Source organism: Nomascus leucogenys, chromosome 4 (genome assembly GCF_006542625.1).
Source record: "Nomascus leucogenys isolate Asia chromosome 4, Asia_NLE_v1, whole genome shotgun sequence".
Classification (NCBI taxonomy): Eukaryota; Metazoa; Chordata; class Mammalia; order Primates; family Hylobatidae; genus Nomascus; species Nomascus leucogenys.
The window spans coordinates 139,814,709-139,923,865 of record NC_044384.1 but is presented as its reverse complement, the minus strand read 5'-3'; the positions used below and the strand labels follow the sequence as shown (position 1 = coordinate 139,923,865).

Below are 109,157 nucleotides of genomic sequence, written 5' to 3'. Positions count from 1 at the left end.
TGGTTTCTGCTTCACAGAGAGAACTAGAGGCAGAAAGGAAGAGAAAAATCAATATAGGCACCCAGAGACGGGCTTACCTAGGGTCCTGGAAGATGCGAGAAGCCATGGTGCAGAAGACAGACTGATGAACACACAGAGAAATCACTTCTGCAAGAACCCACTGATGTTTCATGGTCTGATCAAAATGTTTCACAATCAGCCCTCCTGGAAAAATGGCTGTGTGGGATGATGCCATAGGCTTATGGGGAGGAGACAGGGAGGAGGAAGGAGAAAGGGAGAGGAAAAGGAGGGGGTAAGGAGGAGGATGAGGAGGCAGAGGGGGAGGGGGAGGAAGAAGAATCACAATAACATAAACAGCGAAGGTGACATGAAGGAGAGGGGAGGGGAGAGGGAGAAGGGAGGTGAAAGGAAGGGAAGAGAGAAAGGTTCAGAGTGGGTTGCACTCTGCCCGGCAGCCAGGTGTCGTGGAGTGAGGAGCCCGTGGGAGTCCCCTGGACACTGTCAGAATAAACAAATGAGCAGGAGTCTTCCCCTCTTACTGTCTCATAAAGGCCTTGATCCAGCAGACTGGGCAGTCCAGTGGTTGCAGGAAGGGCCAGGCCAGCCTGGGGCTAACAGTTCTGCAGCCCAGGCCCACCGCGGTGCCCCCACCTTAGGACAGGTTCCCCAGCTTTTCCTCTGGGCCCCGCTCCCTGGGCCCCTCCAGCCTGGCCTCACTTTTCCCACTCAGTTTCGCTATCGGCCTCTCTGCACCGATGCTCACAGAGTTGAAGGACTTGGATTTTCTTTGAAGTTTTCCAAGGGGAAGAACGATCTGTTGCAATTGGAAATACCTCAGAGTGTCTGCACAAAAGCCTCTCAACCCCACCCCACCCCCGGCTGGGCCTTCTCACCCTGATGTTCAGCTGTGCAAGTCACTCAGGCTTGTAGGATCTCAGAGTCTAAAAGAAATCAGAAGAGGCCAAAAAGAAGTCAAGCAGAAGCCAAGATTAAAATACAGTTGAGATCCAACCTTTTACACATCATACTCCTTCTGAACCTCCTGCAAAAGCCTTCTTGCCATCAGAAGAGCCACTACGTTTTAAAAACCCACCCCACACAAGCACACCCATACAAACATATCCAGTACCAATTATATGATCTGACTCAATCAGTCAGGTCAGATGTGCCTATTTGCAGGTCCTAGAACACAGAGATTCTCTAATCTTTCCCTAAATGTATTGATTCTAGCTCCTTTCCCCTGCTCTACGCCCCTTATCCCGACTCAAATTGCTGCCCCTCACCTGTGTTTTCCTATCACCCGGGATACCTGCCACTGCCACACTCACCCCTGTGGCCGCAGACCTCTTGTTTATCCTCCCAGTAGACTACGAGTCCTATGAGCTCAGGAGTGGTTTCTTATTCATCTTTGAGTAAGGAATGCTCCCAGTGCCTAGTGCAGGGCTGGAATGCAGTGGGTACATAATCAGTGATGCTTCTACAAGTGAACAAATGGGTGAATCAATGAGCCTGCATTCTCAATAACCCTTCTGCTTAGTTTTCTCTGTTGAAGAAGGAATGGGTGGGAGATGAGCCAACCCGGGGAAGCCAGGAATGTTCCAGATGGGTAGTTGGTGCCAGGGTGGGCGGTGAGTTAGCCAAGCCATTTGTCCTCTCCAACCCTAGTAATGAAGCAGGCGGAGAGGAAGGAGAGGCCAGAGGAAGCAGTGCCCTTAGTTCACAGCTGATGTGATGTGTCCACCAGTACCCACCCTGGCTTCCCCCCTTCCCCAATCAATGACAGAAGGACAGGCATGGATCTCCCCGCTGTTTTTAATGGGCTTGTGTGATCTCGCCCCTTTTCTAAGGCTTCTTTCGCGGGACATCGGCAGAAGGCAAACTTTGACAAACTTTAACGTGTCCTTTCTGTAGACAGAGAGGCTCAGATCCCTTCACGAGGTGCCCCCAGGCCACAGGGAAAGCTGGGCATGGACTCGCCATTCTCTCCAGCACCCGGTGCTGGTAGCAAATATGAGTTCCTGCCCAGGCTTGATGGCGGCGTTTATCCTCCCACAGCCTTCCGCCCTGAGCCAGGAGCCAGGCCTGTGCAAGTGTTTTCTGCTCAGACACAGGACAACTTGGGAAAATTCTATGACTTGCCCCACCTCCCTCCAAAGCCTCTGGGAGCCCAGGTGTTTGCACCTGGGTTTCTGGAGATTCGTGTGAGCCGGGGTCGGGGTCGGGGAGGATAGAACCAAGGAAGGGAACACAGGGCCCCAGGGCCTTAAAACCATTGCTGGGGGGATCACTGCCTTGGCTTGAGCAAGAGGGTGGGAACTTAGGCAGCCTCAGGCTTAGAGCCCTGTGTAGACCTAGAGTGCTCTCCTGTGTGCCTTGTTTGGGAGATGGTGTTTTGGGCTGGAGTGGGGGTGCCAGGGCGGAGGCAGGGCCTGAGTCTGTGGGAAAGAAATCGGGGTAGTGGGAAGGGAGAGTGTGTCTGAGCAAAGCTGGGGCCACCCACCCCTGGGGAGGCCCCAAGCAGGGGAACTGAGGCCAAGGGTGACAGCGGCCTGGATCCGCAAAGTCAAAGAGGCCTCCACTCCCTGGACTTACCCTAGGCCTGGCCCTGCCCAGCCCAGCCTGTTTGCTCACCGCAGAGCCGGTCCCCAAGGCAGTTAGGTGAGGAAAGACAGCTCCTCTGGGAGCTGAGGGAAGCTGAGAGGAGATAAGGGTCTGGGAGCTGAGGGTCTGCTTTTCCCACCAGGGAGGAGCAAGTGGCTGAAGTCCATGGCTGAGGAGAAGGGCAGGCCTTAGGCAGGAAGGGCCCGGGACAAGGCCCACCCACCCTCTCCTTCCTGTCAGCCCCTTCTCTGAAGGAGGCGTCCATCCTCCCCTATCCCCTTCTTTCTGGGGGAAACACTCAAAGCCCCCTCCCGTTCCCTTCTCAGCTCCCACCCGAATTCCCATAGCCCTGTCCAGTTAGCCCTTGTTGGGGGGTCTCTGGGAGCTTGTGCTCCGCACGCCACGCCCTCACCCCGTAGAGGCTGCACTCCATCCCACAGGGCTGTCTCCAGCTTGGGAATTCTTCATCCTTCTCTCTTCCACCTAATCCTACTACTCCTCGCACTTAGACATCTTACGAGGCTTCCTTATCTCAGGGAGACCCACTCTAGCTACCACAAAGGGAAGAAGCCCAGTTAGGGGAGGCCAAGCACTGGCTTCCTAGATAGATCCTTCTAGAATGTTTGCTTTTTAAAAGACAGTGATCCTTTACCCCAAGCCATCTAACTGGGGAATTTCAGGTCCCAGGACACAGTTAAGCCCTCTGCTTTCTCCAGAGTCCGCCACATGAAGCAGCGGCCGTGGCTGGCACGCACCAGTCACAGCCACCACTCAGCACACGTATTTCTGTATCGTTTTTCAATCATATGTTTAGATTTTTTTTTTAAATAGAGCCTTTAGTTTTTGTTACGGCCCCGTTTCTTTTTGGATGTGGGAAATTTCAAAAAAAGGAAAAATAAAAATTTCTCCCCAAAAGAAAATAGCAGTCATCTATATTCCCATGAACCATAATGAACTGTTACTGACATTTCAGCATAATTTCCTCTATGTTTTTCACAGCCCATATTATTTCTAAAAGTATGCTAGATGTAAGTAAATTGATTCTTCTTCTAGAAAATTCTAACATTTTAGGTAAGGCTAAACCCTTTTTAACCAACCCCCACCCCTCAATGCTGCTTCTGGCTCCTCCTCCCCATAATAATCTCTACTATGAGTTAAGGGTATAGTTCCCTAACCCATTGTTATGACTTCTACATGCAGGTGTATATAAAGCACATACAGTTTTATTTTGTTTATTTGTATTTTTCAATGGTTTTAAGATTATAGTTATATGCATTGCTCTGCAATTTGCTTTTTTTGTTTCTTGCAATTGGCATTTTGATTTTTTTTGTTTGTCTTTTATGAGACAGTGTCTTGCTCTGTCACCCAGGCTAGAGTGTAGTGGGGCGATCTTGGCTCACTGCAACCTCCACCTCCTGGGTTGAAGTGATTCTCCTGCCTCAGCCTCCTGAGTAGCTGGGATTACAGGCACACACCACCATACACAGCTAATTTTTGTATTTTTAGTACAGACGGGGTTTCACTATGTTGGCCACGCTGATCTTTAACTCCTGACATCATGTGATCTGCCCACCTCGGCCTCCCAAAGTGCTGGGATTATAGGCCTGAGCCACTGCACCCAGCCTGGCATTTCCTATCAATACACACAGATTTAAGCCACTTCAACAACCCACTCCCTTCCTGTTGGGCATTTCAGCTGTTCTCAGTCACTGCACTGAGATAGCATCCTGTTCACCCATGCTTCTCGAGCACAAGCTCCCAGAGGTGACATCCCGGGTGACTGGGCCAGCACATGCTCTGTTTTACTAGAATTTACTGACAGAATTCACTCTATATATCGATGTAACCATGTATATGCCAACCACTGGGGACCTGTTTACCTATGAACCAAGCCAACTCCTGATAGTGACTGACATTTTTGTGTGTGATGGGGGAGAACAGTATCTCACTGTTACTTTTCATTTCTCTTGTTACCACTGAGGTGAGCATGTAATTTTTTTTTTTTGTATGGGTACCCAAGTACTCCAACGTCATGTAGTGAGCTGTTTATTGAATCATTTATCCTTTCTCTGATGGTTGAAAATGTCAACATTTTAATACACTTTATTTCAATATATGCATGGGTCATTCTATTCAATTCTATTGATCTAGCTGTATATTCCTGAGTTAATTGATACCACACTATTTTAATTATTATGGCTTTATAATGCATTGGTATTTGTAATTTTGCTCTTCCTTGTAGTCATTCTTTTTTTTTTTTTTTTTTTTTTTTTTTAAGACGGAGTCTTGCTCTGTCACCCAGGCTGGAGTGCAGTGGCACGATCTCGGCTCATTGCAAGCTACACCTCCCGGGTTCACGCCATTCTCCTGCCTCAGCCTCCTGAGTAGCCGGGACCCTTGTAGTCATTCTATAAATGTATCATTTTCTTTTGATTGATGAGTAAATTGAGCCTCCAGAGTTAAAATGATTTGTCCAAGGCCTGTTTCACCAAGGACCCAAGGCCCAAAGGGGCTTCAAACGGGGTCCATGGATTCTCCTGCCCACTCTGTTTTCCCTGGGCCTTCCCGCCCCTTGGCACGTAGTGTGGGACAGGAAACAGCCCATGAGCCTCGTTCTGGGCTTCTGTAAGGAGTGTTGGACTGTTGAAGGCCACAAGTGTGAGGGTTGTGATCAACTCAGTATACCACTGGAGGCTATATGAGTAAACAGCAAACTATTCTCATGAAAGCAGGATGTTGGCAAACCGACAAACTGCATCTGCTGCCCAGAAGGAATCCTGAGGGCAGTCACAACCCAGGCACAAGTGTTTCTTGTGATTAGGCAAATCTGAAGCCTGTTAGCAATAATGTGAACCTGTGATCAATCAAGCAGCTGACCAATCGTCACCTCCTCCTCCCTGCTCTCTCTCCCCAGTAATACGAAGGGCTGTAGAAGCTCAGTGCTACCGCCTTTGCTCACTAGAAGCAGGGAGCTCTTTTCTTCTTCCCCTGGCCCCTTTCTTTAAAACAGTTTCTTTTGTTTTAAGTTTTCATTTCTGTGTTTGTCCTCCTTCGTTCAGTCTCGTAATGACAGTCTCAATTAGTAACAGTAGTAACTGTCATAGTGATGGTCTCAAGTAGTAATTGTGACAGTCTGCCACACTGGGGGGTCATGTCCCACATTACATAGCATCCCCCCTAAGGGGACTCACCAGACATTCTGGAACTTTGGGTGAACTTTGTGTGATCTCACCCTCAGGAGAACTGGGCTTCTTTGAACAGCTGGCTGTTTTTTCCCTCTTGGACATGGATCCATGAACGGTGGGGCTGTGCTCTTCCCCCTGGGTCCTAGAAAAGGAGTGTTGGGGTGTTGAAAGCTGAAGGTGTGAGGGTCGTGATCAACTCAGTATACCACTGGAGGCTATATGAGTAAACAGCAAACTGTTTACTCACTGCCCCATCACGTGGAGAGGCACTCATGGCAGGCTTCATGCCTGCAGTTCCCACTCCCAGCTCCATCTTACTCCTCTGCTCTTACCTTCCCCTTTGACTCATTCCACCCCTCCCCTCACCAGCTTTTTAAAAAATGTTTATTTGGTGTATTATAGTTGTGCAGTGTTTTTTTAGAACAAAGTAGTAAGGCACTCTGTGAATGAAAAGTTAAAGTGAAGCATTTCAGGTAGTGTGGGGGCTATTTGGGGCCTGACCCCAGTGTGTTAGGAGATTCCAAGGTCTTCTGGGGGCCTCCAGGCTTCCCTGTCCTATCCAGATCCTCTTTCACCTCCCCAGAGAGAACCCCCCCACCCATGCCAATGTCCGCAGCCACCACGCCTCCCCAGCCCACCCCAGCTCCAGCCACACCCTCCTGCTCCTGGGGTTTGGTTTGTGTCCATCGAGTGATGCTGGCTTAGCCTCGGCTTCTGCTGCTGCCCTGGGCGAGGCCAGGACTCTCCTAGGCATTCAGGCCTGAAAGAGCTTCCCTTGACTCAGCCATGACTTACCATGGGTGGGCCCTACCAGGGCGGGGTAGCCCCTTGAGGGGTCTTGGGATGGCCTGGAGTTTCTGAGCTATAAATGTTGCCATTTAAATTATTGAAATGACTGAGAAAGTTTGATATGTGGCAGCTCAGCCTTCAGGGGTTGAAGTTCCCAGAACATCTGCTTTCGACTCAAACCAATCATTAGTGGGATTGTGGCATGGAAGTCTGGGAAATGTTTCCTAAAAGGCCAAGTGTTGGAGAGAAAAGAGGACTGGACTGCGGGTTGGGAGACCTAGGATCTGGTCTGGGTGTCACTCCTCACTGGACTGCAACCCTGAGCAAATCTCTTTCCTTCTCTTGACCCTGTAAAATGGGGAGAATAAGACCAGTGTGTGAGGATCCCTTTAATCACTGAGTAATTATGACCAAGCACCTTTAATGAGCTAAGGAGTGTTCGAGGTGGCTGAGGGTACAGTGGCAGAAAAGAACGGCAAGGCAGTAGCAGTCAAATCCACCAATGCACCAGGCACCTTTAGGTATTGATTAATACCATTAAGAAAACAAAATAGGGTGACTCAGGGGAGAGTACTGGGGGCAGGGGAGCTAAAGGTGATCAGAGAAGGCAATTGTCCAGGTAAATGATGCCTCGTCCCAGCTGATAGCAACAGAGATGGGGAAAAGTGGGCAGACTGCAGATAACAGTGAGGTAGAGCCCTTAGGATTTGCAGACTGGGAGAATAGAGTCACGAGGATGACGACCACCAGGGTTTCAGGGTTGAGCAACATAGTCAATGATGCTGCTGAGTCACTGAGCTGGGGAAGAAGTAGGTCTAAGAGGAAAAATCGAGAGCTTGGTCTTGGACATGTTAGGTCTGAAGCCCTAAGTTGACATCAAAGCGGCACCAAGTGACACCAAGTGAAGATGTGATGCAGACAGGCAGGCACATGACTGGGGAGCGTGGTGCAGAGCTACAGCCAACACAGGGACTCACAGGTGGTGAGGGGCTACCGGAGGCATGGCTGCAGGGCTCTAGAACTCTTTACTGTCTCCTCCCTGCTCTGTTCCCTTTCAAATACACTTACACTCCTCTCTGCCCCCAGTGCCTCGAGCCTGAGCCTCTGCTGGCCCTTAACTTCCCCTGCAGGTGGCTCTGGGGCCATTCCCAGCTCTCTGCACAAAATCCACACAGAAGTCCTGGGCCCAGGGGCCAGCTCCAGTTAGCTGACAAATAGGAAAGCAGCCAGTGGACTTTCTCCAAGGGCTCAGCCACAATGGGCATCTTACTTTCTGATAGGGCATTTCTGCCTTTCTTTTTTTTCTTTGAGGGGATGCTGTTGTGTAGGAGCAAGAGAACAATGTCCCAATCCACAGGCACTGTTCACAAAGTTCCTGGGATATTTTTAGAGTGGGGCCCAGCTTTGAGTAGTTGAGAAATCTCTGGAGGCCTCCGAATAGCTCGATGTGGGAGCTCCTCCAGCAGGGAGGGCTCCTTTCCCTGAGGGAGCTTTGGAAGACAATAGAGGGTGCCAGCTCCTGGGATGCGTGCCCCCAGGATTCCACATGGCAGCTCTCACACTTATATCAGGGCCTGAAAATGAGAGGTTTGGGTTCTGGTGATACAGCCATGGTTGGTGAACTCTGGTATAAAGAAACATCTTAGCAATCCCCAGACACGCAGAGACAAACTCCATTGTCCCCAAGTGACAAAGTGACAATGGGGTCCAAACAATCAGGACCCCTACTGAGCACCTGCGCCTTGCTCAATATTAGATCAGCTCATTGTTCACGCACCCGGTCACTGTCTGGTGATGACTGCTATCTCTAACTGCAAATTGACAGGGCAGGAGGTCAGTAGGGAAGCGCTCCAGATTGTTGGCTGAGTTGGGATCTGTATTAGTCCTTTCTTGAGCTACTATAAAGAAATAACTCAGACCAGGTAACTTATAAAGAAAAGAGGTTTCACTGGCACACGATTCCACAGGCTGTACAGGAAGCCTGGCTGGGGAAGCCTCAGAAAACTCACAATCATGGCAGAGGGCAAAAGGGGAAGTAGGCACGTCTTACATGGTGGCGGGAGCAGGAGGAACAGACGGCGGGGAGGGTGCTACATGCTTTTAAAGTAGATCTCAGGATAACCCACTTACTGTCATGAGGGGATATCTGCCCCCAGGATCCAATCACCTCCCACCAGGCCCCACCTCCAACACTGGGGATGACAATTAGACGTGAGATGTGGGTGGCGACACAGAACCGAATCCTATCAGGATCTTTACCTCAGGACAGGGCCTGGGATGTCTGCAGCTGAGTAAGCGAGCTACGACCTGTCCAAGGCCCTGGGAGGACACAGGACTTTGATGGGTCCTCATAGCCTGGCCCCATCTCAGTGCTGCCAAATGAGGCCAGTGGCTTCCACTAGAAAGCAGAGTAAAAGACATCAGCATCAATCTGTGGAGGGCACGATCAAATAGGATGGATCTGCTGCCTCCTTCTCCCAGTGCTGTTACCCTGAACCACCGAGCATCTGTCCATGACTACACACAGGACTTCTCCGTGTCATCGGGAAAACACCCACCAGCAGCCAGAGCTTACTGACCTCCATGGAGGGCTTGGGTCGTGAGGTGGGGCTCTCCAGCTTGCCGCCCTGGCTCAGCCTTTTACTAACCTTGTGATTTTGGACAAGTCACTTAACGTCTCAGAGAACAGTAAAAGAAACTATAGTATCTCACAGAGTTGTCTGAGAACTAGAGGAGATAATACCTGAAAAGAAATTAAAACAGGAGGTGGTCATAGTAAGAGTGCAATCAGTGTTAGCTGTTATGACTGTTCTCTGCATGGCAATTCCCCAAATGGCTGTAGGGGGCCATGCTGGGGCCACAAAACCACTCCATGGAGCAATGCCTGTCGTCAGAGAAGTGGGGCATTATAATCAGCAGGCGCCAGGTTATTACTCTCCCCTGTGACCAGGGAGCATTGTTCTTACCAGAGGAAGGGGGACGGGGAATTTTGAAAGGTAGACAAAAACACCAATCAAACAAAACACTGAGGCAAAACTAAAAACAACAGCATCCACAGTCTTCTACAGATTGCCCCAAACTATTTTGTCTACGGTCTCAGAGAGTAGGCAGTGAGCTTAAAGTACTCAGCCTATGGCTGTCTGTGGAACTCTGTATCAGTCTGCTCAGGATGCCATAACAAAATGCCACAAGACAGGGTGGCTTAAACAAAAGAAGGTTATTGTCTCACAGTTCTAGAGGCTGGAAGTCCAAGATTAAAGTGCCTGTTGGTTTGGTTCCTTCTGAGACCTCTCTCCTTGACTTGCAGACAAGTGTCTTTCCTCCTGTGTTCTCACACTGTCTCTTTTCTGTGCACACACATCCCTGGTTTCTCTGTGTGCTTCCTTGTCTTATAAGGACACCAGTCAGGTTGGACACAGGCCCTCCTGAAATAACTCATTTTAATGTAATCACCCCTTTAGGGCTCTATCCCGAAGTATAGTCATTCTGAGGTGCTAGGGTCAGACCTTCAACACATGAATTTTAGGGAAATACAACGCCCTTCATAACAAACTCTACCCACAGAATTACAAGACGTGCAGAATACAGACTTTAGGAGTACTTTAGATATAACTGAGTTTCCAGCCTGGGCCACATGACGAGACCCTGTCTCTATGAAAAGTTTTTTGAAAGAAGCCAGGCAAAGTGACATGCAGCTGTAGCCCCAGCTACTTGGGAGGCCGAGGTGACAGGGTCACTTGAGCCTGGGAGGTCGAGGCTGTGATGAGCCATGATCATATCACTGCACTCCAGCCTGGGCAACAGAGTGAGAATGAAAGAGAGAAGGAAGGAAGGAAGGAAGGAAGGAAGGAAGGAAGGAAGGAAGGAAGGAAGGAAGGAAGGGAGGAAGGGAGGAAGAGAGAGGGAGAGGGAGGGAGGGAAGGAAGGAAGGGAGAGAGGGAAGGAGGAAGGGAGAGAGGGGAGGAGGGAGGGAGAGAGGGAAGGAGGGAGGGAGGGAAGGAAGCAAGAAAGAAAGAGAGAGAGAGGGAGAGGGAGGGAAGGAAGGGAGAAAGAAAGAGACAGGGAGAGGGAGGAAGGAAGGGAAGGGGAAGGGAGGGAAGGGGAGGGGAGGGAGGGGAGGGGAGGGGAGGGAGGGAAGGGAAGGGAAGGGAAGGGAAGGGAAGGGAAGGGAAGGGAAGGGAAGGGAAGGGAAGGGAAGGGAAATCACTGAGTCCCTCTGTGTCCCTCCTTTACCTCAGTTCAGAATAAAGGAGGCTTGGTTCCCTCCTGACTGTCATTCATTTCATGTGTTCAGTCACCATGGCTACAGTGATGACGGTAAATGTCTTGTATGTTAGAAACTATTCTAAATGCTTTGTATACTTCAGCTTGTTGAATCCTCACAAAGAGATAGGTATTATTACTATCCCCATTTTAAGGCAAGGAAACTAGCCACAGCTAGGTTGGGCAACTTTTCCAATTCTTGGAGCTGTTGAATATCTGTGGCAGGGTTCGAGTCCAGGGAGTCTTGCTCTAGACTCCAAGGTGTTAACCATTAAGCTTTTTCAGAGACACATGAGGACTTACATGTAAAGACCCATACTATTCAGGCATCTTGCCTTTAATTTAAAAGAAAAGGCAATGAACATTTTCTGACCGCTTTTTGAGGGCCAGCCACTTTACAGCCTGCTCTCACAAGAACTCTAAGAACTCTTGTAATCTCACTTTTGGAGATGGGAAAACTGAGGCTCAGTGGTGAATTGACACAGCTGGAATCTCACAGCTGGTAAGTTTATGAAACTAAAATTTCAACTTTGAGATGCATGATGGTAAAGTGCTCATCCTGCTGGACTCAGTTGCCTCCGAGGCTGAAAAAAGTTCCTTCTGAACACTCCACACCAGTGGCTTTTGGGGGTTTATTTTTGTTTTTTGGTCTGTGAGGCTTGATGCCTGAGTGGTAGTGAAAATCGACTTCGTTGGTCAAAATCCACTTTAGAAAATGAAACAGAGATAAGGCGCTATCAGCAAAAAGGCAGACTAGGCAGTCCCACCCCTGTTCACCCATAAAAACGATGATTTAACAACTACCCATGTATGAAAATGGCTCTGAGAGAACTCCAAAGTATAATTAGAAAGCTGCAACACCCCAGTGGATTGCAATAACAGAGGACAGCCACGTAGAAAACCGCTGGAAGCTTTTCATTTGCATCACCCAAATCCCACGATGGCAGAGCTTGGATGCCAGGAGGAACACCCTTGGTCACAACTTCCTCCAGTGGGGAAAAAAAAGGATAGCAGGAGGACCCTGGAAGCCTTTACAACCGAGGACACCAATAGCCCTTACTGCTTGCTGCAACAGGCACCCGCAGCCTTTGCCACTGAGTACCACACAGTCTTCGCCAATGCTCAACCTAGCTGACAGAGCTGCCCAAAGTCCATAGCACTGTGCCCCTCCAGAGACAGAGCCATCACTGCTCCTTTCCTGGGACCTGAGTCACCACTATGCCTCCCCCAGGGCTGGAGTCACCACCATGTGCATTCTTGCACCCTATCCCATTGTATGTGTATCCACCAATCAGACCCATCACTGATGGCGGCCATGTGCCCATTGGCCAGACCTAGTATCACCATGTGCACCCAGAAATGGCACCTCTGCATGCCTTAGAATCAGCATCCCTGGACCTTGTGCCAAACCCAGCACTGCTCACACCCTTTCCAACCAGTGCCCTTGTGCCCGCCCATAGGTAAAGGCCTTTTCCTACCAAAGCCTGTTTGTAAAGTCTGGAAGAGGTGGCTACTCCTTCATGTGAAAGCACCAAAGCAAGGCTAAAAGGTGCACAAAAAAATCAAGGAAACATGACAGCAACAAATTAACACAATAAATGTCTGGTAAATAACCCCCTCAAAATTGAGATCTGTGAATTTCCTGACAAAGAATTCAAAATATCATTTTAAAGAAGCTCAGTGAGTTACAAGAAAACAGAATTCCTGAACTCAGGAAAAGAGTACACGAACAAAAGGAGATGTTCAGGAGATAGAAATAATTAAAAAAAAAAAAAAAAAAAAAAAGAAGAACCAAGCAGAAATTCTGGAGATGCAGGATACAATCAATGAAATGAAAAACGCAGTAGAGAGCTTCAACAGCAGACTTGCGCAGAAAAATCAGTTAACTGGAAGACAAGTAATTTGAAATTACAATCAGAGGTGTGAAAAAGAATTTTAAAAAATAAAGAAACCCTATGAGATTTATGGTATAACATCAAGTGAACCAAATACACATTCTAAGTTCCAGAAGATGAGAGAGAGAAGTAAAAACTTACCCTCACTTCTAATTCCTGAAATTTCTGGAGATTCTGTGATGAAAATAGAATCTTCTCTTTTCTTTGCTGATAGCTAGATTTATCAAGACCATCTTTGGTTTCACTGATTGTCTCTTTTTTTATTTGTCTTCTATTTCATTGATTTCTGTCTAATTTATTAATTTCCTTTTACTTACATTGTGTTTCACTTGCTCTTCTTTTTCAGTGATTGTAGACCAACCTTGTATTTTTTCTAATATTGATATTTATAGCTATAAATTTCCCTCTAATTTTTTAGCAGCTGCCATAAAATTTTATGTGCTACACTTTCACTTTGATTCAGGTCAATATATTTCTTAATTTTTCATTTAATTTCTTCTTTGGGGTTATTTAGAAGTGTGTTGTTTAATTTACACCAAACAAATTTACACCAAATAAATTTAACAAAATTATTTCTGTTATTGATTTCTGATTTAATTCCATTATGGTTGGACAATATACTTTGTATAATTTTATTCCTTTTATAGTCATTGAGACTTTCTTTAAGACCCTATGGCTTATGTAGGGTCTATCCTGGTGATGTTTTATGTAAGCTTGAAAATAATGGATATTCTGGGTGGATTGCTTATATATGTCAGTTTAATCAAGTTGTTTGATAATGTTCTTCAGTTCTTTTTTATCCTTTCTGACTTTCTCTCCACTTGTTCTATCAATTACTGAAACAAAATTATCAAAATCTTCAACTATAATTGGTATATTTTGTATTGAACCTTTTAATTCCGTCAGATTTTGCCTCACATGTTTTAGGGCTTTTTAAAAAGGTACATGAACATAATTTTGACAGCTCTGGCTATTGCTTGCTCTTTTCTTATTATGAAGTCACCCTTTTTTCCCAGTAATATGTGTTATCTTAAAGTCTATTTTGCCTGATATTAATATAGTCACCCCAGTTGTAATCTATTTATTGTTTACATGGTATGTAGTTTCTTTTGATCTTTTTACTTTTAATCTGTTTGTGTCTTTGAATTTAAAGGTTTTTTCTGTAGCCAGCATACAACTGGGTCTTGCTTTCTTTTCAGTCGAACAGTCTTTGCATTTTGATTGGAGTGTTTAACTCTTTTAAATTTAATAAAGTTTTTTATGTTTGGGTTTAGATTTAGAATTTTGTTATTTTTTCTACTTGTCATGTCTTTTTATTCCTCTGTTATTCTTTAATTGACTACTTTTATTATTTTTAATTTATTTTTGAGACAGGGTCTCACTCTGTCACTCAGGCTGGAGTGCAGTGGCTCAATCATGACTCACTGCAACCTGTACCTCCCAGGCTCAAATGATCTTTCCATCTCAGACACCTGAGTAGCTAGGACCACAGCTACTCATGCCACCATGCCTGACTAATTTTTGTATTTTTTGTAGAGACAGGGTTTTGCCATGTTGCCCAGGCTGGTCTTGCACTCTTGGCTCAAGCAATCCTCCCAGATTAGCCTCCCAAAGTGCTGGGATTACATGCGTAAGCCACCGTGCTTGGCCAACTACTTTTATATTAAAATATTTTTAGTATACCCTTTAAATTCTTCTGTTTACTTTTTAACTCTGTTTCTTTAAATCTTTTTTCCTTAGTAGTTGCTGCAGGGGTTACAATATGCATCTTCAATTTATCATAATCTACTTTAAATTCATACCGATGTACTTTTTTCGGTGAAAAATAGAAACTGCACAATTATAGCTTAATTTCTTACCCTCCCTCCTCTGTGCTGCTATTGTCATGTATATTGTATTTATACATATATTGCCATACTGTGTTATAAACCCATAGTATGGCATTATAATTTCTGATTTAAATAATTGTGTGTGTGTTTTAAAGTTAAGAGAAGAAAAAGTAATGTATACATATACATTCTATATTTTTATTATTATATATTTTCACTTTACCTACATGCTTACCATTCCCAGGGCTCTTCTTTTCTTTCTGTGAACTGGGTTACTATCTGATATTATTTTCTTTCATTTTAAAGGACTGCCTTTAATTTTTCTTGAAGTGTAAGTCCAACAGAACTAAATTCCCTATTTTGTTTATCTGGAAAAATATTTATTTCACCTCAATTTTTGAAGAGTAGTTTTATCAGATAGTAAATTTGTAGGTGAAAGTCCTTGTTATTGTTTTTATTGTTCTTTCAGCACTTTAAACATGTCATTCCACCACCTTCCAGTCACCATTATTTCTGATGAGAAATCAACCATCGATCATGATGTCTTTAATGTGATGTATCTCTGTTGCTCTTTCTTTCTCTTAGTGCTTGCAATGTTATCTCCTTTATTTGGCTTACGGCATTTTGACTACAGTGTCTAGGTATGATTCTCTTTAAGTTTTTTTTGTTCTGTTTTTCTTTTTGTTTTTGTTTTTTACCTTGGGTTTATTCAGTTTCTCAAATCTGTAAGTTAATGGTATTTACTCACGTGGAGACTTTTCAACTTCTTTTTAAAATAATTGTTCTGTGCCTCTTTCTCTTTCCCCTCCTTTAGAGACTCCTATTACGTTTGTTTGAACACCTTATATTGTGTGGCAGGTCTCTAAGGCTCTGTTTATTTTTCTTAACTTTTTGTTCTCTGTTCTTTGGATTGCATAACTTCTGCTCTATCTTCAAATGTACAGCTTCATTCTTCTGCCATCTCAGATGTGCTCTTCAACCCAAGTAGTGAATTTTTGTAATTTTCAGCTGTAGAAATCCCATGTGATTCTTTTTCTATAATTTCCATCTATCTATTGAAAGTATCTGTTCACTGTTAACAAAATTTTCTTTAATTCTTTGAACATTTTTCCTTAATTCCTTGAGCATAACTATAACAACTGCTTTGAAGTTGTGTCTTAATCTACAGTCTGTTTTGGTTTTTCTGGTCACACTTTCCTGTTTCATTGCATGTCTAGTAATTTCTGGTTGAAAACTTGACATTGCAGTCATTCTAGATTCCATTCACTTTCCTAAAAGTTGTTGGTTTTCTGTTTTAGTAATTTCTCTGACCTTAAATTTCAGAATTCATCTCCTCCATGGTGTGTGGCCACTAATACTACAGTGCAGTTTTTATTATAATATTTTTCTTCGTTTTTCAGTCTGGCTCCCTAAAGGTGTCCTCTATTCCTGTATTGTATGATGATGAGACAATTATTTGGACAGAAGTTATGCTCAGATACCTTCAACAACTAAGCCTCCCACCCTCTGCTGCCAGAGCTGTGTGTGGGTGGAGAAACACATTCACATGTACAAGTCCTCACACAAGGTGGGAGGGTGAGACGGGGGTGAGGGTTGAAAAAGTACCTATTGGAACAGCATGATAAAACCCTGTCTCTACAAAAAATACAAAACACTAACTGGGTGTAGTGGCACGTGCCTGTGGTCCCAGCTACTTGGAGGCTGAGATGAGAGGATCACTTGAGCCCAGGAAGTCAAGGCTGTAATGAGCTGTGACCACATTATGGCACTCCAGCTTGGGGGACAGAGTGAGACCCTGTCTCAAAGAAGAAAAAAAAACTACCTATTGGGTACAATGTTTACCATTTAGGTGATGGGCACACTGAGAACCCAGACTTCGCCACTATGCAATATATGCACGTAAGAAACATGCACTTGTAACCCCTAAATACATAAAAACAAATAAATTTTAAACTAAACGAAAAAATTTTTGCACATCGTCAGGTCTCCCTTGGCTCTCACTGTTTGCTGCCCTTTTTTTGGGTTTCTTCCCTAGTCAGAGATGTGCAGGGAGTTTATTGTCTCAGCCCTCTCATGGCTTGCTTACTTCCAAGTTCTCTTCATCACAATTGTGGCTGATTTCCTGTCTACCATGAACAGAAGCTATAATCTCAAGCCAGTAAAGCTGCAGATTTTTATTTTCTCCCTAGAACTGATTCCATGAACTTTAACCCATAAAACTGCAGATTCTCATCTCCCCCATCCCAGACCAAATCTACCAACTTCTGCTGGTATAGCTACTAGTTTTCTTTTTATCTATTTATTTATTTAGTTTACGTTTGAGGTGGAGTCTCGCTTTGTCACCCAGGCTGGATTACGGTGGTGTGATCTCAGCTCATTGCAACCTCTGCCTCCTGGGTTCAAGCGATTCCTGTGCCTCAGCCTCCCGAGTAGCTAGGACTGCAGGTGCCCACCACCACACCCAAATAATTTTTGTATTTTTAGTAGAGATGGGGTTTCGCCATGTTGTCCAGGCTGGTCTTGAACTCCTGACCTCAAGTGATCTGCCCCCCTCAGCCTCCCAAAGCGTTGTGATTGCAGGCGTAAGCCACTGCCCCCCACCTAGCTTCTGGTTTTCAATGACAGCCCTCAAACCAAGCCCATCATTCCCATTAGGTAACCTGTGCTTTTCTTCACTCAGGCCAGGGGGCCGGGAGCTTCAGGCAAGATCTCCATAGACTCATGGCCATTCTGATGGAGGAACAGCTTTTTAAGGTTAAACACTTATCAGGTCATTGTCTGCTTTTGGTCATTTTCTAGTACCCCAGAAATTGTTTTTGACAATTTTGTCTAGTTTTAAACTTGTTTTCTTCAAAAAGAAATTGGCCAACTTCTTAGACCCTTCTGAGGTGAATCTTGGACTGAATTGGTTTCATGTTTCTTCCACTTAAATACTTTATTGCCTACAGCTTTTGATTTTGATCAGAGATGTACTGATATTAGGAGGCTAGCGAAGGCACATGGAAGGAGAGCTGAATTTTGCATAAGTCACCTCAAACGTACAAAAATAAATGGGAGAACCAGTGATGCTGAACGCTGAACTGGGCGTTTCAGAGCTGGGGTCTAGTCGCAGTCCAGCCTTGAGAAAACCTCTTTGAGGTTTTCTAACAAAAGACTCCCCAAGCGTCCCCTAAAAAGTGTCACTGTTCCCATCTTCTCCCTGGGGTCCTTTCCCCACCTCTCTTCCGCCTTTCTCATAGGCCCGTGACTGTGAGGGTGAAAATAGCTGAAATTAACTTTCACTTCTGCTCAGACATCTGGAACCCATGAGCAAAGTCATTTCCTTGTTTTCTTTCTGAGTGGCTGCTGGAATTGTGTGTGTGTGTGTGTGTGTGTGTGTGGGTGGGTGTGTCTGGTATTGCTATTTTCCAACCTCTGTCTGTTGGGGTGGACAGAAAGGTGATGTTTTATCACAGATCACATAAGGGCCAGCACACGTCCCTGCAAACTCTCACATCCCCTCCCACTCTAACCTTGGGTAGACAGAACATGTATTTTCTTTGTAGGAAGCTGGGTTTCCTGCTCTCCACTACATTCTCTTTACCCTCAAGTCCAAGTATATAAAAGTTGTCCAAAAGTCATCTATTTAGGCCCTATTGACAAAACGTTAGAGGCGGTTCAGGCAACATCATAACATCCTGGTTCAGTAAAAGACTCAGCCCAGGGATCTGTCTCTGAGAGTCTGTAGGAGTCTTAGTCACGAATCACGTTCAAAGCCTTCTCCTTCGCAGCTTTCCCCAGTGACCCCTGATAGAATTATTGCCCCCGCCTCTGGTCTAGCACTGTGCCCCATTGAGGCCTCTGTGGCTACATCTACTATGCTCCACTGCTGTGATGTGCTTATCAGGCCCCTTCCCCAAGCTCCTTAGGCTGAGACCCTCAGAGGAGGATGGAGCTTAGCTACATTGGTATCCCCAGCCTTCAGCAGGTGCTTACCACAGAGCAGGTGTTCAGAAAAACAGTGCTGCATTCATTGAATTGAAATAGGAAGACTAAGTTATCTCATCTCAAATCAGTCACTTTTTAAATCAGAAGCTCGCAGAGTTTGGAACTCATGTTTCATGTTTGGGTCCACGTAGTAGGTATCAGGAGGTGAATGTAAGAGTAAATTAACAGGAGCTGCCATGGACTGAGCAGGCCCAGGGTTCTGGACATTGTTGTGAGCCCTTTGCTATCACTTGGAGAAGATCAGCTTTGGGACTTAAAGCAATTAGCCACATTCACATCGGCTTCCAGGTATTTGGAGTTCATTATGTGCTAAATACTGTAATAGATACTTTTTATGCATGAATCCATTTATTCTCACAAAACCCCTTGGGGAAGTGAAACAGATTATTTCCATAGTGTCTTAAAACCCCAGAACTGTGCGTTGCTGCCTCTGTTGTCATGAACACCTGTCAAACCTGCAACTCATAGCTCCGTAATGTCTTAGTCCAATCCAAGGAAATGAATTCCTTGAGGAAACTGACATTCTGGACTGTGGAGTAGAAGCTGCCCTGTCTGCCTCCCACACCCACTCGCAAGGATCCAAGACTGTGAAGGGAGAAGAGAGAGCCCACCGAGTGGCTTCCTCTTATTAGCCAATACCAAGACACCAGTGGAAAGGAACCAGCTGACCAGTGGCTCACTGGGTCTGGCTGGACCAGCAAGACTCTGAGGTCATCACAGAAGCCTTCTTGGTCCCATTGATCCCTTGACTGCTGTGTACAGCATGCCACCCACCACTCCAGACACCACTCACCACTCTAGATGTTGGGATCCTTCTCCCGTTACCTCCATTATTCTTGTTCTCTACTCCTCTGAGTTTTCATAGTTAAGTAAATTTCCACATTGAAGAGGCTCTGAGACCCAAGTCAACCACTGGCTAGGGTACCATAAAATACATGGGAAATTAGCTTTTACCAAGCACCAATTCTATGCACACCATTCATTCCCATTCTACCATTTAATGCTGATAGTATCCTGTGAGCTGGCTATTATTAGCATCATTTAAAGACAAAACAAAACCAGCGAGGCAGAAAGAACGGCTGCTCTGGCGCACACAGATGGCACATGGCAGAGCCCAAGCCCTCTCCATGAGATCTGCAGTGTTTGTCCACACGGCAAGGCAAATTACCTTGTAGAGTCAGCATGGAGGTTTGCTAACTCTGCCAGACTTGGTGCAGGAAAAATACCAGCCATGCTGCTAAATCAAAACCCCATGAGAAAACTTTCTGGTGACAGTGGGGCATTGTGACCCACGTTGCCCAGGGCCAGGGAAAGGGCAGCTGCTCATGGTCCTTCCTCACAAGTTTTCCTGGAGCAGATGGACACTCCCAAGCCCAGGGAGCCCACAGGAGCTTCAGAAGGGCTTGGCTGGAGGGCGGGGCCCCTGGTGCACTTGCTCACTGGGGACTGGGGAGGCTCTGATCGCAGACCGGGGATGCTGCCACCTCTGTCTGCTGCCGGCAGAAAGCCACAAGCCATGAAAACTGATTGAGACTAGAAGAATTCATCTGGGACTGGCTTTTGCTTTAGGATGGTGTTGGAAGTTGCTCATTGTCACTAGAAGCCTGGTCCACTATAAGGGTGTCGGGATCTGAAGAGCTATGGTGAAACATCACTGAAGCATTGCCAAGGTGAGGCCCTGCGTCTTCCGGGTTCTTTATCGTCTTCCTTTAAGTTGTGCAAATGGTGCTCTAAGGCCTATAGTGGGGCAAGCGGGCAAGGACATTGCTGTGGGTGCCACAGACGGAGGAAAAGGCATGAATAGGGTCTCTGCCTCAGCTATGAATAGATTGCTCCGTGGTTTGTGCATTTCCAGTTTTGAGAATTTTTAATTTATAAAAGTTGATCCATCCAGGGTAGATTCTGCTTTTTGGAAAAGGCAGTGAATGTGCCACAGAGGAAAGAAGGGATGTGGGATGTAGAGAGGGGGTTCAGCGGGCACACACAGGCCACTGCTGTGCTCCCGGCAAGTCACTCAGCCTCTTGATAGGAGGTGATATTGACTGCGCAGAGTTGATGGAGGTTAGCGGTCACACGTGGGGAGCAGCTGGCTCAAGGCAAATGACCGGTTGTTGCTTTCATTTTATTTTGTTTGTTTCTGAATGAACTTGTTCCATTTTTCAGGCATTCAGGAATGGGGTAACTGAATAGATGTAATGATGATCTTCTTGGTTAAGAGATCTATTTCGCCATGAAACACCAATAGTGAAAAGGAAAGCATAGTCGATTACATATTTTGAAAGGATTTGTTTAAACTGTAAGGTTTTGACAACGTTTCCATTTATCTGGTGATGTGGGTGGATGAAGTTCACCCTCATCTACCCACATGAGGAAGGAACTAAGGAACTGGGCGTTTGCAGTAACAGAGAAGAAGTTGCTGTGCTATGTGCACATTCTCCTCCCCCAGGAGAGTGGGACTTAATTCCCCTCACCTTGAGTGAGGCCTGGACTAAGAGTATGGAAAGGGAGAAATAGTAGCTCTGCAGTGGAGAAACCTGCAGATGCCAGCTTCACCAAGGGACCAAGCTTAGCATCACCGGGAACAAGCTGGGCTGCTGTTGTGAACCGCCACGACAGTGCAGTTCTTCCCGCCAACTCATAACCCCAGTCTAATCACGAGAAAACATCAGAAAAATCCAAACTGGGGAAGATTCCACAACATATTTCACCTTCAAAAATGTGAAGTTCATGAAAAACAAAGAAAGACAGTCAAAGTGTCACAGATCAGAGGAGACGTAATGGTCAGGACACCCAAACCCAGAATTCGCATGCTGTATTGGATCCTAAAGCAACACCGCCAAGGTCATTAATGGAAAAATAGGTGAAATCTAAACAAGGCCTGGGGTCTCGCAAATATTATGGTAACAATTACTCCTCAGTTCTGGCAAATGTACCATGGTTAGGTAAGGTGTTCACATTACAAGAATCTGGTGAAGGAAATATGGAAATTCTCTGTACTATCCTTGTGATTTTTCTCCAAATCTAAAATTATTGCAAAATAAAGAGTTAAAAAAAATTAGACTCATTCTTCCTCAGAGCAGAAGTAGCCAAATCCTGAGCATTCTTGGGAAAACTGGCGTTCGTGGCCTGGCGGTCACACCTCTTTGAACATTCTGGAATATAGCAGGCCTTTTGCATTTCTGACTATCCATCATTCTCTCTCCCTTATTCCAGAATAGCTCTGTATTTTCCTCTCTTCATGGTATTTATCATGGATGATTTTGTTGTTGTTGTTGTTGTTGTTCAATGGGTTTTGTGGGGGTTGTTTTTGTTTATGTTTTTTTGTTTTTCAGAGATGGGGTCTTGCTCTGTCACCCAGGCTGGAGTGCAGGGGCAAGAGATCATAGCTCACCGCAGCACTGACCTCCTGGGCTCAAGTGATCCTCCCACCTCAGCCTTCTGAGTAGCTGGGACCACAGGTACGCCACTGTGCCTGGCTCATTTTTTAATCTTATTTTTTGAAGAGACGGGGTCTCACTTTGTTGCCTAGGCTGGTCTCCAACCCCTGGCTTCAAGCCATCCTCCCACTTTGGCCTCCCATAGTGCTGGGATTGCAGGCATGAGTCACTGCAACTGGCCCAGCATGCATTTTTGAGCCTTTGCTGTGTGGCAGGGGCTGCAGGACTGAATACACCCTCATGTGCCCAGCCAAGCTGACTGCACTGGTGCAGGTTCCTGGCACCCCAAGCACAGGCCCAGCTACCCAGACCCGACTCCTCTCCAGGAAGGAAGCAGAAAGCCAGGAATGAGGACCCAGGCCCCTGGGGGAGCACAGCATTCCAGCCAGGAATCTGCTGTCCTCTGGGCTCAACCAGCCCCACGGAATCTGCTCAGCCAAGCGGCTGTGAGCTGGGCTGGACAGCCCTTCCTCGAGAGTAAACTGTGGCCTCTAGGATGTAAAGAGGGGACTCAAAGGGCCAGCTCCTGTTTGAGTGAGGATTCTGACCTTGCGAGCCCACCTGCAGACTGGGGTCTGCAGCCTTGGGGGGCTTAGGGCCACCGGTGTCCAGCATCCTGGCTTGCAGGTTTCACGTGTGTGGAGAGGTAACAGCAAGACAAAGAAACCTGGCCCTCTTGCAGGCCCAGCAGAGCAGGTGAGCCCTGCTCAAAGGTGATGCTGTGCCTGATTAGAGAAAAGCTTCTGAAGCAGGTGAGGAGGAAGAAAAAATGAAAAAGCTGCAGGAAGACAGCACATAGATGGAAATCTCAACATACTGAGATGGAAATCAATCACAAAACTCCTACAGGAAAATCACAGCTAAAAGGTGATGATTACATGTGGGCCTGAAGTGCCTTTCCTGTCACATCTGCTACCCCACTGCCAGCCTGCTGCTACCCCACAGCAGCACTCACATTTCTGGAATGTTCCCTGGTGTGCTCTTGCTTGCCTGAATCCCTTCCCCACCTTACCACCTAGGGAACTTGCATTTGCTCTGATGTGCAGGGCAGGTGCGAATGTCTCCTCCCAGTCACAGTGCCCAAGCTCATTTGTGTGTCCCCAGCAACCACGAGCACACACCCAGGGCTCTGGTTTGCAGGCCTGCCAGGTTCTCTGGACCAAAGCTCCTCAGGACAAGGACAGGCCCTACATGTGCCTCCAGGTCCCAGCACCCAGCACAGTGCCTGGCCCACCAGGGGTATCTGGTAAAGTGGTTCTTGAGTTAAACACACAAGGGCAAAACCTTGAATGAAAATCCAGGTTAAGACACGAGGATGAAAGCTTGAAAGAGGAAAAGCAAAGGTAATTGAATGATCATCCCTAACCACGGTGCACTCCAGAGCATGCTGGGGTTTTGACAGGACCCTTGGAAGAAAGAGAAGAGGCATCTGAGGCTTCTGGCACATTCCACTTCCTGCAAGACAGTGTGGTATAGAGGAAAGCATTGGGGCTTCCTGCCAGCCAGATGGGTCTGACTCTGCACCTGCCAGCTGGGAATGTGAAGTGGCAGCAGTTGCACCCACCCCCAAGCACAGACATGAGAACTGAACAGAACCACGGGATGGGGGTCCAGAGCCTAAGACATAGACAAGTCTCCTCCTTGTCCACTGTGGGGCTTGTGCAACCCCTTCATCAAAGCGCTGGTGCTTCCCACATTGTATTCAAGGAAGTTTTCTCACGTTCCTTCTCATCACAACTCGCTGCTTGCCTTTTTGCACACTTTGGTACCTAGGATGCTGAACCTGGACCAGTGGGAGGCAAACAAGACACACCTGGGTTGCAAAATGTAAGGCGGCTTCCATGCTCAGGTCGTTCAAGTGCAGGAAAGTTTTGTGTATGTGTGAAACGCACAATGCCGTGTGGTGTCTATAAGTGCATTTGAGGTTCTGTGCTTAATGGATGAAGTGGGTTCTGAGCATTGAGTCCGCGGATTTCTGATGAGTTTCCTGGTGCTCTGAGCTCCCTGAACTTGTAAGCGAGCTTTTGTGTAGGTGGGTACTTACAGTTTTTGTCAGATTCCCAAAGGGGTCTGTGAACCCCAAAATACTTGGAATCACCCAGTCAAATATCTAGGAAGGATATTTTAATTTTCTCTCTCAGTATGTTGTAGATATGAGGAAGTGGAAAGGACTTGGACACAGAAGTCAGACAAAGCAGCCACATCTGAGCGGTCCCATCCTACAGTGTACTGGTTAGATGGCTGGCCTTCTCAACCAGAGGGCTCCAGCGCAAGGTTCAGCCCTGGCAATGTAAGCAAGTCACTGTGTGCCTTCCTGAGATGACAATAGTTGGACCCCACTATTTACTAGCAGCCTTACCTATCTCTGGTAGGTTAATTATACCCTCTGAGTCTTATTTCTTCACTCATTGATAATAGCACATCACAGGATTATCAGAATTAAATTACAAAGCCCTAATTTTTAGGTGAGTTGAAGCTGAGGAGCACACAACTTTTCTTAGAGGGTGCACTCAATTCTCAATGTCAGAACCACCAGGGGCTCCTTGTACTTCAAAAAGACACATCTTACATGACAACCTCTTTGATTTACTTTTATGCCCGATGTTCATTTTGAAATCTCAAAAGGAGGGCATGGTGATGTTGTTTCTCAAAAGAGAAAGTAAATTAAACAAGATTGAGAGCCATGAACCTAGACACGATCGTGGGCCACGTAACAAGATTTCAGTCAATGACGTACTGCATATACGATGGTGGCCTCATAAGATGAAGACGCTGTATTTTCCCTGTACCTGTTCTATGTTTAGAGGCACAAATATTCACCACTGTGTTACTATTGCCTACAGGATTTACTACAGTCACAGGCTGTATAGGTGTGTAGCCTAGAAGCAACAGGCTATGCCACAGAGCCTAGGTGTGGAGTAAGCTCTGCCATCTGAGTTTTGTATACGATGTTCAGGCAACAACAAAATCACCCAATGATGCATTTTTCACATCAGATCCCCGTAGTTAAGCAATGCGTAACTGTATTTTGGGAACTTCCCCTGTATCCAGATAGTCAGTCCAAGAGCTGTGTGTTTGGATCTCACAATGCTTGAGATGCTGAGAGAATCTCCTTGCCTGAGTCAGATGTGGGCATTCTTTCTTGGCATGGGTACATTGCCGTGGCTTGTGTTGAAAGCTGCATAAGAAACAGAGGTTGGAAACTCACAGTGGCATTTATTGCTAAGATTACACTAAGCTGTTCGCATTCCACCTGGGACCTCCATAGAAGGAGCCCAGAGAGAATGACTCTCAGACTCCAGATCCAGGAAATCCATGCCTTCCTGGAGAAATGGACGTCTTACAGACACTGTGACTCTTCAAACTGATTATTTTCTTCTCTGTGCTTTGGACTCCAGGACACTTAGAATCCAATTTGCATCTACCCACTAGTAGTTTGCTAACAGCATGTCACAGTCTGTATTTCCGTGCACTAGCTTTATACACATTTTTTTTTCTGCCCTAACTTACCCTTTGGTCTAATTTCTTTGTCTGTTTTTCTATCCTGTTGTATGTATTTTTATAAGCGGTCTCAAATCTTTTCTGGAAACACCAGGAAATGAATAAGTAGACAAATACAAGCAGGACAGCATTTCTGAAAGAGCCTGATATATAGCGAGGGTGCTCACTCAGGATTAGTTCCCTATCTGTGCACAAAACAGAAAAATTCACTGAGCCAACCTGCAGTCAAATGTCCAGCTTTGAATCTATTACACTTATAGAAATAGCTTATTTTTACACATATTCCACCTTAGATTGATTTGGGGGGCTTTTGTTTTTGTTGTCGTTGTTTGAGACAAGGTCTCACTCTGTTGCCCAGGCTGGAGTACAGTGGTTTGATCTCAGCTCACTGCATCCTCCGCCTCCTGGGTTCAAGCAATTCTCCCAAACCAGCCTCCCGAGTAGCTAGGACTACAGGTTTGCACCACCACGCCCAGCTAATTTTTGTATTTTTTTGATAGAGGCAGGGTTTCATCATGTTGGCCAGGCTGGTCTCAAACTCTGGACCTCAAGTGATCTGCCTGCCTTGGCCTCCCAAAGTGTTGGGATTACAGGCATGAGCCACTGCACCTGGCCTGTTTTTTTGTTTTGTTTTTGTTAGTTTGAGATAGGGTCTCGCTCTGTCTCCCAGGCTGGAGTGCAGTGGTGCAATCATGGCTCTCTGTAGCCTCCACTTCCCCAGCTCAGGCAATCCTCCCACCTCAGCCTCCCAAGTAGTTGGGACCACAGGTGTGTACCACCACGCCTGGCTAATTTTTGCATTTTGTAGAGATGGGTTTTCGCCATGTTGTCTTGGCTGGTCTCAAAGTCCCGAGCTAAAGCAATCCACCTGCCTCAGCCTCCCAAAGTGCTGGGATCACAGGTGTCAGTGACCATGCCTCACTCTAACTTTTATTGTTAAAGGTTATATAAAATTAATTCATTTTAAGATTCTTTATTCCTGCCATTTCTGTGGTACAATTGGATTTTTTTTTTTTTTTTTTTTTTTTTTTTTTTTTTGAGACAGAGTCTCACTCTGTCCCCCAGGCTGGAGTGCAGTGGCGCAATCTCGGCTCACTGCAAGCTCCGCCTCCCGGGTTCACGCCATTCTCCTGCTTCAGCCTCTCCGAGTAGCTGGGACTACAGGCGCCCGCCACCACACCCGGCTAATTTTTTCTATCTTTAGTAGAGACGAGGTTTCACCGTGGTCTCGATCTCCTGACCTCGTGATCCGCCCGCCTCGGCCTCCCAAAGTCCTGGGATTACAAGCGTGAGCCACCGCGCCCGGCCAATTGGATTTTTATATAAAGTTAAATAATACTTTTTATTTTGGCCGGGCGCGGTGGCTCACACCTGTAATCCCAGCACTTTGGGAGGCAGAGGCAGGCGGATTGCTTGAGGTCAGGGGTTCAAGACCAGTCTGGCCAACATGGTGAAACCCTGTCTCTACCAAAAATACAAAAATTAGCTGGGCATGGTGGCAGGCACCTGTAATCCCAGCTACTCAGAAGGCTGAGGCAGGAGAATTGCTTGAACCCAGGAGATCTCAGCAGTGAGCTGAGACTGTGCCGCTGCACTCCAGCTTGGGCGACAGAGTGAAAGAAACAAAAAATTGAATGCTACTTTTAATTTTATTATTTTATTTGAATAAATAAAAGGATACTTTTTAAAGTATTACACACGAAAATAGCGTCAAAAGTCATAGCCCATTTTTCTGATTTTATTTGGTGCTTTATAGGAAAGGCTAAACTCTCCTTTTTTTTTTTTTTTTAACACATTAGCATGGAAAGGAATCATTTCTACTTTGTGGTGTCTGTCTGTCTATCTGATGGGCTCCCTGGCACCTGCCAGCACACTGGGGGAAGTGTGAGGTCAAGATAGGCATCTAGTAGATGAAGAGCATGGCGTGCTGGTAAATGTTTAACAACCAGCTTTCCGGGAAACAAATGTATTGTATACATACGTAAGTTTATAGTAACATGTACTGATATAAAGGATGCATAGCACTTAATTTACAAATAATAACAAAATATGCAATAGTCCCTATCCTAAATACCGCATAGGCGATTGAGTCTCATAGAAAGCTTTCGTGACTTTGCCACTGTCATATCCGTAGCCAAGCAATGGTTGCAGTGGATGAGCAAGTGTGGTGTTGGCACAAACACTGAAATGTTCATTCATGTTAAGGAGCAGATCAAAGTGAAACAACAAAGATGTGGGGCAGGCTGCAGCCTTAGTGCCATGAGCAGCTTCTTTGCTGAATTGGATAACAGTTTTTCAATATTCAAAAAAAGTTTCCTCAATGTTTTGTGCTACTCACAGTGTTCTAGCTACAGACAAGATGCTCTTTTAAGTATAGAAAATCCACGAAACACATCAAAGCTGACCTGTAGCATTTGCCTGTTCCTGTTGTGAAATACTCCCACCAGGGGCAGTTTCAAGTTGTCAACATGACTTGCATGAACATGGGTTTGAGATGCGCAGTAGCACAGCACGATAGACTACTTCCGCCTTACAGACACCGTCAATTAAAGAACCTCAAAGCATAGCTATTATTAAGACATAGTAAAAATAATTAGCAAGCGATGAGGTGTATTTATAACCTTTGTTTTAATAGGATTCATTTAGTTATATCTTGTATAATTTAACATTAATTTTTTATAAGTTTAATTTCATTTTTTTGTCTTTTTCTTTCTTTTTTTCTTTGAGAAGGAGTCTTACTCTGTTGCCCAGGCTGGAGCGCAGTGGCACGATCTCAGCTCACTGCAACCTCCGCCTCCCGGGTTCAAGGGATTCTCCTGCCTCAGCCTCCCAAGTAGCTGGGATTACAGGCACCCGCCACCATGCCTGGCCAATTTTTGTATTTCTAGTAGAGTTGGCCAGGCTGGTCTTAAACTCCTGACCTCAAGTGATCCGCCCGCTTCGGCCTCCCAAACTGCTGGGATTACAGATATGAGCCACCACGCCCAGCCCATGTGGTTTTTATACCTTAATCTTGCATAATGATTTGAATAATTCAGCTCACAAAATTCATGAGAATTTAACAATCGGCTCTTGCCTACCGGCACAAGCTGGCCCCCAGTGTGTCACTGATGGGGAGGCCGAGTGTCTTCAGGCCACACTGCAGATCAGGTCCCTGTCTGCAGCTGAGTGGGGACAAGTGGAGAATAACTTGCCTCCTGGGCTGTCCTGAGTCCCGAGCCTGACAGCAGAGACCCGGGTGGGTGACCCTGCTTTGTGCTGGGTGGCTGAGGCTGTTGGCTGCCCTGGGCTTGCAGTGAAAGAGCCAGCTCCCACCCTCCCCCGCTGGTCAAGGGCATCTTCCTAGGCTCCCGCACCCCACATTGCCACCAAGGCAAGTGTCCTGTGGGAACTAGCAAGTGGGAATCAAAACTACAGAGAGGCTCCTGGCCGGGAGATGAAGGGATCTACCCTGGGGCTAACATCTCCCCAGTCTTTCTTGGAGCTTAGGTCCTGGCTTTAGAAAGATCCCATTCACAGCTAGGCACAGTGGTACACACCTGTAATCTTAGTACTTTGGGAGGCCGAGGCAGGCGGATCACTTGAGGTCAGGAGTTTGAGACCGGCCTGGCCAACATGACGAAACTCCGTCTCCACTAAAAATGCAAAAATTAGCTGGGTGTGGTGGTGCACAACTGTAATCCGAGCTACTCGGGAGGCTGAGGTAGGAGAATTGCTTGAACCCGAGGATGCAGAGGTTGTAGTGAGCTGAGATTGCGCCATTGTACTCCAGCTTGAGCAACAGAGTGAGATTCCACCAGAAAGAAAGAAGGAAGGAAGGAAGGAAGGAAGGAAGGAAGGAAGGAAGGAAGGAAGGAAGGAGAGAGCGAGAGAAAGAAAAAAGAAAGAAAGAGAAAAAGAAAGAAAGAGAAAGAAAGATCCCATTCACCTGCACAACAGCCACACTCCTTTGTGGCCAAGGAAAGTGTTTCAAACCTTCTCTACAAGGCCCCTTGAAGAGGGACAGCATGGATTGCAGTGGGGGCCACATGCCATGCATTCATTGCAGTCACTCGGAATGTCTCCACACCATTCATCTTGGCAGCACAGAACCTTCTGCTTTTGAATCAGGTTCCCCAAATTGCTGCCTGCCCATAAAGCCACCCTCTCACGATGGAGCTCCATCCTTCTCCCTCCCTCCTCCTATTTATTTTTGGACTGTCAAAATGGCCTCTCTGTGGCCATTTTGACTGCCTGCATGTAAGAAAATTGGCATCTTGATGTTTTGTCTGTCTTTTGTTGACTGAAGACCTGCTGACAAATGACTGAGGAAGAAGGCATAAATCTGAAGGGGGAGAAGTAGGCGCCTTCAGGAGCTGGTTATCCGTGTGTAATGCCATCACAGGGACGTGCGTTTAAGATCTTTTATCAATCTTCATAGCTAAGTGCTTTTAGTTAATTGCAGGTGGGAGGGGCTGCTAGCTCAGGCTCCATGGAGCATATGCTCAAAAAACGTCTCCAATATAGTGACTTGCTGTTTGACGACAGTCTAAGCAACTGAGGAGTGTGCTCCCTGTCCCCTGATAAGTGTGCTTGCATATTTAGTGTCTGGCACCCTGGTGCTCTCCAGCATGTGGTATTTGGCCTAAGTGGCCCATGTAGACGTCGTTTCAAGGATTTTACAACAAAAAACACCAAAATGAGGACATCTCTGTGGCCATGTCTCAGGCAAGGGGGTAATTGATACAGAGCATATGCACACACAGAAAAACACACACACACAGAGAGACACATATATGCACACAGACACATAGATACAGACACGCATAACAATACACACAGAAACACACACAGACACCCACACATACACACATACGCACAGATATGTAGAAATACCTAGACACAGAGGAACACACAAAGATACACAGGCATATACAGGTACATCTACATGCTCATCAAAAACAACAGCAAAACCACCTACCATGACAAATACTATTACAACAAAAGTGAACAAATAAATTCTGTGCCATAAAGTTTCCCAAACCTCATCTATTTTGTAGAAATCTAGTCACTGGAGTACCATCCTTCACAAAGTTCTTTCTATTCTTTCTACTGTACAAAGTTTTCTGTTGTCAAATGGCAAGAGATCTCTGTTTTCTACTTGGAATGGGCCTGGAGAAGGGAGACAGCACCCGCTCCCTCCACCCCTTGTACTCAAGCCCAGCATGGTGACCTGCCAAGCCAGAGGGTGACCTGGACACTCACATCTCAATGCAGGGCCAACTGTAGCCTCTGGCTGGTGTCCCTGAGCGAGGGCAAATTTGCAGTAACACCTGTTCTCTCCTTTCTCACATTTGCTCCCAAGCTCCATTGCTTTCGTTCAGGCCCTCCCACTTCTAGACTGGGCAGTTCTGCATCCTTGGAGCTCATTTCTCTGTCTTCAGAATCTGATGCTCCACTTCCTCCCATGTGTGGCTGGCAAGGTCTTTCTAAAATTCAGATGTGGCCCTATCACCCCCCAAGGTAAAGCCACCATAAACTTCTCTGTGTTTGAGAACAAGGGCCAAATATCCCACTGAGGCCTACAGGGTGTGGACAGTCTGGGTCTCCTTTCTTCTCCAAGCATGCTGGGCCCATCTGTCCTGTCCCTGAGGACTCCCTGGCACATGACACTTCAGAGCTTTTGCCAAATCCACTCCCTGCCTGAAATGCCCATCTCCTTCAGAGAGCTTCTATGTATCCTTGGAGTTCCAGTCCTCATGTCCCTGCCTCCGATAAGACCTCTCCCCATCTTCCTCTCGCCCTGTCCCTGGCCCCGCCAGGCATGACAAATCGCTTCCCGCATTGGGCCCAACAGGGAGGCAGATGGTAGAACAGGTTTTGGGCCAGGTGCCAGGTGCAAGCGGCTCTTCAACCTGGTTCCCTGCCGCACACCTGGAGAGCTGAGTGCTTTTCCTGAGGTCACGTAGAAGGTGACCAGCCTGGCTCTGGAGCTGTCTCTTTGCCACATCATGGGGTGTCTTTAAGGTGACCTTGAATGTGCTTGAAGCTGTTTTATGTCCTGTTTGCAGACCTAGGGGAGGACAATGCCAGGGCTTTTTGCCTTCCCAAGGTCACAGCCTGAAGACACTCAGGAAGATGTATTTGGCTCATTTATCATTTTTTAGAAAAAAAGAAAACAGCAGAATGTGCTGAATCCTTGCAATTGTTGGCAATGGCACTAGTTTCACGGAAGGTGTAAGGGCAGGTTAGGCTTCTTATGAGGGCATTCCTGGCCTCTGGAGGGGTGTGGGTGGGCTCAGGTGAATGACTGACAGACTGGATTTATGTATGCTGAGTGTGAATCTCAGTCCACAGCTTGGTGTGCAAAAATAGACAATGTCTCTGTTGGGGAGAGGAAACTGACATCTCAATTCAGGGTCTTCACCCCTTTCTCCAGGGTGGGGTCCAAGTTCTGTGAGCCTCATGAGTCTCAGGAATTCTGAGGTGGCCTATTTGGTCTTTGTCATCAGTCCATGCAGGGGGCTGCAAGGATGTCATGTCAGCCTCTGGCCCTGACCGAGCCCCCTCTCAGAGATTCCGGGCCACATCCCAGGTTGAGGGATGCATCCTCCCACTCTGGGGCCTCCCAGGTGGGACTCTCAGGGAGGCCACTTGAGCCCCCGGTTGCCCAAACTGACTTAACAAGATCTCTCAGTCAGTCACATCTGCATCATGGGCCGAAAGCAAAAAAGTTCTTTTGTCTCTCTTTCTGCTTTCCTGTGACAATGGGTGCAGAACCATCGTGAATGGGTTCAGGTGCGGGTAGAGAAAATAATCAATAGGAGGAAGAACAATCTCAGAAAAGCAGGTAGCCTGTCCCATCTGCTGACAGAGCAGTGTGTAAGCATCACTGAGCTTCTGACATTGATGTTTTTTCCAACATGCAGTATAAATGTACACTGTGATTTTACAAAGCCAGGAACCAAGTAACAACACCCTTGGCAGAGGAAAAGTGAAGTGGGGAAGGAAACTGAAGCAGGCTAGGGAGGATGGACAGCTTGACAACTAGTTAGAATTGGAAGAATGATGAACTGGGATTGTAAAAGAATAAGGCAGAATGTCCTACCTTCCTACCTTGGCAAACCCTGCCCTTGGGAATGGTCCTGGATTTGTAGTGGCCTTGGCCTGGACCACCATGTAGATGTCACTAATGGATCCTGCCAGGGGACGGGCCTGTCATGGCCCCCAAGAAAGGCAGGGATGGCCACCCCAACTGCAGGGGAAGACACCATCCACCCTGCAGGACTTTTGGGAGCTTTTAAAAGAAGGTAAGTCAACCCTTTAAAAGAACTTTGAAGAGACAGAAGCTTAGTGGACCCAGTGGAGATAAAAGGTCCAGGTAAGGAGTGGCCAAGCACTTGGAATTTAGGAGAGGCCAATCAGAAAGTCCCAGTGCACCAGCTTGGGGGTTTGGGGGTTACTGGGTCCATGTCAGCATACAGCTCAGTGGGTGCCAAAGATCAGCCAGGCCTAGGTGCAGATGACAGTGAGACGGGATGGCGACCTGGATTAGGACTGGAGGGGGAACCCAAGGCCAGGACAGCAAGGAAGAGATTGCTAAAGACAGCCCATGGCAAGCTAGTTTTCTCCCCGAGCCAGCATTTCTATACCTGAGCACCCGCCTTGCTGTCTGGTTGGGTGAATTCCTCTCTGTGGGCTTCAGGGCCCAGCACTGCTAATAGGGGCTAGAGTCAATGGCCTTCCAGTGCACCCTTTGGTGGCTTTGTGTGGCACATCAGGCACACTGGTCAAGTAGGGGGTCATCACCAGGCCTTGGGTGCTTCTCAAACCTAAAGTCATGTGGTCCTCACAACAGCCTTGTGATGTCATCAGGAACCTGCCCAGTGGTCCAGGGCTGGGAAGGATGACAGCCAAAGTGCAGGCTCAGGACTGTCTGACCCCAAAGCCAGTGCTCTGAACTCTCCATCTGTCTTCATTAACCACTGCCTCTGACACTACTGTAAGGCAAGAGAAGTGTGTCACGGCGCGAAGGCTAAGCACATGCTGGGAAATCACCCGTGGCTTGCAGACACATGCACAGCTACTTGGGGAGATCAAGAGCCAAGAACGGGTGAGCTCAAGCTGTGCTCACACGGGGTGCGTGCTAGATGACTGCAGGCCTCGGAAAACCTGGGATGCAGAGCAGCTTTTCCAGACTACGAGGCTCTGGCACAAATTTGCCTGAAGACATGGCCCCACGGCAAAGCCATCATGTGTGGGACCTTCCTTGGCCCCCCCTTGGTAAGCCACATTCCTGTCCATGCAATAGCTCCAGCCCCCACCCGTGGCTTTTCACTTCTTCCTTGCTTTCCGCTTCTGTCCACCCTATACCAGAAGGTCCTTCCTGTCAGTCCTCTCCCGCATTCCCTCTGCCTTCGGGTCTCCTGGAATTGGAACTGTCACTAGTCAATCGTTACTTACGAGGATATGCAGAAAGCCAGACACCGTGCTGGGCCTTGCGGGGGCAGAAATAAGACAGTCACTGTAGTGTCAGCTGTGTGCACCCATCTCTCCTTCTGACCCAAATGCAACTGTGATGGGGGCCGGTCCTGCCCTTTGGGGCCATCAGACGAGGGAGCAGCTCACTTTTGCAGAGGCCAGAGGAGCCATGGTGGAGGGGTTTTCTCAGGGCTCGAGGGAAGCGCCGGCCCATCCACTGAGAGCTTTGGGAAGGAAATGCTGGCGGCCTTTTGCGCCTCCTACTCCTGACTTTACCCCAGCTGCAGGCAAGGGAGGTCGTTAGCAGCCCAGCCTGCGGGGAGCAAGCAGGCCACGAGCTGCATGCAGCTGGCGCTGCTATTACTTACGAGGCATCACAACAATGACTCAGGTGCTGACCATAACCCTTAACCAGGTCACAGCAGCTGCCTGACTGTTGAAGCTGCTAGCCCTCCTTCAGGTTACACTGCATGAAAAGTTGGCAATCCTCTCTCGGTGGCTGCTATGGGAGCAGCTAACCTCACAGCACCTGAAGGGATGTCATGGGGACCCCAGATCTGTTTCCAGCATCAGCCGATGCCAGCAGGAAGCCAGCCAGGCCTGGGGCTTGGCAGCCTGGGGACTTTACCACCCATCACTCACAGGGCCGTTGCCCTGGACAGGTCATTGATATCTGACTCACAGCCAATTCATGGATGACATGAATCCAAAAATCAGAGGCTCACGTGGATTTAGACATGGAAATGCGTCACCTGCTTCCATGAGCCAGTCTCTATGCGGCAGGCTTGAACCGCACGGGGGCTGATAGGAAGCAGGGTGGGCGCTGGGATGTGACTATGCCCTTGCCACTGTTTCCAGTCACCCAGCTCGGGTTCTGTGGTTGTCTAAGCCCGGGCATGCTCCGCCGGGTCTGCGGTGGCCCGGCTGCCTTTTCAGCGTAATCACCAGAGAAGCCACAGAAAGAGCTGGACCACTTAGAGGGGCAGGCTGGCCACAGCCACTTGGAAGAACAGGCTGATTTTGTACAGATGTGTCATTTTCTCCTGACTTTGAAACTGTAAACATTATATAATACCCTAGAAAATTTTGAAAACAGATATCAACCATCGATAACACTGCCAACCTAACACTTTTACCTAAGAGCTACTCATCTTGATTCGTCTCATGTGCAGTTTTCACTGCTGGAATCATAAAGACATAGCACCTTAGATTCTTCTCTTTTCTTTTTCTTTCTTTTTATCATAACATCAGCATCTTTCCCACTGCTACTTTTGATCACTTTTGAGGACTCAAAATGGTCATTTTTGGGCCTGCATAATATTTCATTGTGTGAACTCTCTATCACCATTTCAATCCGGTGTTTCGTTTGCTTCCATATTTTTTTTATCACCATAGCAGGTGATGATTGAAAAAATAACATGCAGCTTGCAAAGTCATTCTGAATTACATCGTAGAGCTGGAGAGTGTTCTTTCCTAATCCCTTCAAGGAATTACGATGATATGGGGAGATGAAACTTTCATTTGGGGGCTGGAGTGGGGTAAGCTTTGAATTGCATTTAAAGTCAGTGTGATAGTGACTTGAGTTTTTCATCTCTCTTCTCCAGCTCCTTGACAGCCATATTTGCTGGCCAGGGTTACTGATGTGGTCTTTGGCCGGAGAGCAGACTTTCCTCTCCGTGAAATGAAATGACTCATAAGGAAACAAACCCCAAGGCTTTGGCTGCATTTGTCCCGTCATCTAAACCAGGGTTTCTAATCAGAAGTCCACGAATGATTGTGGGGCTTTGTCGGGGGAGAGGTCCTGAAGCTGGGCACAAAATTTGGCATGTTTGTGATAAGTATATTTTATAGGGATAGTGTCTGTAGTTCCATCAGGTTCTCAACAGGGGCTGTGGCCCCAAAAATGTTTTTTAAAAAACCCAACTTTCTCTCTCTGTCTCTTTCCCCCTTTCTGGGAATCTGAGATTGAAATGAAAGAAATCGAAAAATCTTTGCCTACATACAGAGGTCCAGTAATGGGATGGGGAATATATTATCCCCATTTTAAAAATGAGGAAACTGAAGCTCAGAAGTACTCACCAAAAAGCACATAGCAAGCATGTGGGGAACCTTGGATTTGAACCCAATCTGTCTTGTTGTCAAGTCTGCATGCATGCACCCAGTTTGCTAAAGTGCCTCTCTGTGGGCCGGGCGAGGTGGCTCACGCCTGTAATCCCAGCACTTTGAGAGGCCGAGGCAGGCCGATTACTTGAGGTCAGGAATTCGAGACCAGCCTGGTCAATATGGTGAAACCCCCTCTGTACTGAAAATACAAAAATTAGCCAGGCATGGTGACCTGCGCCTGTAGCCCCAGCTGCTCAGGAGATTGAGGCTGGAGAATTACTTGAACCTGGGAGGTGGAGGTTATGGTGAGCCAGGATCGCTCCACTGCACTCCAGCCAGGATGACAGAGACTCCATCTCAAATAAATAAACAAATAAACAAATAAATAAAGTGCCTCTTTGTTAAGGCAGTTGCTTCTATTTCTACTTTTTTAACCAAAGCTAATTGCTAATGTATTAAGGTATGAGATTCTGCCTTGATTATGGCTGTCCGTGGTTCTTAACTAAAGGAAATGCTTTGGCGTTTTAAAACAGATGGATCCCCACAAGCTTTGCATTTCTCACCAGGGAGTCAGACTGACACAGAAATATTTGTGGTTGGTTAATTGTTCTTTCCTGCTACAAGCACTCGCCATAGGAGGTAAGCTGTATTTACCAAACTGAAATGTTAGTACTTAAGGCTGAAGGAGCCAAAGAAACCTTGAAATTCAAGAGACCAAGCCCAAAAGTTCCATCCAACGGAGTGGGAGACTTCAGCCCATTGACTTCCTGAATATAGTTCGGCCTTTTCTCTTCACACAGCAGTTTCTATTAACAACAAACTCTCTGGCTCCAGTGAGCGACTTTGACTTCCTAAATAAGTTTGCTTTCCTTTCTCTCTTAGAAATTCGGTCTTAAATTTCCTTAAACGCAAGTGTGTACACCTGGAGCAAAGAAGATGCGGTGTAATTCAATTTCTCTTCTCCTTTCTTCCTCTGGGAATCTCTGCTAGGTTTCCCACTCATTATTGTTGAAAACTGGCAGTCATTAAAGGGGATGGACTTCCTGAAATATGGCAAAGAGTCATGCAACAAAAAGGAGAAAATTATATTTTCATTTTGGGCATCTTAGATGTAGCGCAACATTCAACATGAGATCAATGTGCCCTCTTGACCCCAAAGTATTGGCTAATGATCCATAATCAATATTTAGGATAACACTGGTTGGGCATATGAATGACATCTTTCGACCATTGTCTTGGTAAATTAAACTATTTACTCTTTCTGGCAGTGGGGTGCTGTCGGGAGGTGGAAAAGTAAGCATTTTCTTACGTTTGGGTTTTCTGTGATTGTTTGATTATTTAATTTATTCGTTCAAAGAAGAGAAAGATTTACTGCAGGTCTACAATGTATCAAGTGGTAAGATGGGGCCTGAAAATACAAAGATAAACAACCAAGCAAACAAAAAAGGCTTTTCCTTGAAGAGCTCAGGAGGAGTCTAGTTTAGAAGGCAGACATGCAAGTTCTATGCTTCTGGTCTGTAAGAAGCGCTGTGGGATCAGAAGAAGGGATGACTTAACGGGTACAGAGTTGGTGATGAGTGGATGACCTCTTGAACGAAGACTAGCTCTTCAAGCAGACCCATGGAGGACACTAAAGAAAACTGTGTTGTTTGTTTAGCTCTTTTCCAGAACTTGTTATGATCTCTTAACAAGGTCTAGTCAATATCATTATAAGCACGTAAAATTCCTCATCCTAAACCCCGCCCTGAAATCACTCTGATAACATGTCAGCCATCCGACACAGATGTGGATAGTATGAAAGCTCAACATTTCCAATCATTTAGGTTTTGCAATTTGGTCTCAACAGAGATTTTTATATGGGACTTCATGTTTTACAAATTATTTTAGTATTATCAATTTGATCCTTTAAGGCAGGCAGAAAACATATTTCCACCCTCTATAGATAAAGCCATTGAGGCTCAGAGAGATTTTAAAATTTTACTGCAAATTATACAGGCTTCTGGTTTTTTTGTTTGTTTGTTTGAGATAGAGTCTTGCTCTGTCACCCAGGCTCGAGTGCAGTGGCACAATCTCGGCTCACTGCAACGTCCCCCTCCTGGGTTCAAGTGATTCTCCTGCCTCAGCCTCTTGAGTAGCTGGGACTACAGCCGTCACCCACCACCATGCCCAGCTAATTTTTGTATTTTTAGGAGAGACGGGGTTTCACTGTGTTGGCCAGGCTGGTCTCAAACTCCTGACCTCAAGTGATCTGCCTGCTTCGGCCTCCCAGACTGCTGGGATTACAGGCATGAGCCACCGAGGCTGGCCAGATTATTCAATTTTAAGGTCTTATGGGCCACATAACATGATTGCCTTTCTAAAAGAATTATTTGTTCATGGAAGGCTGAAGCAAGATTCTCTTGAAGTCCTTTTTTGTCCTTGATAAAATATTTACTTTTCTTATTCAGTCCTCCTACGAGATCCCTCCTGTCCATGACCACGGCCTAGATTGGTCTCTGGCCTTGAGCCTTAGCAGAGCACACTGGGTCCCAGGGTTCATCCTCAATGCACCACACGCAGTTGGCTTAGGAACTAGGACTTCTGTGTCTTGAAGTGGGTGTGGATGGTAGGGAGGGGGAGATGGAAAAGCAGGGGTACAAGGCTGATGCTGGCAGCAATGAAGACCTTGGTGCTTCGTGGACTGTGTGGACACTGGGAGGGAGTGGAGAGGCCAAGAGAAACCAGAGCATCATTCCTGATGGAGCCCCATGTTACCTCTGGGCTCCTTTAGGGCGCGAGAGTGCCGGGGCTGGACCATCTCCAGGCTCCACGATCTTTCTCCACAGCTGTGAGCAGAGCCCAGGCTGTCTTTTCCTCAGCATCCCCTAAATCTGCGGTGCAATCATTGCCCCTGAATGTTAGGGCTGGAGGCAACTCAGAGATCATCTACCCACAGCCCTTGCTGCACAGAGACAGAAGCAATGAGATGAAGTGACTCGTACAAGATTGCACCTTGGGCCGCAAAATTCATACCAAGTGATCCGGGGAGGCCTTTGAGGCACTGCATTCCCAAAATGCCTCCTAAATAGTCAGCCAGAGTTACAGAGTGGTGCTCAGAACAGGTTGCAGACGTTTATTGAATTCCATGTGACTTAAGTATGGTTGGCGGGCAGTCCACATCACTGCCATGCGCTGCATGAGGATCCTGTGTGAAGGGGGCTTGGGGTAACGGAGCAGCTGGGCCCGGCCCAGGTGGATTCAGAGTCTCCCATCACTCAGAGAAGCCTGCGCCTTGGAAAGAATTCAACTCCTTGGTCTGACTTTTGTGAGGGAAATGTTTGGGGCGTTTTATAGGTCTCTATGGCTATGGTGTTTTATGATGTTGAACCCAATAAAACTCATAATGACACAGGATCTGCCAAAGGGATCAGACCTTCCCTTCTGACACAAGGAACCATTCTGTTTCGGTATCTCAGAAAATGAGCAGAGGAAAATCCTTGTTATTTCAAGTGAACAGGGTCCGGGCAAGGTCTCTATCCCTGGTTACCTTGACCTTGTGCTACCCGTCACTGAGTCTAATGGTTGCTCCAATTCAGCTGAAAGACAGGACTCAGCAAATAGAGCCTTGATTTGTCCACGGGGTACTCCTGTCCACTGTTCCAGCAAATGTGAGAAAACCCGCTTGTCCTTTGCGAGAGGGGCATTCATGTCTTAGTCCCATCCTAAAGGCAGAAGGACACTAAACACAGGGACAAGGGTATCTGGGGGCTACAGGCAAGAGCCCCGCAATGGCCTCCCCAAGGGATCTGAGGCCCAGCAGGCCATCCCAGCTCTCAGAAGCCTTGTAAGACCACAGTGGAGGATGCTTCTTGCATGCTGAGCTCTGAGGGGTGAGGGAAACAGCTGGGAGAGAGGCTGGGGTGCAAGTGACACTGTGCAGAGATGCTGCTCCCGGCCACAGCTGCCACTGTGGGCCTTTTCCGTCCACCCAGCCCCTGTGACTGCACTGCCCCCACCTCTGGGCTCAAGTAGCCTGTGAGCCTTCTCTCTGGACCCATCCTGGCAAGTTGCTGGTGGATATGCCTATGCAGCAGGGCCACTGCAGCCTTAGGAGGGCTCCATTCCAGCCCTGGCTGAGCATCAGAACAGGGGTGAGGGGTAAAAAATACAGATTCCTGGCCCTGTTTCAGGCTTTCTGTATCATGTGCAGGAGCCCAGGAAGCTGTTACAGTCCCAGATCATTTCTGATCCAACCCACCAGCCAGCTCTACCTGCTCAAATCCAGGGGTCGCTGACCTCAGCCCTTTCCCCTTGCTGGGGAGTCCCCACTCCAGGGTCGATGCACGCACATAACTTTCACGTCCTCTGGAGTCCTCCCCCCACATTCCCCAACAAGCTGCTCCTCTGGGATTCCTTCACCTAGTCTCTCCACACGGGCCAGCAGTCTCTGCAAATGTCCAGTTGCAATGCACCAAGAACTTTCAGGGTTTTGCCATGTTTTGCTGGTTGGTGCCATGAGATGGAAATCCTCGAGTGGGGTGTGCTGTCCCCTGGGCTGGGTGGAGGTGGCCACAGCAGAGAAGGAAGATGGGTCCTGGAAGTCCAGGCCGTCTGGGCTTGCATCCTCCCTGCCCCACTCCCGGCTGAGGGACCTTGAGCAAGCTTGACCTCCGTCAGTCTTCATTTCTTTACCTGTAGAGTAGAGGCCTGGAAGCCGGCCTCCTGGGAGGCTTTGAGGATGAACAGGAGCTGAGAGGTAGTGCCAGGGGTCAGGCATGTCAGTGGCTCCACCTGAGTCCTCAGGGCCTGGGGGAGTGTCTGGGACAAAGTAAGCAGCCGGCGCACGGGGGTCCTCCCTGCTCCCCTTTAATTGCTTGCGTCTCTCTGGGGCATTCTTTTACTGTCTTTGGCTTCTTCCTTTGCTGCTGCCCTCATCTGGGCACCCGCCTCTATTTCCCCCTTCCTTCCGTTTTCTTTAACTGCCTTATTTTTCTGTCTTTAGAGGCCAGTCGCTTACCTCCTTAATTTTCAAAGTTTTGTCTTTTCTAATATTGTATCAGCGCTTAAAATGCAATTTTCCCCGCCACTGTAGTGCCTCATGTCATATGCGCTGCGCTGCACACGGGGACAGCCCAGAGCAGCTTCCTGCAGTCTGTGTTCTTCAGAACAGTGGCTTCAAACAGGAAATCAAATAGGGAATTGCTTTAGTTGTTCATGAAATCGAGTGGGCTCCTGCTGGCATTTTAAAAACAAAATCATATAGAATAGAGAATACCCGGGGGCATTGCCTGTAGGAAAGGCTTTGGGGGGCTTTTGTATCCTGCTGTGGGGATGCGTGTGCACTCGCGTGCCTGGGATGCCAGGCACTGTAGATGTAAGCAATGTTCATGGGCAGATGAAGTGATAAGCAGATTGTGGCCTGTATATTCCATGGAATGTCAGTCAGCCTTTGAAAGGAAGGAAATTCCTTCACATACTGCCACGTGGATGAACCCCGAAGACACGACGCTAAGAGGAAAGAGTCAGACACAAAGGAGAAACCCTGCAATTCCATTTAAATGAGTCCCTGGAATAGTCCCATTTGGAGAACAGAAAGCAGAACGGAGGCACCAGGGCCTGATGTCTTTCTCACTGACGGCCACAGTAACAAAGAACAGAAAGCCCGACAGACTGTCGTGGACGCTCACAGACCATACCACACAGTGGAGACTTCACAGACCCCAAGTCCTGCCCTGGGTGGGTGGGTCTCGCGACTGCCCTTCCCCTTGCGCTAGGAAGAAAGTTCAGAAGGGTGGTGGCTGCCCTATCGCTGTCTCTCCCAGAGGATCTTTCTGACCTACTCAAGGAACATTTATTAATAATCTATTGACAGAAAGACAATCTAGTAGGTCCTATGCATCTTCTATCTTCTCCCATTTTTCCATGAACTATATTTGTTCTAGCAGCCCTATTAAACTAACGCCCCGACCCAGCCCCCAGCCCCTGACGCCTGTTACTCTACCATCTGTGTCGGTGAATTGGGCTACATTAGGGACTTCATTTAGCTGGAATCATACAGTGTTTGTCCCTTTGTGTCTGGCTTTTTTCACTTAGCACAATGCCTTCAAGGCTCACCCATGTTGTAGCATGGGCCAGAATTTCCTTCCTTTGTAAGACTGAATTTCATTGTACATATAGATCACATTGGGCTGATCCATTCATCTGTCCATGGACACTGGCTGCTGCCACATTTTAGCCACTGAGCAACACTGTTGTGGACATGAGTGTACAAATACCTGCTCAAGTCCCTGCTTTCTGTCATTTTGGGTACACAGCCAGAAGTGGCGTTGCTGGATCATATGGTAATTCTATGTTTAATCTGTCAAGGAGACTCCATACAGGACTTTGGATTTTACTCTGAATGAGATGGGTGACACTAGGGAGTTCCGAGTAGGGAAGTGATGTGATGGGACCTAACATTTTTATAGGGTCACATTGGGCTGCTTTTGGGAATAGGCGGGTGGGAGGACAGGGAAGAGGAGAACAGGGAGGAGTTGCTGTGTGTATCCTGGAGAGAGTGAAGGTGGCTTAGACCTGGCTCTTGGCCGAGGCAGAGAGATGTCCATTCCTGGCTGCCTGTGGACGGGAGAGCCAACAGAAATCGGAGTTGCATGTGGATTTGTATGTGCAGAATATCAGAGAAAGAGCATGAGGAAGAGAAGATGGAGCTGCCATTCACAGGGATGGAAATTGACCAGGAACTCAGCTCTGGCCATTTTAAGTCTGAGACATTTACTAGAAGTCCAGGTGGTCACATCACTTGGTGACATTGTCACCTGGTTCTCTGACTTCTACCAGCCACTTTCCCTGGCCCCTTTTTGGCATGAGCCTCCCAGCTGCCAAGCACACCTGGATGCTCCAGATATTTTCAGGTTCCCAGAGCCTCCTGCTGTGGCAGCTCAAGCCTTCTTCCCCGGCCTCATCTGCTTTCCCTGTGATGTTTGAGAGAGAGCTTTTCTCAGGTGTGTGGGAGCAAACAGCATGTTGGGGGGCCAGGAGACAGCCGCCCAGCCCTTGACAAGGCAAGGGACGGCTTCAGCTCCCGAAGACCCTCTTGCCTTCCCAGCCAAGCCAGAAGCTTGCAGACTGCTCAACACACACACCCAAGGCAGCACCCATGGTGCAGCCCTCGTGCTGCAGGCAAAGCTCTTGGTCCTGTCGCAGGGAGAAAGTCTATGCCCCAAGGTCCCAACAGCTTGAACCTGAGTCAAGGGTCACCTTTCAGAGCTGAGACTGACTTCTGGAAAGCCAGAGAAATGCATTTTCCCATAGCATTGAGAGCACCCCAGCCCTGTGCCCACCAAGGAAGGGAAGGGGGCTCATAGAGGCATCATCAGATCAAGATGTGGTCTGGCTTTGCTTTGACCTCACTGTCAGGGCCTGCCACAGATGCCGGCACTCAGAGCTCACTCTGCAGAAGAGGGAACCGAGGCTGGGAGGGATGAGAGAGTATGCAAGGTACACGGCAGGTGAATAAGTGAGTCAGGCAGACAGTCCAGTTCTCCTGGGTCCCAGGTGTGCCGGCAGCCTGCACAGAGTGGCCTTGGCTTGAGGGTCTTTCCCCACAAAGCATGAACTTTCAGAATCAGACCCCAGCTGAGATGAAGCACCAGCTGGATTGCTTTTTAGAGAGTGCGTCCTGTTAGAGCTTAGGCTTCCCAGAGCAAACACGCACTTTCGTTTGAGTTTCTGCAATGCATTTACTTTTTTTTGCTTTGTAGTTTTATGTCTTTTTTTTTTTTGAGACAGAGTCTCGCCCTGTCGCCCAGGCTGCAGTGCAGTGGCGCGATCTCAGCTCACTGCAAACTCCGCCTCCCGGGTTCACGCCATTCTCCTACCTCAGCCTCTCCGAGTAGCTGGGACTACAGGCGCCCGCCATCACGCCCGGCTAATTTTTTTGTATTTTTAGTAGAGACGGGGTTTCACCGTGGTCTCGATCTCCTGACCTCGTGATCCGCCCGCCTCGGCCTCCCAAAGTGCTGGGATTACAAGCGTGAGCCACCGGGCCCGGCCTTTTTTTCATTATACTTTAAGTTTTAGGGTAGATGTGCACAATATGCAGGTTTGTTACATATGTATCCATGTGCCATGTTGGTGTGCTGCACCCATTAACTTGTCATTTAGCATTAGGTATATCTCCTAATGCTGTCCCTCCCCCCTCTCCCATGCATTCACTGTTTTAGAAAACTTCCCTGTAGATGCCTGCTAGATAGTGGGTTCTGATTCCGAACACAGACATCCCACCATGGGTGGATTGGGGGGCAGATTTTAATCTTTGGGAGGATTGAGGGGTGTCTCTCTCCCCTGAACCTCTGAAGGTCACTGTCACACTGTTGCTGGCATCTCAGCATTTCCATCCACTTCTCCATTTCCACTAACAATGCCGTAGCTCTGCCACGGCCACCTCTCACCAGTCTCCTGCAGTGGCCTCCCATCTAGTGTCCTGCTTCGCCGGCACCCCACAATCCCCTCCACACAACAGCTGCAGTGAGCCCTTTGAAGGCAAGTCAGCTCTTCCTTAAAACCATACAATGGTCCAACATGGCATTGGGAAAGAAATCCCAACCCTTCCCCAGCCGGTCTCTGGGCCCTGCCCTCCTCTCGCCACCCCTGACTGCTGTGCTCCAAGTGCAGGGAGCCTCTTCCTGCTCCGGGGACCTGCCAAGCCTGTGTGCTTTTAGAGCCGTCTCTCTGCTCTGCCTTCTGTGCTTTGCAAAGCCTCTCCTTGCCACTGAAGACTCCAGCAGACATCGCACTTTCTGGGAGAGGTCTTTCTCTTATCTAAATAGCCCTGGCCCTGTGAGATGATTTTGTCCCGTCATCCCGTTTGAATTTCTTTGCGGAGCTTGCCTCTCCTAGAAATTAGCGGCCGTTAACTTTGCTAGTCTGCCGTCTGCCTTCCCCTCTGCTCTCCTCCGTGCGTCAACTAGAATATGGGCTCCATGGGGCAAGAGCTGCGCGCTGTGGCCTCCAGCGTGGTGCAAGATCTGTCTCAAAACTTCATGTTGAGGGGATCATGGATTCCTCAAGGGAAGGAATCAGACCCTCTCTGGGACTCCCCTGGGTGCTAGAGGACCTCGCCACCTTCATGTGGGGCTGCTGGAAGCCAACACTGTCACAGCCTTTCTGGACAGCAATTTGGCAGTCTAGACCAGGAGCCCCGAAATAGTTCCACGGTATTGGACCAAAGCAATTTTTCTTCTGAGAGCCTAAACTGAGGGAAAAATTCTAAAATGTAGGCAATAATTCATACACAAATATTAGACGAAGCTATATACATACATCCACATGTAGTAGGGAAATGTCAAAAGTGGTATTTACCGTAAGCTTGAATGATATAAAAAGGTTTATGGTATAGTATTAAGTAACATGAAAATTACAAAAGTTTATGTACAGCATCGCAACAGTTCATGCTTGTTTAGAGGCCTTGTGCCAGGCACCATACCAAGAACTTTATTCACATTTCTTAACTCTCTGAACAACCGTGTGAGGTAGTTATTATTATCTCAATTTTATTGACTGAGAAAATGAGACATGAACAGATCAAGGAAGCTGACAAATATGGCGTAGTTTGTAAGTTGTAATGTGAGGATTCGAATCCGGAGACTCTCACTCCAAGCACTCCATTTAAACTGTACAGTACGCTGATTTGAGTTTCATAAACAACTTGAAAATGTGCATATCCCTTGCTGACCCCACTACCAGAAAGTCTAAGAAAAAATACACCAAAATATTCACAGAGATTGCCTCTGGGTATTGGGGTTCTGGGAAACGTTTTCTTTATAATTTCCTGTATTTAAATATTTTTCTGTAATGAGCACGCATCATTTTCATGTAAAGTTTTGAGTTTTATCAAAAGATAAGTAGTCACACACAAACCACAGATAACTTTGGCTAATTAATATGGAATCAAAAATACTTCTAAAAAAATAAGCAATTTCAATCAAACATGATGTTTAATATGATTAAGGGGGGGGGCTCATTGCACTGTGAAAAGACAACTTAGCATTAAGAACTGTGTAGCCGGGCACAGTGGCTCACATGTGTAATCCTAGCACTTTGGGAGGCTAAGGTAGGAGGATCGCTGGAGCCCAGGATTTCGAGATCAGCCTGGTCAATATGGTGCAAACCTGTTTCTATAAAAAATACAAGAACTAGCCGGGTGTTGTGGTGCATGCCTGTAGTCCCAGCTACTTGGGAGGTTGAGGTGGGAGGATCACTTGTGCCCAGAAGGTTGAGGCTGCAATGAGCCATGATCATGCCACAAAGCTCCAGCCTGGGCAATGGAGCACGATCTTGTCTGAAAAAAAAAAAAAAAAAAGAAAGACAAGAAAAGGAAAAGAAAAAAGAAAAAAGGAAACATAATCAAAGGCATCCCTGTAAAAGCTTGTTGTAACCTAAAGAAAAAGGAAACTTCCCAGATATCTTGTGCAAGCCTATAGCCAAATTCAGAAATGAGAGATGCCTGCTAACATTGAGATAATTTAACTTTGTTTTGGGAATTCTTGCCAGTGTAATACAACAAGAAAAGCTACTACAATATCCACACATTTTGAAAACAGGCATAACAGATGATCTGCTTGTCTTTCAGGGAAATCTAAGACAAGTAACGGAAAATCTATTAGAGGTAATAAGAGAACTGAAATATACAAAAATCAATAGCTTTCTTTTTTTCAACAATAACATTAGCAATGCCAATTCTCCAAAAATTGTATATGAATTTAAATTTAATGCCCATAAAAATGAATACAGGAATTTATAGCTTGTCAAAATTATAGCCTTAAGTTAAATCAGAAAAATGAATGAGAAAGAATAATGAAGAAAATCTTTTAAATAAGAACTGAAACTGTATCATTAAACTGGAGTAATTAATTTATGTGGTTCTATGCAGGAAAAGACAGAGTCCAGAAATAGGCCCATGATTATGTGGAAATTGAGTAAGTGATAAGGAAGGCAATTCAAATCCGTAAGAAAAATGGCTTTTAAAAAATTTATTATCTAATATTTGATGTGTCAAGTCGTTAAATAATTACCTATATCCTAAAGATATCCTGTATTTTTTCTAACAGATTTAATTTTTGCCTTTGATTTACAATTATTAAAATTTTTTCTTGAGACAAAGCCTCACTCTGTCACCAGGGCTGCAGTGCAATGACACCATTACAGCTCATTGCAGCCTTGACCTCCCAGGCTCAAGCAATCCTCCCATCTAAGCCTCCCGAGTAGCTGGGACTACAGGTGTACATCATCATACCCAGCTAATTCTTCTAATTTTTGTAGAGGTGAGGTCCCACTCTGTTGCTCAGGCTGGTCTTGAATTCCTGGGCTTAAGTGGTCCGCCCACCTTAGCCTCCCAAAGTGCTGGGATTGCAGGTGTGAGCCACTGCACCTGGACCATATTTATGTCTTTAATCAATTTGGATTCAATAGTCGAGAATGGTTGTGCAGTAAGGCCACAGTTTTATGTGAAGAAAAAAGTTTTCTCAGCCTCATTTATTGAGTAGCTCATACCGCCCTGGAGACCCACAGTGCCTCCCCGGCATGTGCATGAGGGTCCGTCTGAGACCCTCCATTCACTTCCTGTTCTATTTTTACACTCCCTGGTCCGTTCCGTCTTCACCACTGCAGCTTTTAGTAAGTGTGGACATCTAGGAGGGGACTCCTCTCTATCTTGGTTTTTTTTTCTTCATAGATATCTTTTCTATTTTTGAGCCTTTTCTTATCCATAAAATTTTGAGAACCAGCTTGTAAAGTTCCTCAAAAACACCCTTTGGAATATAGATTGGAAATACATTTGATTTTTAAGTAATTTGGAGAGAATATGCCTCTTAATGATGAGTCCTCCTAATCATGGTAAATCCATCTTTCGTTTTGTTTAAGCCCTTCTTTAATATCTTTCTGTAAAGTTTATGTCTCCATACAAGTTTGCACATATTTTATTAGGTACATTTCTAGGTAAATTGTGTGTTCAGTTGGCATTGGAAATGGGCTTTAAAAAAAAACTACATTTTTCTAAATGGTCAATATATATGAATAGGCCATATATAGAGGCAAAGAATCCATATAATCCATGAGCATCTCAAATATAATCAAGGGAAAACAAATTAAAACAAAAAGATTTCATTTATTATCTATTCCACTAATAAAACTAATGTTTGACAATACGAGGTTTGGTGAGAATATGGGGGAAATGAAAACTGACAGGTATTGCTGGTGGGATGATAAATGGGTTCGATCGCTTTGGGGAGTGTTTTGGGAATCCATAGTGCCACTGAAGGAACGTAGCCCACTGCCTTGTAAGTCCATAGGTAAATTAAATATCTAAATTCCATATATTGTTTAGAGAAACTCTCACATACGTGCAAAAGGGGGAGTGTATGAGGATGCCCATCCCAATGCATTTCATCATTTTGAAATAGTGTCCCTTAGAAAATGAACGAATAAAAGGAAGTTTATTCACTTAATAGAAAAGGATACAAAAAAAAAGAACTGAGAATCTATGTATTACAATGAACAAATCTCAGAAACACATTTTTTTGGAAAAAAAAGCAAATTGCAAAAAGGTTACATATATTATGAAGCCATTTTTTAAAAGTCTAGAACATACAAAGCAGCAATATATATTGTTTATAATTGCTTATACATATCATAAATGTCCAAAATCATACATGGTTAACAACGACTAACTCCATGATAATTATTAATTTTGGAGAGAGAGAGGAGAAAATAATGACCAATCTTTAGTTGTATCTTCATATCTGGAACATAAAAAGAGAGAGGAAAGAAATAGAAGGAAGGAAGTGTACCAAAATATGAATATCTGTTCGATCTTAGCAGTGTCACATTACTTTCTGTGTTTTTTATACATTTAAAATATTCATAGCTAGTGCTGAAAAAATTTTTTAAATAGTTGTGTGTTTCTATCATCTTGGAGTGAGGAAGACATTTGCAAGCGTGAACAATGAAGGAAAGATTAATAGGAAAGATTAATAAATTGACTAGGTAGAAATGATAACTTTTTCTGCATAATACATACCATGTTGTAATACCTAATACAAACAGAAAGTTCAGTCGGGCATGGTGGCTTACACCTGTAATCCCAGCACTTTGAGAGGCCAAGGCAGGAGGATCACTTGAAGTCAGGTGTTTGAGTCCAGCGTGGTGAACATGGTGAAACCACATCTCTACTAAAAAGACAAAAATTAGCGAGCATGGTGGTGGGCGCCTGTAGTCCCAATTACTAGGGAGGCTGAGGCAGGAGAATCACTTGAACCCCGGAGAAGGAGATTGCAGCGAGCTGAGATGGCGCCACTACACTCCAGCCTGGGTGGCAAAGCAAGACTCCATCTCAAAACAAACAAAAAACATTAGCAAGTTAAAAAGCAAAAGCTAAATTAAGAAAAATATTTACATTTATGACATTAATGTAAAAATTAAATATATTTATCACATAAAGGGGTCTTCCATGACATTGAGAAAATGGTAAATACCTTAATGTAAAAAGTGGTGGAAGATGTGGATGATCAAACCATAATACGAGAAACACAAGCGACTAATAAGTACATGATAAAATCAATAGAAAAGTAAATAAATACTATCTCGTTCATCACTTTTCACTCAGCAGATTGACAAAGTTGTTTTTTTTTTTAATTTGTTATAAACCATTGTCCAGGGATTGGAGAAATGGCTTCCTTCATCACGGTGAGAATGCAAACCAGTTTTACCTTTATAAACATTAATTTAGCTTCATAGATCAAGATCTTTAAAAATGTGCATATTCTTGAACACCATAATTCCAGTTATGGAAACATAGCTTAAAAATATTGGACAATTGAATATTTACCTTACAAGAATGTTTACTGTGGGTTTACTTATAACAGACAAAGATTGAAAATAACTTATTTGACCAATAGTGCTTAAATAAATTAATGGTAAATTTTTACAATAGCATGCAGTTATTAATACGGTTCAAAATTACATTTATTTATATATAATTTCTACTGTACTGTTCACAGAAATAACCAAGTTATGACACAATGTAAACAGGTTGGCCCATTTTTCAAGAGCATATATATGCATAACACCTTTGAAAATGAGTACACTGAATATTCGCAATGATTTTCCTTGGGTGGTAGGGTTGTAACTGATTTTTTTCCTTTGCGTAGACGAAAATTTTCTGATTTTCTACATGTGCAGTACTTCCTTAATAAAAAATGAGATTGAAAAGTAAAAGACCACTTTTTTGTAAGCCAGCTCAGAAAGGATGAAAAAAATAATAACCCTTATTAAAGAAAGTGCAGGGAAACACATACTTCATACTGCTGTATGAAATGTCTAAAGGACAATTTGCCAAAATATATCAGAAGTCTTAGAAGGGTTATGTATGCTCTTCAGCCTAGGAATTCCACTTGTGGGATTTTTAACCTCAACAAAAATTAAGGGAAGATATGAGGAAAGAGAAAGGGCATGAGCAAAGGACATTTTTGCAGCATGTTTATGATCTTGAGAAAATGGAAACGACTGGGGTGTGCGGCAAAAGAAGTGGGGAAAATGACAACCGTTCATTAAACCTCACGATCCGATGCTGACAGCCCCTCACAGGTTGCTGCAGACAAAACACGGAACGACAGGAAAAAGATGACCGTGATACGCTCTGCTAAAAGCAGGTCACAAAACAGGATGTAGATAATGATCCCCATTTTGCTTTTTTACAGAAAAAAAAATGGTCATAGAAAATTACATACCACGAATGTTCAGAGTGGCTCTCTCTGGATGATGGTGTTGGAGTTAATTTTTATCTTTCCCTCTATTTTCTGAATTTCCTATATCAAAAGCAAATTGATGGTGTGAAAGGGAAAGCATATTTAATGTGATTCCAAAAAGGCTCAGCCCTCCCTGCGTGGATTGAGCACTGAAAAAAAGAGGGTTCTGTCACCTCTTTCGTCCTGATCCTTGCCTTTTCTAATGTTGCTCAGAGGCACGCAGATGTATTTGCTTTAAGTAATTGCTTTAATTGTTTAAAAACAATTAAAAAGAATTGTTTTCAACATCACGTTTTGAAAAGGTATTTAGACAAGATGAGTTTGTTACTTTGTGTTTAACCCAAATCCTTCAGAGGTACTTAAAGCAAAATGTAAAGTCCTCTCACCCCTTTGTGAATTTCAGTCCCTAGAAGTCTCACCGTTAGCAGTTTGATTTTTACCAAAAATGTCCAGGCATTTTCTTTTCATCTGCAAATGTGTTAATAGACTCCTTTTTTTAAATTTCACACAACCAGGATTATATCATACAAAACATTCTGCAATTTACTCTTCCATGTAACAATAATGTATCCTGGGTATTTTTCTTTGCCAGTTCAGGTCTTTTATCGTTTTACTAATATGTTTACCTATCTATTCATTTGGTTAACTAGATTTTATCATTATACAAGTTATCCATGAATATTGTTTTCAAAAATTTGAACAGTCAGAACAGGTATAAACTGAAAACTCAAAAGTTAGCCTTCCCTGCCACCACTGATATGCCCTCCTCAGAGGCAGGCGATGAAGCAGTTTTGTGGGGTTGTTTTTTTTTTTTTTTTTCTGAGACAGAGTCTCATTCTGTTGCCCAGGCTGGAGTGCAGGGGCATGATCTCGGCTCACTGTAACCTCTGCCTCCCTGGTTCAAGTGATTCTCCTGCCTTAGCCTCCAGAGTAGCTGGAATTACAGGCACCCACCACCATGCCCGGCTGATTTTTGTATTTTTAGCAGAGATGGGGTTTCACCGTGTTTTTATTAGAGACAGGGTTTCACCATGTTGCCCAGGCTGGTCTCGAACTCCTATCCTCAGGTGATCTGCCCGCCTCGGCCTCCCAAAGTGCTGTGATTACAGGTGTGAGCCACCGCACCCAGCCGCAGCTTCTGTTTTTAAACATTCTTTTCATTATAATTACAACTTCAAGAAATACTAATGCCAATATCTCTGAGCTAAATACACTGACAGATGCAGAACGCAATTCATCATGCTGTCTCTTTTCTTACCTGGCTTTCACCTGCACACTCCCCTCTCCATTTCCTAGATTTTTATCAGCTCTTTTGTATCCTAGTGATTGGCTTTATGACTTTAAAAAATATATTTAAATGTTTACGTCTCAATTCATTAGCTTTAGGCAGTATCTAAAGTTAACACCTGCCCACCAACACGGCTTTCAAATTCACATCCTACTTTTTTGTTATACTATTATTTTTACATATTAAGGCTTATCATATTTATATTCTGGCCAGACGTGGTGGCTCAGACCTGTAATCCCAGCACTTTGGGAGGCCAAGGCAGGTGGATCACCTGAGGTCAGGAGTTTGAGACCAGCCTGGGTAACATGATGAAACCCCGTCTCTAATAAAAATACAAAAATTGGCTGGGCGTTGTGGCACATGCCTGTAGTCCCAGCAACTTGGGAGGCTGAGGCAGGAGGATCACGTGAACCTGGGAGGTGGAGATTGCAGTGAGCTGAGATTGTGCCAGTGCACTCCAGCCTGGGTGACAGAGCAAGACTCTGTCTCAAAAAAACAAAAAATTATATTCTGTCGTGTTCAGTGCTTATATAATTTTACTGTGTTTCATCAGTAGGTTAGTACTTAAAACTTTTTCAGTTGAAAATCAGGCATTACAATAATATAACTATGTAAAGTTTGTTCGGTAGAATCAAGTGGCATAATTGGATACATAGAGAAGGCCATCTGATGCTATGTCATTAAAATTTGCCATTTGAGGGAGAATTTCCCAAATATCAAGGGTTTATGAAGCCTCTTTTGTTTTCTTTTATGTGCTTCGGGGTCACACTCAGCTATCCTTATTTGTTATAACTCGTGTTATTCTTATTTGCAGTTTTGCTAGAGGACATCCTAGTTTCACTTATTCTTTCCTGTATACGCATGCTTGCAAGGGGCCTTTCATTGTCCTTAAGCCTTAATGTGGATGTCTAGACAGGAGTAAGCTTTTTCTACCAGCTTACATAACTCAACACACCAAAAACTATACACAACTCAATACCCTTCAATGGCTTGCAAATGCTTTCTTTAAAAAGTCACCTCTGGGGGTGTAAATAACATTCCACAAAATCCACCCATTTGGGGCACAGCTATGCATTTTTGCAAATATATACTCTTTGTATAAACTCCACCACAATCAAAATGGAGAACATTTTCACCACCCCAATAAGTTTCCTTTAGCCCTTTCTGTTCACACCCCTTATGCTACCTCCAACCACTGATCTGCTTTCTAGAACCATAGCTTTGCCTTATCTAGAATTCTTTTCTTTTTTTTTTTTTTTTTTTTTTTAGTAGAGAAGGAGTTTAATTGACATAAGCCTAGCCCACACAGGAGAACTGGAGTTGTCACTCAAATTAGTCTCCCCAAAGGTGTGAAGGTCAGGACTTTTATGGACAATTTGGTTGGCAGGGAAATAGAGAATGGATGTTGCTGATTGCTTGTAAATGAAATCATAGGGGTGTGGAAAATTGCCCTTGTGAGTGAGTCCTCCTTTGGGTGGGGCCACAGGACAAGTTGAGTCATGTGTTATGAGTTTGGGTGGGGTCCATCGGTTACCAGAATGCACAAGTCTGGGTGTAAAAAAAAAAAATCTCAAAAGACCAATCTTAGGTTCTACAATAGTTATGTTATCTACAGGAGCAATTGGGGGAGTCAGAAATCTTGTGACCTCTGGCCACATGACTCCTGAGCAGCAAGCGATTACAGAAACTATGCCTACATTTTAGCAGAATTCAGGTCCCCATATAATCCTATTGTTGTGGCCTTTCTTAGTCTACAAGGGTGATTTTTGGTCCCTGAGCAAGGAGGGGGTTAGTTTTAGGGAGGGACTATTATCATCCTTGCTTTTTCTTTGAGACAGAGTCTCACTCTGTCACCCAGGCTGCAGTTCAATGGCGTGATCTCAGCTCACTGCAATCTCTGCCTCCCAGGCTCAGGTGATCCTCCCACCTCAGCCTCCCAAGTAGTTGGCACTACAAGCACATGGCTCCATGCCTGGCTAATTTTTGTATTTTTTGTAGAGATGAAGTCTTGCTATGTTGTCCAGGCTGGTCTTCAACTCCTGAGCTCAAGTGATCTCCCACCTTGGCCTTCCAAAGTGCTGGAATTACAGGCATGAGCCACTGCACTTGATGATCATCCTTGCTTTTAAGTTAAACTATACACTAAATTTCTTCCAAAGTTACTTTGGTTTGTGCCCAGCAATGACCAAGGAGAGCTTGGAGGTCAGAAGTAAGATGGAGTCAGCCATGTCAGATTTCTCTTACTGTCATAATTTTGCAAAGGTAGTTTCAATCCCCCTCACACAAACTTGGGCTTCAGCACCCCTCAATCCTGAGGTGTTAGCTATGGAGATGAGAAAAGGCTAATGGCTGCTCTAACTTCTTCCTGCTGACAGGGGGCGTATTTGGGGGAGGGGTTGACCCCAGGGTAAAAGGAGTGGAAGCGTCTTGCAGTTGTCTGTATGTATTCACATGCAACTAGTTGGTGTCCAAGATGTGTATAACAAAAACATTGGTGCTCTTATCCACAGCTTTAGTACAGCACTTAAAGAACAAAAATAATGAGCGGTAAAAAGGAACGAGATTATGTCCTTTGCCGGGAAGTGGATGGAGGTGGAAGCCATTATCCTCAGCAAACTAACACAGGAACAGAAAACCAAACACTGTATGTTCTCAATTATAAGTGGGAGCTGAATGGTGAGAACGTATGGACACACGGAGGGGAATAACACACACTGGGGCCTGCTGGGGAGCGGGAAGGAGAGCATCAGGAAAAATAGCTAATGGATGCTGGACTTAATACTTAGGTGATGAGTTGATAGGTGCAGCAAACCACCATGGCACACGTTTACCTATGTAACAAACCTGCACATTCTGCACATGTACCCCATAACTTAAAATGTAAAATAATAATAATAATTAGCCCTGATATAAGGAGTGAAAGTGTAAATCGCCCAGTGGGTTCACCTTGCCCGCTGCCTAGACAAAGCCAATTTATGAAGACAGAGGAATTGCAGTAAAGAAAGAGTACTTCAAGCAGAGCCAGCTATGTGGAAGACCGGAGTTTTATTATTACTCAAATCAGCCTCCTTGAGCATTCGGGGTCAGAGTTTTTAAGAATAATTTGGTGGGTGGAGGAAGCCAGTGAGTGGAGAGGGCTGACTGGTTGGGTCAGTGATGAAATCATAGGGAGTCAAAGCTGTCTTCCTGCGCTGAGTCAATTCCTGGGTGGGAGCCACAGATCAGATGAGCCGGTTTCTTGATCTGGGTGGTGCCAGCTGATCCATCAAGTGCCGGGTCTGCAAAATATCTCAAGCACTGATCTTAGGAGCAGTTTGGGGGTGGGGGATCAGAATCTTGTAGCCTCCAGCTGCACGACTCCTAAATCACAATTTCTAATCCTGTGGGTAATTTGTTAGTCCTACAACGGCATCTAATTCCCAGGAAAAAAGGAGGGTTCTTCTGGAAATGGGCTGTTATTGTCTTTGTTTTTAACTACAAACTATAAACTAAGTTCTTCCCAAAATTAGTTCAGCCTATGCCCAGGAACGAACAAGGACAGCTGGGAGGTTAGAAGCAAGATGGAGTTGGTTAGGTTAGATCTCTTTCACTGTCTCAGTTGTAATTTTGCAGTGGCAGTTTCAAAAGCCCTAGCTTCAGGAGTCCCTGTAGAACTCACCAGAAGCCTCAAGGAATCCAGGTGAATGACCCCAAAAACCAGTCAAATATGGGGTCATCAGCAGAGGCTCAAAAACAATGCATGAGGCTGGAATCTAATAACGGGTGTGCTGTAGCTGTTTGAAACATAATTGTTCTCTCTCCAGTTTATTTTTACTAAAGACTAATTTATTTGCAAAATAAGTTTGCCTTATTATACTTTGCCTAATTATTTACATAAAGTGCAGCAAGAATAATTATTGGCCGTATAGGCTGTTTTTTTCTAACTGCCTTTGCTGGAATTTTTTTCATAAGGAATCTCAGATTAGATCTTTTAAAAGTCTCTTGAGCCCAGCCAAGGATTTATTTGTGCCTGCAGGTACTTGTATGAATCGGGTGAATTCCTTTCTTCTTGAGGTCCCAACATAGCTTGGAGTTCCTGGGCCTGTCAGAAAGTGACATTCTTTATTTGCCACAGGTCGGTAATCCTGTACAGGACAAGGTAGGAGGCCAGTTTCTCCAAAGGGCTTTCATCAGCTCTATAGGTCAGCCTCGATTTCTTAAAGCAGTCTGAAAACATGTCATTTCAGTCAAAGCCTCGGTAAAATAAGCAGTGTCTCCAACTGTGTCTTGCTACAAAAGAAAACTGATTCTTTTTGAACTTACTCAAATAACTATATTGCCATATGTTAAAAATACTCACAAATAATTTCCAAATTCTGGAGAAGGCAGGTAGAGAGAAAGAAATATGCTCTAAATTTTGTTTACAGGAGTATATTTTGCTCAATTGTTAAAAGTTGTAAATAGCTCAATAGAAGTTTTCTTTACTCTGAAAAACAAGACAAAAAGAATCAGCAGCATTTTAAGCAAAAAGTCAAAAAGATTATTCCAGTTACTGAACATTTTGGTTGTTTCCAGCTGGGAGCTAATTAATATGAGTAACAATGCTAAGAACATATATGTCAAGTCTTTTCGTGGTCATATGTTTTTATTCCTCTTTGATAAGCAACAAGAAGTGAAATCTCTGGCTGACAGGTTAAGAAGCTCCGAAATTGTTTCCTAAAGTTGTTTCGTTTCACCTTACCATCAGCATCCTGTGAGCATTCCAGTTTCTCCATATCCTTGCCAACACTTGGTATGATCGGTCATCTAATTTTAGCATCTGGGTGGTTGTGTGGTGGCATTTCACTGTGGTTTCAGTTGCCATTCCCCTAATGACTGACGATACCGAACACCTGTTCATGGGTTTGTTTGCCGCTCAGCTGTCTTCTTTGTTCAACTGTTTGTTAAATTGAATTTCTGGCTTCTTTTATAGAGTTTAAAAGTTAATTATATATTCTCATATCAGATACATGTTTTTCAAAAATGTCCTGCCTGTCTCTGGTTTAGCTATTTCTTTTCTTAATGGTGTTTTTAAAGTGCAGAAGTTCTTAATTTTGAAAAGTCTAATTTATCAATTTTTCTTTTATACTTTATGATCTTCTAAGGGAATAATCTTTTCTAAGGGAATAGAAGATCACATTTGTATTCTTGTGACTCATATTCTTTATATCCTTTGTGACACCAAGGTCACAAAGATTTCCTTCTACGTTTTCTTCTAAGAATATAACGTACCTCTTTAAAGCAGCTTTTAAGATTGTTTTTATTTATCATTGGTTTTCAACAATACAATTATAATGCACCTTGGTGTGGTTTTCTTCATACTTGGGGTTGATATTCTTGAGTCTTCGGGTCTATAGTTTCTATCAAATTTGGAATTTTCATTTTTGGTTTCTTTAAGTTTCACAGTCTTTCTGGTAGACCAATTACATGTCTTCTGACTGTGTGCTAATTTCTCCCCAGTCACTGACGCTCTGTTGTTGCTGTTCACCTTTTTCTCCCTGTGCTTCACTGTGGGTAGTTTCAATTGCACTGTCTCCAAGCCCACTGACCATCCTTCTGCAGCGCCTAATGTACTATTCATCCCATCTAGAGTTTTGTTTGTTTGTTTGTTTTTGAGACAGAGTCTTACCCTGTTGCCCAGGCTGGAGTGCAGTGGCACCATCTTGGCTCACTGCAACCACAGCCTCTCGAGTTCAAGTGATTCTCCTGCCTCAGCCTCCCTAATAGCTGTGATTACAGGCGCCTGCCACCACACCCAGCTAATTTTTGCATTTTTAGTAGAGATGGGCTTTCACCATGTTGGCCAGGCTGGTCTCAAACTCCTGACCTCAAGTAATCCACCTGCTTTGGCCTCCAAAAGTGCTGGGATTGCAGGCATGAGCCACTGTACCTGGCCATGTATTTTTTTTTTCCTTTTATAAAAAATTTTAATATTTATTTATTTATTTATTTGAGACAAAATCTCACTCTGTTGCCCAGGCTAGAGTGCACTGGTGTGATCTTGGCTCAGTGCAACTTCTGCCTCCCAAGCTTAAGCAATTCTCCTGCCTTAGGCTCCTGAGTAGCTGGGATTACAGGCATGCACCACCATGCCCAGCTAATTTTTTTTTTTTTTTTGTATTTTTAGTAGAGATAGGGTTTCACCATGTTGGCCAGGCTGGTCTTGAACTCCTGAGGTCAAATGATCCTCCTGCCTCAGCCTCCCAAAGTGCTGGGACTACAGGCATGAGCCACAACTTGTGGCCTCTCTTTTTTCTTAATTTCAGATATTGTATTTTTTTTTATTTCTAGCAGACCCATTTAATTTTTTTATGTCTTCATTTTCTCTCTTCATTGTCTTACTGCTTTCAGTTATATATTTGAACCAGTTTATATACTTTGTCATTTCTGTTTTAAGGCTCTAGTCTACTAACATCAAAATGTGTGCAATTTCTGCTTATGTTCCTATGAATTACCTTTTCTCCTAGTTGAGAGTCATGTTTTTCTGTTTCTTTGCATGCTCGGCAATTGTTATTGGATGACAGGCACTGTGACTGCTGAATATTATTGTGTTTCTTTAAGGAGTGTCAGATTTGCATGTGGCACACTGTTAAGTTACCTGTGGATAAAATTGGTTTTTGAATAACAGTTCCGTGACTTACTGTACCTTGAGCAAGTCCTTAAGCCTCAAGGAGCCTGAGTTTCTTCATCTGTAAAATGGGAAGGTATATGTCTGCTGTCAGGGCTACGTATACTACATGAAAAGCATGCAGTATAATGCCCAGCCTTGAGTCAGAAGGTGTACTAGGCACTGTGCCAGCATCATTAGTATTCGTGTTTTCATGTGATGGGCAAATCCTGCAACAGTTTTATGAGTTAATTTTAAATCTCTGCCTCTCTAGCAGGACATCTGTGTCTCTAGATCCTCTCAGTAATTACAATCAACCCAAGCATGTTAAAGGCCTGAGACTTTTTTCTTTTCTTTTTCTTTCTTTAACATTTTCCAATCTCATGTTTGAAAGCATAAAAGAGAACCTTTCAGTCTAAATGTTCTCCTGCACCCTCAAACCCGATGGAGGTGCTTCTCAGTGCATGCTCCCTTCTTACACACTCCATCTCTGGGTTCTGCCAAGGAAACAATGGAGAAACTGCTCCAAAGGATTAAATGATGGCCAGAGCCTTTTAAGAGAGGTTCAAGTCGTGACCAGATGTGTATCTGGGTAAGATACGTGTGAATCTCCGTGGGAAAGATCAAGGCTTTGAAGTCAGAGATGTGGCTCAAAACTCTGTTCTGTGCTTCAGTTTCTTCCCTGTCTGCCGGAGGAGGAGGAGGAGGAGGAGGAGGGGGAAGGGGAGGTGGAGGGGAGGGAGGGGGAGGGGGAGGGGAGGGGAGGGGGGAGGGGGGGAGGGGGAGGGGAGAGGGGGAGGGGGAGAGGGAGGGAGAGGGGGAGAGGGAGGGAGAGGGGGAGAGGGAGGGAGAGGGGGAGGGGAGGAGGGGGAGGGGGAGAGGGAGGGAGAGGGGAGGGGGAGAGGGAGGGAGAGGGGGGGGGGGGGGGGGGGGGGGGGGAGGGGAGGGGGGGGAGGGGGAGAGGGAGGGAGAGGGGGAGGGGGAGGGTCTGTCTAGTTTACAGGGTCCTTGTGAGGCTCGTGTGGGAAAATGGTTTGCAGGCTGGAAAGTACCACAGAGGTGTTATTATAAAAAGGGAAGTTATTTCCCTCTGTCAAAAAGCTATGCAGAAATATACTAATATGTAAGAAATGTTTGTATGGAGGACAGAAATAATTCATTTCATGGAGAGACAAGAGGATCACCGGCAGTAAAATTGCAGGCATTATTTATCGGAGACTCAAAGGAGGGAACGCCCTGTGTTGGCGGGCCTGCCTTTCAATCCTTGTCACAACTCACGCTCCAGAAGCTCGGCCAATTGAAGAAAGGGTCTCCATGAAGTGGAGTTCATGACCTGCCTGCATCAGCATCACTGGGGGCATTTTTTCAAAATGCAGATACCAGCACTGCTGGCGCTGCGGCCGGGAGTCTGCAAACTCCCCTGCTGGTTAAAATGCAAACTGAGGTTTCAGAACTGTTGTGCCAAAGAATTATAACTGACTCCATTGGGAAGTAATGACCCATGATTTCATTTCTCATTTAATTTTTCAAGACGCAAACAATGCAAAAAGTTAAAAATGGAAAAATAGGTTAAGGCCCATAGTCTCATCAATACAAGACACAACTGTAGTTGGATTAAAATTTTGGCATATCTCTAACATATTTTAATAATCACTACTGTGAGAGTTTTTTAAAACATAAATTTACACGGTGTTGCCCCCCAAAAATTCACTCAGATAAAGGAATTTTATCTGTTCCTAGAATTACCTAATGAATTTCAAGCTTCTCTGTTACCAGAATCAAATGTAGGTGACTCGATAAACAAGTGTCTGTCTTTGACTTACAGCTTTATAAAACTGCCTTCTTCTTTCCTTCCTGAAGGTCTGCTCAGCACCGTCAAATTTTTACCACCTGAAAATCTTTTCTATCAACTTTACCACAAAGGGGGGAGGTGAATTTCCTCAAAAGATCTTTTCACTTTAAAAAATTGAAATGGCCACATAATTTCTCCTCCTAATTGTGCTGAAGTACCTAAAAGTCACAGGTTGGCATTGCTAGGTCAGCACTTTGCAGGGGCCACACATGCCCAAGGACCTTACACACCCAGCCAGGTGTTACAGAGCAACCTTTCACCATCAGGCTCTGTGCTAGTGCTGGGAAAAGACTCTGCTGGCATTTAAAAGAATTGCACAAAGAGGTCAGATGCAGCGGCTCATGCCTGTATCCATCCCAGCACTTTGGGAGGCTGAAGTGGGAGGATTGCTCGAGTCCAGGCATTCAAGACCAGCCTAGGCAACATGATGAAACCCTATCTCTACAAAAAGTTGCTTAAAAAATTAGCTGGTGGTGTGTGCCTATTGTCCTAGCTACTCAGGAGGTTGAGATGGGAGGGTCACTTGAGCCCAGGAGTTCAAGGCTGCAGTGAGCCATGATCATGTCACTGCACTCCAGCCTGGGTGACAGAGACAGATCGAAAAATAGAAAGAAAGAAAGGGCAGGGCAGGGCAGGAAGGGAAGGGAAGGGAAGGGAGGAGAAGGGAAGGGAAGGGAAATATTGCACAAGGCATTAGCTGTGAATGACTGTAGCACACACGCTACAATCCAGCAATGGAAAAGCTTTGTTTTCTGAACGTGTTTCCTATCTTCATGTGTTTGGAAAAACACCTATTTCTCAAATACTACCCAACCCTGTTGGGAGTATGCCTGGTATTTTTTTCTGGTGTTCCCAGTTTCTCATCCTTTGCTCTTTCAACTCCCAACTAACAAATGTGGAAGGAGTGATGGAATCAGAGCATGCCCATTTTGTAACCACTAATGTGACTTTTAAATGTTGGTGAGGAACTTGTCAATGGAGGAATAGGGATGCCTGAGCCTGGACCTATCTTAGCATCACTAAAATGGTGCAGGTAGACACTGTGAGCCTCCTGGTAGAAAGCAACATGAAGCACAGATCACCCCCTCGACAGCATCTCTACCAAGAGGGAATGAGCTTGCATCTAATGGAGCCTACAGAGGTAACGCTATGTGTAAGACATACGAGAGGGAAGAGCAAGTGATGAACCATCACAAGGACGCAAAATCCAAAATGGAGAACATTCTATAGGACTGGCCTTTACAAATCAATGGCTTGAAACTAAGCAAAGTCAGAGCAGAAGGGACTCCTGTTTAAAGGAAACCTAAGAGGTTGACTTATATATGCACCTTGTTTGAATCCCGAGTAGGACAAACTAAGCAAGAAGCTATTTTTAAGACAATTGTTAAAATTTGGTTATGAATTGGGTTCAGTGGCTAGATGGTTAGATGATACCGTGGAAATATTGCTAGTTTTGTTAGATGTGATGAAGTAACATTGGGGTTATGTGAGCAAATGTCTCCATGCTTTAGAAACAAATGCAAAATACGGGGTGGTGAAATGACTTGCTTCACTACATTGATTTCATGTTGTTTCCAAGTTTCATTCATTTAGAGGAAACAAAACGATATCATGTAGAATACTTCAACCCAGAAAACAATTTTAAAGATAATTATTGAATCTGAGTGTTGAGTGTAGAAAAGTTTTTATTACTACTATTATTATTATTTTTTTTGATCCAGTCTCACTCTGTCAACTAGGCTGGAGTGCAGTGGCAGGATCTTGGCTCACTGGATCCTCCACCTCCTGGGTTCAAGCAATTCTCCCACCTCAACCTCCCGAGTAGCTGGGATTACAGGCATGCACCTGGCTAATTTTTACAGGCACATGCCTGGCTAATTTTTGTATTTGTGGTAGAGTCGGGGTTTCACCATGTTGGCCAGGTTGGTCTCAAACCTCTGCCCTCAAATGATCTCCCACCTCAACCTCCCGAGTGCTGGGATTACAGGTGTGAGCCACTGTGCCTGGCCAATATTCTTGACTTTAGTATATTTTGGAATGTTTCATAAAAAATAGTTTTCATCTAAAAAAATCTATTGTAGCCATCCTTCACAGGTCTGGCTAGCGTTTTCTCCCAGGTGGAAGTAATTTCTTTTTGCTGAGCTCACAGAACACTTTACCCAGGCCTTTCTGTGGTACAGAATCGTGCCCACTCTGAAGTGATGGAATCAGGTGCATGCCTTTCCTCCTTATTTTCCTGTGACAGCAGGCTCCATCCTTGTTTCATGCCTGTACCTTCCGCTATGCCTGACATAGTTCATGGTTGACAGCAGCTGAATGTCTGTGGCTGAATGAACAGAAGAACCTCGGTGCTAAGAGCTGTTATCGGGGCTGTTTCAGGTTCACATGTGGAGAGGTCAGTACTGGGGCAAAGGTGAGGAAGCCTCATTTCAGTGGTGTTGTCCTGATCTGAGACACAAAACATGAATTTTAACTCAAACTCTTTGGCCGCTTCTTTAATTTAGAGCCATAGGCCAATCACTGTACTTTCTTCATTTACAAGGTGGGTATAGCACTGGTGGTTTGTACCGGGAGGACTTGGAATCCTGGACATTTGGGAGATGCTCCACATGGGATCTCACGTGGGCAGCTTGCATGGCATTGTGGTCGCGACACCCAGGGTGAGCCCTAGCTTTGCCAGTAGGTTCCCCTGTTCTACCTGGATGCTACCCACCTATGCCTGGCAGGTCAAATCAGAAACGCAAAGCTTCCAGCACATAACATGGCAAGGCTTCCGGATACAAAATAGAGAAACTATTTTGCCACAGGGGAGATGATAGGGAATGTGAACTGTGCCCTCCAAGGGACACAGAGCCTCAGGCAGGGCCACAGGTGCAGCTGTTTTGTGCAGAGGGCTCAAGCAGCCCTGGAGACAGCAACACCCTCCAGCTGCCAGCTCTGCCACCTTCAGCATGACCTTAGCAAGCCACCTCGCCTCGCCTTCTTCAGTGGTAAAATGAGGGTAACTCTAACCAATTTATCAAGGCGATCATGAATTAGAAAAAAAAACCCTCATTATCTGTCAAGTGCTTTTCAACCATGACACGCTAGCCAAGTGCAAATAAGGGGTTTCTAGTTTGTCTATTTTTGGTCGTTGCCTCCACTACACCCCTTGTTTGACGGAAGCTGTGTTTCAGGCTTTGAGCATCTCCCAAGGCAAACACTGACTGCCCTGCTCCTGTGAAAGTCTGCAGAGAGGGCCTAAGTAGTTTCACATAAACAAGCAACTCCCCTTCCCCACTTCCCCTCCTCTTGCTAACTCCCCCGACTAGACACACACGCACACCGTGCACATGCATGCGCTCTCACACATGCATATACATGTGCACACATAGACACACACACACATATATATACACACATATTCAAGCACATACCCGTGTGTATTCACACGCATACTCTCTCACACACACACACAGGTGCACATAAGTGTGCATGCTTCCTCTCCCACTCTCTCACAAACATACACAGACTCACACCCTTCCCACAATGCAGCAAAGCCACCTGGAGCCCCGGCCAGTGTGTGATGCATTTTGCCTCTGTCTGGACTTCCGCACTTCCGGGCTCCACCCAACCTGAAACTGCTGGGTGCAGCCCGAGCACCAGTGACAGCCCTGGTTGTCACACGGCCTCTTGAGTAACACAGGTCTCCAGTCAAAGCCACTGGAGTAGGGGGACCCACAGAGATCTTAGGTACTCATGACAGCCATGGAAAATCATCTGCACACACACTGCTAAGGACTCAAATGCTATAGAAGTGTAAGTAGTGGGTCATTTAATCTTAGGAGTTTTAGTTTCTGTCCGGTTCTTTGTTCAATAAATTGAACAAGCAATGTTCAATTATGTTGTCTCAGTGGACACAGGTGTTTGCCAGGAAGCTTAAAGTCAATGGCAATAAGGCTGGCCGGACTAAGAAAGACAAGAGGGCTGGTCACATGGGCAGATGCAGAAGTATGAGTTCAAGTCTGGGGAATATACTAGGAGCTACTGACCGCTGGCCCTTCGTTGAGCCAAGGAGGCTGAGAGAGGCCACCAAAGGCCTGAGGTTCAGACAGCCCTGGCTGGCCACTTAACAGTCATTGTCAAGAACTGCAGGCTGGCCCGGGCTCCAGGCCTTATGCCCCTCTGTTGCCAGGCAAATTACTCACATCCTCATTTTATTTTTCTGCTTGTATCAATAATATATGCTTAGTATTAAAGAATTTAAGAAATATATACAACTACAAGGAAGAAAGTCAAGGTCACAGGAAGTCTTATAATCCAAAGTAAAACACTATTTACCATTTAGAAAACTTGGGCAGGCACTGCTTTGCATTAGCACACACACAGTTTTTTAAGTCCGCTGTTGTTTTTTTTGTTGTTGTTGTTTTGCCTTGCACCACACCTCTGTTTTGCACTCTCCCTTCCTCTAACAGTAACCACAGTAAACAACTTGGTGTTCATCCTCCCCAGCCTCTTTCTGTGTAATATGCAAACATATCTACACGCCTGAATAGAGGTTTCTTTTCATTTGGTGTTTGCAAATATGGGATTCCCTCATGCACCTCTTTGGGTGTTGCTTTCCTCATGTAACAACAGGGTACTGAAATTCCTCTTGACCTCACTGGTGAAGATCCAGCACGTTTTTTTTAGTAGTTGTATGAGAGATTTGTAGAGTGTAGATTTATTCAACAAGTCTTTAATTGCTGGGCAGTTACATTGTTTTTTTTTGTTTGGGATTTTTTTTCAGGGGAGGAGATTGTTTTTCCAATTATTACTACAACAAACATTTTCATCTCTCACATATGTCTATACAATGATGTTTTATTAACCTGAGATAGTCCAGAGTGGGACTGAAAATCAAAAGGTATGTGTGCTTTTTTATTTTAACAGAATTTAAAAGATTGCCCTTTAAAAGAATTTAAAAGTTTGCTTCTTCCAATAATATTTCATGTTTTGTCTAACAAATATTTATTAACCCCACACTCTGTGCCAGTCATTGGTTTAGCAATTTGGATTCTGCAATGAATAAAACAAAGATTCCAGCCCTCATGGAAGATTAATCCTAGAAACAGAGTGCGAAGGAACAAATGAAACAATAATTATAATAAACACTTTACTATTTCGATTTGTGTTGCACTAACTTCCTGTTTCTTATCTTTACACATTTTTCTATTGAATGAATTATATGCTGCAATACACTTCTTGTCAAAATTTTGTGAGCTTTGTATGTATTAGGAATAGACATTTATGTGATGCTTTGCAATCTCTTAGCCAATCTATTGCTTATCTACAGACTTCATGAGTAGTTTCTTATACCATCTAATATTTTTAATGTTTATGAATTTGTACATTTTTTTATTCTCTCTTCACTTCTGGCTATTTTATCTTTGTTAGTAGTTGTCTCCAAACCCTGGGTTATATACACAGTTTCTTACATTTCTTTTAATTACATTTTTGTTTTTTATTTTTTTCAGTCATACACCTAGAATTTATTTTTTAATATCATGTGAGGTAGGGATTCAATTTTATTTTCCTTAAGGTAAATAGCCATCTTCCTAATACCATTTATTAAAATAAACTATCCATTTTCTACTGAATTAAAATGCTTTCTTTTTCACATATGCGGTTCCTGTAGTTACCAAAATCTGTTTGTATGTTTTTTTATTCTGCTCTGATGATTGTTGTCTACTTTTATCATTCCAATTTCATGCTGTTTTGATTACAGTCTTCTATTTCATAATTGTAACGCTGGGTTAAGACTTAATTTAGTCATGTAAAGCTTCAGATGATTTTATCCAATTACAAATTATAATTTTAATTAAAAGAACATCCAATTTATATTAGGAACAAGAAAACATCACAATCAAAAAAGAGAACAGAGTATAATAATTACAAGACAATGCTACATAAAACTATGGCAACAGATTGGAAAATGTAGATGAAATTAAAGGTCTCCTATAAATCATATAAATCATCAAAATGGCACAAGGAGGAGAAAAAATGGGAATAGATCATTCCTATACAGGAAATTGGAAATGTCTTTAAAGAGTTACTATTTGAAAGGGTCCCAGAAACAGATGCCTTCCCAACTGAGTTCTATTTAGCCCGTGAAGAACAGATAACCCCAATGTTATGAAACCACTCGAGGCCATAGGGAAAAAAAAAGAGAGAGAGCTCCTCAATATCTGTTACAAAGCCAGAGCACCTTAATGCTAGTGCCACATAGACAAATCTCCCTTGGGAATATAGACACTCATTCTAAATAAAATATTAGCAAATAGGGCTGAGTGTGATGGTTCACACCTGCAATCCCAGTACTTTGGGAGGCTGAGATGGGCAGGTCACTTGAGGTCTGGAGTTTGAGACCAGCCTGCATGACATGAAAAAACCCTGTCTCTACCAAAAAATAAAAAATTTAGTAGGGCATGGTAGCACATGCCTGTCACCCCAGCTACTTGGGAGGCTGAGGTAGGAGGTTCACCTTAGCCCGGGAGGCAGAGGTTGCAGTGAGCCAAGATTAGGCCATGGCACTCCAGCCTAGGCAACAGAGTGAGACACTGTCTCAAAACAAAATAAAATAAAACAAAATAATTAGCAAAAAAGAATCCATCCATGTGCCAAATAGAGTAATATGCTGTAATCAAATAGCATTTTTCCAGGAATGTACAGATGTTTCAATAACAGAAAATTTATTTGTTATTAATAAAACATAATTAATAAAATATAATTTATTATACTGACAAATTAAAGGTGAACATATACCATATTGATAGATATTGTCTAGGCACCTGGTAAAATTCAGTAGCCATCCCCAGTACAAACCCATCATCTCTCTCTCTCTCTCTTTTTTTTTTTTTTGAGATGGAGTCTCACTCTATTGCCCAGGCTGGAGTGCAATGGCATGATCTTGGCTCACTACAACCTCCGCCTCCTGGGTTCAAGTGATTCTCTTGCGTCAGCCTCCTGAGTAGCTGGGATTGCAGGCCTGTGCCACCACACCTGGCTAATTTTTGTATTTTTAGTAGAGATGGGGATTCACTGTGTTAGCCAGGCTGGTCTCGAACTCCTGACCTCGCCTGCCTCGGCCTTCCAAAGTGCTGGGATTACAGGTGTGAGCCACCGTTCCCAGCCAAACCCATAATCTCTTATCCAAACTTCTGAAACCCTAAATCTCTCAAAACTGAAGTGATACTTGTAACCCTGGCACTATAATTCACTTGGTGGTAAAGCTGGTCTGAGCTCACATAAAGAAATACTTACATATAAAAAGTGTCCTTCTTTAAAACTGTAAATTATTATGGTGTTCTGTATGCAAGGTATACTTAAAAAAACATTCTTGTGAGTTTTTTTTTTTGCTTCTGTGGCTTGCTGTCCTATATCCAAATTTATTATAGTGTTTTCTTTTTCAAGGTGGGTTTGAGGAGCAATGACATGAGGAATGTGCTTTCAACTCTGGAAGAAATGCATGACTGTGTTTCACTTAATCGAAGACACCACTGATAGGAAGGCTAGCATTTAATTTATGTATCACTAAAAGAGAAAAACATGCCGCTACTAATTATACTGCAAAGCATCCTCCATTGTGAGACACCTCCCAGTTCAGAGATATTGAAACGTGAAAAAAGGTCCATCTTAGAACTGATGAAATATGGTGTGTACATCCAAAGGAAATCACCACTAACAACACGACCTTCTGACACGCGTGGGGACTTGGGTGCTTCCTCTCTATGATGTCTGCACCTTGGGGAAGAGCCCAATGCAAGCGCAGGAGTGCAGTGGTCTCAGGTCAGACTGGACTGTAGAGCTGGCTCTCACGGGCCAGTTGTTTGATTCTGAGCAAGCTCCTTAACATATCAATAGCAGCTCCTGGAATGAGGATGGTGACAACATGGTGGTGTTGATGGTGTCAAAAGGGCCTGTCCCGCATCTGCCATCCTAAAATTCTTTACCAAAGAAAAAAACCTGACCACATCTTCCCCCCTTTAAGGAGACTCCTGGTGTTACTGTGAGGCCGCAGCTGGGCCTCGATGCCTGTGCTATCAATCTGTCCTAAATGTATAGAGTGTCTCACCCAAAAATCTGAGTGGGAGAGAACCTTAGTCATCTTCTAAAAAAGCCCCTCCTGTTTACCAAAGAGCTAATGGGTAGGAGAGAAAATGTCACTTTCTCAAGTGACACAGCCAGCGACAAAATGAAGACTAAACCCAGAGCCCCAGACACGTTGGTGGGCGCTTTCTAGAGCACCACGTGGCCTCCTGCTCAGGCTCCTGTCCCCTGAGGACTGGGATCCATTCCAGTGGTTTCTGGTGGTTGCCTCCGGCCAGATGATTTCTGTGTCTTAAATGCAGTGCTTTCTGCTCTATGGGCCCCCCAAAAAACATGGACACACATTTAGCTCACCCACCCGCTTCTACCCACGTTCTGACTTTGAGGTCTTTGCTGCACCCACTTCCGCCTACCTTTCTAACCAGCCTACCGGAAGGGGCCAGGGATCCCCTCTGTGCAGAGGATCTGAGGCCCCACTCTCTCATGTCCTCCGTCTGCTGTGTGCCTCCGACAGGATGGGGCTGGTGAGCAGCAAAAAGCCGGACAAGGAAAAGCCGATCAAGGAGAAGGACCACAGACAACGGAGCCCCCTGAAGGTCAGCACTGAAGACAAGGATCCCCCGCCACTGCCACCCCTGGTGAGTGATTGCCCACCACCCACCAAGAGCAGGTTACTTACTTCTCCTATGCCTTAATGTCCACAACTTTAAAATGGGTATAGCAAAAGTGCCTTCCTGATAGGGATGTAACGATCTGCAGTGTATAAGCAGGTGTGCCCTGCAATATAATACGCACAGGACCCGGCCTAGTTAGCTCCCAATAATTCTTAGCCAGACCTCATTTCTCAAGGGCAGCCTTGAAGAGAAAAAGAAATGTAAAAAGGTCACCTTGGGGAGAGGGTGCCATAAGGAAGGATCCGGGTATCTAGATGCAGCTACTACCTATCTTCTCCCCAGCAGCTCCTGGATACCCTTGTCCCCTAGTGGCATTGCCGCTGGCATTCCAAAGAGCCTGCTTTCCTGGGATAAACATCATGAAACAGGAGGGTGCCTGTCCTCACCTCCGGAGCAGGCTTTCAACTTTTCCTGGAATCCCATGGGCATTTTAAATGAGGAAAACTTTCCAAAGGAAAAAAAAAGTGAAATTTCAAGTGAAAAGCTCTTATTGCTGGGGAATGCATTTTCCTAGTCGTGCAGTTTGATTTGTTTATAAAGCAGTTAGTGCCCTTTGATGGCTACAGCATGTCTGAAGATACTTTTTTTTGTTTGTTTTTGTTTTTGTTTTTGTTTTTGAGGCAGAGTCTTGCTCTGCTGCCCAGGCTGGAGTGCAGTGGTGGGACCTTGGCTCGCTGCAACCTTTGCCTCCTGGATTCAAGTGATTCTCGTGCCTCAGCCTCCAGAGTAGCTGGAATTACAGGCACACATGCCACCACACCTGGCTAATTTTTGTATTTTTAGTAGAGAGAGTTTCACCATGTTGGCTAGATTGGTCTCGAACTCCTGACCTCAGGTGATCCACCTGCCTTGGCCTCCCAAAATGGTGGGATTACAGGTTTGAGCAACTGTGCCTGGCCTGAAGATGCATTTTTAGATGATTCTTTGTGCTCCCCCACTCCCTGACCAGTGACCCCCTTTTGTTTTGGGGCAGTTGGGAGCCTTGCCTCAACCCCCGTCTCCTGCGCTGTCTGCATGTCCATGTGGTCATCTCTTTATCCTAACAGGGACCTGATGGGGAGACGGGGATTACTAATCCCACTTCCTAGATGAACCCAGGCATTTAATTATCTGTGTCCCAGTTTAGCGCCGGGCTCAGCACACAACCACAAGCTGTTTATTGAATAAATAATTGATCAAATGGGGAAACTTGGACTTAGACTGATTGAGTAATTCCCCCAAAATTATATGATAATAAGTAGTAGCACCTGGAATTTTTTTAACTGAAAAGAGTCACATAATATATATATGGAAAAAATCATAATTACTCATTATTCCACAATGTAGAGTCACCAGAGTTGCCTCGAGACCCTTCTTCTGTGTGTTCTTTATTTCATGTGTTCCTATTTTTAATAGAAACATACACGCCTATCATTTTGCAAAATGCCACTTCAAAATTTGTTCAATAAACATGGAATTAAGAAAAGAATATTTACAACATATGTTGGGTTGAAAATACAGCAAAACGCACACTTGTATAGCCACCTTCCAACTTCAGACACAGAAAGAGACTCATTCCTTTGAATGTCCCTCCTCCCTCCCCTGTTTGTACACTTCACCCCAGGCCCCAATACCCAGGATCTGTTTATCATTCCTTAGCTTTGCTTTTTAATATTATCACATATGTAGTACCCCTGAACAATATTTAGTTTCATTATTCATGTTGTAAACTTTAAATCAACTACATGAAACAGCACATATGCTTCTGAGACTGGGGTTGTGGCTCTGTGTTACGCATGTAAAATATATTGACGTTGATGCACTTGGCTATAGCTCATTAATTTTATTGCATGAGTATACTGTAATTTGTTTATTCTTCTGTCACGTCCACATTTTAAAATTGTTTATGTATTGGCCGGGCATGATGGCTCACGCCTGCAATCCCAGCACTTCGGGAGGCCAAGGTGGGTGGATCACTTGAGGCCGGGAGTTCAAGATCAGCCTGGCCAACATGGTGAAAACCTGTCTCTACTAAAAATACAAAAATTAGCTGGGCATGATGGCGGGCACCTGTAATCCCAGCTACCTGGGAGGCTGAGGCACCAGAATTGCTTCAACCCAGGAGGCGGAGGGTGCAGTGATCCGACATTGCGCCACTGCACTCCAGCCTGGGCGACAGAGGGAGACTCCATCTCAAAAAACAGTTGTTTATGTATTATTATTTTTGCTAGGAGCACTCTTGTACACATTCCCTGGTACACATGCACAAAAGTTTCTCTACAGGATATATACCTACAAAGATGTTTGTCGAGTTTTGGGGAAATATGCTTTTTAAATATTTTTCTTGTCAACAAAATACCCGTTTGCAGTTTGATCTTGTAATGGTAGAGCCAGGACGTTAAGCCCAAGTGGCTGGGCTTTCCCTCATTGTCTGCAGCTGCCTCTTATCCACATTGGAGCATCCCCCAGTGCGGTCAGGGCGAAGGCAGCAGAGGGCGGGGGTCTGTCTGAGGGTGGTGCTGGTCCCTGGGTGCAGAATATCCCTGAGCCTCCACAGGCAGCTGCCTCTCCTCCTACAGTAGGTCCTCGGAGATACCCTGGCTGCCCCGCTCAGCAGTCTCATCCCCACCGGCCCCACCCATGCAGCAGGGACTGAAATAACCCAAGCGTGTGTTTTCTGCCCAAGGTTGTCTTCAACCACCTTACTCCTCCACCGCCTGATGAATACCCGGATGAAGGTAAGAAGGGTAGTCTGGGAAGCTGAGGCTCCACAGCCCTCTCCCCTAGGTCGCAGCTTTGTGGAGCTGGAACAAGGATGAGTCGGGAGCAGCTTGAGGGCTGGAGAAGAGAAAACGGGGAAGCTGAGAGAGGCCCCGGCTCTGTGCCCCTTGGGGGGTCTCTTCAGGAACCAAGAACAAGTTTTTTTGGTATGCCTGAGCCTGGGTGGGACTTTTAAAAAAATGAAAGACTTTACAAACTGTAAACAAGAACCAAAACAAGAGTCCCAGGGAGGACACACAGCATCATCAAACCCAAGTTTTCAAAGATGCTAACTCCCAAATGCAAAGGACTGGGCCAGTGCCTCAGGGCCGTCGCCTCCAGCCCCAGTCTGCTCCATGTGGAGGGCACCTTCTGGTTTCCCATTCCCAGCCACTTCAAGAGTCCTGCTGCTGACCACCTAACCACCCACACTGCCTCCCTGGTCCCCAGATTCCACTTCTTTTTTTTTTTTTTTTTTTGAGACAGAGTCTCGCTCTTGTCACCCAGGCTGGAGTGCAGTGACCCAACCTCAGCTCACTGCAACTTCCGCCTCCCAGGTTCAAGTGATTCTCCTGCCTCAGCCTCCCGAGTAGCTGGGATTACAGGTGCACACAACCACACTGGGCTAATTTTTATATTTTTAGTAGAGACGGGGGTTTCACCATGTTGGCCAGATTGGTCTCGAACTCCTGACCTCAGGTGATCCGCCCACCTCAGCCTCCCAAAGTGCTGGGATTACAGGCATGAGCCACTGTGCCTGGCCCCCGGACTCCACTTGTGCTGTGGTGGGCTGGCCTGCTGGGTACTGTAGGGAATGAGCTAGGCCTTTCTGGGCCAGAGGCTCCACCCTTGGGGACTCCCAAGAGGGTAGTCTCATTCAAAGTGACTTCCCGCGGCCTTCTCATCATCCACGTGCAACAGCTGGGGGAAGGGCTGCTTCTGCCAGCCCGGGCCCCACCCATTAACCTGCTTGCACCATGTGCACTGGGCATTCAGCACACAGAGCCCAGCTCTGTCCCAGGAATGGCGAAGGGGTGACAACAGGTAGATGCGACCTCTTTCCTGGAAAAGTTCAGAATCTGTCACACTTGTGAGCAGAACTTGAATCTTAAAACTTCAGGGAACCACTGTCACCTATTCTCACCCCCTCTTTCCTGCTGAGAAGAAGTGACCAGCCCAAGGTCACAACACTCAGCTCAGTGACAGAGCGGAGCCCCCTCACCCAGGGAAGCTAAGCACTCTCCAGGTGACCTTCACCAGGTGGGTCCTGTGGCTCCCAGAGCCGTGCGGACAGCCCTTGTCACAGCAGTGCTCACTTGAAGATGGTGCTCCAAGCTCCCAAGCCCTCTTCCTGCCTTCCATCCAGGGCCCACCAGCAAGTCGGGGCCCCGGCAGGGTCACTGGCAGCCACAGACAGTGTGGCCGGGGCTCTGGGCACAGACAGTGGAGAGGCCAGGGCTCCAGCTGCCATGTGGCAAGACCACCCCTACTGGGGATACAGGCAGGCGGGGCAGAGGAGGAAAAGGGCAAGAGGAGGCTTACGGGCCTCCGCGGCCAGCTGTAGAATAAGAAGATGAGGGCTCCCAGCACTAGGTCCTAATGTGGGCCTGAGGCCACTAGCAGCCCAGCAGTGGCTGCCTCCCTGTGGCTGACCTCTGGCCATCAGCTTCCTCACACATGCCTGTCCAGGTCATAGGGCTTCTTAGTGGGTCCAGAAAGGAGGACAGGAAGGGCTCTGGGGGGCAGCTCATCCCTGGTGGGGTCACAGGGCCGGGGGTGGGGGCCTGTGCTGGGTGAGAACATCATTTCCAGCATGGGGAAGCAGAAGCCTGTCCTCCTTGGTAGCCAGGCTCACCCCAGCCCCACCTTCCTGCTCGTGGGCCTGAATAGTGGTCATCTCTCCCTTGTTCATTTCAGATGAGCATTTCGTGGTGGCTCTGTATGACTACACCGCCATGAATGACCGGGACCTGCAGATGCTGAAGGGGGAGAAGCTACAGGTCCTGAAGGGGTGAGGTTCCAGGACGCCATCCCCTGTCCCTGCAGGACCCCCCTCCCCCACATCTCTCCTTTCTCCACCCACCACATCCTCCATGGCTGACCCCCGAAATCTTCTCCATTGCCCTGCCTCCAGCCCTGGCCCCTAGCATTTTCTTGAACTTGGCCCTTTTGTCTTCCTCTCCAAAGTCTTTCTGGTGAAGTGGTTTCCATTCACAACCTCCTGCTCATCCTTCAAAGCCCACATTCCATGTCACCACCTCCATGCAGCCCTCCTGACTCTTTTGGGCATGTGAACCTTGTCCTTTATGCAGGCTGGTCTGACTGTTCCATGACAGCCTTTCATTTAAGCCAGTTATGTCCATATATGTCTCCTTCTCAAGACAGGAGCCCACACTGATTACACACACCAATCCCGCTTTAGCTCATTTCCCATGTCCTTCTCAGAAACTCCTTCTAAGTCAGCTCTCTCTCAGTGGCCAGGCTTGTCCTGTGGATCTCTGAGGGTCTGATTTGGTGTTTGAAGTTCTGCAATGGCCTTGAGCCAAGCTCACGAAAGTCCTGACTGCTGATTCTATACAGGCCACCCCAACCGTGTTTTTCTCAAGCCTGTCCCCAGTCACTCACCAAGCTCCGAACACGTCCCATTCATCAAGAGGAAGGCTGCTGGCTGGATCCTGGTGCCCTCTTGGCTGGTCAGGCTGTGTAGATAAGCTCTTCCCCCTAGAACTTGCCCACATAGCCACTGTACCACTGAGCAATAGGCACAAGCCCCTTCCTGCCTGCCGTACTGTCTACCTCTGCGGATTCTCTGCCCTCCAGGAAGAGATGACTTTGAGGAGGCCTGGGAGCTGCCCAGTGATGGGCCTATAGGGGCCATGATCTCATCTCTGTTTCCCCTGCTCCCATTAGAACTGGAGACTGGTGGCTGGCCAAGTCACTCGTCACAGGAAGAGAAGGCTATGTGCCCAGCAACTTTGTGGCCCGAGTGGAGAGCCTGGAAGTAGAAAGGTAGGTGGGAACGGGAACCCGCCTCGAGCCAAGATGCAGTCACTGTTTCTGGTCCCTGGGCTGCTAGGCAGGGCAGGGCCAGAATGGGACTGACCAGGGAGCCTGCAGGCACTGGCAAAGAGGGGACAGGAAATGAGCTCTGCTGGGAAAGGCCTCTCTGCTGGCTCCAGACGACATTCAGATCGCTGTGTGACAGTGAGCAAGCCGCTCTTCCCAGCTAAACAAGAGCGGTTCTTCTGGCTTCCCTGGATGCAACCGTCCCCAGTGTCTGATGGCCTCGAAGGCTACAGGCGAGGCACTATGACCAGCAACCCCTCCCCTAAATCCTCCATGGGCAGGACTCAGGGCTCAGCCCTCGGGGGCTCCCAGGAGGGTGGCCTTGTTCAGAACTAACATGAAAGCAAGATCCCCCAGCCCCCTCATCCCCCGTGTCCCCATGACACTGGGAATGTTGGACTCGGCCAGCCAGAGCCCCCACAAATCTGCTCACAGGGACTAGCTCTGCCTGAGTTCAGAGGCCCAGCAACGAGTCTTCTCTGGGCACTGTGGGCCCCGCTTCTTTTCCTGGGACAGTGTGGGGAACCGTGGGGCTCTCCTACACAGAACAACCCCCTACTGAAGGGGACATACTGGGATCCCTGCTCAGAGAGTCTTGGCAGTTTGCGTAATTCAGATCTCAGACCGCAAGGATGAAGCCCGTGCCCATGATATGCAGCTGTGTTTTGGGGAGAGTGATCAGGTGCATTTTTCCAAAGCAAAATTAACAAAGGTCAACCAACTAGTGTTCTTGTTTCTTTCTAGGAAAACAGTCAGTCCAGGGCTGACAGGAAGCGGAACTGGAAGGGCAGCGGGGCAGAGGGCGCTGACTCCACCACGGTGCGAGGAGCAGCAGCTCAGGGCCGACTGGGAGCAGAAATGCTAGATTTTTATTTCTTAGGGACAGGCAGTGCAGGAGGGAGGCTCAGTGGGAATACTCTGAGGAGCAGGGTCACTCTGAGGTTCACCTGTTCCTGCCGTTTTCCAGGTGGTTCTTTAGATCACTGGGCCGAAAGGAGGCCGAGAGGCAGCTTCTTGCTCCAATCAACAAGGCTGGCTCCTTTCTTATCAGAGAGAGTGAAACCAACAAAGGTAGACTTGGTGGCCTTGCCTGCCTTCCTTGCCCTTCGAGTCCCGGGAAGGCCCCTCCAGAGGCCTGGCCCTGGACTGAGAGGGGAAGGGGTGACTGCTAGGAGAACCAGCAGCTTCTGGGCCTGTGTCCCTCCCAATTCAGGCCCTGCCGGGGAGTTGACATCAGGGCTGTCCACACAAACAGTCCTCCCTGTCCAGGCTGCAAACCACCAGGGCATGGGAAGCCGGGTGGACGGGGGTGGTCCCACAGCAGACTGGCCCTCCTGCCCAGTCAGCAGGAGCACCGAGGCCAGTGGGGGCCGGGGAAGGGGGAACCCTGAGCCCTCAACCACCAGCCTCTTTGGAATCAAGGATTAGGGGGAGGTCAAAGAATCCTTCAAGATCATCTCAGCCAGAGGCTGCAGGTAGCATACGTTAGGAAGTGGCCTGTGCCATGATGTAAGAGTAGGGGGTGGTGAATCTGGGGAGCCCACGCCAGTCTAGACACTCATGAGTTCAAATCCACTGACTGACCAAAACAGCTGCTATCACCCTCAGGGGTTTTCTCTCTTTCTCTGTCATTTGGCTTTCTTTCCTTCTTAATGTTATTTGGTGTAAAATATAAAACACATATAAAGCTTGCATGAAGTATGACTGCGTAATTCTAAATTATATAGGGTAATAATAAATCCCTGTGCAATCACAGCCAAGAGAAAGAGCATCCCAGACCACCAGGAACCCCTCACTCCCCCACTTGGGCTCTTTCCTGATTCAACCCCCACCCCCAAGAGCTACCTGCTGTCCTGACTTGGATGGAAGTCCTCCCTTGCTTTTCTCTATGGTTTTGCCACCATGTCTTGTCTGTTTTTTTCAGCTTTATGCAGATAGAATCACTGTTTTTGTTTCTGTGTGTCTTGCTCCTGTCACTCAGCAGTGTTTGTGGGATTGTGTGTTAGTCTCCTGGGCTGCCGTAACAAAGTGGCACAGACTGGGTGGCTTCCACCACAGAAGCTTATTATCTCACAGCTCTGGAGGTTGGAAGTCCAAGACCAAAGTGTGAGCAGCGTTGGCTCCTCCCGAGAGCCCTCTCCTTGGCTTGCCGACGGCTGTCTTCTCTGTGTCCTCACGTGGCCGTCCTCCATGCGTGTCTGTGTCCTAGTCTCTTCCTATGAGGACACCTGTCAATTTGGATTAGGGCCCACCCATATGACCTTATTTTAACTTAATCACCCCTTTAAAGGCTCTGTCTCCACACATAGCCACATTCTCAGGACTGAGGGTTAGGACTTTAACGTAGGAATTGGGAGCACACACGATTCAGCCCCTAAAAGATTCATTCATGTGGTTGAGGATGGTAAGCCTGTTCATGTTCATTGCTATACAGAATCCTGGGTGTGACTGTTCCAGAGTCAAGTTAGCCATTCTTATGTTGTGGGCATTGAGTTGTTTCCAGTTTGGGGCCGTTAATGCATGTGTTGCACCGAACCCTTTTATGGTCCCTGGTGCTCACTGGCCACTAGCTTTTCATCTGTAAGATACTAATCCATTTGACAGATGAGGAAAGGGAGCCCCTGAAACAGGAAGTGACTTGCCAGAGGCCAACGGTAAGCATCAGAGCCCAAAGCACCAGTGACCACATCATCTAAGAGGCTGAGAGGCTTCCCAAGCTCTACAATGTAGCAAGCTAGGGTGACCCAGGGACTTCCCATGCAGTATGAAGAATGCTTTGCCCATCAGGAAGCTGTCCACAGGGACCAGCTACAGCCTTGTGGCCAATTTTAACTGGAGAGGAGATGGTGACAGTGACATCAGAGGAGGAAAGGGAGAGAGAGTGGCTGCAATATGAGTCTGGTTCCCTGTGGTTGGGGCGATGAGAATGGACAGAGGTGTCACCTGCTGGGAGCACCCTTGGGCTGTCCCTTGGTTCCATCTGTGGCTCAAGAACAGCAGCCAGAGAGTGGAAACCCAGAATCTGAAAAGCTGTCATAGTACCCTGTGACTCTCTGGGGACATCATGAGGCCTTGGTGCCCCACAAAGGGGCAGGACCAGGTTGGGGAGCAGGAAGGGGGCATTGGAAAGCTGGGGTGCTCTGTGCAGGATTTCTTGGAATATGCCAATGAATGCATATACATACACATAGATACATTTTATGTTTATATTCATATTGGATATTGTCACTATTCCATTTTTGTGGCAGAGCACCTCTGTACAAGAAACAATTTGGGAATCACTGGAGATGACATAAGTGTTTTATTGTTGTTGCAGGACATTTCAAACATACACAGAAGTAGAGAAAATAGTTTAGTGGAACCCCTGGTACCCAACAGCCAGCTTCAACAATTATCAAGTGAGCCAGTCTTGTTTGATCTGTATCCCCCGTTCCACCCCTATTCTTTCGAAGCAAATCCCAAACATCATGTCATGTCACCCTGGAAATGATATTTCAACCATTGCCTATTGCTAAGGTGAAAGCCCCCCCACCCCCCACGCAGTCTGGTGTGGAGGAAGAAGGGGTTCTCTATGAGTCTGGCATCTTTCCCTTTCCATGTCCACCCCAGGAAGCCAGTCGAAGCTGGGAACTGGCCAGATGGGACCAGGGCTGCAGGACTGTTCAACCGTCATCACCCCACCACACGCACATACACATGCGCACACACGCACACACATGCACATACGCATAAATGCAAACATATACACACATGTGCATACACAGGCATGTGTGCACACATATACACATGCACACACATACACATGTCCACACATGCACATATGCACACACACATGCACACATGTGCACACGAGACATATGCACACATGTATACATGTGCACATATGCACAAACGCAATGCACACGTGTGCAACACATGTACACACCTTACACATACATATGCACACACACACACAACTCCAAAGCAAGACCCCTCTGCTTCTGGGAGCCACAGCAGTGAATGCAAGACAGAGATGGAAGCAGGGGAGTGAGTTCTACCCCTCGTGGCCTCCGGGGTGTCCCTGAGCCTCTGAAGCCTCAGTTTATTGGTGTCTATGTTAGGACAGACTAGTTTCACAGCCCAAAGACAGGCGGTCCTTCAGTGCTGAGAAATCTTCATCTCAGAGCCAGGCCCTGCCTGCCCAGGGCAGTCCAGACATACCACAAAGGCGGGATCCAGGTTTTGTGAAACTGAAGCTGATAGGATCTGAGGTCGTCTTTACAAAGGACACCAAACTGTCAGAAGCCATAAGGGACAGGGCCTTACAGCAGCCAGGCAAGTGAGGGGCCTAAAGCACCAGCTTGGGCAGCGTCACTGCTTGGAGAGCGGGCTCCTGGGCTCATCGCCCGAGGCACCTGACCCAAGTGCAGCCTACAAAATGGAGAGAAAAGCCCTCGATGAATGAACTCCCTAAGGCCAGGCTCGGGTTCCTTAGAGACTAGGGGCACAGCTGCACCCGGGCAGGGTCGGGGAGACAGTTTGCAGCGTCTGGGCTGAGGCTGGGGTGGAGGTGTGGAGGGGCTGCGGCAACAGCAAGGCGTACGCCTCTGGGCGTCCTTTTGCAAGCAGGTGATGAGAGAGGCACATTGGCTGAGGGAAACTTGAGGGTAGAAGGGGGTTGAGGCAGGGGAATTGATAGGAGAGGAAAGAGCCTTAAGTCAATCAGAACAGCGGAAAACCAAGCGTCCACACCGAGAACGAGGGGTCCGTGCCTGACCCCTGGCGGGTAGGCGTGGTACTGCTCGTGGTAGGCGCGGACTCACTTGAGTCGGCTCACTTGATAATTGTTGAAGCTGGCTCACTTGATCACTTGATAATTGTTGAAGCTGGCTGTTGGGGAACAGGGAGCCTCCCGAGCCTGCCGCGAACTCTTCTGGGCCCCAGCGTCCCCATCTCCCAAATAATGGGTAAGGGGCCGGGTGAGGTCATGCTACCCAGGTTGCTGGACAGACGCATTTTATAAAAACATCAAGTTCATGGAAAAGCGTTTCTTACCTGGAAACTCTTACCTTCTAAATTGTCCTTAACTCTTGACATCTGCTACCACTTGCCTGTGGGAAAACATTAACCGAGAAGACAAAATAACAGGTGTATGTAACAGGCAGCAAATGATTGAACAGAGCCCCTGGGAATAGCTTATTATGTTGTCCGCCATGGACATGGGTACTTGCAGCTGTGATTGGCTATCTGCTTGTAGGAGTAAGAGATACCCTCTTTAGCCAGAAAATAAAGCCCCTAGTCCCTCCAACGAGCCTAGAGTTCTCAATAGTCCATGGCAAAGCGTCCCCGAGTGACCAGGTGCCCAAGTGGTGACCTACATGATTGCTGAGAAACTGTCCTGCCTGCCGCAGGGCTCTGTGATTCCCTAGCTGAGTTTTGGGGACAGTGAGGGGATGTCAAGGTCAGAGTCAGATGGAACTTACAGGGGAGGCTTCTGAAAGGGTGGAGGTTGAGAGGCAGGGAAAGGGAACTTGTGGAGGGAGTGGTGACAATGAAGAACAGAATTGGGAAACTTTTTTCAAAGCTTTAAAATGAGGCCCAAATCCCAGTCCCGTTTTTTGTCTTTGTGCCTTACTTCTCGTGCGTGTGTCTCCATGAACCCTCCAGGTGCCTTCTCCCTGTCTGTGAAGGACGTCACCACCCAGGGGGAGCTGATCAAGCACTATCAGATCCGCTCCCTGGACGAAGGGGGCTACTACATCTCCCCCCGGATCACCTTCCCCTCGCTCCAGGCCCTGGTGCAGCACTATTCTAGTAAGAGGGGGCGTGCAATGGGGGCAGGGACTTGTCCCAAGAGCCCCTGGATCTCTCGCTAAGATTCCCAATTGTGTGAGCCATTGGTGCCACCTTGAGGGATGGAAAGATTATCCCAAAGTTAGACCTAAGGAGGTAGCAACTCTGAGCACCGGGAATTGGTGGCCCTAATTCCCTCTCCTGGCTCAGCAGGGAACCCCTTAGAGAGTAGTAAGCATTTTCAGTCTTAGAGTGAGCGGGTCGATTTTAGAGATAGCATGCCCTGCTTCGCGCAAACGAAGAGAAAGAGTTGAGTGTGTGTGCATGTGCAGGCGTGTGCACACACCCATGCAGGGGGGTGGGGTGGCTGGGGAGTGAGGGGCCAGCTAGGAATGATACCGCTCCCAAGGTAGAGCCTGGCTGCTCTGGTAACCCCCAGCCCTGTCTTTTCTTCCCTAATGCAGAGAAGGGGGATGGTCTCTGCCAGAGGCTGACCCTGCCCTGTGTGAGCCTGGCCCCGCAGAACCCCTGGGCCCAAGATGAATGGGAAATCCCTCGGCAGTCTCTCAAGCTGGTCAGGAAACTCGGGTCTGGACAATTCGGCGAAGTCTGGATGGGTGAGTGTGCACACGTGGGAGCCTTTCTCCCCCCATTCCACCCGCACCGCATCCTCAGTCCAGGTTCAGTATTTTCATAGCATGTCATCCCTCCCCCAGAAGTCTTGAGAGGGAGCCAAGACAGAGGCAAGGACACCCATTTTACAGAGGAGGCAGTAGAGGTACAGAGCTGCATTGTAACAGCTGGGGCCGCTTATGGTGGTGGCAGAGCAGGAACAGAATCCAGCTCACCCAGCCCCCAAGTCGCTCCCTCCTGCATTCTCTGCCTGAAGCTGGCTTTGACATTGAGCTGCAGTGGTGAGTTAGCGCCCCTTAGCTTTTCATCACCCAGATGGAAACAGGAGGTTAAATGTGATAAGCCATGACATTCCAGAGCCTGAGTGCACACCGAGGGCAGCCGCGGGACTTTGGCCAAGTCACTGAAGCTCCAGGCCTGGTGTTCTCCCATTTCCATTGCTGCTGACACCTGCCCCTTTTCCCCCTGCCCACCAGGATATAAAACTCGTGTTCCATTTTATCCCTGGACTGGTCCATGAGTCCTCCCTTACCTGGGGCTGATGCCCAAGGTGCCTTTGGCAGGAGCTGCACGCAGGTCCCTGCCAAGGCTCATGCCCTCTAGAAAGGCAAGTAGAGTTGTCTTTTGCCCTTCAGGGGACTTCATGGAGTGCAGGGAGAGTGTGGAGATACAGGTAGTTCAAGGAATGGGACAGGACCGCCATGGGGCTTCAGAAGGAGGGAAGGAGACCCCCATGCCTTGTCCTCCTGCCCAGTGTACCCCAGGCTGTGTGCTTATTTCCACCAAGGAGCCATTGTGTGATGGAAAAGACTCATTATGTAGGGGAGCGGTGGGGGAAGGAGGCAGGTTCCGTGCAGGACAGAAGGACACACGCCCTGGGTGTGGGGCAAATAGGCGAAATGCCCCCCAGGCAGGGTAGATTCCTCCACTGCCTGAGGCCCCATATAGAAGGGACCTGGGACACAAGGTAGGCCCCACACAACCATGGGCTCTGGAACTGCATGTTCCAGCTCTGGCACCTGGAATGGGGTGGCACCTGGGCATTTACCCCGATTTTGGTTAAGGGATCACCTCCGAGCAAGCTCTCTGTCTTCTGAGCGGCTTCTTCACTGCCCCGGGCTCAGGTTACTACAAAAACAACATGAAGGTGGCCATTAAGACGCTGAAGGAGGGAACCATGTCTCCAGAAGCCTTCCTGGGCGAGGCCAACGTGATGAAGGCTCTGCAGCACGAGCGGCTGGTCCGACTCTATGCAGTGGTCACCAAGGAGCCCATCTACATTGTCACCGAGTACATGGCCAGAGGTGGTGCCCCCCGCAGAGCTGCATCCTCAGAGCGAGGCGGGAGGGCCGGGCTTAGCAGGAGGAGGAGGGTCCGCTGCGGTGGGTTCACCAGGCCAGGGGGTCCTGCAGATCTAGGGCATGGCGCGGTGTGGGGGCGGGGAAGGACGGAGGGAGGGGAAGGGAGGGAGGGAGGGTGAGAAACAGGAGGGTGAAGTGGTTCTGACAGAGCCATGTTCTCAGCCCAGGAGCAGTTCAGACAGCATTTCTGGAGTGCGTCTTCTGTGCCTAGCACTCTTTGATACCTGCTGGGAGGGACAGAGCATTGCAAAGTCAAATGAGCAGCAGGCCAGGCATGCAGAGACAGTACGAGATCCAGGTCTCCTGCTTCCTGGTCATGCAACCATTTACGGCTGTGTGAATATTTTACAAGGATGGCCAGAGAGGTTGGGCTTGATGGCCTCTGAGGTCCATGGCATGGCCAAGTTCTCATGCCACTTTCTCTCCCCTCCTATGACCCTGACCACACACTGCTCCTATAGGACTCTAACATGCCCATGTTGATACAGCTCCCTAACAACGGCCACCAAGGGGGCCCCGGTCAGAGGCTGTGCTGGGGGTGCCTCTAGCCTGCCCCTAGGGCAAGCATCCATCCCTCCCAGCTTTCTGATTCCAGGGGGAGCTGCATTTGTCCCCTGCACCAAACCTGGGGGACAGTTTTCTCCATTCTGGTGCTTTCTTGCTGATGCCTGGTCCTCAGAGGCAGAGGGTGTCTGCCAGCAGGGATCAAGGGAGTGAGGCCGACACGGGGGGAAAGACAAGAAGGGGCATGAAACTTCGGGTCAGAACTGGGGTCCCACTCCCAGCTCCCGGCTGCGTGACTTCAGACAGGTCCCTGCACCTGGCTGAAACCTAACTTCTGGGCAACTGCTGGTATATTGGCTGCCTCCCGGGGTGCTGAGACTGGCATTTTGTAAAGTGGAAGGCACTTGGCAGCAGTAGGTAGATCCTTCCTGAAACACCGAGAGATCTGAGGGCACAAACTCCCACTTCCCACCCCCAGGGGGGAGCCACTCACACCAGAGAGAGGCTGGCACCACCAGGGGTGGGTCACTTTGCAGAAGGGCACTTGCAACTTCTCTTTTCTTAGGATGCCTGCTGGATTTCCTGAAGACAGATGAAGGGAGCAGATTGTCACTCCCAAGGCTGATTGACATGTCGGCACAGGTTGGTGAAGTACCAGGTGCAGAGGAGGGGCGGCATGTGCCACCTGCTGTCCACAATGGCCGCCCGTGCCTTACCACCCCATCCTCTCTCCTCAGCCAGCAGGAGAAGTCGGGGTACGGAAGGCCACCTTCCTCTAGGCAGATATCCCCAAGGTCACCCGCTGCAGTTGGACTTGCAAACCCTGGCCACTGTGCCTCCTGCCCCACGCAGCTGCCAGGGAGCCCAGGGAATGGAGCCTTAGACCCAGGCAGCTGTGTTGGAATGAGGCTATTCTGTTCCGAAGGAAGAGAGGGCGAATGGATGTCATGGGAAACACATTGAGTTAGCGAGAGTTCCATTGAACCCGGCAGGCAAGTGTGTTCTGCTGTGGCCTCATCTCCTCCTTAGATGATGCCCACAGACATCTCCTGTAGGACATCCCATCCCAAGGGCCCTCAGCCTTTGCACAGCCCTGGCGTCGACCCCAGGCTGATGGGCAGGCCTGAGCTACACACAGGTGCCAGGGACATGACTTCTTTGAGCCCTGGAGGACAGCCCCAGCTTCTGCCACCAGGGAATTGCGAGCGCTGGACCTCCTCGGCTACCCTGGACTGGTCCTCAGTGTCCCTCACGTTCACATGCAGAACCTTCTGGACTCCGTGAGGTGAAGAACAGAGTGGAGAGGAGGGTTTTAGCTGAGAGCTCTAGCTGGCAGGAAGCACATCTGGTGGCCCTGTTAAAACTGGAACTCTCAGCAGAAAAGTTTTGGTCTGTGGTCAGTCTGTGAGGCATACACGTGCATACACACACACACACACACACACACACACACACACACACACAGCTGCCGCTGAAAGGAAACCCTCCCACCCACCGCCCACATCAGCCCTCCCCCCTCGCCCAGCCTTACCCAGTAGTGCCGCTGCAGGAACTGATGCCACAACGCCTTTTTCCGCTGAGGTGGGTAGAGAGCCATCTGGGCAGGCTGGTTTTGGAAAATGAGTGCTGGTAACTGGCTTCAAACCCTAGGGCAGTGATAAGCCTGCCCACTGCTGCTGCTTCCTTTCCCCTTCCTTCTCTCACCCTCTGCTGTCTCCTATTCAATCCCCACTACACCCCCTTGGGAAATCTTGTGTGACCCAGGGGCAAAGGATGTGAAAAGCCATCTGAGTTTAATACCTGGATGTAGCCACAGAGTTGGGGGTGAGGAGCCAGAAAATCAGAACCTCCCAGAAGGGCAGCCTCTAACCACAAGCTGACCATGCCAACAGCTCTGCAGACACACATGTACACGCACACACACTCTCACACGCACATAAACTCACACAGACTCACACACAAACACACAGACTCACACACACACAAATATACACACAAACACATAGGCTCACACAGACACACAAACTCACACACCGACACACAGACTCACACACAGACACAGACCCACACACACACACAGACTCACAAATACAGACTCATACTCACAAACTCACACAAACACACAAACTCACAAACACACAAACACACAGACATACAAACTCACACACAAACACGCAAACTCACACACACATGAGCAGACACACACCCGGCCCTTCTGGGCTCTTCTTACTCCAAAGGAAGCAATGCAAAGTCCCACCAGACCTTTCCTCCAAGGCCAGATCTGGCCAACCCCACAAGAACCCTGCAATCACAATCCCTTGGGCCCCACTTTGCAGCCAGATGCCACTGGTTCCCATGCCCCATGCCTTGCCACCACTCTGCCTCCTCTGCCCAGGAAGCCTTGAACTCTTCCCACCTGGCAGAATCCTTATCATCATCCATGGCTCAAGTGTAATGTCATTTCTATGACGGTTTCCCTGGACAAGAAACTACTAGAGAGCCCTTAGCTCGGGTGTTCCCGGAAGCACTGTTCCTGCTAAGCAGATCTGGGCAGCTTCTTCTTGAAAGCAGATCTGGGCCCTACTCAACATTTTTTTATATATATTTCTGGTACTGCTCAACAAATATTAGTTATCAGAACGAGTACTGTTAGATGCTGCCCAGATATATTTAGTACTCAGTTTTATATTCCCCACAGTCCCATACTAGTAAATGTGTATTGATTGAATGGTGTAGCAAGGGGATGGATGGATGGATGGATGGATGGATGGGTCGGGGGGTGGTGGGTGGATGGATGGTGCATGGATGGATGAATGGGTGGATGGATGGATGCGTGGATGGATGGATGGGTGGATGGATGGATGGATGAATGGATGCATGGATGGATGGATACATGGATGGCTGGGTGGGTGGATGGATGGATGGATGCATGGATGCATGAATGCATGGATGCATGGATGGATGGATACATGGTTGGATGCATGGATGTGTGGATGGATGGATGGACGGATGGCGGTGGATGGATGGATGCATGGTGGATGGATGCATGGATGGATGCATGGATGGATGGATGGATGCATGGATGGATGGGTGGGGGGTGGTGGATGGATGATGGATGGATGGATGGATGCATGGATGGATGGATACGTGGTTGGATGCATGGATGTGGATGGATGGATGGGGGTGGATGGATGCATGCATGGGTGGATGGATGCATGGATGGATGCATGGATGGATGGATGGATGCATGGATGGATGGGTGGGGGGTGGGTGGATGGATGGATGCATGGATGGATGGATGGATGCATGCATGGATGGATGGATGGGTGGGGGCGGTGGATGGATGGATGGATGCATGGATGGATGAATGGGTGGATGGATGGATGGATAGATGGATGCATGGATGGATGTGTGGATGGATGGGTGGGTGGGTGGATGCATGGATGCATGGATGGATGGATACATGGATGGATGCACGGATGTGTGGATGGATAGATGGGCGGGTGGATGGATGGATGGATGGATGCATGGATGGATGGATGGATTCACAGATAAACCAACGAAATGCAAGCAGAAGGAGAAGTGGAATCAATTCTAGTGCTGGCTTCTTGAAGTCGCATGTCTGAAGAGGTAAATAGGGTCTCTGCTTTCTGCCTCAGTTTCTTCATCCATTGATTGGGTGAATAAAGCCTTAGTTTCCTCAGCTAAAAGGCGCCGAGCAGCACTAGCTGCTATCCCTGGCCCAGGCTGGTGATCGGGGAGGAGAGACGAGGCTCTTCTTCTTCACAGCCTCTGCCCACCTGGATCTGCCAGTTCTCCCTGGGTGCCCCCATGGGGCAGGCACTGGGTGAGGTCCTCGGTCACAAATCACCTTGTCTAATGCTTGCCTCAACCCCCTGCCCTGGAGACCACATCCCTCACGTTCCAGATCAGGACTGTGGCCCCTCGGGGAGATTAAGCAGCTTGCTAGAGGTCAGCGACTCCAGCCGAGGGCCCCCAGCTCCAGGAGCTGTGCTTCCAGCCAGCCAGGGAGAGCTGCCTGTCCCTGCCTCCTGCGCCCCCTCCCCCTCCTTCCTTACCCTTTCTTCTCCCTCCCTCTCCTTTTCTCCTGCCTGTGTTCGTCTATCTTCAATCTCTGCAGACCCTTGGACACAGCTGTGTGGAGGGAGAACGAGGAGGGGGAGGGGCACAGGTAGCCCTTGTGTCTCTGATGCCCATGTTGCTGTGCTGCCCTTCTGGGCTTCGAGGAGAGGAGTTTATTCGGCTGAGGAGCAACACAGCCATCTTTCTACTCCGTCCAAGAAACAGCTCCTTCTCCAGCAGCCCACAGGGGCTGTGCAGGGGACACAGTGTGGGCTCGGTCCTGGCGTGGAGGCCCCCAGGCTGTCCTTCACCATGTGCCTGTTCCCTCAGATTGCTGACGGGATGGCATACATCGAGCGCATGAATTCCATCCACCGCGACCTGCGGGCGGCCAACATCCTGGTGTCTGAGGCCTTGTGCTGCAAAATTGCTGATTTTGGCTTGGCTCGAATCATCGACAGTGAATACACGGCCCAAGAGGGTAAGCACAGCCCCCAACCACAAGGGAAACCTAGGGCCTTGTCTTCCCCAGCTCCCCAAAGCCCCCTTTAACTTCTCCCAGCACAGCCCTAAGGGAAGACACCTGAGGGCTATATGGTTTCTACAACTCTAGATCAGCGTTTCCTTCATTTCCCCAAATGTGTTCAGCAGAATGGTAGGGCCCTGACACCTCCCATGGAGGAAGAGCTTTAGGATAAGGTAGGTTTGGAGAAACAGCAGTCTCCGCTACTCCCTGTCTTGGAGATTCTCAGTGCATATCAACATATTAAAGGCACTGAGAAGTCCTGCAGCAAAGAAACAGTTTATGTTTGCCTCACCTAGTGCCTCCCAAACTAATTTGAGCTCCAAATACTTTTTTTTTTTTTTTTTTTTGGAGATGGAGTCTCTGTCGCCCAGGCTGGAGTGCAGTGGCACAATCTTGGCTCACTGCAACCTCCGCCTCCTGGGTTCAAGCAATTCTTCTGCCTCAGCCTCCCAAGTAGTTGGGATTACAGGCGTGTGCCACTACACCTGGCTAATTTTTGTATGTTTAGTAGAGATGGGGTTTCACCATGTTGGCCAGGCTGGTCTCGAACTCCTGAATTTAGGTGATCTGCCTGCCTTGACTTCCCAAAGTGCTAGGATGACAGGCGTAAGCCACGCCCAAATACTATTTTTATATAGCCCCCATTAACCTTCCACGGAATTAGGCTTTCACAGAGCACACTGTGGGAAACACAGCTCTCATGTGCGAGCGGCAAACCAACCTGTATTAGGGTGTCCACGGAGCACTCTGCTTTACTCTGTGAATATAACTGAGGTGGAAATCTACATCACAAGAGAATCTGAAGTGGTCACGTACATTTACCAAGCTAGCAAGCAGTGTCCGCTGAGCCTACGAGTCAGATGACAAGCAGACAGGATATGGCTTGTTCTCTCGGGAACTTCAGGCTGGCTGGGGAGACCGAGAAATGGAGGCCAGGGGAGGCCGTGAAGTGCCAAGCCCTGAGGTCTGCTCCAAATGCTGGCCGGGGCTGCAGCCATTGAGGTGCTTCACAGGGCAGCCGGATGTGAGTTTTTCCTCATAGTGGCCCTTGGAGGTACAAGTGTCACCATTTCTATTTTGCAGGAAGGGACTAACGGAGGCGCGGGCAGGTTTAAATGGCTTGCCCAGGCCATGTCTTTTTAATTAAACAAGGCCCCTGTAAGATGAAACAGGCGCCTTCCATCCTACCAGGAAACGTGGTGGCTGCCCATTGAGGCCATCACTGTCTTTTTAAAGAACCGAAGTGGGTGACTGCGTGGTATTGGTGTCCATGTCGTCTTTCTGTGCTGCAGATGCCGTGTCTGCACGCACCTGGTCATGTGGTAGTAGCTCCCTCGCCATGCCCTGCCGCCCTGCCCTGCGAGGCCCCGCAGTGGGGGTTGCCAGAAGGACAGCAGGAGCGGGGGTAGGGGTGAGGATGGAGGGCAGGGTCCGCCGGCCGTGGCCTCCCAAAGCTTGCATGGCTTTTGCCGCAGGGGCCAAGTTCCCCATCAAGTGGACAGCCCCGGAAGCCATCCACTTCGGGGTCTTCACCATCAAAGCAGACGTGTGGTCCTTTGGAGTCCTCCTGATGGAAGTTGTTACTTACGGGCGGGTGCCATACCCAGGTAGGTGGCTCACCCCGTGGCTCTCGCGGCTCCCTGCTTTCCTGGCCGGCCCTGACGGCAGGTCGCCTGTCCTTGGTGCCTGTGGCTGCCCGGTTCTTTTCAGAGTGAGTCCTAGGGCGAAGATGGAGACCCAGGCATAGCATCTGGGGTGGAGCTCTGCCCCCTGCATCACTGTTGCTCTGGACCACAGGGCTGTGTCTCCTTCCTCTAGCAGAGGTCAAATGAGTCCCACAAACTGGAATCAAGACAAAGGGCACATCCAAACTCAAGTTTACTCCCAACAGCTTGTTCTCAGTTGAGGGCAGGTTGTGCCTACCTTGGCATTGCACCCATAGTGGATTCCCCAAAGCCCCTTCCTGTGTGGCCAGAATCGTGGGCAAGAGCCCCCAGCCACAATCGAAGGGCTCTGGAAGCTTGGCCCCCACAGGTGGGCAGGCTTAGGGTCACCTGCTGCCGTGTGCACCTGGCAGCTGCCCATGAGTGATGGGCTTGGCTGTGCCCCTGGTGGTCACAGGTAATCAAGAGAGGGAGGGTCCCATCCTCAGAGGACCTGCCCGGCACTCAGGAGAAAATCTACAGCCCCATTTCTAGGCGTTCCCCAGGCAATAAAAAGTAAAGGGCTGTTTGGAGACTGGGGGGCCAGGCAGCGCAGGCTGGAGAAGTGGTCTGGGAATGTGGGCACTGCTGTCCCCTGCCTGGCCCCACTGTGCCCCGCGGGACGCTCAGGGTCCCCCACCCACTGAGGACCCCCGTCCCTCACCCCCGCTCGCGGTCCCCTCTGCCGCAGGGATGAGCAACCCCGAGGTCATCCGCAACCTGGAGCGCGGCTACCGCATGCCGCGCCCCGACACCTGCCCGCCCGAGCTGTACCGCGGCGTCATCGCCGAGTGCTGGCGCAGCCGGCCCGAGGAGCGGCCCACCTTCGAGTTCCTGCAGTCGGTGCTGGAGGACTTCTACACGGCCACCGAGCGGCAGTACGAGCTGCAGCCCTAGCGAGCCGCGCCCGCCTGCGCCCCGTGCCCACCTCTGCGCGGACGACCCCGAACTTTCGGGCCAGCCCGGACGGGCCGCGAAGGCGGGGGGGTCGGCTGTGCCCATTTCTCAGACCCGAAAACCAGTGGGCAGAGGCAGCTTCGCAGGGGGTCCCCGGACGGACTCCTTCACCGACTGTGTACCCTCGGGCGAGTTACGCGACCTCTCAGTGACGCTTCATTGGTAAAGGGGCTGTAACAGTGACCTCGCACGGTCACCCGGAGTACTAAGTTAGCCCCAATAAGGCGTTCAGGACTAGTAAGCGACTATCATCAAGTAAGGCCCCCGTGCTGGGCCCTGACCGAGGAGTCGCCGCCGCTGGCCGCGTCCCCGCCGCTGCGCCCTGCAGGGACCCCGCCCTGCTCCGCTGCAGAAGCCAGACTGGGTCCCCCGGACGCCAGCAGGGGCAGTCCCAGCCTAGGCCGCGCTCCAGCACTGCGGGGCTTTTCCGCAATAAAGTCACGAGCTTTCGAGCTTTTCCGTGTCGTTACCTGTGACAAGCTGGACATCGCGTGCAGGACGAGCACGGGGCGCAGGCGCTGCGCAGCCGGGGAGTCCCGCGTGGTCTGGGCTCCCGGCGGTTGAGCGGGGCCAGCAGGGGGCGCTGTGGCCTCATAAATCTGTGGCTCTGGCCCGCGCCGGCAGCTGCGGGCCGGGAAAAGCCAGGGGCTGACGCTGGGAGCCGGCGCTTTGGGGACGGCTAGGACAAGAGCCCAGCTCCCGAGGCTCCGAGTGTCCAGGCCAGGTGCATAAACAAGGATCTGGTGACGATGGGGCGTAAAAGCGAGGAACGTCGGCGGCTCCCACTGCATGGAGGCTCTTCACTTGGCATGTTTTTGTTTTGTTTTTAATAGATCGATTTATTTTTACTTTTTAGCAGTTGGGTTTACAGAAAAAAAAAAAAAGTGGGAAGTATGTAGATAGTCTCCATATCTCGCCCATTTCCCCTATTATTAACATCGTGCAATGGTGGTGCATTTGTTATCATTGATGAGCCAATACTGATAAAATATCATTAACGGAAGCCCACTTTTTGCATCCAGGTTCTCACTGCCTGTTGTACATGCCGTGGGTGTAGAGGAAAGTGCAGAGACTTGTACCCACCGTTCTGGGTCCCCCACTCGAAAGCCCCCTGGCTCCACCGGTGCACCCCCTTCCTTCCCCTTGAACCCTTGCCACCCAGCTTGTCAGTGTTAACTCTTCTGACTGTGAGAACACCCCGAGGTAGGACTATAGCCACCCGGAGTACAGAGGTGGAAACCGAGGCACAAAGTGCTCACACACACACCTCTTAAGTGGCAGAACGGGGCTGTAGGTGGGGGAAGCTGCAGGTCTGGGCAGCAGAGGATGAGAGTGGGGACTTGGTGGGAGAACCCCCGGAAAGGGGGCAGTTGCTGCCGGGATGCTGGGTGACAGCCACCAGCCAGGAAGGATGCAGTTCACGTAGCGTGATCACCTACAGTGTGGATTCTCCAGCAGCCTGGGGTGGGTGCATCACCATTAGTACCATGCAGCTGTTTCTGCAGATGATGAAATAGACTCCATGGTGGCTCCTCTCAGCCAGTTCTTGGCCCTCACAGCCCCCACTGGCCATGGGCAAGCAGTGGATAGGAGCACAGCACTTTAGGCAGGAGGTCTGCAAGGGCAGGCGGGGGCAGGCCTGGGGCCTCACTGAGGAGCCCAGAGGGACAGGTGTACCCCAGCTGCTCCAGGATGCTGGAGGTGGAGGAGCCTAGAGGTGGAACTCTGTCCCAGACAGTGGGGGCTCCAGAAATTGTGGGCCCTCTGACCTCCCCCAGGACCTGGTCACACCAGGGTGCTGGAAGGAGGAAACTGCCTGGCCAAGAACCTGGTGCCAGGGAGTGTGGCTGGTGGAGAGTAAACAGGAGCGTGGGACAACAGGGTCAGTGGAGGCTCCTGCCAGTGGGGGCCACTGGGACTCATGAATGGGAGGGCCAAGGTGAGCTGCTGGGGCTCCTGTGGGGTGGGGCTGAGGAGGGAGCTAAGATCACAGGATGAGGAATGAGTCCCTCCTTCACCTTATGGGCAGGGACCATAGGCCAGGGCACCACCTCCCTGGCCCCTACAGCCCCTCTGAAGTGGCTGCCATGACTCGGGAGCTGTCCTCGATCTGCAAGGCTTGGGACTGTCTCCTCACCTCCCTGGACCCCACTGTCATCCCCTAAAGATGAAAGAGTCACCCAGTGCTTTGCCAACATCACCTCAGGTTTTTGTTTTAAAATGCAGGCGGGCACGGTGGTCCATGCCTGTAATCCCAGCACTTTAGGAGGCCAAGGCGGGTGGATCACCTGAGGTCAGGAATTTGAGACCATCCTGGCCAACATGGTGAAACCTGTCTCTACTAAAAATACAAAAATTAGCTGGGCGTGGTGGCACGTGCCTGTAATCCCAACTACTCAGGAGGCTGAGGCGGGAGAATCGCTTGAACCTGGGAGGCGGAGGTTGCAGTGAGCTAAGATCGTGCCATTGTACTCCAGCCTGGGCGACAAGCATGAAACTCAGTCTCAAAAAACAAAAATAATAATAAATAATAAAATAAAATGCAGGCTGGAAGCCTCTCCCTCTCCCACAGAGATTCTGATTCAGTGGGTTGAAGTCTGGATCTGGAAACGTCCTCTTTTATAAGCACCCTGAGTGATTCCTGTGCCAGCATTTCTGGCTTGGACCAGCAGTTCTCAGCTCTGGCTACTCACTAGGGTCACCTTGGGTAGAACCGTGTTGGAGTGGGGGGAGGCACATTAAAAAGTGCCAGTGCCAGCGTTCCAGGTGAGCATGCTTTATCCAGGGCCTCAGCATACTTTAAACATCCCCAGCTGGTGCTAATGTCGATCCCGGATTGGGAACCCCTGGACAGGGCTGTGAGAGGTTGGAAGTGCTCCATCCCAGCAGGGCTGGCTCCAAGTACCTGGGGGCCAGGCTGATGTTCAGGTCCTGAAACTCCAGGACCAGCAGATGCCTGTGGCTTTTTCCAGGTCTGGCATGGAAGTGACAACCTGCAGAAATTAGAAAAGAAACCCAGAAGACCAGCACATTCTCAGAGGCACGTTCTCAGGCAAGGCGGACACCCACCTCTCCTCCGGCTTGGTTTTCCAGGGAAAGGTGAGGCTGGAGAAGATCTTGTAGGACGAGGGAGAGTTTCTCCACTAGGGGTCGCACTTGCCCGAGTGGTGCCCGGAGCTGAACCCGTGTCCTGGTGTGTTTTTGTTCGGGACATAAATATGTCTATTAAGGATGAGGAGCACAGTCAACTGCTAGCCAGAAAGTGAAATGTGAGAGTGTAGGGGGGAAGAGCGATGGAGACAGGAGGCAGAGAGTGCATGAATGGACGAAAGCATCATTTCCTGCTCTGGGGCTTTGCCTTCCTCGTGGGAGGGAGGGTATTTCATGGCGTGGAGTCGGCCTTCTCCCAACCATAAATCTGCACACATGAGGACATTGCCCGGGGGCCCATGCCTGAGCATCCGGGGCATATGATTGCTGTCCCGACACCCAGAGCTCTGGTGAGGGGGTCAGCCCAGGTCTGAACCCCAGACCTCTCCTTGCCTGTGAAGGAGCTGGTGCCTTTCCCATTGCCTCCGTTCCTCCATTCCAGAGGCAGGACACACCCTCAGCATTGCTGCGAAGTGAGCAACAAGGGGGTCTCTGAGTCAGACAGACCTTTCAAAATCAGGCACTTCCTCTCCCTGGACGTTTGACCTCGGAGACTTTGCTTCATTTCTCTGAGCCTCGATTTCCTCATCTGTGCAATGGGCACAATGCTGACACCTGCATCGTAGGCTTGCTGTGAGGTTTACACAAAGCAGCACACAGGAGGCATTTACCAGAGTGCCTGTCTTATGCTAAATGCTCAGAAATGTTAGCTCTCATTAGGGCTATAATAATCCCCTAAGAAGGGCCTCCATAGACCCCGGTCCCAGCTAAGCCCCCTTAGCCGGGCTTCCCTGGCCTCTGCCACACCTCCCCTGCCTCGGGCTTCTCGCTCTGCCCTTCAGAGCTTTGTTCTCTCTTTGCTGCTGTGATCTGTTTTGTCTACAGTAGTGGCCCCTTATCTAAGGTTTCAGTTACCAGCGGTCAACTGTGGTCCCAAAATATTACATGCAATAAGATATTTTGAGAAAGAGAGAGAGAGGCCACATCCACAGAACTTTTATTCTAGTATATTGTTTTAGTTTTCTATTTTATTATTAGTTATTGTTGTTAATCTCTTACTATGCCTAATTCATGAATTAAACTGCATCACAGAGCTGTGTGTATAGGAAAAACAGTGTATACAAGGTTCGGTACTATCTGCAGTTCGGAGCATCGAGATAGTTTGGGGGTCTTGGAATGTATTCCCTGTGGATAAGGGGGACTCCTGTGCTTTCACGCTCTTCCCACCCTTGGGGCAGAACTTCCAAAAGAGCACACAGGGTCAGAAGCCAAGGACCTAGGCAGCCTGGCACTCTCCAGCTGTGTGACTCTGAGTGAGTGACTGCATTCTTCTGAACCCTGATTTCCTTGCCTATAAACAGAGGGCAGCGAGGCCTCCCTTGCAGGGTTGCTTTAAGGATTTAAGGAGTATTTTGGAAATGGAATAGTGTATAACGTCGTTTGCTAGGGTTACTGGAACAAATACCACAGGCGAGGGGCTGAAAACTTAAACAGAAGTTGATTGCCTCACAGTTCTGGAGGCTGGAAGTCTAAGATCAAGATGCCGGCAGGGTCGGTTTCTCCTGAGGCCTCTCTCCTGGGCTCATAGATGGCCACCTTCTCCCTGTGTCCTCATGTGGTCGTGCCTCTGTGTGTATGTCCTCGTGGCCTCTTTAAGAACACCAGTTATATTGGACTAGGGCCCACCCATACGATCTCACTTTACTCGGTGATTTTTAAAAAGCCTATCTCCAAATACCATCATATTCTGAGGCAGTTGGGTTAGGGCTTCAACATAGGAATGTGCAGAAGGGGAGACACAGTTCAGCCCTTGAACCGTAACACATAAGCCTATGCATTGTTTCTGCTTTTGTGTCTTTCACTCTACCTGCCCTGTGGTAGGTATCAATGTATTCTTGTGATTCATTGATTAGTTTCAAAATCAAGAATATTTGGTATGAATAAAAGTCCCATCTACAAACAAGAAAGACCCAAAGCTAAGCTGGAACACCAGTAGAGCAGCCTTAAGCAAATTCACATATGAAAATCTGGATTTCCTCCAAAGATAAAACTGCCTTTAATGAAATATTTTATAAAAGTTTCCACCATGTATTCCATTAGATACTAAAAACCAGGACTCGAGTTTCCCCAGGACTCATGATGTCATTTCTGTTTTTTTTTTTAAGGTAGTAAAATACATACACATAACATAAAATTTGCCAGCATAGGCATTTGCTGAGTGTTCCATGCAGTGGTACATTCACACTGCTGTGTAACTGCCACACCGTCATCTCCAGGACCTTTTCATCTTCCCAAACCGAAACTCTGTCTCCATTAAATGCTAACTCCCGATTCCTTCCCGCCCCCAGCCTGGGAACCCCCACTCTACTTTCTGTCTGTAAGAATTTGATTCTCTAGGGGCCTCAAGAATCGTGCAGTATTTGTCCTTCTGTGACTGGCTTATTGCTTTTAGCATAGTGTCTTCAAGGTTCATCTATGTTGTAACATGTCAGAGTTTCCTGCGTTTTTGAGGCTGAATAAGACTCCCCTTTATGGATACATGACGTTTTGCGTATCCATTCGTCAGTCGATGGACACTTGGGTCGTTTTCACCTTTGGCTGTTGGGAATAATGCTGCTGTGAGCCTGGTGTACAAATGTCTCCGTGAAACTGCTGGATCAGATGGCAACTTTAGGTTGAATGTTTTGAGGAGCCTTACACTGCTTTTCCCATCGGCTGTGCCATTCCGCGTTCCCATCAGCTGTTCACAGCTTCCAGTTTCTCCGCCTCCTCACCAGCCTTGTTATTCTCTGTTGCTTGAAATAGTTGCCATCCTAGTGGGTGTGAGGCGCCTGGTGTTGTTTTAAGAGCAATAACCGCATGTTTTTAACTTGGGTCCCCATGGGACGTCAGCCCTCTTTGAAATGCCCTCACGTGTTTTGGGAGTTCAGGGATGTTCGCTTCAGGGCCTGGCTGGGAGGAGCCCACTCACGCTGGGGGCAGGAGTCCTTCCCTCTGGAAGAGCCCCTGGCTCTGTTGTTGGGAAAGAACCTTTTTCTTTTTCTTTCACCCCCTGGGGATCTCTGCCCTGTGCTGCCTCAGGGTCATGGGGAACTTGGTCGATATCCTCACCAGACATCTCCAGGTGGGTCTGCATCCCAGTGGGCACATGCTCAGAACCCCCACCCCCAAAATCCAGACATCTCCAGACAGGTCTGCATCCTGGTGGGCACGTGCTAAGACCCCCACCCCAAAATGTTCACAAAGACTGGCTGGACACACAGCATCTTGGGCAAAGCAGGCAAGAACCATGCCTAGCTCCAGGCACTCAGTCTCAGGTGACAAGGACAGAGAGCAGAAGGCAGCGCCACCACAACCCGTGGGCAGATCAGGGAAAGCAGAAGCACCGGGCCCCTGAACTGGGCTGTGGGCACTCCCCACCACATCGCTGGGGTTGCAGAGTCACCCGATTTAAAGGTTGAAACTTCATACCATGCTTAGAATCTTTAGACAGCTAAAGAGACCTTCATACTCAGTCACCGTGTATTGAGTGTAAAGTGCTGATGACTTGAGCAATCCCAAGAGGCAGCCTTCTGATCCTCATTTTACAGATGAGGAAGCTAGGGCCCAGAGAGGGTAAGTAACTGGCCCAAGGCCACACAGCTGATAAATGGCACAGCAGGGACCCACTGCTCCCAGCCTTTCTTCTAGAATGGCATAGTCACCGCCCTCCACATTTTACAAAGGGGTTCTCCGTGCCTTGCCACAGGGGCTCCTCACAGCAGCCTCTTGAAGGTGCAGCATCTTCATTCGGTTCAGTCTGGACAGAAGAAAGGCAGAGAGGCTGAGCCTGTCGCCCACATCACATCCCTGGAAATGATGGGGCAGACCTTGAATCCTGAGCTCAGCTCCATGGCCAGCACTTGAGGGGCCCCAAAGGGCAGTGAGATTAAACGTGCTCTTGAGCACTTGAGGAACAGGGCAGACATAACCCACAGGGCCGTCCAGTGGCCCTCAGGGGCAGTCCTTTTAATAAGGTTAAGCAAACTGCTGAGAGGATGACAGGAAGGTTTGTGAAAGGCTGGTGGAAAAGATTCCAGGAAGAGAAACATCTGGTGTGGATGGGGCCACCAGGCTTAATGGATCCGCATTCTCATCTCAGTATGGCAGCCCCTGTAGGAGTGAAGTGGCCAGTCCCCGTGCAGGAGGCCAGGCGCTCTACTGATGATTCAGAGAGAGGCAGCTCCACCTGACATCAGCCGGAGACCAAAAAATAGCCCTGGGCGCGTATTCAGGAGATCATGGGGAGATGTTAAAATTTGTGGGTGCACACAGAAAATTTCCACCTGGCACCGTAGGGACTTCGTGGCCTCTCAGGCTTTCCCTTGACCCTGCGGAGATAGCAGACACCACTCCCAGGAAGCTCTGTCATGCACCCTGGTTGATGGAAGCAAAGGCCTCCCCATGCTCACAGACACAGATGCTGATGTCAGTTCCCCTGCCAGCCACGCCGCCGAGCTGTGTGATGTGCTGGGGACTATGCTCACGCGGCAGGTGCATGGTCCCATTGAGCCAGCACGACCGCCCTTAGGAGTAGATCGTTACTGGTCCCATTTTATAGATGAAAAATGGAGGATCCAAAAATTGAGGCCATCTGCCAAGCCCACGCAGCTGGGACACAAGCCAAGGTCAGCCTGGCCTCCTCCCGGGCCTCAGCAGAGCCGCCTCCAGCCAGAGCTTCTTGGGAGGGGCGGGGAACAAGGCTCTGAGGGTGCAGGTCACACAGCCAGCAAGAGCCAGAGCTGGAGCTGGCCCCACGTGTCGCCAGGTTTGTGCCGTGCCCACATCCCTCTGGCCTGACCCCCTTGCCAGTTGCAGGTTGTGTAGTAGAAGAGCAGGCTTTGGAGGAGTCAGGTAGGGCTTACTTCACCTCTTGGCTCTGCCTGCTATCAGTTATGGGATTCTTGGCAAATTTTGTAACCTCTCTGAGCCTTAGTTTCATTACTTTTAATGACATAAGCATACCTGTCTCAAAGGGAAGCTGGGGATGAACTAAGATAATGTACACAAAGCTTTGGCCACAGTGGGGTGCACACAGCAGGATATCAATATACGCACACTCCCTTTCCCCATACACCCTTGACAACAGAGACCCAGGCCAGACAGCACCTTCCCTGGGGGCACCTAGGAGCCTGGCCTGCCAGTCCTCTGGTCTCCCTTCCCAGCCTGGTCCCATCCTCCTCCGTTTCCAATCAGCAGCTTGGCCCCTGGGCCACCAGGCCCCTGTGGGCTGCAGAGGCTGACAGGAGCTGATGGGAGCCAGCCCCAAGGGGTTTGAAGGCTGATTACTGAGGACTGATGAGGTGAAGAGGGACTGCTGCCCAGAGCTGACAGCCTTGCCTGGGAGGAAGGACAGGCAGGAGGGCAAGGAGAACACTCCAGTCTCAGCCTGACATCTCTGGAAGGGCCAGGGGTCCATCTAGGGGCATCTCTGTTGGTGCCTTCTTTTCTGTGCCAAGGTCACTCCTCTGCTCTTGGTTAAAATTAGCCTCCTGCTCACTGCTCTGGACCGAGTGGCCTTTCCCCATGACCAATAGGACCTGGTCTTGCACAGGCAGGGCTGGGCTACATGCCCTCGGCTCTCCAGAGAGCAGATACAGTACATGCCCGGCACCTTGGAGGCTGGAGCAGGGTGGGGTGTGTGCATGCACACGTGTACCTGTGCCTGTGGTGGGTATGCCTACAAGTGTAACTAACCAAACCAGGGTGTCTAGGAAGGAAACAGTTGTGGAATTTGCACGCATTTCATCATTAGCATCATTCCTAGGTTGTGTTGTTTCTTGCTTACTTCCAAGGCTCCCATGTAATGGCTGATGGCCTCAGCTTACTCATTTCTAGCCCCAAGCATTAAACACTTGGCCCAGCTCCACCCACACAACACCCCTGAGATTAAGAAGGTGCTCTCAAAGGATATTTATCAAATACATAAAGGAATGGGGCCAAATCACTATCTTATTCTTTGTCCATATCCCATACCTGGTAACATCTTAATCCAAAACTACACACTCAGTCGGGGCTCAGGCAAGGTTGATGTGAGCTGGAAGAAAAGCCAGCTGAGATTGACAGGAAGAGAAGCACAGTGGTCCAGGCTCTGGGGCCAGATTGGTGTGGGCTCAAGTCCTGCCCAGCCACATGGCCTTCTGCAAGCAGTTACCTCCCTAAGCCTGTTTCCTCACTTGTCAAGCACATTTGCTAAGCAGCAGCCTTGCCCAGAGTGGACGAGGCGGTGCCTCTCCAGTGCTCAGCAGAATGCCTGGCACAGTTAGGTATACAACAGAAGGAAGTTGTTAGGGTTTTTACTGGATGTCAGCGAAAAAAAAAAATGTGGATTAAACCCTTAGAAACAGAGGATAGCATGGTTGCTAATCCTGCAGAGGGAAACCTGATGAAGGACGTTGTGAACAAAGTTAAAGCAAGTGTCAGGCAGGAAGATAATATTTGCAGTGCCTGTATAACAAAGGATTACTGCAAAGAAAACTGAAGAAGTTCTTCCTGTTCCTAAACAACCCAAAGACAAATGAACCAATGATAAGAATGGGCACTGCACAGAAAGAGAATTAGAACAGCTAATAAGTAAAGCAAACAGTGCCCAGCCACACCAGTCCATGGAAAAATGCAATTGAAATAGTAGTGCCGGATACTTTTGCCATCAGGTGGCAAAACGGCAATATTGCTAATATCCAATAATATTGCTAAAGATATGGAAAACTGTTGCTGTCATAAAGGTTAATGGCACTGTAAATCGATAAAGCCTTTTGGGGAAGCATTTTTGGCTTCCAAAATATTGACGCATACACACACTGATGAAGCTACTGCATTTCTAGAAAACTATCCTACGGTAAGATATGCCCTTATTCCCAAAGATAAACATACGATCTTCTTTACTGCAACTTGTTTGTAATTACAACAGGAACAACTTAATGGTACAACAAGAGGGTAGCTGAAAGAAATGGGGCACAATTTTTTTTCCTTTTTTAATTGTCCAAAGGGCCAGCTAGAAGGGCATAATTGTTTTATAAACTACTATTCTGCCGTTAAAATGAATGGGCAGGCCAGGGATGGTGGCTCATGCCTATAATCCCAGCACTTTCAGAGGACAAGGTAGGAGGGTCTCTTGAAGCCAGGAGGTTGAGGCCAGCCCTGGAAAACATAGCAAGACCCTGTCTCTAGAGAAAATATTAAAAAAAAAAAAAAAGAACTTAAAAAAATGAATGGGCACGTCCATAGGTTCCGATTTTGACACATGGCCAAGACTATCAAGTGAGGGGAAAGGGTGCAGAAAAACACATGCAGCATGATGTACACACACACACACACACACACACAATTTTATGTTCATCACATACATGTGTATTTGTGTAAATGTGCAGCAAAGGGATCCCAATGATACCAACCGAAGAGAGCCCCGTGACCTCAGAGGAGAGAGTAGCTGGGGCTGTCAGCGCAGAGGGATAAGGAAGGGCGCTGCTGGCATTTTACCCGCATTGCTTGAGTCTTCTGTAGTGAGAGTGCATTAATGCATTCGGAGAAGAAAAAAGCCAGGCCGGCAGGCAGTGATGGATGGTCCGGTGCAATTGTGCCTGGTGGCAGAGAATGGATGACGCGACCCCGGGGTTGGGTCCCGCCCTGGAGCTCTAGCGGCCCCCTCCGGCCCGTCCCTGCCCACTTCCTCTCCCGATAGCGCCCTCCCCCAGGTTATCAGTGGGGAGGCCACCCCACACCACACTGTTTTCCCTGTGCCCGCTGTGGAGGCCTCAGAACAGTCCATCACCGCTTATCGTCCCTGTCCCTGCACCAGAGAGGCTGCTGGGGAGTCCAGGCCGTGCGCCCACCAGCGGAGAGGACTGACCCCTCCCCTCCACCCAGGCCAGCGTCCTAATTTGGGGGAGGAGACTTCTGGCCACTAGGGACATCTCCATGGCTGTGACATCCCAAGGAGACCATTCTTCAGACACCCTCACTTCCTACAATAACAGTCACGGCACCTGGCATTGATGGCTGCCTACTAGGGCCAACCACTGTGCCTTGCAAGGGATGTGCTGTTTGTTCCTTTTCATCTTTTTTTTTTTTTGAGACAGGGTTTCGGTCTTGTTGCCCAAGCTGGAGCACAGTGGCGCAATCTCAGCTCACTATAACCTCCACCTCCTGGGTTCAAGTGATTCTCCTGCCTCAGCCTCCAAATAGCTGGGATTACAGGCGCTCACCACCGCGCCTGGCTAATTTTTGTATTTTTAGTAGAGACGGGGTTTCACCATGTTGGCCAGGATGGTCTCGAACTCCTGACCTCAGGTGATCCGCCCACCTCGGCCTCCCAAAGTGCTGGGATTACAGGCGTGAGCCACCGTGCCCAGCTCCTTGTCATATTTACACAATCCTAACTAACTTCAGAGATGGGGAAACACTCAGAGATAGTAAGTGACCCAGGTCGCCAGAAAATACACAGCAGAACCAGGACCAGGTCACCAGAACCCAGGTTTGTGCTGTGACTACAAACACAGGAACAGGTCACTGCAGAGTCTTCTGCCCGGAAAGCACGGGTCCCGGTGAACCTAGTTAGTGCCACCCTGGCTCTCCCACAGTGTCCCTCGTGATAAGTGGTGACACACTCTGCCCCCTTATGCTTGGCAGTGAGCGAGGGACCCTCTCCATTGCGGGTGGTGAGAAGTGGTGCTCGCAAAGGCATCACTAACTTGAGCCCAGTAACAGAGAATGGGAGTCTTCCCGGCTTTTCCGGCAGTGGGTCAGGTGGAAAGAGCCCTTTATGGAATCAGAGCCCTGGCAGGGCCCATAGCCTCTGGAGCTCAGCTGTGCGGTTTCCCAGCCTCACTTTTCTCATCTGTAAAGCAGGTACAGCAGAAGTACCAATGAGAGGAAAGGAGATGTCAAATGTATGCCAAGCCCTGAGATGCCAAGTAGATGAAAACCAAGCACCTCAAACTCAGATGGCCCCAGTACCAGGAACCAGGCACTGTTGTAATGGAAACCAAGCACCTCGAACCCAGCCGGCCCCAGTGTTAGGAACGAGGTACTGTCGTCATTAGCATCAGGGTCAACCTCTGGACCCTGGCTTCCTCATCATTAACAGGAAAGGTTAGAAGCCCTGTTAGGTCTCTTCCAACTTTGTCTGTATCTCTGAAAAAGCAAGGTGGAGTTTCTGTGGCACACTCTTTGAGGAAATAGGATTCGCCAAACCAATGCAAATGGAGAACTATATTTCACCTGAGTAGGGAAGAAAAACCTTGTAAAAGCTTCCAAGAACCTCCAGAAACTTACTGGATGTGCTTACCACTAATCACTTTTAAAGCAATTCCCTGACAATACTCTGTTAATCTCTCTTGAGCTCCTTCGTACCCCTGAAAGTAGCAGGACAGCCTTACTTTCCAAATCTTCACCTTTGCAAGAGTCTGGTCTGTGAGTCCAGGCTAACCTGAAGTCTGAGATTTTGGGAGCTTTGGAGAATTCTGGATAAAATCCCTTACTGAACTTAGACAGCAGGAATCTCCGATTTTGGAGAAGTCTCCTCGGTTTTCAGAGTCTGGGCATCTGTTCCTAGCTCCCTCCAGGCTCTGATGCCATTAATGAGTGCAGGAAGCTGTCCCAGGCCTCGACACAGAAAGAACCCTTAGACCCTCAGAGCTGGAGGTGTGCAGAGTGGTCTGTGCCTGGCCTCAACCTCTGTGACTTCTGGCAAGTTACTGAAATTCTCTGTGCCTCAGGTTTCTTTTATGAAAATTTTAACAGTTTTATCTCCTAGGTTTATGGTGAATACCTAGGGCAGGACCTGGCACTTAGAAAGCTCTCATCCAATGTCCCCTAACTTTTGGAGACAATGATCAAGACTTAGAGGAACTAATTTGGGGGAACTTCATCACTTTGTTGGTTCTCCCAGAGGCCAGTGGAGACACTGCTCCATTCCACCTGGATCATTTGAAACCAGGGCAGGTAAAAGCGGTGGGACCCCTCTCTTCTGGAGGCCAGGAAAGACGCAAAGATGGATGGGTGTGTTCCCCAGGAGTGAGTGTGTCCTGGGGTGGGTGGGTCACGGGGAGTGTGGTGTCATGAAGGCGGGTAGCTATAGTACCATGAGGGTGGGGGTTATGGGAAGTGCTGTGGAAGTGTGGGTGTGTTATAAGAAGTGGGGTTTCAGAGGGCTGGGTGGGCTGTGGGGGTCTGTCCCAGAGGAATAGGACTAGAGTTAAGGGCAGCAATCTTCCAAGTCCAGAGCACCCTCCACCCAGCAAGCCTGAACAAGCGTGTGGGGCCTCTGGGAAAATAATAGCCAGGCAGACGGGCAGAAGAGATGGAGCAGGCCGAGCGCCAGATGGAGAGAGGTCAACATGGCCGCCACAGTGTCTGGCAGTGGCCTAGCAGTGGAGCTGGGGTAGGGGTGGCTGATTCCGAAGTGTTCTGTTCTGGCCGTGCAAATCTTCATGGAGACTTTCTGAGCTGAACGTGGTTCTTGGTGATTCCGACTCACTCCCCACAGACTTACCCGGCACTGAGCGCAGGCCTGGAGGGAGACACTTCACTTAGATCCTTTCACTGGATGGCATAATAACGCTGTGGGAAGGTACGGATGAGGAAACCAAGGCTCAGGGAAGTTGCGTGAATTGCCCCAGGTCACAAGGCTTTTGACTTCCAGTCCAGCGTCCTTCATGCGTTCCCCAGGTGGCAAGGTTTGCCGACAGGGTGGGCCCAGCTGTTCCCAGCACAGCTGGCCCTGGAGAGCACTTTGCAGGGACAGAGTCAGCCACGTGAGAAAGGACTTGGCATACTGTAGGATTTAACGGTTCTAACTGGGGCTTCCCAGCAAGTTCTGTGGGCCAATGTGGACCTCTCAAGTATTAGGTTGGACCATATAAAACTGCAATTTTGTAGATCAAAAATCATTGAGTATTAGCAATTTCATACAGTTCACCCTAACAGTGTTTGGGGGGGGGAAAGCCCACGAAATGCATGACATGCCATTTTCTTGCAGTAGGAGACAGGGCTTCATCAGAAAGGCCGGGCCTGTGGATGGAGGCAGGGGGCTGATGGAAATGACTCTGTGCAGCTAAGGATGCTATGCTTTGTTTCTTGAGCTGAATTGCAATTGTGCCCAGCCTTCCTGGAACAAGGGTGGGAACTCAGGAATTACTACAACCACCGCCACCCTACCCTAGGAAGGCCACTTGTGGTCTTGGACAAGTTCCCTCCCACGTGGCTGGACGAGCCCTGAGGCGACAGCTGCGTTGTCAAGGAAGCCACGTAAGGGGGGCGGGGCTGGGGTGGGATGGGTGGTGGGCCCTCTACCCACTGACCATGAAACACTCCACCCTCTTCCCCCTCGGTGTTCTGAGTTCCTGTGTCACACCGGCATTCCCACTGCAGATGCGTCTGGAAAGGCTCCAGTGGGAATTTCAGTGGGCTCCCGTCCCGGGCTGCGGAGTGAGGCAGGGCTCCAGGGGCCCGTGGACGTGGCCACGCCTGGATGCATGTCCTGGCTCTGCCCCTCCCCAGGGCATAGTAACCTCAGGCATATGGCTGACCCGCTCTGCTGTGCCTCAGTTTCCACAGCTGCACAAGCTGGATAGTAACAGGCCCACCCCGCTGGGCTGTGGCGAGGACACTCGAGATGGTGTTTGTGAAGTGTTCAGTCGAGGTTGGCCAGCGTTTTGGTTGCCGTCCACTCAAGCCGTGGGCATTCACTACACACCCATGTGGAGCCAAGAATGGACCAAGCCTGAGGGGTCCTTCCCTCTGGCTCCCCCTTTGCTTCAACTCCGCCTTGTCTGGCTGCATCGTTGGTGGTCTGGGCCCACCGCATAACTGTCTTCCTGGGACAGCTTTGGGGTCAGGGGGGTCAGCCCGGGGCCAGCAGCTGGTCCAGTATGTCCACTCTCCCGGCTGCTGGGAGGGGCTGTGTTGGAAGCTCGGGGCTGTCACCTCAGTGAAGATGGTGTAAACACCAGGCATCCGCAGCCAATCTGGATGAGCTGGGCATGTCTCCCTGGGCTGGGAGCCTCAGGCCTGGCTGAGAATGGCAACATCCCAGCATAGGAGGGCCTGATCCAAGGACCCAGGGCCTCACAGGTGTGTTAACACACCTTGTGCATGTGGCATGTTCAGGGATGTTCTCTGAACACTACCCATCTGGCTTCCTACTTACTCCTGGCATACTCCTATATTGTCCTTTGAATTTCATGGAATCTCTATGAACCTTAGTCTTCTCTTCTACAGAGAATAATACGTCCTACCTCCCTACCATGGCCTGGAACGGTCATGAGCATTCAGTTAGTTGCACAGTGCACAACGCAGTGTCCAGGCACAGAGAAGCACTCAATACCAGTGAGCACCCAGAAGTTTTGCCCTCTCTGATAGTCTTTTTCCAAGATGCTAAGGTCCCTAGGATGAGCCACAGGGGCAGTCCAGCCTGTGGCAATGGTGTCCCAGAACTTTGAAGCTGAAAGACTGCTGTAGAAATGGGCTGGTCCAGTCCTCAGTCCAGTCCTCTACTCTATGAAGGATTCTGGGTGGGTCCATCAGTATGGGCTGCTGTAATGAAGTGCCAGAGGCCGGGCAGCTTATGAGCCATGGAAATTTACTTCTTCCAGCTCTGAAGCTAGAAGTCTGAGGTCAGCTGCTGGCATGTTTCGGTGGCTGCACACTGCTGACTTCTGGCTGTGCCCTCAACTGGCAGAAAAAGGGCAAGAGCACATTGGGGTCCCTTTTATAAGGGCACTAATCCCATTTGTGAGGGCTCCACCCTCATGTCCTCATCACCTCCCAAAGGCTGCATGTGAATTCAGAATTCAATATGTAAATTATAGGAGTACACAGACATTCAATTTCAATGAAACAGGCCTCAGTTAAAGAGCCCAGGTTGGATTTCACCAGCCGTGTGGCTGTGGAGCAGGCACTCAACCGCCCTGAGCCTGTGTCCTGGTCTTCATGTGGGCGTTGGAAAAATAACACCTGCTCCACTAACCTCACACGAATGAGATGAAATACAAGAAAATGCTTCATGAATTTAAAAAGTTCTCACGAGTTATTTCCATTGTTTTAAAGGCGTAGGTAGGTGTTTCCCCTATTTCATCTGGGGTTAGACTCACCCTGGACTAATGCCCATGCTCCTGCCTCCAGAAGGAGGAGGCAACCCATGTGGATGTCTGGAGGAGGTTTGGATCTCCTCTCCTTGATCAGAACTGCTCATAAGAATCTCCATTGTAGGACTGATATTTGCTGCCATTTCTTTTCCTCTGCACACACATTCTAGAGTAAGCAGCAAACAGAGGTGACCAGAGATGCTAGGATGGGAACAGGAGGGGTCTGGAAAGTGCCCCACTGAGCGATCAGAAGCTGGGTTTCACATAGTCACCACGGCTAGTCTAGTGAGTTTGCAGAATTCTGAGATGGAATGAGACCCTGAGATTTGCCTTTCATTAGCCTGGCTGTCCACTTATGGGCAGTCTCTGCAGGAAGGAAGGAAAGAGGGGAGGCTTCTACCTGCCCCATCAGCTCACTTTTTAAAACATGCTCACCCGGCCTCACCAAGTGAGGTGGGCGGAGAGCCCAAGGTCGGTTCACTTTGTGCTTCACGTGTCCTTCTTAGGTCACCTCTCTACTCTGTGAACTTGCAAGGCTCACCTGGGTCTCTCACTTTCCATTCCCTGTCTCTCAGATCTACTAGAACAAGGCTACGGCCACAAAACACTTACATAGTCGGGCCCCTCTGCTGACACATGACATGCTAACATGCCTGGTGTAATTCAGGGATGCCTCCTCCTCCCCCCAGAAGTGATGAGTGCCTGCAGCTATTGTAAATGTTAAAGTAAAATTAACGTTGGTTGTACACCCATGTTCATAGCAGCATGACTCACAATGGCCAAATGTAGAAGCAATCTGTATTAGTCTGTTCTCAAGCTGCTAATAAAGACATACCTAAGCCTAGGTCATTTATTTAAAAAAAAAAATAGGTTTAATGGACTCACAGTTCCATGTGGCTGGGGAGGCCTCACAATCACGACAGAAGGTGAAGGTGTAGCAAAGGCACATCTTACATGGCAGCAGGTAAGAGAGTGTGCAGGGAACTCCCCTCTATAAAACGATCGGATCTCGAGAGAGTTATTCACTATCATGAGAAGAGTATGGGAAAAATCTGCCCCCTACGATTCAGTTATCTCCCACTGGGTGTCCCATGACATGTGGGGATTATGGGAGCTACAATTCAAGATGAGATTTGGGTGGGGACACAGCCAAACCATATCACAACCCAAGTGTGCGTTGGCAGATGAATGAATAAGCAAAACATGGTCTATCCATGCAGTGGAATATTATTTAACCTTAAAAAGGAAGGAAATTGGGGCTGGGTGCAGTGGCTTATGCCTGTAATCCCAGCACTTTGGGAGGCTGAGGTGGGCAGATCACTTGAGGTCAGGACTTTGAGACTAGCTTGGCCAATGTGGTGAAACCCCATATCTACTAAAAATACAAAATCAGCCAGGCGTGGTGGCAGGCACATGTAATCCCAGCTACTCAGGGGGCTGAGGCCGGAGAACACTTGAACACTGGAGGCGGAGGTTGCCGTGAGCCGAGATCATGTCATTGCACTCCAGTCTGGGCAAAAAGAGTGAAACTCTGTCTCAGAAAAAAAACAAACAAAAAAAAAAAGAAGGAAGGAAATTCTGATCCGTGCTACAACATGGATGAACCTTGAGGATATTATGCTAAGTAAAATAAGCCAGCCACAAAAGGACAAATACTGCATGATTCCACTTATAGGAGGTCCCTAGAGGGGTCAAATCCAAAGACAAAGTCGAGGTTGCCAGGGTCTGGGGTAAGGGGAATGGGAAGTTAGTGTTTAATGGGTGCAGAGCTTCAGTTTGGAAAGACGGAAAAGTTCTGGAGATGGATGGCGGTGATGATACAACAATGTGAATGTTCTTAATGCCACAGAAGTGTACACATAAAAATGGTTAAGGTAGTAAATTTTAGGTGTATTTTATCACAATAAAGCAAAACTTTAAAAAAATGAAAGTTGGTGCCTATCTTGGCAAATTAGTAGCCCTCAAAAGTGTTCACTGAACAAGTTATTTTTGTTTTGGATTCTGGGACAGCCTTGTGGATGCCTGGAGAGAGCTGGCATGTCACTTGTAGCTGAGTACCCTGGGTCCCAGGCAGTGCCTGGCACATGGCAGGCGCTCAGCAGATGTGTGAGGAGGGAATGAATTGAGAAGGTCAAGTGGAAACCCCTGCCTGACCTTATTTCTACCTCCCACTCCACCCACTGTCTTCCTTTCCCCATCACCA

At 47.9% G+C, this 109,157-nt stretch overlaps 1 protein-coding gene and 1 long non-coding RNA gene across 3 annotated transcripts; both read left to right on the top strand.

The window, feature by feature from the left end:
• Positions 1 to 19,628: 19,628 nt before the first annotated feature.
• Positions 19,629 to 91,132, top strand: BLK (BLK proto-oncogene, Src family tyrosine kinase). Of its 2 annotated transcripts, XM_003271436.4 has the most exons (13): positions 19,629 to 20,219; positions 69,177 to 69,300; positions 72,002 to 72,053; positions 73,993 to 74,086; positions 74,986 to 75,084; positions 76,109 to 76,212; positions 80,788 to 80,934; positions 81,378 to 81,530; positions 82,671 to 82,850; positions 83,977 to 84,053; positions 87,825 to 87,975; positions 89,496 to 89,627; positions 90,415 to 91,132. In XM_003271436.4, the coding sequence occupies exons 2-13, from the start codon at positions 69,178 to 69,180 to the stop codon at positions 90,618 to 90,620; spliced, it is 1,518 nt and encodes a 505-aa protein (XP_003271484.2). In that variant the 5' UTR covers positions 19,629 to 20,219; position 69,177; the 3' UTR covers positions 90,621 to 91,132. The 2 variants fall into 2 exon arrangements, with proteins under 2 accessions (XP_003271484.2, XP_030666075.1); XM_030810215.1 differs by lacking the exon at positions 69,177 to 69,300 and having other exon boundaries at positions 20,015 to 20,219.
• Positions 91,133 to 102,800: 11,668 nt separating this feature from the next.
• On the top strand, positions 102,801 to 107,794 carry LOC105740819. Its single transcript, XR_001116906.2, has 3 exons — positions 102,801 to 103,811; positions 104,848 to 105,116; positions 106,917 to 107,794. It is a non-coding gene; the product is annotated as an uncharacterized LOC105740819 (long non-coding RNA).
• Positions 107,795 to 109,157: the final 1,363 nt, after the last annotated feature.

Bases quoted from the DNA above. Each gene is read 5' to 3' on its own strand.
- BLK (XM_003271436.4), top strand. From the start codon at position 69,178: ATGGGGCTGGTGAGCAGCAAAAAGCCGGACAAGGAAAAGCCGATCAAG. The intron at 81,531-82,670 runs GTGAGTGTGCAC...CCCCGGGCTCAG, and splicing joins ATTCGGCGAAGTCTGGATGG to GTTACTACAAAAACAACATG. The intron at 89,628-90,414 runs GTAGGTGGCTCA...CCTCTGCCGCAG, and splicing joins CGGGCGGGTGCCATACCCAG to GGATGAGCAACCCCGAGGTC.